This window comes from Myotis nattereri (assembly GCF_964212035.1).
Source record: "Myotis nattereri genome assembly, chromosome: 13".
NCBI classification, from domain to species: domain Eukaryota; kingdom Metazoa; phylum Chordata; class Mammalia; order Chiroptera; family Vespertilionidae; genus Myotis; species Myotis nattereri.
This window is the reverse complement of record NC_138088.1, coordinates 38,945,267-39,069,085: the sequence shown is the minus strand read 5'-3', so window position 1 is coordinate 39,069,085 and position 123,819 is coordinate 38,945,267. Positions and strand designations below refer to the sequence as shown.

Sequence of the window (123,819 nt, the reverse complement as noted above, 5' to 3'; positions counted from 1 at the left end):
TGCAGGCTTGATCCCTGGCCCTGGTGAGTGTGCATATGGAGGTAACCAATCAATGTGTCTCACTCACATCGATGTTTCTCTCTCTGTTTCTCCTCCCTTCCGCTCTCTCAAAATCAATGGAAAAATGTCCTCAGGTGAGGATTAACAACAAAACACAAAACGAAACACAAGCACACTGGCCTTGGAGTCAGACCGAACCCACTTACCTGCTGTATACCTCAGGCCCAATTCCTGAGTCTCGGGTTCCTACCTGTAAGTGGAGACACTAACACCTACCTCACAGGATCATTGAAGGACTTTGCCAAGCCTCTGGACGTGTGATGCTTACATTTTATTACATGTTAATGTGCATGGGACTCCTTGCAGACTCTGTGATGATGCAGATTCGGATTCAGCATCAGGTCTGCGTGAGGCCTGAGGTTCTGCATTTGCATCCGCTCCCAGGTGGTGCCATGCTTCTGGTCTGTGCGTCACATGTTGGAGGCAAGTTTTCTAGAACACCGGCTTTGCCACAACTCGGGCAGTTAGGCTGCAATCTTGCAATTCAGCTGACCAGTAGGGAATATATACCACAATCTATTTTTTAATTCAAGTATAACTATGTACAATAAAATTCATAAGTTTTTTTTTTTTTTTTTGAGTTTTGATTATTGTGTCTACCTCAATCAAGATATAGAACATCCCACCCTGGCCAGTGTGGCTCAGTTGGTTGGGTATTGTCCTCTTGCACCAAAAGGTTGTCGGTTCCATTCTTGGTCGGGTTTGGGGTTTGGTCCCCAGGACGGGGTGTGCTGGAGGCAGTCGATCGATGTTTCCCTCTCACATCGATGTTTCTCTCCCTTCCTCTCTCTAAAAATCAATTTTAAAATCTCTTTTAAAAGATATAGAACATTTCCGTCATCTCATAATAACCTTTGCTTATGTCCCTTCCCAGCCAGTATCCTCCCACCCCTGACCCCACTCCAGGGTAACGCACCACACGGGAAACACAAGGTCTCCCAGCTGGCCCTTCCCCGGCCTCTGGTGGCTCCTCTCCTGCCTTCATCAGGGTTGCAGCATGGAAGGTGCTGGTATACAGGAGGCACTGGAATAACTGGAGAGCTCTGTGGTGGGCCTTGCAGGTTGCCTTCCAAACATCACTTCTTCTTCAGACTCAAGTGTAACACCCTCCCAGCCCCAATCAGCCTTATAAAAGTTTAAACAATGTCATGAAGATATAACGTTTTTAATTCGTTTTACAATCAGTTACAGGGCACTGTTTTCTTATAGAATAATTGTGTGGCCCTAACCGGTGTAGCTCAGTGGATAGAGCGTCGGCCTGCGGACTGAGGGTCCCAGGTTCGATTCCAGTCAAGGGCATGTACCTTGGTTGCGGGAACATCTCTGGGAGGAAGTGTGAGGGAGGCAGCTGATTGGTGTTTCTCTCTCATGTTTCTAACTATCCCTCTCCCTTCCTCTCTGTAAAAAATCAATGAAATACATTTAAAACAACAACAACAACCAAAAAAAAAACAACAACAAAGAATAATTGTGTGTTAGCTGAGAGTATTTTATGTGGAAGTTATTGAAAGGACAGCGCTTCATCCCTTTGGAGCATAAAAAGCATATGTACAAGATACACTTGCCACCTAGTAAGATTATATCTGTATGAGCAGACATGCACCAGCTTGCGTCTCCCCTGGCCCCAGGCCTGTGATGATTTTGTGCCATCAGACCAATTATAGCACCATTTAATGGGTTTAGTTGTTATGGTACCTGTTAGAGCAAATCTTGTTAATTGTGGTTTCTCTTTAAAAACAAAAATAACAACATAGATTTCTTTAATGTCTCACTAATTATTTTTTGTATATATTTTAAGGAAAGATATACCAGGAAACAGTTATAAATGCATATTTAATATCAGGGTATAAATGTATATTTAACCATGACTGCTTATCTTAAAACAAATTCAAATTGGAACCTGGCCAGTGTGGCTCAGTGGTTGTGCGTTGACTTATGAACCAGGAGGTTACAGTTCGATTCCCAGTCAGAGCACATGCCTGGGTTGCAGGCTCGATTCCCTGGAGGGGGGAGGGGGCGTGCAGGAGACAACTTATCAATGCTTCTCTCTCATCATTAATGCTTCTATCTCTCCCTCTCCCTTCCTCTCTGAAATCAATAAAAATATATTTTAAAAAATTGTAATTGGATGCTGGGTTAAAACTCTGGTAGTAATGATTTAACCCCCACTGCCAGCTCTAACGATTTATATCTTGTGTTTGCCCAGGAAGGGCCTGGACTCGACTCACACACTGGCTCTGATGATTGTCTTGCTTTCCAGGTTGTCCCTTCACTTTCTTCTTCCTTCTTTTGGCTCCTTCTTCAGTCTAAATGAGTGAGGGGATAGGGCGAAAGTCAGTTTTAGCCTGACTATCATAATAGTCTTGCTTTATAAGTGCACGCCTCCAAAAGAAACTTTCTCATTCCTTATAAATTTGTTTGTAAGATGAAGGAGTTGAGCTGAATTATGGTTGAATTTTAAAACATGCAAACTCACTGCTTTCTGGTCATGGCAATATTCTAAAATTCCACAAGATGGCGTGCCTTCCCTTATAAAAACAAAACTTTCGGCCTGAAATTCGATTGGGTTTTTTTTTTCTTCATTGAAACAAGACCCTTTTTTTCCTCCTTCTTTCCTTACCTATACTTGTAGTTTGAAAACAAAACATTATCTTTTACTTCTTTGGAAAATAAAAAAATCAGAATAAATATAAACTTGCTTTGAGTAATTTCTACTCATTTTTCTTAGCTTTTCTTCTAAAGCAATATGGACATTTTCTTTTTGACTTGTAATCTTTCAGATATCTGACCTCATCTTCTCTCTCTCTTTGCTCGTCTCCTCCTAGGACCTACACTCAGGTATTTCATCTTCTCAGTATATAAAAGTGTTTCCTCTTTTCTTTTCTTTCTTCCCTCCCTCCCTCCCTCCCTCCCTCCCTCCCTCCCTCCCTCCCTTCCTTCCTTCTAGGAAGGGAGAGGGAGAGTTAGAAACATCAATGGTGAAAGAGAATCATTGATTGGCTGCCTCCTGCATGCCCCGCACTGGGATCGAGCCCACAACCGGGGCATATGCCCTGACTGGGAATTGAAGCATAACGCTCAACCAGTGAGCCATGCTGGCTGGGCATTGGTGCAGCTCTTGCTGATATAATGGCCAACAAGAGTCAGAAACCTAAAGTTAGGAAGGCTCAATGAGAACAAACTACCGAGGCTGCCAAGGTTGCCAGAAAGGCTAAGCAAGCATCTGAGAAGACAGCAGTGGCTGCTACTAAGGCTCCCAAAAAGGCAGCACCCAAGCAAAAGATCTTGAGCCTCTGAGGGTTTCTGCTCCCCGTGTTGGTGGAAAACATTAAGTTGCCAGATCAGATTTTAAATAAAGACCTGACCGTTATAAAAAAAATAAATAGCCAGGATGGACCAGTTAATTGAAGTTTGAGGGAAAGGTGATGCTTGGTTTTATACATGTTGACTTCTTGGTGATATAGCATTCTTTCAGTTGATGTCTCTTTAGAGCTTTTAAAATTAACTTGAGTTTGACCTGAAAGACAGAATTATAGTGTATCCTTTATTTCTTAAAATTTTTTTTCACTATTTACCCTGCCCTTTGACCCTACTTTTGATCCCAGAGCTATGCTGCCTCAGATATGCTCCTATATTTTTCAGAACCATTTTGATTATAAAGATCAGAATTTTGTTAATTTGATGAAGAAATTCATTGAAAATATCAGGATTCAGAGCTTACCATGGATCCAAGCCAGGCCAAGATGCCTTCTTCCTCAGCAATCACTTGTGTTCTTGTCTTTTCCAAGTCTGAAGTTTATCTCGACCTGGCTATGCCATCTAGTGCTCTTCGTGTTTTTGTTGTTAATCCTCACCTGAGGATATTTTTCCATTGATTTTCAGGGAGAGTGGAAGAGAGAGGGAAAGACAGAGAAACATCGATGTGAGAGAGGCACATTGATTGGTTGACTCCTGCATGAGTCCCCACCAGGGCCCAGGCGGGGAGAAGCCTGCAACCAAGGTACATGCCCTTAAGCGGAATCGAACCTGGGACCCTTTGGCCCACAGGCTGACGCTCTATCCACTGAGCCAAACCGGCTAGGGCTGCCTTCTAGTGTTTTAACACTAAAATCCTGCCCAGAGCCAAGAGTCACCTATTCAGAAAGACCCTGGGGATTACTTAGTCCTATTATTTTATGGACAAAGAAATTAACTCAGAAAGATGAAGCAAAAAATGTTAAGAGTTTTTAGAAAACAAGAGTCAGAAATAGGGTTATAACCCCAGCCCACTGGCCCTATCCAAAGGCTTTTCCCATTCTACTCAAGGCTGGGTTTCTATAAAACATTCTGGGACTTTCAAAGGCCTGTCCACACCAGTAGCAATGGTTGAAATGGTTCCATTTCCATGGGATTACCCTTTAATCAAAACTTGAGACACCCAGTTCTCTCATTGCTTCGCTGGCCTTATCCAGGGGAGCAGGGAGCACCTGCTTGGGCGATAGAGAAGCTTTGGGGGAAGTGATACTGCAGGAATACGCTGATTAGGGCTGGGTTTGGATGCTCTAGTAGGCACCTTGGCACCTCCATGTAGCTGGGTTGGAGATGATTGGCTGTTCTGCTGTGCACTTTTCATAGTTGGTGGCTAGAGCTGGTGATATGCAAACACTCACCTGCAGGGGCCAGCTGTAGGCTCTGTGTGGGGATGGAGTAGATGCAGGCACAGGGAGTAGTGGGTAGGGGGCAAGAGAGGCAGCAAGGGTTAGACCAAATAAAGACTCAGAGGCTGCTTGCCTGCCCTCCCATGGCTGCACACGCTCCCGCCAGGTGTGTACACTGCAGTGGAGACCAGTGATACGGGGGTCAGACTGGGGACATGCATGCAAGGAGCTCCGCTGGAGGGGCCAGCTCCATGTGGGTCCCAGCAGTTGGGCTGAGCTGGGTGGGGGTGGGGTGTTAGGCTGGCGTCTTGCATTCACACAGCTGCAGAGGCCTGAGCTGGCTTCTAGTGTAGTTTTCAGATTCCAGGTGGGGTGGGCGCAGAAAATGGGGAGAGCCTCTCGCGGCTGGCATCAGTGAATGTGAGTGAATACCTGTGGGGGCAAAGCTGGTGTCATCTGCAGGGGGTTCAAGGTAGCTGTGCTGGCTGTGTTGGTTTTGTCAGTGGTGAAATCTACGGGGTTTGTCTGCCAAGCAGGTCGCTGTGAACTGCAATCACTCCCGAGCTGTGGCTGTTAGTGTAAAGTTCGTGACGCAGGAAACAAAGAGAATCAAGCCGGTCAGAAAGGAAAGGGGAAGGTTTAATCTGCGTTCCCGGGCGAGACCCAGAGCCCCTGGCAGGGCCAGTGAGTTCGCGCCAACAGGGAGGGGGGCATTTCTTTGGATACAGGTGTTTGGTGAGGGGCGGGGGGCATGAGTTGAGGAAGTTCCCGCTGCGAGGGTCAGGGTCAGGGTCTGGGTCAGGGTCAGGGTCAGGGTCTGGGTCAGGGTCAGGGTCGGCATGTTGACCTGTGAGGAATCCCAGGGAGGGTCTGCCTTGCGGTGGCATGCATCTGCCCCTGAGCTTCCCTTCCTAACAGGTAGCCCCTGCTTTTCTTCCTTGTTCCCCGCCATCTCTAGGCCTCTCAGCTTTGCTGGTCTGAGTGGGCCGACCCTGAAGCAGGACCTTTGGTGCAGTCGCCTGAAAGGATGGAGAAGCTAGCGGCTCACTCGGCCCTTCCTGTCCTGGTGAGGGAACTCTTTCCAGCTGGGAGTGCCCTCTTGTGCCGAACACGGCTGGCCTGGGGGATAGGATGGTTTTTAACGTGCATTCTGCCTGTCCTCCACCTGCCCACAAGTTAGAATCCTGGCCAGCAAGCCCTCAAAGTAGATCCTTTTTTTTTTTTTTTTTTTTTTTTGTTTCAAAGTAGATCCTACACTCAAATATTCCCCTATGTTTTTGTTACAGATTTTTATGGTCACCAAGAAAAGAGACTATGTGTCTTGGGTTAACAGGCCAGTTTCTTTTTGAGCTCTAATTGAGGGTTTCAGGTAAAAACAATAAATAATAATAATAAATGCTGCTCCCTAACCTCCAATGATCCTATCGTCTGGGGTAAGACAGGTTATCACAAACTCTCACAATCCTGAAGCTAGCTCAGCTGTGGGCAAACTACGGCCCACGGGCCATTTGAAATGAATAAAACTAAAAAAAAAAAAAAAAAAAAAGACCTTACCCTTTTATGTAATGATGTTTACTTTGAATTTATATTAGTTCATGCAAACACTCCATCCATGCTTTTGTTCCGGCCCTCCGGTCCAGTTTAAGAACCCATTGTGGCCCTCGAGTCAAAAAGTTTGCCCACCCCTGAGCTAGCTCATGTTTATGTATGTAGAGGAGAGTTAAAATTTTGAAAGTAAGTGTCTTCTACACTCAATGTTAGGTTTAAAATTCCTTTAGATTTAGGTGATTAGAAAAATCTTATATTTAAGGAAACAAAGACCCTTCAACTAGCAGCTCTGATATTAAACCCACTGTGTGACTATTGGCATCTCTGCGCCATTCTGACATTGCTCTTAAAATAAGGAAGTAAGGAATTTCATTAGATGATTTCTAAGATCTGTTCCAGCTCAATTATTCCTACATTTTCTTCCTTCTTGGAAGAGAAAAATGGACAAGCATATGAACCGCCAGAAAGGTTGCATAGACAAAGCTGAGATACACGTTTCTCAGGCCAAGGGATAGCTCTGAAGAGAGACAGTGAGAGAGTGACAGAATTTTTCAAAATATATATAAGCTGTTTTAAAATCTGCTCTCCTGCCCAGCTGGTGTGGCTCAGTGGTTGAATGTCAACCTACGAACCAGGAAGTCATAGTTTGATTCCCGGTCAGGGCGCATGCCCCAGTTGCAGGCTCAATCCTCAGCGTGGGGCGTGCAGGAGGCAGCCAATCAATGATTCTCTCCCATCGTTGTTTCTATCTCTCTCTCCCTCTACCTTCCTTTCTGAAATCAATTAAAAAAAATTTTTTTTTTTTAATCTGCTCTTCTCCAGGACCAGAAATGTCCTAGGCAGTGTATATCAGCTGTGGGATTGGGCAGCTAATCACTGTATTGCTTTGAAATCAAGTTCTTTGAATCTTTGAAACCTGGCTAACTGAAATTCTAAAGATTACAACGCAACAAACTTGTCTGAACTCTCACTTTTATTTACCCATGGTGAAATCATTGACTCAGTAATGGTTTAATTTTAAATCAAATATTTAATGCCAAAGTGAGACCGCCAGATACCTAATAATTACTCAACAAATGTTTGTGAAATACCGTTAAATTGAAATAATTTTCAATGCAGAGTTCATAAGTTATAAAACCAGAGCTGGAGTGCTTAATCTGCCTTAGAAGTGGAAATTTGGGTGAATTTCTTCAGTTCTAATTATAATTTTCCTCATCTGTAAAATGAATAAAATTACCTGTCTTGTGGGTTGATTATGAGATTCAAATAATGAGATACTCACAAAAGTGCTTCATAAACTTCACAGAATTCTACAAATAAAAATAATAATTATTTTTTAGTTAAAGAAAGCAATTTGTTTTCTTTTAAAATACTTTAAGATTCTAGGCACTTACTTAAAAACTAGTAGCCCTGCACACAAATCCGTGTGCCAGTAGCTTGCTGTCGCCCTCCAGTAGCTCTCAGCCTGCTGCCCTGCCCTCCTGTAGCTTCCTCCGCCCCCCTGCCCACCCCCCAGCTTGCTGCCTTGCCCCCTCCTGTAGCTCTCCACTGCCCACTTATAGCTTGCTGCCCCATCTTCCTGCTGATCAGTGATCCAGTTGTTACGCTGTCGGTCGTTATGCTTCACGGCGTAATGACCATTTGCATATTACATCTTTATTATGTAGGCTCTAATAGTGGTTTTACAGAAGACTGTTTTTATTTATTATTTTTTAATACATTTTTATTGATTTCAGAGAGATAGAAACATCAATGATAAGGGAATCATTGGTTGCCTGCATCCTGCATGCCCCCTATTGGGGATTGAGCTCAAACCCCTGGCATGTTCCCTGACCAGGAATCGAACCATGACCTTATGGTTCATTGGTCGATGCTCAACCACTGAGCACACTGGCCAGGCCAGAAGACTGTTTTTAAAGTATGTCTCCTATGGGGTGTAAAGTAGAATTTTAATTTTATTAGATACTGATCTAAATATGTTATGTTCTTGTCTGTGAAATCTAGATATGGTTGTCTTCCCAGACTGAGGTATTTTTGATGTAGTTAGTTCCCCACCCTCCAACTTAAGCTTGAATACCAGGTAACTGCTTGTTAGACTTGCTCCTCTGCCGCTACAGAAGCTGTGGAGGGCTGTTCTCTCTATCAGGACCTCCCTGCTGTGCAGAAGACTACAACATTGGAGTCCGGTGTTGGGCCCACACTCCACGGCTCCTAATATGGGGACTTCTCTCCCCATAGGCTGCTGTTATATCGGTACTCATTTCTTTTTGTTTTAAAAAATATTTTTACTGATTTCAGAGAGTAATGGAGAGGGAGAGAGAGATAGAAGTATCAATGATGAAAGAGGATCATTGATCGGCTGCCTCAAGATACACTTCCTACTGGGGATCAAACCAGAAACCTGGGCATGTGCCTTGACCTGGAATCGAACCGTGACTTGGTCAGAGCCTGATGCTCAACCACTGAGCCACACCATCTGGTTCATTTCTCTTAAATTATAATTGGCATATGTGATGTGTCAGATGTCCTAGGTTCAAATGCCAGTCCTACCCTTTATTAACTGGGCAGGGCGGTATCTGTGTTGGCTCAGCATCTCCTTTGAGAATAAGTGGTGTCAGAACTCCTGACATATAGTAGGAAAGGGCTCTGCCAAGAGAGTTGGGCTGTCTCTACTCTAAGACTAGCTCCTTATACCGTTCTTTTTCACCCTGCCTCCTTCTCTCTGTCATTGATCCTGGCCTTTCCCTGGGTTTTCTGGGAAAATGCACCAAGAGAGTGCTTCTTAGGCCCTGGCCAAGTAACTCAGCTAGTTGGATCTACTTGGCCATGGCCTAAGAATCAACCAATGAGTGTATGAATAAGTGGAACAACAAATCGATGTTTCTCTTTCTCTCTGTTTCCTTTCCTTTCTCTCTCTCTCTCTCCCTCTCTCTCACAAATTAATAAATTTTTAAAAATGAGAGTGCTTTTTTCTGCACATATGATGATAAATTTTCATATGAGATATTGTCTTTCATCATTTGTCAAGATTATGCATTTTAGCCCTTTGAAAATGTGTTAGCTTTCAATTTCACTATTAAAATCTGGCCATCTCTGAAGAAGTTAGAGTTATTTTTTAGTTGGAATTTCCAACTAAAACTTAGTTGAAAACCTAGATATTTCTCTATACTAAGGTGACTGTTTTTTCAAAATTAAATTTATTGGGCCCAGCCTGTGTGGCTCAGTAGTTGAGCATTGACCCATGAACCAGGAGGTCACGGTTTGATTCCCAATCAAGGCACATGCCTGGGTTGTGGGCTCAGTACCCAGTAGGGGATGTGCAGGAAGCAGCCAATTGATAATTCTCTCATCATTGATGTTTTTATCTCTCCTTTCCTCTCTAAAAATTTATCGAGATAACATCCTTTATAATAAAAGCCTAATATGCAAATTGTCCCCTCGGGTGGTCATTTGACTGGGAGTTTGACCGCTCGCTATCATGTGTGCTGACCACCAGGGGGTGGTGTGCAACATGGCGGGCGTCGGCCACGCGGCGCTGGCAGGTGGAAGCAGTGGAGGCACTCCCGGCCCCCATGGGCCACAACGAGAATGGGACCACGGCGGGGTGGTGGAGCAGGTGAGTGGGTGGTGCCAGGCCAAGGCGGGTGCGAGCGGGGGCCCAATCGCCCTGCTGATTGCCCCGCAGATGGTGACCAGGGGTGGCCACGGGGGGGGGGGGGGGCGGGGCTGCTGGTTGGCTCCCAGGCACTGAGGGAGCTGGGCAGGGAGCCCTTTGGGCAGGATGGTGGAGCAGGTGAAGGGGCGGTGCCAGGCCAAGGTGGGGGTGCCAGGCAGGGCTGCGGGGCTGCGAGATTGGGGGTGCGAGCCGGGGCCCGATCTCCACAAGCCAGCCCAAGGGACCCCACCCATGCATGAATTCGTGCACCGGGCCTCTAGTTGGTTAATAAACATACAAATTTCAGGTGTACAACTTTAAAAGAATACATCTGATGAGTGTGTGTTCACCACCAAAAATCTAGTCTCCTTGCGTCACCCTATATTTGGCCCCCTTTACCTTGCGAGTCCTCTTTACCCTCCTGGTAATCACAGCGCTGTTGTGTAACTATGAGGTACTTTTTGTTTTGTTTTGTTGTACTCTCTACCAGCAGGCCCAAGGACACTGAAGATAAAACAATATTTACCCAAAAGTTCAGAGGCGTAGTGCATGTTGGGAGATGAGTTTGCACAAAATCTTTGGGTTATAAACTTTCAGTTGCATTTATGCAAAGCGCATCAATGGATCTCTTCACAGTCCTGGCGATTTGTCTTTCTTGTTTGATTCTCCTTTTCCTATGGAGCCGAAGCTATGCCCACGGAAAGCTGCCACCTGGCCCCACCCCGCTCCCAGTCGTTGGAAATATTCTGCAGATAAATATGAAAAACTTCAATGAATCATTAAGAAAGGTTAAGTATGATTAATTTTCTTCCAGTTGTTTGCAATGAGTAAGTAGAACAGTCCTATATCTAGGTAAAATATGGTCCTAGACACCATAGGTTAAAGAAGTGGTTTTAAAGGGAAGTGTCCATTGGACACCCAGATGTAATTTTATTTTTTAAATTTAATTAAATTTACTGGGGTAACATTGATTAATAACATTTTACAGTTTCAGGTTTTCAAATCTATTAATATATCATCTGTATATTGCATTGTGTGCTCATCATCCCAAGTCGAGTCTCCTTCCTTCCCCATATAGCTCACCCTTTTGTCCTCCTTCTCCTCCCCTCAGCCCTCCTTCCCTTTTGGTAACCACCATCCTGTTTGTGTCTGTGAGCTGGTTTGTTTATTTGTGTGTTGCTTTCCGCTTTATATTCCACATATGAGAGAAATCGTAGAGTCCTTGTCCTTTTCTGCCAGACATGATTTTACGTGGGGTGCAGCTAGATGGTGGCCAAAAGGGCGTGAGATCCATGAGGTGATTGTTGAAATTGCCAAAAGGAGGAATTTCCTGCTCATATTGCGACCTAGGTCCTCTTTGTAGTAATTATTCTACTGGCAATGAAACTACCTTCAATTTTTATTTATTTTTTTAAATATATTTTATTGATTTTTCACAGAGAGGAAGGGAGAGGGACAGAGAGTCAGAAACATCGATGAGAGAGAAACATCGATCAGCTGCCTCCTGCACAGCTCCCACTGGGGATGTGCCCGCAACCAAGGTACATGCCCCTGACCAGAACCGTACCTGGGACCCTTCAGTCCGCAGGCCGACGCTCCATCCACCGAGCCAAACTGGTTTGGCATTCAATTTTTACAAACTCCATTGATTTACAGAGTCACAACACTAACATTTTCTAAAAGCACACCTCAGTGAGGTGGAGTTAAGCAACTAATTAAAGGTTCAGGAACTTCCTCAGTTTCTATTATGTTTGCTCAATGAATGAGTGAATAACTGCTCAACTCTTAACTATTTATGTAGCTGTAGCTCTCTAAATCTTGAAGGGATCCGCTGAAATCGGTCTCCCCCGAGACAGCTGGTTACCAGGGCACTGCCCCTGGCAGCTCCTTCCAGTGTTTTGGGCTGGATTCGAAGGGACTGTTTCGGCACCCCAGCACATCCATTTGTTAACTTACAACCTTAGGCAAGTTTTAAAAATCTCTCTGAGCTTCAATTTCCGTTTCTTTAAAAGGTGAATAATAATTAGTTTGCACAAGTTATTAGTCTAGCATGTATTCAGCAAGTTATTGAATGCCTGCTTTGACTAGGCACAATCGTTAGGTGCTCGGGATCCCCCCACCCCCGGGTTTATTTCGTATTAGTTCCAGGTGTACAGCAGAATGATTTGACTGTCATACACTTACCAAAGTGTTCCCCCTGATGTTTCCAGTACCCACCTGGCACTACACATAGTTATTATAATATTATTGACTATATTGCCAATGCTCTACTTTACATCCCCGTGACGATTTTGTAACTACCAATTTGTACTTCTTAATCCCTTCACCTCTTTCACCCAGTCCCCCAAACCCTCCTCCCTCTAGCAACCGCCAGCGGTCTCTGTGTCTATGAATCTGTTTAAATTTTGTTTATCTTGTTCTTTAGATTCCACATATAAGTGAAATCATATGGTATTTATCTTTCTCTGACTGACTCAGTTCACTTACTATAACACCCTCTAGGTCCATCCATGCTATCCCAAACAGTAAAATTTTAGTCTTTTTTATGTGTGCTGGGGATTTTCAGTGGTGAATAAAAAAAAAAAAAAAAAAAAAAAAGATCCTAGCGTTATGCAATTTACAATCCAGAGGGTAGGCATGTATTTATGATATAACAATGCAAACAAGTGTGATTATAAACCATGTAGTACGGATCCTGTAGAAAGAGGCCATGTAGCTTGGAGGACTAGGGGAGGGAGGAGCAGTCAGCAAAGGGTTCTGTAAGGAACTGAATTTGGAACTGAGCTCTAAAGAAAGATTAGGCATTAACCAGACAAGAACCTGAGAAAAGTTTGTCCCAGGCTTTTTCGATCTGTAGAAGACTTGCTTGTTAGAGTCTGAAAAAGGACCAGTTTCATTGTAGCCCAGAGAGTAAGTAAAAACATGGTGTGAATGATATTGGAGAGGTCAGCAGGGACCAGAGCATGCAGGTCTTACAAGGATTTTAAGAATATTGGTTTTTAGCCTGACCGGCATGGGTCAGTGGTTGAGCGTCAACCTATGAACCAGGAGGTCACGGTTTGATTCCTGGTCAGGGCACATGCCCTGGTTTCAGGCTTGATCCCAAGTGGGGGCATGCAGGAGGCAGCCTATCCGTGATTCACTCTCATCATTGATGTTTCTCTCTCCCTCTCCCTCTCCCCTCTTCTCTGAAATCAATAAAAATATATTTTAAATAATGTTAAAAAGAATGTTGGTCCTTAGCACAAGAACAATGTGATACCATGAACGTGCTCACAGGACTGTCATGTCACCATTTGCCGTGTGAAAACATCACTCTGGAGAAGGAATTGGAGAAGAAATTGTATATGGAGAATGAATTACAAGGTAGCAGGACTCAAACACTGGACTATTGGAAAGTCCTATATCATTTAATATACTGAATAAGCTGCCATAAGAGAAAGACCCCGGTAATGCAATGGCTTAAAGAAGACAAGAGCTTATTTCTGTCTATGATGTTGAAATGATTGCGGGTGGGCTGCCTCTCTTCTGTGCGGTCATTCAGAGAACCAGTTTTTCTCCATCTGGTTGACCATCCTGTGCCCTGAGGCTATTGTTTTCATTTTGGTGGTCACAGTGGGGCCATCTCCAAGGGGTAAGAGTGGGGTCAACCCATGAGTAGGGGGAGAAACGGAAAGCATGGGTGACCATTTGTGCAACAGGGTAGGACGGACACACTTCACTCTTGCTAACATCATGGCAGCCTAGTCACGTGGCCACAAGAGGAGCTGGGAAAGGTCTGTAACGAGGCTGCCTTGTCCGGATGTAGTAATGAAACATAGAGGTCTCTGGTGCTAAAGAGAAGATGTAGAAAATGGATAAGGAGCAATGATTATTTGTCTACACCTGGGGCAACATGAAGAAGCTTCCCCTAAACAGGAGAAACATATCAGTTATAACTATAGGAAGGAAGGAGAAACTTGCAGCAATTAGAGGTTTCGCAGAAAAGAAGAAATAAAATAATATAAATAAAATTTATGACAGAGTCACATAGTAGAAGCTGAATAAAGGATGACTGTTGGTGGTAATAATATCAGCTATATTACTAATAATATAATGATAATTCCCATTTAAGCAATGTGAATTCTTATTAAGTTATTGGATCTAGAAATTGAAATCTTTTATAATGAGTGAATGAATATTACATGTCTTTGGTAAGATTAAGAATATTTCTCTCTGCCCTGACCGGTTTGGCTCAGTGGATAGAGCGTCAGCCTGCGGATTCAAGGGTCCCAGGTTCGATTTTGGTTAAGGGCATGTACCTTGGTTGCGGGCACATCCCCAGTAGGGAGTGTGCAGGAGGCAGCTGATTGATGTTTCTCTCTCATCGATGTTTCTAACTCTCTGTCCCACTCCCTTCCTCTCTGTAAAAAATCAATAAAATATATTTTTTTAAAAAGAATATTTCTCTCATTTATCTACTTTTTTAGTTTTTTGTTTGTTAATCCTCACCTGAGGGTATTTTTTCTATTGCTTTTTAGAGAGAGTGGAGGGAGGGGGAGAGACAGAGAGAGAGTGAAACATCAATGTGTCTGATTGGTTGCCTCTGCACGCATGGATGAGCCTGCAACCAAGGTATGTTCCCTTGACCAGAATTGAACCTGGGACCCTTCAGTCTGAGGGCCAACGCTCTAACCACTGAGAAAAACGGGCTGGAGCTACATTTTCAGTTTTGAGTTCTCACTATTCTGGTGTCTCCTATTTGTCTCCCAGCTAGCGGAGGTCTACGGCCCGGTGTTCACTGTGTACTTGGGTGCGCGGCCCACGGTGGTGCTGCACGGGTACGAGGCCATCAAGGAAGCCCTGATCGACCGGGGCGAGGAGTTTGCTGGCAGAGGCAGTTTCCCAGTGATAGACTACCACTCCCGGGGATTAGGTATGCTTCCATGTGGGAATGTGTGCGGATTTGCAAGTTGCCAAGATTCCAAATGGGCGAAGGAACTGAGAAACTTCAAGCATGTATAGAAATTTATGGAAATACCATAATTCCAACATTTTCTGTAAAGGACAATTAATCCATATTTAAAATGATGAAGGCGACACATGTTGCCATAAAACGATAATTTCAATGCAAACCTACTCACCACAATGTTCTATTGGTGACTAAGCCCTGCTCGTTTTAAGTTATGGCCTGCTAAGAATGAGAACGAGAGGGAAGAAATTGACTGCGTTATTTTAGTCACCAAATATTTTGCTTTCTGTCCTGGGACATGGTTGCCAAGAGATTATTTCAGAAAACGCGTATAGTATGCATGGAGCCAACATAAGTTTGGAATATTTCCAACCTTACCTTTAATCTTCTCATCTAAAAAGGATAAGAAATATTTGAGTTCAATAGAATACAAAGCATAAAGCACAAATATGCTCTAAAAAGAAGATTATGGAGAAACACATAGAAAGGGTTGGAATTGATATTAGAAAAAGCTTTTCAACTTAAGTACTTGAACTGTCTTCCATTTGTTTTTGGAGTTGGACTTAAAACTGCCCCGTCCTCAGGGGGGTCACTGGGTTCCGGCAAGAAGATAAGGCCTGGGTGGGGTTCCTCCCTCCTCCGAATTGTTCTTGAAGATCTTCTTGGACAAGCTTCCTACGAGCGTTATTTTTCCTTCCTAGTCCCGTCTTGACTCTGGACGTCTAATGCTGACCTTCCTTGGTGTTAAGACACATTTCACGGAAGGTATTTCACAAAGAGAGGGAGAATGTTAACATGCGAAGGACTCCGGCTGCGTCCCTTATCTGAGGAATAGATTTTCATGAGCTTCCTTCCAATGCATCCGAGCTGTCTCTCCTTCCAAGAATTGGCTCCATTTTCGCTTACCATGCACAGAAGTTGGCCCTGAACATTTAATCTATTACTTGGGCTCACCATGATTTATTAGCTGTGTGATTTAAGGCGTCAGCATTTTGTCTCCGTGATCTTCAGCCTTCTTATCAGTTAAATGGGGACAAAAACTGGTTCACAGAGTTACTGCGAAGTTTAGAGGAGTTCATGGATGAAGAAGAGTCCAGTAAGATGTCAAGCCGAGAGTCTTGACAGTGAGCACCAGGCTGGGGTAAGAGAGAAGGCAGGCGAACAGGGCGCAGTGGGAATGTCTGAGGCCGGCACCATGATATTGACATTTCTGCTTAATGACATTATCATTTTCTGAGATAAAGCCTGTCAGCGAGGATTCATGAAAATGGAAGTTATCCTTTTTTATCTATTTTTTGTCCCTATAGGAATTGTTTTCAGCAACGGAGAAATGTGGAAGCACACCCGGCGTTTCTCCCTCACGGTTTTGCGGAACATGGGAATGGGCAAGAAGACCATTGAAGACAGAATTCGAGAGGAAGCCCTGTGTCTGGTGGAAGCTTTAAAGAAGACCAACGGTGTGTGTCTGTGTCATTGACAGGAGCAGCTTGGGTGATGCTATCACAGATAGACTGCAGAGGCGGGATGGCTCAGGCACAGCAGAAGCTCGCCTTTTGCTCTCGTACCCGTAGGAAGAGGGGAAGCGGGCTTTCTCAGGTTCTCCGGGTACCAGGTTGGTAGGGGCTTTGGTAGCTTCACCATGTGGCTTCCAGTGTCACCCGGGATTCATCCCTCTTTGTGGGAGTGGAAGGAGCGAAGAACAAGGAAAAGAGCCCAGCATGGCAGCGGTACCCAACCCATCTTCTCTTCCATGAGCTGTAACTTCCAGCTAGCCCACCTCTCAGAACTGGAAACACGGCTGTCTGTGGCCCCGGAAGAAGAGGAGAACTTGGGTTTTGGCAGCCAGCTAGTAGTTTAGCCACAATAACTTGAAAAACTAGTAATTTCTCTAGTAGCTTCTTGGAAACCTTGCGCATATTTCATAATATATGTACATCAAGTCGTTATGCTGTGCACGTGAAACATACTGTGCTGAATGTCAATGACATCTCAGTGAAACTGAAAATAAAGCACTGGTGGTTCAGGGGTAGAATTTATGGCAAAACCTTGCCGCGCACAGGGCGGCAGCACGGCTCAGGCAGGAGTGTAGGTGGGCAGGGAGGCTTTCTGGGGAGGGGCGGTGGCTCCTCAGCAGACCCCAGAATGGCCTGACAGAGGAGGGAAAGGACGCTGGGGTGAGGTTTCTATGGTGGTTAGGGGGTGAGAGGGGGTTCCCTGTGCCCGCCAGGGCTTGTGTGGTTAAACACCCTGCTTGTGCCAAAGAAGGGAACACCTGAGCTTTTAAAAACCAGTTTGTCCAGATGTGAGCAGAGGAAGAAAAGGTAAGGCTTAAAGCTGTCAGCAGCCCCATACCAAAGAATGGAGTCATATTCTTTATTACATATAGAAAGCCTGCTTGCTGTACTGTAACATCGTTTTTCAAATACCGGAATGTAAGTCCAATTTCTCTCATAAATCATCTCTTCTACAAGAAAAGCACACCCGACTTTTTCAGCTGTGTTTTGTAAAGTAAGATTTCAGGTGTCCCCAGTCACTTGATTTTCTTACTTAGGTTGCTCAGTTTCTTATGGGCATCATGAAGCATCACACTGAAGGCCAAATCTTACACCTTCAAAGGTGTTTTTGCCACAGAAAGAACGAACTCCTACTCTTTGCGACAGCATGGATGACCTAGAGGGTGTCATGCTGAGTGAAGTAAGTCAGTCAGAGAAAGACAAATACCATACGATTTCACTTTTATGTGAAATCTAAAGAACCATGTAAGTGAATAAACAAAAGAGAAACAGGCTCGTAGACACAGAGAACGGACGGATGGTTGCCAGAGGGGAGGGAGGTTGGGAGAGTGAGTGAGAAAGGTGAAGGGATTGAGAAGTACAGATCGGGAGTTACAAAATAGCCATGGGGATGTACAGTACAGCATAGGGAATACAGTCAGTAATATTATAATAAATAAAATTTAAAAGCTATTTTTTAAAAATATATTTTATTGATTTTTTACAGAGAGGAAGAGAGAGAGATAGTTAGAAACATTGCTGAGAGAGAAACATCGATCAGCTACCTCCTGCACATCTCCTACTGGGGATGTGCCCGCAACCCAGGTACATGCCCTTGACCGGAATCGAACCTGGGACCTTTCAGTCCGCAGGCCGACGCTCTATCCACTGAGCCAAACCGGTTTCGGCTGAAAGCTATTTTTAAAAGATCTTGTGAATTAACCTCGTGGCTCTTATTTGGCGAATGCTGTAAAGAGAAGAATACTTGAGGGAAATTGATAAACTGGACTGGGTTAGACAGTTATGTTTGGGGAAACACAACACATTTTATTTTAGGCATGCTGCGTTTATGGTGAGGGTGGCACGTCTAGGTAGCTCCTATACTTAAACAACCTTTGGAGTCAACCTTTCTCGGTTATTTTACACGGTCAACTTAAGATGCCTATGAACATTCTGCTCTAACTTTTAGCTCCTGTTGTTTTCAGCATCTCCCTGCAACCCTTCTCTCCTCCTGGGCTGTGCTCCCTGCAATGTGATCTGCTCCGTTATCTTCCAGAGCCGCTTTGAGTACAGCGATGAGAAGTTGCTGACCTTGCTACACTATTTTAATGAAAACTTGAGGATTGTAAGCACCACTTGGATACAGGTAAAGTCAAGGTTCTCTTTAAATGAGAAATAATTTTCTGACTAATCTATTGCTTATGCCTACCCCATCCCTTTGCCCTATTTCAAAATGGCTGAAGTGATGTTTAGCAAACTATCATTTGTAAGCAACTAGTGAGTTATCAAATCAACTCAATGTGTTAAATTTAAAGCATGAAACATACCAATAGAAAGAAAAATATTATATTAAACTGCATCAAAGGATAAGGTATTTTTTTAGAAACTTTTTTTTCTATAGATTAAGAGGGTAATGGTGTAAAATGTATGTATTTCTTGCTATAGGACACAGTCAGAAAATATTAGTAACCTCTGATATATAATCATTAACAACTAAAGTTTTGTGTGGATCAGAAGGTTTTTCAATGTTCCACCTGGGAAGGACCCTGGAGAACAAAGAGTCAACTCCTCATTTTTTGGAACAGGAAACTATCACCCACACACAGGAAGCATATTCTCAAAGTAGACTAACGAAGACCATTAATGAGCTAGACCTAGAATCCAGACTTCTTGATTTTCTATCGAGTTTGATACAAGCTACCAGCCCGAATAAACTGTTCCAGCGCCCACCAACGGTATTAGGTCATGAAGGTGCCGGTTAAAGCAGAGTCAGTAAACTCCAGGATTGGGAATGGCCAAGTATGTTCTAGTGCAGGATGCATGCCTGATTCATCTTCACCTACTCAGCATCTAGCAAAGTGTCTGATACACAATAGAGGCCAATAAGAGTTTGGTGAGAAATTAATGAATTATTCTGTACTCTTTCAGATCTACAATGCTTTCCCCTATTTAATGCATTATCTCCCAGGAAGTCATAATGAATTCTTTAACAACTTTACTGAACAGAAAAAATTTATTTTGGAGCAAATAAAAGAACACCAGGAATCCTTGGACCTCAGTAACCCTCGAGACTTTATTGACTACTTCATGATTAAAATGGAAAAGGTACAAATGACCCTGATTTGCAACTTCATCTTTTGTGGGTGATGTGGCTCGGATGAGTTCTGATCTTTTCAGTGAAATTGGGATATTAAATCCAAAGCTCCTTCCTAAGGCTGTATTAATTGCTTGTGCAATCTCTTACTTGTGCAAATCATATTGGGTGTCTTGAGATAGCCCCAGATGCTTCCTAAAAATGATTTACATGATTAAAGCTGGATCTTTATTTGGAACAGGTTGAAATACACGCACACGTACACACATTCACACACATACGCAAAGAAGTACACACACATTCAAGATTAATGATAAACAACATATAGCATTCATAAAATAAGTTCCATGAATGCAAGATGTAACATGTGAGGGAACACAGGAATGGATAGGCATCTAGAAAGGCTAACCTTCAGAAAGATACTAGGAAGTCTTCCCAGAGGAGGTAGTTTTAGAGGAAACTGGCTCAGATGAACAGATGACAAAATAGGTCTAGATGATCAAGCGTGTGGAGTCCTCGAAGTTACTGAGGAACTACCATGGGTGTAACTACTGGCGACGTTGGGAACAGTGATGCTGTTAGGGGGTGAGTGGTTCTGGAGCTCGAATGTGAAATTTAGACAATGAAATAGACAATAAATGCTAGAACTGACAGGGACTAGCCATGATGACTTGATAAAAATTACGTTTGAAAGAACTGAATGGCTCTCATGGGTGAGAAAGTGAGGAATCAGAAAGGACTTATTGAAAGTTTATAGCTCTGATTTTATTTAAACTGTTTGAAGGACTCCTCACAACTCATCTGACTTTACCTTTAGCTATTACACTCTCTAACGTCTGGCTTAATTGGCCAAATAAGCAAATTAAGCAAATAATGGTGTTATATGGAGTTACGTTATGGTATCTCAAAGGCTCGTTAATTTATCAAGTAATTCTAATACATCATTCCTAGGAAAAGCACAATAAACAGTCTGTGTTTACCATGGACAACTTGATCATTACCATATGGGATATGTTTAGTGCGGGAACGGAGACAACGGCCACCACCCTGAAATATGGACTCCTGCTCCTGCTGAAGCACCCAGAGGTCGCAGGTATGCTCGCAGATGTTGTGCAGGATAAAAATTTCAGGTAGAAATGAGCAGGCAATACTATGACTATCCCACTCCTCATCTGCCTAGACGATGTACGAGAAAATTTCCGTGACTAACTTACATTCAAATTAGATTATTACAAAAAGAGAAAAAACTATTTATTTTAAATATATTTTTATTGATTTTTTGAGAGAGAGGAAGGGAGAGGTATAGAGAGATAGAAACATCAATGATGACAGAGACACATTGATTGGCTGCCTACTGGGGATTGAGCCCCCAACCTGGGCGTGTGCCCTGACCAGGAATTGAACCATGACCTCCTGGTTCATGGGTCGACTCTCAACCACTGAGCCACACCAGTTGGGTGAGAAAAATCTATTTAAATGGCAGAAGGGCAGAGGTCACTGTCCTCGCTGCACTGGTGGACTGTCCTCGATTTGTGTCAGACCAGCTCTTCATCTGGTTAAGGGAGACGATAATACTTCGTAACATTCACAGAGTCTTTCCCACAAAGGAAAAGTTAACAAGCATTTGTTTTTAACTAATGAATAGTCTTACTTAAGCTATATTTTATTAACAGGATACCCTTTGTAGATAAAGGAAAAATATAATTCATTAACAACTACTTTCAGTAATCTTACCCAATTTCTAAGATTGTAGGCTTGGGAATGAGAAAGACCACATAATACCTGGATGTCCTTAAGAAATATATTGACTTTTCTGGACCTGTTTCTTCATTTTTTTTTATTTTTTTTTAAAAATACATTTTATTGATTTTTTACAGAGAGGAAGGGAGAGAGATAGAGAGTTGGAAACATCGATGAGAGAGAAACATCGATCAGCTGCCTCCTGCACATCTCCCACTGGGGATGTGCCCGCAACCCAGGTACATGCCCTTGACCGGAATCAAACCTGGGACCTTTCAGTCCGCAGGCCGACACTTTAGCCACTGAGCCAAACCGGTTTCGGCTGTTTCTTCATTTTTAAGATACACAAACTAATACCTAACACTTAGTACTGTTTTTGAGAAATTTATAAAGTAATATAATAAATGGCGCAGCATGCCTGTCAAATTTTGCATGCTAAATAAATGTTAAATTACTTCTTGTTCCTATATGCAGAGCCAACTAAACATCTTATGTAGGTGCTCTATTTATTAAGCATTTACCTCACTGGCTAGTTCTTACCCCCGTGGAAGTTACAGATTTAATGAAACAAAAGCTTCATACACAAAGATTAAACTACATGGTTTGTAGTGAGCCTTCAAGATCCCAGACCCCTGAGTCTATCAAACAAAAATACACAAAGTAGAGAATCAGAATTGAGAAATGAATTTCATGGTACAGTTGTGTTTGACATGTCCATATACTGAAGTCTCCAATGAGATTCCAATTTGCCAGGAGACTGAAATTCTGTTTATTTTTTCCCCTCAAGGAGGTAGTAGCCATGTGCACTTTTCCCTTCTCCCCATCTCCCACCACAATGTAACCAAAATTAAGAAGATCGTTTTAAGTCTTTTCATCTCACATAAATTCTGATCCCTACCTCGCCAGCTAAAGCCCAGGAAGAGATTGACCGTGTGGTCGGCAGAGAGCGGAGCCCTTGCATGCAGGACAAGAGCCGCATGCCCTACATGGATGCCGTGATCCACGAGATCCAGAGATACATTGACCTCGTCCCCAACAACCTGCCCCACCTGGTGAACCAGGACATTAAGTTCAGAGGATACTTTATTCCGAAGGTGAGAGATGTTTCATCTACACGCCTCCATAGGAACCTCAGCTTTCCACTCTCACTGTGGTTAGAATCACAGGCTGCCTAACTTCCTACAGGCATTGCACGTTCCTGACTCAGGCTCCTCACCCTCTGATGACACGCTCCCTTCCTTCTAGTTCAGCGGTTCTCAACCTGTGGGTCGCGACCCCTTTGGCGGTCGAACGACCCTTTCACAGGGGTCGCCTAAGACCATCCTGCATAGCAGATATTTACATGACGATTCATAACAGTAGCAACATTACAGTTATGAAGTAGCAACGAGAATAATTTTATGGTTGGGTCCCAACATGAGGAACTGTATTTAAAGGGCCAGAAGGTTGAGAACCACTGCTCTAGTTGGGTGACACTATTGTATAAATATAATACTGCTTAGATTCCCACAGGATGTTTAGGACACTCCGCCCGCCCCTGAGCCCAGTCTGCTGTCCACTTCCTGCTTCCCACTGTAGGCTTTATTACTCTGATCACTGAGCCAGTATCCTACCCTCCCCCTGCCTCCTCCACTATCTGTTTCACTTCGTGATCACAATTTTCATGAGAAAAATAAAAAGCAACAATTCAATATTGAAAGACCATAGTAGTAGGAGGGGATTCATACCCGTTTTTCATTCTGATTGGGAAATTAAGGGTTTTCAAGAACATGGCCACGCCGGTAGAGTTTTGAGGAGGACCTCATACTTGGTTTCAGAGAGAATGGGCTGTATTTTCAGTGACATCAGCGCTTTTAGACAATAGTGCAATTTATGGAGAACAGTGCTCCCCAGGGAGTGTCCTTAGTTTCCTGAAGAGCAGTGCTGATGGCCTGGGGTCCATGAACTGGCATCATATGATTGAAGACCAAGCCCCGGACGTGAAGTACATAAATCCTCCTTTTTATGCCTCAATCTCCTCATCTGTAAATCAAAAGGAGTAGACAAGGGACTTTTTTCCAAGCTCCGTAACCTTCTTTATAATCCAGTTTATCTGTTTCTCTTTGTATCAGGGCACAGCCATAGTCACATCCCTGACTTCTCTCCTGCATGATGACAAAGAGTTTCCCAACCCACATCAGTTTGATCCCGGACACTTCCTAGATGAAAGCGGCAACTTTAAGAAGAGCAACTACTTCATGCCCTTTTCAGCAGGCAAGCAAGCTTCATTTTTTTCCCCTCTATATTCAGGGGTCAAATGAAATGAGGAAGAGCTTTGCATGGAGGCTACACTGGGCTGGACCAATTGTCATTTGCATGAGGCCAGAGGCACCACTCCCAAAGTCCAGGTTATTTCTCTTTGGATTGGAGGCTGCTCACTGAGTTCTGTCCCATAATCCACCACTGAGATTCCTTAGAGCTCCTCCTAGAAGTTCAATTCCAGTAAGACTTTCCTCCCCTTCCCTGAGAAGCCAGTTCATTCAATACACTTTACTAGGACCCTATATGTAGCAGACGCATTTCAGATCCAAGGACTAAATGTGAATAAGAAACAGACCCTCTCTCTAAGAAAGAGGAAGCCAAATTAATAGGCAATGAGACCCCAGAAAGGCAAATGGTCTTTGAGGGGCTGTTGTGGGAGCCCAGGGGGCAGGGGCAGAGGGCAGAGTAGTTGGGGGGTAGGAGAAAGTTTCTTGCAGGAAGCATTTGAGTATCTTTCTTTAATTTATCAGGGTCCCGGGGGGAAAATAGGCGGCATACTCAAAAAGGTCAACTAAAGAAAGTTGAACGGAAAGACCGTTTCAGAGGTGAGGGAGGGTTGAGGGAAGTAACGAGGTGCGCGAAGGTACTTAGGGGCGAGCACCAGCAGAAAGACATTCCCATCCGAGGATGGAAGGAATGAGGGAAGGAGGCTGTTACTGGAACCCAGATAGATTTTTTTTGTTAATCCTCACCCGAGGATGTTTTTCCATTGATTTTTAGAGAGACTAGAAGAGATGGGGAGAGACAGAGAGAAACATCGATGTGAGAGACACATCGATTGGTTGCCTCTCACATGCGATCAGGGCCGGGGATTGAGCCCGCAACCCAGGTACATGCCCTTGATCAGAATCAAACCCAGGACCCTTCAGTCCGCAGGCTAACTCTCTATCTACTGAGCAAAACCAGCTAGGGCGAGATCTTTAGCAGATACAGGATGCCTCAACTGGAGATGCATCTGTAGGTGGAGGAAAACAGCCACTGGCTAGCCTGCGGCCTGACAGGGTGGGATTGAGGAAATTAATACTCTGGTGGTTTCAATACCTAGTCCTCTGAGTTTATTCAGAATCCAGAAGGCACTAACTTCAGGGTTTATGCAGTCCATAGAAACTGGCTTCCTCAACACAGAGCAAGCATAAAAGACAAACACACACAGAATGGGCTGAGAAGCGGGAGAAATAGAGAATGTTCAGCGCACTCCAATGGAGAAACAGCGGGAAGCGCAGGGGGCGAAGGGCCTTTCCTATAGAAGTCACTGAAACAGAGGCAAAAATTGGAGATTGGCTCCTGATTAGATATCTAAGAAAATCACTTGGTCTCATGGCAGCAAATTATGTGCGATTCCCAGAGATGATCCCAAAGCAAGACTGCTATCCTCCTCCTTATCTTTCTTCCTGTATAATGCGCCTGCTGGAGATTTCTATTCGCATCACAGGGCTTGCAGGCTCGCTTTGGTCCTGACACTGTGGGTACCGTTATAAGATCTAAGGCCTTACCTTAAGAGCGTATGTTCCAGTCTGTGAGACAGGTGAATAATTAGAATTTCGTGTGAAGGGTGCGGTAAAGAAGCATTAGTGAGGGTTGAGGAAAACTGATGAGGGAGTGAATTACATACCCTGAGCAGGTCAGAGAAGTTTGCATAGGATAAACGGCCTCTGAGCTGCATCCAGAAAGATGTGGAGAGTATCAGCCGGCAGAGCAAAGGGGAAGGCTGTTCCGTTTGGAGGAATGACTGGAATCTGAGATAACACCTGAGATTGGCAGTCTGTTTGGGAATTAGTGAATGGTAGTGCTTGTGGCTAGTTTGTGATGTTTCTTTTCATTCTTGGCAATGGTAAGCTCTTGGAATTTTGTAAAGCAGGGACATGACAAGGTTAAGATTATCCTTTAGAATCCAATGAGGAGACACAAACCTATTGATGGGTCTTGGGTTGGAGGTAGATGGAAAAGTGCAGTGTGTGTCTTATGTTAAGGTGAGTGAGTGAGTGAGTGTGTGTGTGTGTGTGTGTGTGTGTGTGTGTGTGTAGAAAGATGTCACTGACAGGTCTCGGCAAAGCCAATCCAACGTGGATGCACATAAAAGATCTTTTCATATAGCATGCACACAAAACATGTGCTGAGGAAATGAAGAAAACCAGGTTTCGATGTAGGTAGGAGAAGCCGTAGGTTAACTCGGCTTTTATTAATATATGTATTTACTTATTCGTCCCATCTTTTTTAAGCCTCTTTGTGTGCTAACTCAGAAGTAGAATGGAATGCATAATTAATTTGTGTGTCATTTTCAGGAAAAAGAGTGTGTGTTGGAGAAGGCCTGGCCCGCATGGAGTTGTTTTTACTACTGACCCACATTTTACAGCATTTCACCTTGAAACCTCTGGTTGATCCGAAGGACATTGACACCAGCCCAGTTGTCAGTGGGTTCGGCTCTGTACCTCCCTCCTATGAACTTTGTTTCGTTCCCGTCTGAGGAAGGCACAGGTTGCAGAACAAGACTCTCGCCTCATCTGAACGAGCCAGACGCACTCTGTTTGGTGTGTTAGCCGTTATCCACCTCTTTCGTACCAGGAGGAATGACATTCCTGAGCTCTGTCTCTTCTAATCTCCCCATCCTTTAAAAAATAAAACAATAGTCCTAACTGGTTTGGCTCAGTAAATAGAGCATTGGCCTGCGGTCCAAAGGGTCCTAGGTTCGATTCTGGTCAAGGGCACAAACCTCGGTTGCAGGCTCTTCCCCGGCCCAGGCCTTGGCCGGGGCTCGTGCAGGAGGCAACCAATCGACATGTTTCTCTTACATCGATGTTCCTCTCTGCCTTTCCCTCTCTTGTCCACTCTCCCTAAAAATCAGTGGAGAAATATCCTCAGGTGAGGGTTAACAAAACAAAACAAAAGATATAAAACTAGCCGAAACCGGTTTGACTCAGTGGATAGAGTGTCGGCCTGCGGACTGAAAGGTCCCAGGTTCGATTCCGGTCAAGGGCATGTACCTGGGTTGCGGGCACATCCCCAGTAGGAGATGTGCAGGAGGCAGCTGATCGATGTTTCTCTCTCATCGAGGTTTCTAACTCTATCTCTCTCCCTTCCTCTCTGTAAAAAATCAATAAAATATATTTTTAAAAAAAGATATAAAACTATAAAGCCTCTAGTGTGAGACATAAGAGAAAGTCTTTATGACCTTGAACTCTGCAAAAATTTTTCAAAAATGGGCCACAAAAAGTACTAATTATAAGAGATCAATAAATAGGTCTTTAGTTAAATTAGTATTTAAACTCCTACCTATTCATCAAAAGATACCATTTAAGATACTCAAAAGGCAAGGTACAGACTGGGAGAAATATCTCCAATGAATATATCCACAAAAGGACTTATATCCAGATTTCATAAAGAACTAAAAACAACACAAAGACGCCCAAGTATTTTTCAAATGGACAAAATGTTTGAATAGTCACTTCACAGAGAGGATTTTCATGTGGTCAATAAACATGAGAAAAAGTCCTCAACTTTATTAGTTGTGGGGGGAATAAAAATTAAAACCACACTGAATTACTCGTGTGTACCTACCATCTGCTAACATACATGTTCCAGGTAAGCAAGGATCTTTGTTTTGCTCACTAACAAATATCCATCGGCTGGAGTAGTGCCTGGCACATTTTGGCTCAGTAAATATTTGAGAAAATGAATGGCTATTTGAATGAATGAATGAAAGAGTGAATTGTTTGTGGGAGTGTGAATTCATGCTTTCTCTTTGAAGGTGGATTTGACCATGTCTGTTAAAATGAAAAGGCACATACCTGTCTTTCAAGCAATTCCACTTCTTATGCATTTATTTCATGGATATTCTTGAATGTGTCCCTTAATCGTATGGATGTGGACGTTCATTTCATGATTATTCATGATAGATTTGAAAAAAATTAAAGTGCTACTGGAGGTGGTAAGTACATTGTGGTGCATCATTACAATAAGTAAAAACGATCCTCACAGCGATATAACTTCGAAGTATTTATGATGTGGTAGACCCTATTCTCCTATGAAAACAACATACTCAGTCCTTATATTCAGTGAAATTGGTACAGTTTAATCCACCCCCATTTAACCGATATGGACACTGAGGCACAAACATGTCCACTGACATGTCCAAAATCGCAAGGCCAGTACGTGGTCCGGCCTTCCATAAACCAGGTCTAAAGAAACACAGTGTCTCTCATCTGGTCCTTCTCCGTCTGGATCCCAGTGCCTGTGTGGGTACCAGAACCCACCAACAATAGCTCATGTTTTTAGCGTTTGACATTATGCTCTGGCTGAATCATCTCATGTAATGCGCACAACAGCCCTCTGAGGTCAGGACTGCTACCCTCCCCATTTCAGAGATGAGAAGAGTGAGGCACACAAAGGTGAAATATCCTTCCTATCCAAGGACACTTGGTTTATAGGTGGCAGAGATAAAGACTTGAACCCTGACCATCTGACTTCAGAAGCCACATCTTAACAAGCTACACTGTCTTTCAGAATGGACTTAAGGAATGACTGTGTGATGAGTGAGGGAGGTCAGGGATTGAAATCAGGACAAACCGGACGCCCCAGCCTCTTACCAGAACTCAGTCCAGGGCAGGAGCTGTGGGGCTGGGATGGAAGTGGGTCCCTTTCCTGAAGTCCGGTGATAAGGTGGAGAAGTTAATCCTGGCCATGCTGGAGTAGCTCGACAAATCTCACTTTCTCCCGGAGAACAATGTTTCAATCTGGAGAAATTACAAGAAAACAGTTCATGGAAGTCACTGGAGAGTCCCCCAGATCGGGCGGATCCTGGAGGGGTATAGTGTGCAAGCAGGGTTGTCTGAGGGCAAAGCTGTTCAGCCAAGAACAAGCGCGTAGTAGTTTCGCTTGTGTTCACTTTGCATCTTGACGGTGATAACAGTTTTCAGAAGTTTTATTAAATAGAAATCAGTTATGTTGCTCTTGTTCTGTTGTACAGTCTAGCTCAGCCGTGGGCAAACTACGGCCCGCGGGCCGGATCCGGCCCGTTTGAAATGAATAAAACTAAAAAAAAAAAAAGACCGTACCCTTTTATGTAATGATGTTTACTTTGAATTTATATTAGTTCACACAAACACTCCATCCATGCTTTTGTTCCGGCCCTCCGGTCCAGTTTAAGAACCCATTGTGGCCCTCGAGTCAAAAAGTTTGCCCACCCCTGGTCTAGATACTCTAAGTAGCAGATCTCAATCCCACAGGTGCGTCCACTCTCCTCAAGGCACACATTCTCTGTGAGCAGTTCAGATACTAGAATCCCTTGGTTTATCAAAACACTCTTCCTTGATCTTCATGTTATCTGTAACCCCGTGGGAAGAGCAAGCAAAAGATGCTTCTGGGCCTCAATATATATCTGTTGATTAAAATAATAGCTTTGCCCTAGCCAGTTTGGCTCAGTGGATAGAGCCTCAGCCTGCGGATTGAAAGGTCCCAGGTTCGACTCCAGCCAAGGGCACATGCCTGGGTTGTGGGCTCGATCCCCAGTAGTGGGCGTGCAGGAGGCAGCTGACCAGTGATTCTCTCTCATCATTGATGTTTCTATCTCTCTATCCTTCTCCCTTCCTCTCTGAAATCAATAAAAATATATTTTAAAAAAATAATAATAGCTTTGAACTGGGTGGTGAGTGGTGAAAGTTTGTGGAGGGCCAGAGGCTGGATGCTCTGAGAGCTGGTGCCCTGGCCGTGTGGGTCCAGGTAGCGGTGAGGCCCCGCTCAGCAGTGCAGGTGCACTGGAGGGTGGGCATGCAGATGGGATTCCTCACATGAGCTGCACCTCCACAGGGCTTTCCCTTCTCCCCTCAGAGCTGCCCCTGTTCCCTGGAGGGTTCCGGGGTAAGGAGCTCCCAGGATGATCACAGGCCCCACCAGATTCACGTGTTCTTCTCGAAGGACCTGTTGCTGTGACTCTCTCTTGTCAGTTCTGACAGACTGTGCTTAAGGAAATGGCCCATTTCACGTAGGTTAGTAAATTTGTGGGCATAGAGTTGTCCATAATATTCCTTTATGATCCTTTTAATGTCCATGGCATCAAAGCAATGGCCCTTCTTTTCGCTTGGACAACAGTAATTTGTGTCTTCTCTCTTTTCAGGGGGTACTGGCTATATGGGTTTATCAATTCTACTGAACTTTCAAAAACAGCTTTTTTTCATTAATTTTTTCTATTGATTTCCTGTTTACACGTGTGTTTCTTTAATCTCTGCTCTGATTTTTATTTTTAGGTTTCTGTGGCTTCCTTTGTATTTACTTCCTCGCTATTACTGATCCCGATCCCAGTGATGAAACTGCTCCTGAACACAATTTTTCTCTCTATTAAATTCAAACCTAAAAAAACAATAAAAAAAAATTCAAACCTCAAGTAACTCTAAGTGACACACAGCCAAGAGAGCTTTCCTGTGTGCGTCCCCTTTGTCCTTCTCTGTGCTTAGCCTTAGGAGGACCAGCATGCCTCTTTGTATTACTTTTTTTTTTTTTAATCCTCACCCGAGGATGTTTTTCCATTAGAGACTGGAAGAGAGAGGGAAAGACAGAGAGAAATACATCAATTGGTTCCCTCCTCCACGTGCCCCGACCAGGGGCTGGGTCGGGGAGGAGCCTGCAACTGAGGTTCATGCCCTTGACTGGAATTGAACCGGGACCCTTCAGTCTGCAGGACGACGCTCTATCCACTGAGCAAAACCGGCTAGGCTACTTTCTTTTATTTTTTTTACCTGCCTTATGCACAAAGGAAGGAAGTCTGAGAACGGGCTCAGCAAATGATGCTTTTTATTGAGAACACGCAGAGGAGAATGGCTCTGCCCTGGCGCACAGTAATCAGCTTGCTCTGTTCATATTGGCTACACAGTACCACTCAGCATCATATTAGCATACGTGTGGCCAATGCAAATGTTTCAGAGTATGGAGAAGAGCAGATCCATTGCCCAGTGAGACTCAGGAAATGCTCCTTTCATGGAGGCTGGATAATCCTGGATCTTGAGAGAAGGGGGTGATGAGGAGAGGAGAGGTCAGAGAAGGGACCCCCAGGACGGGGATGAAGAGGGAAAGAGATGAACGATGCCCCAGATGAGAGGGAGTTGCTGACAGAAGGTCTGTCCTTCCTCACACAGGAATGAAGCAGAGCTGGTAAGGAGGTGGCACAGAAGCAAAGCCATTCATAACTGGGGTGACATCAAGGTCCTTTACATCGACCACAGCTTTCAAGGTAAACTTCTGTAAGATGGTGGTCAGGAATAAAAACAGCTCCATGCGGGCCAGGCCTTCTCCTGCACACATCCGTTTTCCTGAAAAATAACACACACAGAGAGTAGATAATCCTTGAACACTGACTTTCTGGATGCCAGGAAGGGAATGTGCAGTGATTATTTGATTAATGGTTGGTTGGATGGTTGGATGGATGGATGGATGGCAGGCAGAATGGTTGGATAAGCAGATGGACAAAGGGTGGACATATATCCTGTCCACCCAACATCTTATCCAGTGGTCGGCAAACTGCGGCTCTTTGGCCCCTTGAGTGTGGCTCTTCCACAAAATACCACGTGCGGGCACGCATGTACAGTGCGATTGAAACTTCGTGGCCCATGCGCGGAAGTCGGTATTTTGTGGAAGAGCCACACTGAAGGGACCAAAGAGCCGCATGTGGCTCGCGAGCCGCAGTTTGCCAACCACTGTCTTATCCTAACAGGTATTCTTCTTTCAACAAATATTTATTGAGAATCAGCACTGTACCAAGTATTTCATTAAGTGTTCTCACTTTATAACTTCTCTTTCAGGTTGCTACCAGCCTTTTCCTAGAAACACACATACATTGGTTGTACTTTCTGTTTGTAGCCTGATGTTTCATGATCATTCTTCACATTCCCATAGCCTTTGTTCCTGCTCTACGTATACCTACTCTTCATCAATCTCCAACACACCCTGAAGTTTCCAGTTTTGTACCACACTGTTCTTTTGGGCTGGGATGCATGCACGTCTCTTGTATTTTCAGTACCAAGCTCAGATTTCATTTCTGAACTTGGAAGAACTGAGTCAACTCTCCAAAACCCCAGTGATCTGGCCTAATAACAAGGGTGGGCCATGAGGAGAGAAAGTGTGTGGGCCTGGGGAGAGGTGCTTCTGGCCATGGACAAAGAGCAATTCTACCATTCCCAGGGTGAGGGCTACGTAAGTTCCAACTGATTCCCAAAAAATATCCTGCCCCATGAAGCACCAACGAAAATAAATTTGTAGCCTAGTCGGTGTGCCTCGGTTGAGCATCATCCCATGCACCAAGAGGTCGCCGGTTTGATTCCTGGTCAGAGCACATGCCTGGGTTGCAGGTTCAACCCTCATTAGGGGGCGTGCAGGAGGCAGCCCACTGATATTTCTCTCTCATTGATGTTTCCATCTCTCCTTCCTTCCTCTCTCTCTTAAAAAAAAAATCAATTAAAAAAACATATTTTGAAAAAAAGAGAAGAAAATAAATTTGTATTACCTGCTGAAAAAGCCATGAAGTAGTCACTCTTCTTGAAGTTGCCTCCCTCATCCAGGAAGTGGCCAGGATCAAACTTCTCTGGGTTGGGGAATTCTTTGTCATCTCGCATCACAGAAGTCAGATTTGTTATAATGGTCGTGCCCTGGAAAAAACAGAAGGTAAAGTGAGTTATGAAGGAGTGGTGGAGCCCTAGCTGGTTTGACTCAGTTAATAGAGCTTTGGCCTGTGGACTGAAAGGTCCTGGGTTCGATTCAGTCAAGGGCACATGCCTGGGTTGCAGGCTTGATCCCCAGTGGGGGGCCTGCAGAAGGCAGCCAATCAATGATTTTCTCTCATCATTGATGTTTCTATCTCTCTCTCCCTTTCCCTTCCTATCTGAAATCAATAAAAATATGTTTATATATAAAAAAAAGACTAACTGTTGGCTGTTAAAATTTGAAAAAAAAAAAAAGAAGAAGTGGAGCTGGAAGAAAGATTGCAAGTCCTTTAGTCCAATTTTATGATCTCTAGATGAGGAATCCTAGGTCCTAAGAAGGGCAGTGGCATTGTGAGCCAGAGAGAACAAGTAATAAACAACGAGCAGTTTAAGACCAGTGACAAGATATTGCTAAAGTGAATTCCAATAGCATCTGAAGTGCTGAGTACATGGGTCCTAGGGTGGCAGGCCTTCTGAATCCATTCTGCTCATCACCGCGTTTGGACACTGCTGTATGTCCCCACCACCTACTTTATTTTATGACTTCAACCTTCACTCATCTCATAGGGGAATTATGGTTTAAAATGGAAGGTTTAAAAAACGGAAGTTGGAACTTGAAATGTCTGGAGTTATCTGTTCATATGGCTTATATAAACAGACATCTGATCTAATAAAAAATAATCTTTTCTGTGGTCATGACAATAAATACAACTGTTAGTCTTATCATTGCCATGTAGATTGTTAGTCTTGACTTAAAAACATAGAAGCAAAGAACAAACTGATGGTTGCCAGAGGGTAGAAGGGAAGGGATGGATAAATAAGGCAAAGAGCAATATAATAATCAATAGTAGTGTGATAGCTTTGCATGGTGACAGATGGTTACTCGATTTAGTGTGGTGAGCACATAAGATAAATAAATGTTGAATAGTCACAGGGATGTAAAGTACAGCATAAAAACATAGTTAATAGCCGAGACCGGTTTGGCTCGGTGGATGGAGCGTCGGCCTGCGGACTGAAGGGTCCCAGGTTCGATTCCGGTCAGGGGCATGTGCCTGGGTTGCGGGCGCATCCCCAGTGGGGAGTGTGCAGGAGACAGCTGATCGATGTTTCTCTCTCATCGATGTTTCTGACTCTCTATCTCTCTCCCTTTCTCTCTGTAAAAAATCAATAAAAACTATATTTAAAAAAATATAGTTAATAATATAATAACTATATATGGTGTCAGGTGGGTACTGAAATTATCGGGGGGGGGGGTGTACACCTACTTTGTTCTTTCTCAGGATCGCTGCAGCTATTCAGGGTCTTTTTTTTATTCCAGATGAATTTTTGGAGAGTTCGTTCTAGGTCTGTGAAATATGCTGTTGGTATTTCAACGGGAAGTGCGCTGAATTTATAGATTGCTTTGGGTAGTATGGACATTTTAATGATGTTGATTCTACCAATCCAACATGGTATGTTCTTCCGTCTGTTTATGTCTTCCTCTATCTCTTCTTTCAACGTCCTGTAGTTTTCTGAGTAGAGGTCTTTAACCTCTTTAGTTAAGTTTATTCCTAGGTAGCTTAATTTTTTTGGTGCAATGGTAAATGGGATTGTTTTTTTAGTCTCTCTTTCTGTAAGTTCACTATTTGTGTATAGAAATGCCATAGATTTCTTGGCGTTAATTTTGTATCCTGCTACATTGCTGAATTCATTTATTAAGTCTAATAGTTTTTTGATGGAGTCTTTAGGGTTTTTTATGTATAATATCATGTCGTCTGCAAATAAGGACAGTTTTACTTCTTCTTTTCCAATTTGGATGCCTTTTATTTCTTCTTCTTGTCTAATTGCAATGGCTAATACTTCCAGAACTATGTCGAACAGGAGTGGTGAGAGTGGGCATCCCTGTCTTGTTCCTGTACTTAGGGGAAATGGTGTTAGTTTTTGTCCATTCAGTATGATGTTGGCTGTGCGTTTGTCATATATGGCTTTTATTATGTTGAGGTATGATCCTTCTATTCCCACCTTGCTGAGAGTTTTTATCAAAAATGGGTGTTGGATTTTGTCAAATGCTTTTTCTGCATCTATTGATATGACTATGTGGTTTTTTTTCTTTCAATTTGTTTATGTGATGTATCACGTTTATTGATTTGTGGATATTGTACCATCCTTGCATCCCTGGGATAAATCCTACTTGGTCATGGTGTATGATCTTTCTGATGTACTGCTGGATCTGATTTGCTAAGATTTTGTTGAGGATTTTGGCATCTATGTTCATGAGGGATATTGGCCTGTAATTCTCTTTCATTGTGTTGTCTTTACCTGGTTTTGGTATTAGGGTGATGCTGGCTTCATAGAATGAGCTTGGAAGTGTTCTTCCTCTTGGAATTTTTTGTAGTAATCTGAGGAGGATAGGTTTTAGTTCTTCCTTGAATGTTTGGTAAAACTCCCCTGTGAAGCCGTCTGGTCCTGGGCTTTTGTTTGCTGGAAGCTTTTTGATGACTGCTTCAATTTCCTCCATAGTTATTGGCCTATTGAGATTTTTAGATTCTTTCTGATTGAGTTTTGGAATGTTGTATTTTTCTAGGAATTTGTCCATTTCCTCCAGGTTGTGTAGTTAGTTGGAGTACAGTTGTCCATAGTATTTTTTAACAATCATTTGTATTTCTATGGGGTCTGTTGTTATTTTGCCTCTATCATTTCTGATTTTGTTTATTTGGGTCCTCTCTCTTTGCTTCTTGGTGAGCCTGGCTAGAGGTTCATCAATCTTGTTTATCCTTTCAAAGAACCAGCTCTTGGTTGCATTGATTTTCTGTATTGTTTTTTTGGTCTCTATGCCATTTATTTCTGCTCTAATCTGTATTATCTCCTTCCTTCTGCTCACTCTGGGCTTTTCTTGTTACTTTCTTTCTAATTCTTTGAGATGTAGAGTTAGATGATTTACTACCATTTTTTCTTATTTGTTGAGATAGGCCTGTAGAGCTATAAACTGCCCTCTCAGGACTGCTTTCATTGTGTCCCATAGGTTTTGGATTGTTGTGTTTTCATTGTCATTAGTTTCCAGGATGTTTTTAATTTCTTCTTTGATCTCATTGGTAACCCAATCAATATTTAATAACATGCTATTCAGCTTCCAAGTGTTTGAGTATTTTGGGTTGTTTTTATTATAGTGTTTCTAATATTATGCCATTGTGGTCTGAGAAGATGCTTGGTATGATCTCAATCTTCTTGAATTTGGGGAGACTTTGTTTGTGACCCAATATGTGGTCTATTTTTGAAAATGTCTCATGAGCACTTGAGAACGATGTATATTTCGTTGCTTTGGGGTGAAATGTTCTGAAGATGTCAATTAAGTCCATCTGATCGAGTCATTTAGGATTGCTGTTTCTTTGCTGATTTTTTGTCTAGAGGATTTATCCAATGATGTCAGTGGTGTATTAAAGTCCCCTACTATGATTGTATTGTTGTCAATCTCTCCTTTGATACCTTCCACGGTTTTTTTTTTATGTATTTGGGTGCTCCTGCATTGGGTGCATATATGTTTATCAGGGTTATGTCTTCTTGTTGTATTGATCCCTTTAGTATTATGAAGTGGCCTTCCTTATCTCTTGTTATGGCCTTCACTTTGAGCTCTATTTTGTCAGATATTAATTATTGCTATCCAGCTTTCTTTTTAATTTCCATTTGCCTGAAAGATATTTTTCCATCCCTTCTCTCTCAGTCTGTGTGAGTCCCCTATTCTGAGGTGGGTCTCTTGTAGACAGCAAATATATGGGTCATGTTTTTTCATCCATCCAGCCACTCGATGTCTTTTGATTGGAGCATTTAGTCCATTTACATTTAAAGTTATTATTGAAAGGTACTTGTTTGTAGCCATTTCTATTTTTTGTGTGTGCCTGTTTTTTCTTAGCTTTTTATTTCTTCTTTTTACACCAGTCCCTTTAGTGGCAATATTCTTTAGATAGGACCAAAATAAAGCACAAGTCAACCTCACATCATTGAGAAGTGTTCTGTGACACGGACAAATAATAAGCCATGCATTTCAAAGACATGACTAAGTGGCCACAAGAAGAAGAGGGAAGACAATCAAAATAAACCTTCATTAGGGCACCTACTTTTTTGAAACCAGCATTACCTTCATAGCAGAAATATGACAAGAAAATTTTGAAGAAGAAAAATTGTAGACCAAAAATGTTTTATCAGTAAAAATACAGAAGTCCTAAACAAAATGTAGCAAATCAAATCCAGCTGTGTAGGCACACTGAGTGGGAAAGTGAAGCCAGTATGCAACCATACCAATAGATGCAGAAAATTGATATGAAAATATCAAATACACATTCAGGACAAAAAAATCATGAAAAATAAGAAGGTAAAATTCCCAATCTATAAAGAATATCTACCAAAACATTCTCACTAGTGAGATGTTAAACCTCCACTTTCCTGAAAATTAGAAATAAAGGATGAAACAAGGATATTTAACGCAGATAGCAGGGTGATGATGTATGTAGAAATTGCAGATTAACCTGGAGACAAATTACCAGCAATGATTTTAAATTTAGCAAGGTTGCTATATATAAGGTCATCAAAACAATAGAATCAATTATATTCCCATGCACTGAAAAAATGTATTAAGAAAATTAAAGGCCGGCTGCTGTGGCTCAGTGGTTGAGTGTTGACCTATGAACCAGGAGGTCACGGTTCAATTCCCGGTCAGGCCATGTGCCCTGGTTGCGGACTTGATCCCCAGTGTGGGATGTGCTGGAGGCAGCCAATCAATGGTTCTCTCTCACCATTGATGTTTCTATCTCTCCCTCTTCCTTCTTCTCTGAAATCAATAAAAGTATATTTTTTAAAAAAAAGGAAAATTAGAGAAAACCCCCTCCCAATTGGGAGTGTATACCATACCTATTAATTGAAAGATTAAATGTGTCATGATGTTAAGACTTTCCAAATTGATCTAATGACACCCTGGTAAAAGCCCCAGCAGATTGTTTTGGCACACTGACAAACTGATATTAACATTAGTTTGGAAATGTAAAGCAGCTAACATTAGCCAAACAATATTAAAGAAGTAGGACAAATTTGCAAGGCCGACACTGTCAGATGTCAGAACCTGCTATAGAGGTTGATAGTCGCAACTGGAAAGACTAGAGTCCCTCGAGCTGCCACCAGTGTGGTGTCTGCCCCTCTCTCATCTTGTGTCGACAGAAGATGAACACCAACCACACTGTGAAAATGGGACCTCCAAGACCACTGAGGTCAGTGTGGGTGAAACACATCTTACCTTGGGGATGAGGTAGTTCCTGAAGTTAACATCACAGGTCACCGCATGGGGCAGGTTGGTGGGGAGGAGGTTAAGGTATCTCTGGACCTCGTGCACCATGGCGTCCGTGTAGGGCATGTGACTCCTGTCTTGCATGCAGGGGCTCCGCTCTCTGCCAACGACGCGGTCAATCTCTTCCTGGACTTTAGCTGGTAAAACATAAGTAAGACAGATGGAAAACAGGAAAATGTATACCGTATTTACATACCGATTCAGGGATACATGCAGCACTAGGGTGTCTTGATGTCATTATAAACATCAGTTATATGCCCAGAAATACACCCAGACATAGAGAAATAATTGCCATGTAGATACATACAGCTCTCCTACTAGATAGATTTATGATGCATCAACCCATACCTGTATAAGTATACCTCATGATATAAACAGAAATGATGAAATGGTTGAGAAATTAAGTCCTTGTACAAAGAAAAATAGGACATCAAATATAATTTTATATCAAAATAATATGTGGGATGGAAAGTTAAATGATAATGTATGTTTTGTGTATTTGTATGTTTTGTGTATTTCTATCTCTTTCCCTCTCCCTTCTTCTCTGAAATCAATAAAAGTCTATTTTATTTTTATTTTTTATTTTTTTACTTTATTTTTTAGATTTTTGTTGAAACACAATTTCTTTCCCTGAAATCATGCTCATTTTTATTAAAGAACCAAATGAAGGCCAATTTATTTACTGTATTAGATCCAGTTTTAACTTGGCCTAATTATTTACATGAACACAACAAGAATAGCAATTGATCATATAGGTTCTGCTTTGCTGGAATCTGCTTTGCTGGAATCTCTAGATTGAGCTTTAATTAGCTCCTCAGAGTCAATAAAAGTCTATTTTAAATAAATAAATAATGACTTCTATTTCTTACTTGCCTATTTTTAGACAATATCTGATTTCCTGGTAAGGAAGGTGAGAATTTCTCCATCCCCACCTCATACAAAATACAGACAGACATGCACACAATTCCCTTTATTCTGTTTTCCCCAATATAGTTAGATCACATTTCAACATCATCCTGACTATATATCCTCTCTGGTAAGACGACTATGATTATGTTTCATTTTTGGTACTTTCTTGGACTTAATCATGATTCTTTCATTCAATTCATAATTTTCTCTATCTTCATTAAGAATTTCTCTCTCCCCCTTCCACTCCCCTCCCCCTCCTTCCCTCTCCCTCCCCTCCCTCTCCCCCTCCCTCTCCCTCTCCCTCTCCAAAAAGCTTTATTGTTTCATTTGGTCCAATGCATGAGGAGGGCTTCAGGGTGGTTAAAAGAATGGCTAGCAGTTTCGGGGAGAGGCTCAGGTAAAAGCCAGACACCAGGAAATGCATAGTGGGCCCCTCAAAGGCCTCTGGGCTCCAAAGGCTCCTTCCTAGTCGTGCTGGAGGGTGAGCCTTTCCAAGGATACTGGCCCAGCCCAGCCTGGGGGCGGGCAGCCTGCGGAGGGGAGCCAGGTGTCGCCCATCTTCTTGATGAGCTTCACCTCCTCCCTCCTCACCCAGGAAGTGGTTCTCCCGGAACTCACAGAGCTGAGGGGCTGTGGGTAGATCCAGGGCCTGCAGCTCCCACAGGGCCTGGCCAGGTTCCTCTCCAAGGCCCTGGCGGCTTCCATGGCGGCTTCCATGGCCCTGAGTTTCACCCACTCATCTTGGGGAGGCTCAGCGCGTCCTGGAGAGAACGCGGCCACCGCGCTGGTGTTGCAACTTTAAGAGCCGCTCAGCGCCCTCGCGCTTCTTGTCCGCCAACTCGGGGAAGAAATGGCCCGCGCCCTGGAGAGAGGTAGGTGGGAGCCTGCAGATGCAGGCCAGGCGGTTGACGGCAGCCTCCCCCTTGGTGGAATAATTCTGACGGTTTGGGAGCTCATGGTTGTTTGGTAAGGAGTTAAGGTAGGAAAACACCCGGTGTGTTGGCTGGTCCCGCAGGTGGCTCTGAAGGTGGTGACTGGATAAGAAGCTGGAAGGTGGTTGGAGGCTGGAAGGAGGGGCGTCCCGGGGTCTGTTCTGTCCAAACACTGTTGAAGCAAGAGTCAGGCCCGGGACCGCCAAGGGCACTGTCGATTTAGAATTATGTCTAAATACTGAGGTAGATGCTTCTAACTCCTAATAACAATTTCCCCGTTATTAGGAATCCTCAGATAATCAATCATTTCTCTTTTTTGCTTGGTGTCTCCCCTCACACCTGCTTTATCCACCTAATCATATTGAAGTGGATATTTCCTAGGCCTGGCATCTAGCAAGCTCCCTGACAGTTTCCTTCTCCTTTGAGCCCTCCTGATTTCTTGAGCCCATGGCTTCCTCTGACGTGGAAACAGACATTTGGGTGAAAAAACGACAAGGGGGTTGGGGTGTAAAGGTTTTGTCAAACGTACAGGTCTGAGAATATACTCTTCAATGTACAGTTTGATAGTTACTCTTGAGAATTCTGATGGTGTCTGAATCCCAGTCCTTACACACGAAATGATGCAGCTCTTTGAATGTTTTTGTGATTTTCTTTTTAATCCTCATGTTCTGAAATTCATGACCCTGTGTCTTGGGTTGGATGCTTTTCTTTCATTCACTCTGATACACGTGTCAGGGAATTTTCTATCTGCACGGCAACTATGGAGGTCTTTCCTCCAGACCTGTTCACTCTCTGGAGTTTTTAAAAATCTGGCTGCTGAATTTCAGGAAGTAGGATGGAGAAAGACACTAAGAGTCTCTGAATTCTAGAAATAGATAATTACCTAACGTTTCTTGAAAGCCCTACACCTCACTCTTTCCCTGTCATTTCTCTAGAAAGTAAACCTCCCTCATTGTATTGGGGAAAAGCAGTTACCTGATAAAAGGAGTTGTCCAAGGGACTTGGGCAGACCTGACCGGTTTGGCTCAGTGGATAGAGCATCGGCCTGCGGACTGAAAGGTCCCAGGTTCGATTCCGGTCAAGGGCATGTACCTTGGTTACGGGCACATCCCCAGTGGGGAGTGTGCAGGAGGCAGCTGATCGATGTTTCTCTCTGTTGATGTTTCTATCTCTCCCTCTCCCTTCCTCTCTGTAAAAAGTCAATAAATTTTTTTTTTTTTAAATAAAAAAGGGACTTGGGCAGGGAGAGCTACCTTTCCAGCCTGTTTCTGCTTCTATCTTCTTTGACACTGGTACTTCTAAATACCAAAACTTATACACCCAGCCAGCGTGGCTCAGTGGTTGAACATCGACCTATGAACCAGGAGGTCACGGTTTGATTCCCAGTCATGGCATATGCCTGGGTTCCGGGCTCAACCCCCAGTGTGGGGCGTGCAGGAGGCAGTCAATCAATGCTTCTCTCTCATCACTGATGTTTCTATCTCTCTCTCCCTCTCCCTTCCTCTCTGAAATCAATTTAAAAAAATAAATAAATAATAAATAAATAAATACCAAAACTTATAGGGATGTAGGGAAACAAATTTTTTAAACTTGATTTTTATTGTTGACACTATTGCAGATGTGCCCAATCTCCGCGCCCTCTCCCCCCCCCCCCCCATCCTCCCCTTACCTTTGCCTGCCTCCACCCAGCTCTAGCCCTTCACTTCCCTCTGGACACTGTTGTCTGTGTCCATGGGGTATGCGCATATGTTCTTTGGCTAATCCCTTCACCTTTTTCACCCAGACTAACCCAACCCCTCCCCTCTGTCAGCTGTCGGTCTGTTCCATGTATCCATGCCTCTGTTTCTATTTTGTTCGTCAGTTTATTTTGTTCATTAGATTCCACATATACTAGTAAGTGAGATCATTTGGTATTTGTCTTTCACTGACTGGCTTATTGCACGAAAGGACCTAAATAGACCCTTCTCCAAAGAGGACATACAGATGACCAACAGACATGAAATAAGGCTCAACATCACTAATCATCAGAGAGATGCAAATTAAAACCAGGTGTCAGCTCACACCTGTCAGAATGGCTATCATCAACAAATTAACAAACAACAAGTGTTGGCAAGGATGTGGAGAAAAGGGAACCCTCGTGCGCTGCTAGTGGGAATGCAGACTGGTGCAGCCACTGTGGAAAACAGTATGGAGGTTCCTCAAAAACTTAGCAATGAAACTACCTTTTGACCTAGCGTCCCCACTTCTGGGAATATATCCTAAGCATCACAAAGATTCCTCCTCATGGAACTTCCTCTTCTGACAGTTGAGGTTACAATTTCATCCTCTCTACAGAGTTCATTATCTCCCCTCTGTATGCTCTCTGCATTTCAGATATTTGTTGAGGATTTGTTGGCTGTTTCCTGACCTCCTCTTATCCAGCTTTAGAAGACTAATTCTCATTTGCAATAGGTTGTAACCATTTTAGTGGGATTTTAACACAGGAAAAAAATAATGTGTGTTTCTAAACTGCTATGCATAACCGTAACTCTATAAAGGTATATTTCTCTCCTAGCCAGTTTGGCTCAGTGGATAGAGCATTGTCCTGCGGACTGAAGGGTCCCAGGTTTAATTTCTGTCTTGAAGGGCAGGAACCTTGGTTGCAGGCTCCTCCCTGACCCGCGCCCTGGGCAGGGCTAGTGCAGGAGGCAACCAATTGATGTATTTCTCCCACATCGATATTTCTCTCTGTCTTTTCCTCTCGCTTCCACTCTCTCTAAAAATCAATGGAAAAATATCCTCGGGTGAGGATTTTTTTTAAAAAGGTATATTTCTAATATAAAGTGCTTGGAAAAGATCTTGTTTTGGCAACCAACTCCTTTCTGGAAACAGACTTCTGAAATAACAAAATTCCTTTATGCAATATCTTAAGCCTGAAGAGGACCACATTGCTTGTGAATCTCAAATTTTAGGACACTTTCTAGAATGGAAATGATCTCAGGCAGCCTCACTAAGTAAGTCTCTAGGATTTTCACTTATGCTTCAGTAAGAAGAGTTTCCGCTAGGACCTTGCATTTTCAGAATGAGGCGAGATCTCTGAGGCATATACCCACTGTTTAAAGTGAGTAGCCTTTTCATAATAAAACCACTGTGCAGTCCCAGGCCACTCCATGCTGGTGTGTGCCTGCCAGGAAATCCAGACTGCACTGTATTGCTTTGGCTACTGCCCACAGCGTCTTCACTCCTCTCAGACATCAGCCTATATTTTAGAAAGATGTCCCATTATTATCCCTTCTTCAAACTTGGCAAAACAAAGCAGGTCAGAGGTATTTTAATAATGACATTTCTCTAAGAGAAACAAGATGGAATGTCCTTGCTGTGTCTTTCCAACGTCTTTTCTGAAATTCACCCCTCCCACCATGCTGGGCGTACCTGAGACCTCTGGGTGCTTGAGCAGGAGCAGGAGAGCATATCTCAGTGTGGTACTTGTCGTCTCTGTCCCAGCTCCAAAGAAATCAGACACGGTGATTGTCAAGTTGTCAATAGTAAACTCCCCGTGCGGATTGTGCTTTTCCTAGGAATAGTTTGATGAAATTATTTGACAAATTCATTTTCCAGAATTCCAGTTAATCCAAAATAATTCATTTGTTTTAAAGTTAAGCCAACATACAAACTGCAAGGTGCAATTTTTGAAAACAAAACAAAACAGCTCAACAACAAAGATAAGCAAAGGACTTGAATGACATTTATCTGGAGATTAGAAATAGGTAACAGCACATGAAAATATATTCAGTATCACTGGTCATCAAGGAAATGCAAATCAAAGCCACAGGATACTTCATATTCATTAGAACAGCTTTAATAATTATAAAAATTAGAAAATAAGTATTGGCAACTGTCAAAAAATAGGAACCCTCATTCACTGCTGGTGGGAATGTAAATGCTGCAGACACCATGGAAAAGCTTGGCTGTTCCTCAAATCTTAGACATAACATTGCCATAGGTCCCATCAATTCCTCTCCTAGGAATGCACCCAACAAAAATGAAAACAGGTCCATGAAGAAACTTGTATACAAATGTTATAGCATCATTACTCATAAGAGCCAAAGGCAGACACAACACAAATGTCCATCAATAGATAATGAATAAATAGTTTTCTGAGTACAGGTCCTTTGCCTCCTTGGTTAAGTTTATTCCGAAGTATCTTAATTTCTTTGTTGCAATGGTAAATGGGATTATTTGTTTAGTTTCTCTTTCTGAGAATTCATTCTTGGTCTATAAAAAAGCCATTGATTTTTGGGTGTTGATTTTGTATCCTGCCACATTGCCAAATTCATTTATTTTATTTATTTTTCAGGAAGAGCAATTTTAACTTTCTATTAAATATTCTTCCATTTTATCCCATATTTTACTGAGTTATAAGAAATAACATTAGCATTAGAAAAACTAAGAAGAAAGATAAATGTGGATAATCACTAAACATATGAAAAGAAAAATTATAACAGGGTTGAACTTTATAAACTTAAATTAATATGAGATAATTTTTAAACTGTGCATATCAAAGCAAATTTTACTATTAAAATTATTTAACACTGGTTTTTCAAGAAGGAAACTAAAAATATTTTTATTTAAAAAAAATAGGCCTGTGTTCAGCTACAAAATTTCCCCCCAAGTTCTGATATTTCTTTTATTTAAATTTGGGAAGAAAATGCCATTATGATGGCACAAAATGCATACGTTTTAATTGTTTTAATCCCAGCACAGAATTTTAACAACTATTAATGGAAAACAGATTAAGGTCATTAAGTGCACAGCACTGATTTCTGGCCAGCTTCTGGTATTTTGTTTCTCCATTAGTTCTCCCAAGGAAAACTTAAGTTGAATCTTCAGCAGAATAATCCTCAAATATACTTCATAAGCAAAATGAGTGGGTATACTTCATAACCAAACAATAGCTTTTGTTTACATAGTTTTTGGATTTTGTTGTTCCTAATTTTATTCTGGAACTCAATTTTATCCCAAACCATAATTACCATATGAACATTTTAACACACAATTGTATGCAATTCAGCAAAGCAGTAGTACACCATCAGGCTCTGTTCACCCAGAGCTTAGGGAAAACAGGATTGGTCACACTCAATTAAAAACAAATCTCATGCTATTTGCCAATGCATGGGTTCAGTCTAAGTTCTGGCAGTGAAATATGTGGATGTATATTTGTAAATCTCATCTTGATTTTCAAAGGTAGACACAGGAAGTTCTTCACAGCTTAGCTTTGGCTGGCTGGAGCTGAAGATTTTGTAACTTCATAGCCAGATCCATGTTGCCAGTGATTTTCAATTTACCTTGAAAGAAGGCCGACTGAGGATTCATTTTACCCATCATCAAAGCCATCAAGTCCGAGTCAGCCATTGTGACTGTGCAGTCAGCCTCTTTATCTGAGTTGGGAAGCACTGATCCTTTGCCATTCTTCACATCCACTACCCAGGTGGCTTCTTTACCCCCAGGGCCATCCTTCACCTTAAAGGCCAAAATACCGCCATTTTTCTTCACAAACTGTTTCCCTGCTTCTTCAAGCTTCTTTTCAATTTTCTTAAAGACAAGCTTTGCCTTAAATCCTTCAACTGCAGCACTGATTGGAACAGCCTCAATTTGATCAGTTCTGGCAGCTTTGAAAAGCCCATCTTGAGATTGTGACAACTACAGCTCCTCCAAGGCTTAAATTATGCTGCAGAGCCGCCAAATTCATTTATTAAATCTAGTAGTTTTTTGGTGGAGTCTTTAGGGTTTTCTATGTACAATATCATGTCACCTGCAAATAATGAGAGTTTTACTTCCTTCTTTCCCATGTGGATGTCTTTTATTTCTTCTTTTCTGATCACTGTGGCTAGGATTTCCAGTACTATGTTGAACAAGAGGGGTGAAAGTGGACATCCCTGAATTATTTCTGTTCTTAAGGGAAATGCTTTTAGTTTTTGCCCATTGAGTATGATGTTTGCAGTAGGTTTGTTATATATGGCCTTTATCCTGTTGAGATATGCTCCCTCTATTCCCACTCTGCTGAGAGTTTTTATCAAAAATGGGTATTGGATTTTGTCGAATGCTTTTTCTGCATCTATTGATATGATCATGTAATTTTTGTCTTTCAATTTGTTTATGTGATGTATCACATTTATTGATTAGCAACTATTATACCAGCCTTGCATCCCTGGAATGAATCCCACTTGGTCATGGTGTATGATCTTTTTAACACATTGCTGGATCCGATTTGCTAATATTTTGTTGAGGATTTTAGCATCTATATTCATCAGGGGTATTGACCTGTAATTCTCCTTCTTTGTAATGTCTTTACCTGGTTTTGGAATTAGGGTAATGCTGGCCTCATAAACAAAGCTTGGAAGTATTCCTTCCTCTTAGATTTTTTGGAATAGTTTGAGAAGTATAGGTGATAGTTTTTTTTGAATGTTTGGTAAAATGCCCCTGTGAAGCCGTCTAAACATGGGCTTTTGTTTGGTGGGGGTTTTTTGATTACTGCTTCTATTTCATCAGTTGTTACTGGCTTATTCAGGTTTTTTGATTCTTCCTGATTCAATTTTGGGAGATTATATTTTTCTAGGAATTTGTCCATTTCATCCACATTGTCTAGCCTGTTGGCATATAGTTGTTCATATGTATTTTCCTACAATTCTTTGTATGTCTGTGGTGTCAGTGGTTATTTCTCTGCTTTCGTTTCTGATTTTATTTATTTGGGTCCTCCTTATTTCTTGATGAGTCTGGCTAATGGTTCATCAATCTTGTTTATCCTTTCAAAGAACCAGCTCTTGGTTTCATTGATTTTTTTGTATTGTTTTTTAGTCTCTATATCATTTATTTCTGCTCTAAACTTTATTATTTCCTTCCTTCTACTTACTCTGGGCTTTTCTTGTTTTTCTCTTTCTAGTTAAGTTGTAAGGTTAAATATTTTATTGTTAATTTTTCTTGTCTTTTGAGGTAGGCCTATAATGGTATGAACTTCCCTCTCAGGACTGCTTTTGCTGTGTCCCCAAAATGTGGGGTTGTTGTGTGTTCATTTTCATTCCTTACCAGTAAGTTGTTTTTTTTTTTATTTCTTTTTTGATCTCGTTGGTAACCCATTCATTATTTAGTAACATGCTCATTAGCCTTCATGTTTTTTAATGTTTTGGGGTGTTTTTACATTAGTTGATTTCTAATTTCATTCCACTGTGATCTGAGAAGATCCTTGATATGATTTCAGTCTTCTTGAATTTGTAAAGACTTGTTCTGTGTCCTAACAGGTGGTCTATCTTTGTAAATGATCCATGTGCACTTAAGAAGAATGTATATTCTGCAGCTTTGGAGTGAAATGTTCTATAAATGTCAATTAAATCCATCTGATCCAGTGTGTCCTTTGTAGTCACTGTTTCCTTGTTAAGTTTTTGTCTGGAAGATCTATCTAGTGAAGTCAGTGGGGTGTTAAAGTCCCCTACTATGACTGTATTGTTGCCGATCTCTCCGTTAAAGTCCTCTAGAAGTTTTTTTTTTAAATATATTTAGGGGCTCCTATATTGGGTGCATATATGTTTACCAGGGTTATAGCCTATTGTTGGGTCAATCCCTTTAGTATTATGTAGTGACCTTTGTTGTCTCTTGTGATGGCCTTCATTTTAAAGTCTATTTTGTTGGATATGAGTATTGCTACTCCAGCATTTTTTTCTTTTTCGTTTGCATGGAAAATTTTTTCCCATCCCTTCATTCTCATTCTGTGTGTGTCTTTTGTTCTGAGGTGGGTCTCTTGTAGATAACATATAGTTGGGTCATGTTTTTGTATCCATTCAGCTACCCTATGCCTTTTGATTGGAGTATTTAATCTATTTACATTCAGGGTTATTATTTATTGCCATTATATTTCTGTATTTCTTTAGCCTTTTTTTGGTGCGGGAAGCTCTTTATTTGACCATCTATTTTGAATGATAGCCTTGCTGGACATAGTAATCTTGGTTTCAGATCCTTCCTACCAGTCTCTAGGCGGTCTCCACTTTATGTCCTTGGTTATCAGCGTTCTCTCCAGCTAGTCTCCCATTGATTATTCAGGATTTTTTTTTTTTTTTTTTTGTATTTTAGTTGCAATTCCAGTTTGGTCCTGGGAGCGTGTCTGTGTAGCATCCACTTACTCCACACCATTTTTAATCCAGTCAATTGATTTTTTATGAGGGTACCAAGGCAATTCATGTGCTGAAAAATAGTCTTTTCAACAAATGGTGCAGGATTCATGCCTATCGACACCAACTTCCAACTCGATTCCTATGCCAATTCATTTATTTTACATTCAGTTAAGGCTTGTCTCTTCCATCCACCTATTTCTCACCACAACCTCTACACCTCTATATACACCACTCACCCTTCTGAATCCTCTCCCCTGTCCTTCACTATAAATATATTAAGAGTTATTTCCAACCACTGGATGTGCAGGAAGCCCAGCAAGGTAAAGCCATGCTTTTCCATTCTCTTATAAACTGTGGGCAAGGTCATGTCCATGTTCACATCGTGGCATGCTATTCTGTATTTTCTAATTTGTTTGTAATTGTTTCTGTTTTCACCTCAGGCATCATTCTGTCTCTCCTCAGGTAAATTATTAGTACCTAAAATGCAGGATTAATGTAGTCCACTTATTTAACAGTTCACTGTTTATTTAACAACCTATAGAATATCTTCCATATTGCTTGGTGTAGATTCATGCACACTATATTTCCTTAAGATGCTTGTCAGAATTACTTGCCTGACCATTGAAATGTCTCTGGTAAATACAAAAAGTATTCAGTGAACCACAAGATGCACAAGTAGTCAAATAACTGAATGCTTGTTAACACGTTACCTGCTCCATTTTGATCAGGAAATAATCAATAAAGTCCCGAGGATTGTGAATGTCCAGAGATGCTTGATGTTCCTTTGTTTTCTCTGTAACATAACTTCTTATAAAATCAACATTTTTAAATATTTTGTTTTGACTCCCTGGGAAATAGTCCAGGAGAGCAGGGCAATTGTTGTAGATCTAGAAGAGAAAAGGATAGTTTATCTGATAAAAAACACTTAATGAAGACATATACCATATGCTAAGCCCCAGTCAGAAACTATACTGTAAATATTAATAAAATATGGTCTTCATTTTGAGGGGGATTTCTATTTTACAAATATGTAACTTTCTACACTGATAGGTGTATTTGAGGGTGAAAGTTCTGACCAGAGGAGCAAAGATGATAATCACTTCTATCTGCATACATCATGCTTAGAGTCTAAAACAACAACAGAACTAGAAACAACAGAGGGGAAGGGAGTTTGGGAAAACTGACACAGCCCACAAAATGTAACCTTGCTGTTTCTAGTTCTGTCTAGTAGCCTCAGACGAATCAGTATCTTAGAACTGGGAGGGTCCTGGTGATAACCATGAAACACAACTCAACATTTTATATATGAAGTAACTGTGCACAGGGCAGTTAAGTGACTTCTTTAAGACCACATCACTATCTTTTAGGCTGAGTACAGAACATGTCAACTCGCACAGGGTAAACTTGTGATGTCTGTGTATGGTTCGTACACCATGTACCCAATCATTTTGTCATCCCCCAAACAATTACCTTGTCAGTTAGAATGCCAACTAAACCATCAAATACTCTTACCCCAGTTAGTGTTCCCTAGCAGCATCTGTGGTCCCAAATATTCTCCCTTCTTGAAGGAGTTTTTCTCTTCCTCCCCAAATACATATATTTCTGTCAACTAATGTACTGAAGAAGTCGCCAAGTGTTAACTAATGACAAGACCTGTGGGTAATGGAATCCTTTCAAGAGGAACCCAGAAGTCCATTTAGTATTATAGGCATGATTTTGGGAAGTTATCAAAGTACTTTATGGGAAATTGGGCTTTGGAATTTAGCAGGAATATCCTGGACAGGGTCAATGGGGTTGAATTCCAGATCTGTATTCTGGGCATTTCTTTTCTGGTCTATCATTAAAGGGCTCGGCCCAATTTCCCAGATGAGCACTTCATGATGCTAAGCTCTGGGAAAGGACTATGGCATTCACCCATTCACTTCACGGCTTGGTACACACACAGATGTGGACTTCTTGGAGAAAAGAGCATAAAGGATTCCATAAAGATGTGAAGAAACAGTCTTGGCCTCACCTGAATCCATGGAGAGCTCAGAATCTTGATATTTTCATTAAACCTTTCCATTATGTTTAGAAAAACTTTATCTTTATAATCAAAACGTTTCTGGAAGATAATGGAGCAGATCACATTGCAGGGAGCACAGCCCAGGATAAAAGTGGGATCACAGGGTGATGCTAAAGAATCAGAAACAATTTTAAAACACCATTAGAATATACATATGAAACACTTTGATTATGAAATAGCAGGTAAAGGTAATTTTAGAAACTTTAAATCAAGATCTTACCTACAAATTTCCTAACAGCAAAATATTCAACATGCATAAAATCAATGCATTTCTTTTACCTTAACCTGAGTATATTATTTCAACCTAGCTAGTTAAATAATGGTTTTCTGAAATAAAAAATACTCAATTTATACTCATTGTCTTTATTTGTACTCAAGTACAAATTGTCTTTACTTTTCACCCAAGGTGCCTGTTAATTTGGAAGAAAAAAATAAAGGGGAAAAAACTTTTAAAGAGGCCATTTTTATATACGTCGTAATTAAAGTTAGTGCTGAATATCATTTGTCTGCAAAGCCTGTAGAAAATTAAGTGCTGGTATAGAGAAAGAATAGGGACCCCAATGATATTTTATGTGTGATGAATAATTGAAAGAATAATGTGTAGAAGCAAAAGAGGGGGAGCTATAAAGAGGAAGATTGTGGGTGAATTCATATATTTGAAAGAATAAGTGTAAAGAAGCAGCAAGCATCCTTGTTGCATGACAAGAAAAGCTAATACAAGTGAAAAATTATTATAAAATGGATTTTTTGGCCTAAAATAAAAATGAAATGAGAATTTTTTATTTCAAACATAAATCCCACCTAAGCGAAACAAAAATGGATTTTTTAAAAATCTTTATTTCAATGTTTAAAAAAAAATTTCCTTCCCACCTGGCCAGTGTGGTTCAGTTGATTGAACATTGTCCCATGCATCAAGAGGTCACTGGTTTGATTCCCAGTCCGGGCACATGCCGGGGTTGTGGGCTCAATCCCCAGTAGCGGGTGTGCAGGAGGCAGCTGATCAATGATTCCCTCTCATCGATGTTTCTTTCTCTCTCTCTCCCTGTCTTCTCTCTCTAAAATCAATAAAAACATATTTTTTTAAAAAATTTCCCTCCTAGAGGATCCAAGATGGTCTTGGCAGAGTAGGTAGATGGTACACTCACCTCCTCCCAAGACCAAACTGGAATTACAACTAAAATATAGAGCAATTTGCCTGAATAACCAACTGAAGACTAGCTGAAGAGAAGTCTTATAACCAAGGATTTACAGAAGAAGCCACATTGAGACTGGTAGGGAGAGTGGAGACATGAAAAGAGCTGGTAGCTGAGATTCTGGAGAGAAATCTCAGCTGCAAAGGTTCCCCCTGAGAAGGGTGGGGTGTCAACTGCAAGCCAGGCTGCCCAGCCCAGAGCACAAGAGCCTGGAAGAGGCTCCCATGTAATGTCTGGCTGTGAAAATTAGCAGGAATTCTGTCCACCAGGGGGAGATGGAAGTCTGCTAGAGACACAGGTGCCCTCTTAAAGGGCCAATACCCAAAATCTCATTCATAACCACTAACCTGGGCTCTGGCAGAGGAAGGGAGGGTGGCATGGACTATAGTTCTATGAGGAGAGCCTGGGTTTGTGGCTCTGGGGAGAGATCCACCAGGAACCCTGTGCTCAGTCATTCTCTAATAACACAGACGCCATCTTTCTTGGGTGGTACACTCCCCTGGAGGAAAGCAATAGCCCCACCCCCTGGATTACCTGTCACCCCACCCTGTGGATCTTGAGCCCTACTGAGGAGTTAGCTGCCTGATACTGTAATGTATGCTTAATTGCTAAGAGGGTAGATCTCATGTTATGTGCTTTATACCAGCAGTCACCAACTGGTGGTCCATGGACCACTGGTGGTCCACGAGGTCCAAAAGGTTGGCGACCGCTGCTTTATACTATAAATTTTTGTTTAATGTGGGGAGGAAATAGTAGGACGTAGAATAAAAGGAAATATCTAGTTAGTGACTTCTAGACCAGGTTCTGTTAAACATTCCAAGGCCCTATCTGATTTGGCTCAGTGGATAGAGAGTAGACCCACAGACTGAAGGTCCTGGGTTTAATTCCAGTCAAGAGCAGGTACCTCGGTTGCAGTCTGCCCAGGTCAGAACCCTGTGTGGAAGGCAACCAGTCAACAATGTTTTTTTCTCTGTCTCTCCCGCTCCTTTCCACTCTCTCAAAACAAGAAAAAAATCAATGGAAAAATATCCTTGGGTGAGGATTTTAAAAATATGTTCCAGGGCTCTAAGCTTAAAAAAAACCGTTTTTTTCTTTTTAATTTTCATTTGAGGATATGCTTTTACTGAATTTTAAAGAGAGAGAAAGGAAGAGAGAGAGAGAGAAACATTGATGTGAGAGAGAAACATCGATCAGTTGCTGCCTGTAGGCGCCCCCCACTGGGAACCAAATCTGCAGCCTTTGGTGTATTGGACTATATTCTAATCAACTGAGGCACTTGGCCAGGGCTAAAACAACTTTTATTTTAACCTGATAGGTAAAGGATAATTTGAAAAGCCTTGGGGATTTCTTTGTCTGTCTGTGATTCACAGGTGAAATATGACTTTTAGTGTTTCCTTTCACATAATATGGAAGGAAGAATTTAAAATAGGTAGCCCGGCTGGTGTTGCTCAGTGGTTGGGCATTGACCTATGAAACAGGAGGTCATGGTTTGATTCCCAATCAGGGCACATGCCTGGGTTGCAAGCTCGATCTCCTGGAGAGGGTGTGCAGGAGGCAACCAATCAGTGATTCTCTCTTATCAAGACTAGAGGCCTGGTGCATGAATATGTGCACCAGTGGGGTCACTCAGGCTGGCCTGCGGATCGGGCCAAAACCAATCAGCTCTCCAACATCCCCCAAGGGGTCCCAGATTGCTAGAGGGCACAGGCCAGACTGAGGAACCCCACTGGTGCACGATTGGGGACGGGGAGAGATGCAGGAGGTTGGCCAGCCGATGAGGGACCATGGGAGTGCTCTAGGGCATGTTCAGCCTGTCTAGCTCAGTCGGGATCAGCCGGACTCCAGCAGCATGTTAACCTACAGGTTGGAGCATCTGCCCCCTGGTGGTCCGCGCATGTCAGAGTGAGTGGTTGAGCAGCCTTAGCATATCATTAGCATATTATGCTTTGGTTGGTTGAACAGCTGACTGGACGACTGGACACTTAGCATATTAGGCTTTTGTTATATAGGATGCTACTATCTCTCTTTCCCTTCCTCTCTAAAATCAATTAAAAATATATTTAAGCCCTAACCGGTTTGGCTCAGTGGATAGAGCATCGGCCTGCGGACTGAAGGGTCCCAGTTTCGATTCCAGTCAAGGGCATGTACCTTGGTTGTGGGCACATCCCCAGTAGGGGGTGTGCAGGAGGCAGCTGATCAATGTTTCTCTCTCATCAATGTTTCTAACTCTCTATCCCTCTCCCATCCTCTCTAAAAAATCAATAAAATATAATATATATATATATTTTTTTTTAAATAAATAAAACAGGGTAATTTGTAAACCAAGCCAAAAATCAGTGTCATTTTGACAAAGCACTTTTCAAATCATTACACCAGCTGTGGAAGGCAGATAATTGCCACATACTTGTCACCAAAGTCCCACAGAGTTGGGGCAAAGTTTAGCAACTGAAAACAGAGCCAAATTCTACTTAGAGAAGACAGGATAAGTTGTACTTGATAATGGTTTAAATCTAGTTAAATAAAACATTTTATAACTTGGCATTTTTTTGAATTTTGAAGAATTTTAATGTAGCATGTATTCAAAATACATAAATCAATACAGTGAGTAACAAAAAGTAATTAATGCCAATATGTTTAAAATGGTGCTGTCTCTACAGAGAAATCATAAGTGATGGGATTGTACAAAGACATGCCTCAGCGATTAATACCATAGATGGCATCATTATTGGCTCGAACTATGGGACTGGGCCCTAAAAGGCACTCTTAGAGATGTCTGTGAGGCTGACCATGCAAATCTAGGCCAATGAACTGCAAGCACATGCTACTTGTTACATGCTCCATAAGAGTGCGATGAGGTCATTCCCACCATGTCCACCTGACAAGCATCACCTGGTGAAGTGCTCTGGAATAAATAACCCACATTTATGCTATAGCAAAAACATTGTTCTCTTACTTTGTCAAAACATGACTCCAAACTATTCTTTGTGATTTCAGATGTGAAAATAGTTAAAGTTTAGAGAAAATAGGAACAAATGACCCTTTGTATCCACACTATGCACAATCAAGGCTGTGCACACACAAGGAGCACGGACACACAAAACCTCCCTGACTCTCTGCTTCAGACCCTCACTCCTCCACGGGAGGCTGACACCACACCCATATGAAGGAGTTGACCGCCCTGAAATGTTAAGGTCAGAGTTACAGTGCATAGAATCACCCACCATTGGTTTTCCTCAACTCCTCCACCAGGCAGCGGGCTTCCTCTTGAACACGGTCCTCAATGTTCCTCTTCCCCATGCCCAGATTCCGCAGGGTCATGAGGGAGAAGCGCCGGATCTCCTCCCATCTCTTTCCACTGCTGAAAAGGATTCCTACAAGGAGGGAAACAGAAACTGGTAGGGAGATCCCAGACAAGGAGGAGGAAGCTGACCCTTGGCGTCCACACTGAATGGGCCAAGGTTTCTGTAGAGCTCTTCAAATTCCTATTTTCCATCCTCTCCATCCCTATTCCACACACACACATACCAAACCCTTGGTTAGCTTTCTCAGCCACTGGGAAACTGCCTCTTCCAGAAAACTCCTTGCCCTTGTCGATCAAGGCTTCCTTGATGGCCTCATATCCATGCAGCACCACCATGGGCTTCATGCCAAAGTACACAGTGAACACCGGGCCATAGATTTTTGAGAGCTGGGAAGTGGAAAGGAGATTCAAATGTTAGTCAAAGAAGTCACTATTTGACAATATACTGTGCCTGATTCAGAATGATATTATCATCCTATCTTACGTTTTTACTAGAGGCCCAGTGCACAAAAATTTGTGCACTCATAGGGGGGGGGATCCCTCAGCCTGGGGTGTGCCCTCTCTCAGTCTGGGACCCCTTGGGGATGACCACCTGCTGGCTTAGGCCAACTTCCTGGGAATTGGGCCTAAGCTGGCAGTCAGACATCCCTCTGGCAGCCCGTGGGCCCTCGGGGGATGTCCACTTGCCAGCAGGGAGCAGGCCTAAGCTGCAGTCGGACATCCTTAGTGCTGCTGAGGAGGCGGGAGAGGCTCCCACCACCACCGCTGTACTGGCAGCCGTCAGCCTGGCTTGTGGCTGAGCAGAGCTCCCCCTGTGGGAGTGCACTGACCACCAGGGGACAGCTCCTGCATTGAGCATCTGCCCCCTGGTGGTCAGTGTATGTCATAGTGACCAGTCATTCCCAGTCATTCTGCTGTTAGGGTCAATTTGCATATTACCCTTTTATTATATAGGAATGCCTGTCCAGCCTAGGTGAGGGGCTGATGGCTGTTTGCAGGCTGGCCACAGCCCCCAGCCACCCAAGCTCCCAGTGGAGGCTGGCTGGAAGCAGGCATCTGGGATTATTTGTCTTCTATAATTGAAACTTTGTTGCCATGAGCGGAGGCCACAGCCAGATCAGGGCAGGCGGGAAGCATGGCTTCCTCCATCACTGGGGCAACCAAGACTCCTGCTTGCTCCAGCTCCGTGGCTGCCAGCGGGCCATCTTGGATTGGTTAATTTGCATATAGTTGCTCTGATTGGCTGGTGGGCGTGGCTTAGGGCATAGCGAAGGTATGGTCAGTTAGCATCTTTGTCTTTTATTAGTGTAGATTCTGTGACATGGTCTAGAATATTTCTCAAGTTAATAATTAAATATGAAGGTGATTGTTAACAGCTGCCACTTATGTGCCGGCAACAGCCTGGGTAAATTGTACATGTATTGCAATTAATCTTCAAAGCAGCAGCATCAGCGGTTCATTTGCCCCAATTACCAATAAGGAAATGGATGTCAGAGAATTTCAGTGCATTTTCTGCATCCCCTAACTGCTATGTACAGATTGAAATTTGAGCCTCTGTTTACGCAACCTCAGATCCTTTAGCAATATGTCAATCTCCAATGATCCCACCTGCTCCTTCAGGATCACCCGGGGAGCTCTTGCCATCAGAATTCTGATTCAGTAGCCCTGTGATGAGTACTGGAATCCTATACTTAAAGAAACTCACCCTGGATGATCCCAATACCCAGCCCAGTTCATGATCCTCTGTATTACTAACACAGAAGGAGGGAGCACCACGGGGGCAGTGCCAGGACATGCGGCATCTCATGGACAAGCAGTTTCTTCCACCTTCAGCAGTCCGAGCCACGGGCAGCCACAGAGCTGCTGACTGTGCCCAAAGGATCCTGTTACCAGCAAGCTGGCCCTGATAACTTCTCTCTTTCACTCACACTATTCCTAATCCCAGTTTTTTCCTTGACATCAGGCATAATTGGCTTCCTTTGAGAAGTACAGTTTTCCTACCTATTCTGAACAAAACACGGTGTTTATATAATAGACTAGAGGCCCAATGCACAAAATTCATGCAAGGGGCTTGGCCCTCGCAGCCCCGGCTTCATCCGAAAGGTAGTACAGAAGGACGTCCAGAAGGTCGTTCAATTGTCCAGTCTAATTAGCATATTATGCTTTTATTATTATAGATGACTTCCTTTTTAAATTACATTTATTGGGTGACATTGGTTAATAAAATTATATAGGTTTCAGGTGTACAATTCTATATGTCATCTGAATATTGCATCGTGTGCCCACCACCCAAAGTCAAATCTTCTTCTAGTGACTTCTTGAATGAAATTTCTAATCAAAAACATCTCTCTTACCATTTATCTTCAGCTAAAAATCGCCGTAAATAATGGGGAAACTAAACAGGGCAGCAGCTCTCCCATCTTTTGCTACTTTATTTTTTGATTGTAGCCTACAGAGACCTAAAGTACCTCACCCATAAAATGCATTAGTATTTTATTTCACTGTTCTTATGGGTGAAAAGTCAAAAATAATACTCTATGGGGAGTATTTGCTTCACAATGACATGCGTTAATGATTTTATTTAAACACATATTTTAATAACTCTATTTTATTTAGAAGTAGATGTTAATTTCCTTACCCATGGCAAGCTGCTGGAAGAACACAAAACATACTTACATTGCTTAAGGACTTGCTGATGTTCTTCACATCTAGCTGGAGTAAGTTTCCAATAATTGGGAGAGGAGTAGGGCCAGGTGGAAGTTTCCTTCTTCCAGCGCTCTGTATCCACAGCGACAGGAGAAGCAAACAGGAGAGACAGAGCACCAGGAGCGCAACCGGGCCCATCGTAGCACTCTCTTCCTACTGAGTCTACTGGGAGCTTAAACTCCAAATGCTCATAACACTCCCTGCTACTCAGCATGTGCCTCTTTGACTGGGAGGGATCTAATCAGCTAGATCTAGTTACTTTAATCTTTCTTTCTCCAAGGGACTTTGGTCTGTTGCTCAGTTACAAATCCCCACCCCTGAGATTCTGGTTTAAAGAGTTTGGGGTAAAGCCAAGCTACTGTTATTTATTGTGAAACACCCACATGGTTAAGAACCAGTGAAGTAAATGTTTTGATTAAAAAAAATTGCTCAACATTCTTGCCTGCCCCCACGTGGCTCAGTGGGTTGGGGTGTCATCTGGTACACAAAAAGGTTGTGGGTTCGATTCCCAGTCATGACTGGGAAGGTTGTGGTTTCCATTCCAGTTGGGGCCCATAGAGGAGGCAACCGATCGACGTTTCTCTTGCATATTGATGTTTCTCCCTCTCTCTCTGTGAAATCAATAAAAACATATCCTCATGTGAGGTTTGTTTAAAAAATTGTTCAATATTCTGGATTCACAGATATTGACCAGTTGAGAATTCATACCTTGGGGGGCAATCCTTGTATATAAACAAGTGTTTATCCTTTAATGCTTTATCAAACACTAGGATACTTTGTCCTTGGAAATGAGAGCTTTTTAAAAAATACTAGTATAGCCGTAACCGGTTTGGCTCAATGGATAGAGCGTTAGCCTGCGGACTCAAGAATCCCAGGTTTGATTCTGATCAAGGGCATGTACTTGGGTTGCAGACACATACCCAGTAGGGGGTGTGCAGGAGGCAGCTGATCAATGTTTCCCTCTCATTGATGTTTCTAACTCTCTATCCCTCTCCCTTCCTCTCTGTAAGAAATCAATAAAATATATTTAAAAAAAAAATACTAGTATATATTTTATTGATTTCAGAGAGGAAGGGAGAAAGAGATAGAAACATTAATGATTTTAGAGAATCATTAATCAGCTGCCCCCTGATGCCCCACACTGGGGACCGAGCCCACAACCCAGGCATATGCCCTGACCAGGAATCAAACCGTGACCTCTTGGTTCATAGGCCAATTCTCAACCACTGACCCACACCAGCTGGGCGGATATGAAAGCCTTTTGAAGGACCATACTAACAGCATAGCTAGCTAAACATAAAACTAGGGAACGTAACTCATTAATCTTGAATCCCCAAATTGCATTGCTAGTTAGTTAAGTAAATTTATACACATTTTAACATCAAACTATGCCCCCACCAAAAATAAAAAAAAAACTGAAAAGAGACATTATTAATTTTTATTTTTCCAATGGAGAAAGGAAAACTCAGAACAGGACACCCACCTAGTGTCACACAGCTCCTAAGTCACAAAACTGGGATTGGAAATTACATTTTCTAATGCCCATTGTGGTCCCCTATGGCTGCCTCAAGAACAATTTTAGGAAAATAAAACCAACTCCCCACCCCCCGAACATTAGTTTCTCTGAGTGTGTACCCCACTGCTGACTGGTCACAAAGTAATAAGACTTCATGTTAAATGGAAGGCCTTATTTGACTCCAAGCATTAAAGGGCCTTAGACTCTCAAGAGAAGAAATGAAAGACAGAGATTCTCCCCTCCCCGTCTCTCCATCACTGCAGAGGTGAAAATGCACAGGTAACAGGGAAGAACCCACGTCAGAGAATTTAGGGGGCGGCTTCAAAAGCCCATCACCTCCCACCCACCTCCAGACGCAGTGTTTTCTGTCACTTTGTTGGCCTGTCATTGTCGCAAATAATGGAATGACGCGTGCGCAGCAAGGTAGGGAGGTTTTAGATAGGACCGCAGGCATGGACTCTGGAAGACAGAAGACAGGGAATTCCTTGAACAGACTCACAGCACGAACCAGCATAATGTGCAGACCTCGTCAAGGGGAACATTTAGTGATCATGAGAAGCCAGATGTCAGCGGAATGGCCTACATGATCAGATCACCAACAGTATCGCTGTACGAAGACATAACCCGTAAAGACACCATCATAGTTGCCCTAACTTGATTAGTGCAGCTACTTCTAAGCTCTTCTAGTAAGGAAAATTAAGACCGGTCAAGGCCCCATTTACACGATGTTGTATCCCTCGTGTTAACAGGGAGACTGACAATTTACAGAATTTTCACTTCCATCGCATCTCTTTTGATACACTCAGTTACCTTTGCCTAAGGGAAAGTCATGCCCATTTGAATAAATAGGCGCAGGCCTCGACATTTCAGCACCTTGGCTAAGGACATGATGTCCTGCACTCTTGCTCAGCAGTCAACATTCCGGTCAAGCAAGTTCCCCAGCATTTGCTGAGTGTGCGCTGTGTATGCTCCAGCATTCGTGGCTTACCTTAATCAGCGACTATCAAGTAAACACAAACTGAGTCAATATTGCAGCAGCTCAGGCTGACTGAGCAGGGTCAGAAAAGTTTAGTTTTGAACTTGGGTGAGTTCAGGTCTTGGCCAACCCTCTATCTGGGACTAAGAGCAGCCAGTGTTTGCTTCCTGACTCACACAGCTCTGGACTTTACACGCACCCTGCAACCAAATCTTGGATGAAACAAACCTAGTGGCTCTATTTTCATACAACCACATCAGTCTTTGAGAAATGCCTTACTTTCTGACACAGCCATCGCCTTGTACTCCTGCCCCAGCTCTCTAATTGGCCATTTCTCCGGAGAACCCTGGTTCTCAGTGTGAAATGTGGCTTAGAAGCGAAGACCTGTGCACTAGGAGTGCTCACCGCTATGGGGGTCACAGCCACCAGGCTTCTCGGGAACAGAGATATAATGTGTGTAATGCACGTATGCATTTACTTATTTGATCAATTCCCCTGTGGTCCCAAACTCCTAATTCTGCTACCACACCCTCCGCTGGGTGAGGATATTCTCCTTACACTACTTGGGCTACAATAATCACACCAGGCCACCCCTCCTTGTGGATGCCCCCCTTACCCTGCTGAGGCCCAGGTACTCCCTGCCAGACTGCCCCAGGTATGGACACCGTTTTGCCTCTGATACTCCACCCTGGGGCACCCATCGTACCCTGTTCAGCCTCTGCTCCGCAGGTCAAGGTGCCACCCTCATCAGCACGGGTGGACTTTATCTCCCCAAACCGAGCAGCTTCTCCCACTTGTTTTTGTAGGTGCCCGCCTCACCTCTGCCGGATTGTGATCCCAGGCCTGACTGCCTGTCCATGAGGGTGCCCTCTTCCCTCTCCTTGACTCTAAGTCCGATTGCAAGGCAGCCGCATCCTCTGTACCAATACCCTCCTCTCCCCACTCAAGCTCTGACACCCCAGTAAATAAACAACAAATAAGTAAATCTCAACCATAAAAATCTCAACCATAAAAACAAAAAAATTTAAAATGGATATACAATCGATGTTTCTCTCTCATTCATATTTCACTTTCTCCCTCTCCCTTCCTCTCTGTCTCTAAGAAAATAATAAAAAATAGATTTAAAAAAATTTGCCCTGGCCAGTGTGGCTCAGTTGGTTGAGCATTGAGATCACCGGTTCAAATTCTGGTCAGGGCACATGCCCAGGTTGTGGGCTCGATTCCCAGTAGGGGAGTGCAGGAGGCAGCTGATCAATGTCTGTCTGTCTGTCTCTCTCTTTCTCTCTTTCTGTCTTTCTCTCTCTTCCTCCCCCTCTCCCTCTCTTCCTCACTCCTTCCCTTCCTCCCTCTCGTTTCCTCTCTCTCTAAAAATTCAATAAAAATATATGTAAAATGGACATAAGCCATGAAAGGACAATTCACAAAGAAATAAAAGCACAAGGAGCACATGCAGAAGTGATCAGCACTACCCCAGAGGGACACTAATGAAAAGACTGAGATACCATTCGCACCCGTGAAAAAGACTACATTTTAAAAGACTGAAAACAACAGGAATAGGCAAAGATATGAAGAAGCTATAGCTCCCGTAGTCTGCAGGGGAGAATGTAAAAAACAATCACACCCACTTTGGAAAGGATGGGTGAACTTGACATCTCTGTGACATTTGGGGACGACGGGATAAGCGGCACACAGACAACAGAAGCATCTGCCTCCTCGGCTCGTGGGGCCAGCTGGCCTGACCGTCCTGGGCAACCCAGGAGGGCAAGTTCTGGGGCTTAGGGTTCAACACCAGCTCCCCCTCTGAGCTTCAGTTTCCACATTTGTGCCCAAGGCTCCCAGCCTCCCAGGACAGAGTCCCCTTTCTTGGATTGTGAGCTTGGCATGCGTGACCCTCAAAACCTCCCAGGAGAGTGGCTTTTCAACTGTGGTTTAAGCTGCACGTGGGGGACATTTGGCAGAATCCACAGAGCTCACTGGACATGCTCAGGGAAAAGGAAATTAGCCAGCCTGCACGCAGTCCATACGATGTTTGTATGAAGCATTCCCGTTTTCAGAGCTCTAGAACATTCTGTGCTAAAATTTCTGATTTTCATTGTTCTCACTTCTTTGTGTTCCTTTTCAATTTCTAACATTTTTAGCGGCAGTATTGTTTGATTCATTTTCACATTCTTGTTATTAGTGTTCTTAAAGTATTAAATGGTATGAATTGTCTTCATTGAATAATGTTATCTCTTTATCTGACATGTTATTAGTGTATCCACTGTTAGTATTTTTAAAGGATAGTGCAATATTGACGTTGGTAACTACTTTGATCCAAAGTTTATTGGGGAAGAGTTCAAAATTTCCCAAGCAGTTGGGATATTTACATCACAATTTGTTTTTAATTATTCTCAAATGGGATTATAGAAATTATCTCTATTATGCCATAAACTTTTTTTCAAAACATTAGGATCCTTTGTAGTCCAAAATGGTAAATTTTATTTTATTTTCCTTTAAATTTGTTATTATTTTTATTTAAATTCTTTATTGTTTAAAGTATTACATGAGTCTCCTTTCCCCCCCATTGACCTCTCCCCGGCCGCCCCCACTCCCAGCACATGCCCTCACCCCTCAACTGTCTGTGTCCATTGGTTATGCTCATAGGCATGCATACACGTCCTTTGGTTGACCTCTTACCCTCTCACCCTCCGCCCTCCCTCATAGGTTCAAAATGGTGAATTTTAATTCATATTACATGGCCACATGCTATGGACATTTTTTCACCATTTTAAATTTCATCACTCCTCTATTCTACTTTGACAGGGGTTTTAACCACCTGCTGAGTCAGCAGAACACTAAGTGTGAATCTCCAGGAAGAGCAAATGATGGCTTTCTCTCCTTCCTTCACTCATTTATGTATTCCTCCCACAAACATGGGCCCCTAATCCTGACCAGGCTCTGTCCTGGTTTCTGGTCACTCACCCCTATTTAGTGAGCACAGATGTTAAAAGAATGGGTATGACTATACATGGGCAATGAGGGGGGGTGGTCATTCCAGGCTGAGAATAATGTGCACGGAGTAATTGGTGGCCTTCTGGGACCACAGAGAGCAAAGTATAAGTAGAGAAAAGAAAACGCCAAGGTCGGGGTAAAGGGTGTGTGAGTTCTTTAATGCTTTGGTGCTGTCCACACAACCCTCTGTGGCTTGGTCTGCCCAGTTACCTGTCACAGGAGTGATTCTGGGCATCCAGCTGGAAAGTGTACTTGCGGCAATCACAGAATGAGACACCAAGTCTCACTGTCCCTGGATTTCATAGGAGATGGTGATCTTAGAATTTATCAGGCCTTCAGAAGAAGAGGGATTAGGAGGAGGAGGAGGATTGGAGGAGGAGGAGGAGGAGGAGGAGGAATGGGAAGGAGGAGGAGGAGGAGGAGGAGGAGGAAGAGGAGGAGGAGGAGGAGGAGGAGAAGAAAGAGGAAGTAGTTGCTTCATCCTGTGGGGAAAAAGGATGCAAATGCAGAAGTGTCTGGTGACCTGGACATGTTCAACCCTATGACAAGGTACATCATGTGCACTGTAGTAAAACATCTGGGAAAAGAAAAGCCTCAATATTCAGACTAAGAACAGTTGATGTCTGTTCCTGGAAAAAAAAAAAAAAAAAAAGATCCAGGCTCTGGAAGATGAAACCAATTCCATCAAAACAAAGTGGAAGAAATTAAAACGATGGTGGGCAACTGGAAAAAGGCTCCGGGTTCCAGTGAGCTCTGGGGCCTGAGTGGAGAGTTTGGTTGCTCCTGCAGAATGCTGGCTCAAGACCAAAGTCCTGACAGCTTCCCTGGAGGAAGGGGACATGTAATAACCTTGGAATCAAAGGATGAAGACGATGCTGACCCATCAAAGTACCCAGAAGTTCACAGAGGGATGCTCCAAATTCAAATGCAACATAACAAGAAGAATCCATCCCACACCAACATGGCTGGAGAAGAGAAGAAAAAGCCCATCATGATGTCCAGACTGAGGAAACCTCGATCGAAGGGGCAGATCCATGACTTGAGGAGGAAGGAAATGAAATGACTGAGCCTTATCAACAGAAACAAGCACAGCGAGCACAGCAGTTTGGACTTACCGTCGTGGCAGGCTGTGACTTGGCAGCAAGAGGCGGGAAGTCCTGATGAACCTTGGAACTGATGAGATGAAGACACACAGAAAACAATTCAAAAGTCTCAAGGAAAAGCTGGGAAGAAACTTTTCTTTTTCTTTTTTTTTAAAAATATATTTTATTGATTTTTTACAGAGAGGAAGTTGAGGGATAGAGAGTTAGAAATATCGATCAGCCACCTCCTGCACACTCCCTACTGGGAATGTGCCCGCAACCAAGGTACATGCCCTTGACCAGAATCGAACCTGGGACCCTTGAGTCCACAGGCTGACGCTCTATCCACTGAGCCAAACCAGTTAGGGCTGGGAAGAACCTTTTCATCACAGAGGCAGGTTTCTGGAACTAAAGCCTTGTAAGAGTTCAGGAAGAAACACAAGGAAACTTCAGCCGCAGAGAAGAGGTTGCAAAGAAAAACCTAATTAGGATTAAACTTGAGTTTTTACAAATAATTTATTCTTTTGCTTTTTTCCAAGTTCTTTTTTTTAAAGTCTTCATTGTTGAAAGTTTTATATATGTCTCCTATTTTCCCCCATTGACCTCTCCCCGCCCTCTTCTGCCCCCCGGCACATGCCCCCACCCTCCTATTGTCTGTGTCCATTGGTCATGCTCATATGCATGGATACAAGTCATTTGGTTGATCTATTATTACACTCCCTCGATCCCCAACCCTCCCTGCCTTCCCTCTGAGATTTTTCTGTCTGTTTGATGTTTCTATGTCTCAGGATCTATTTTTGCTCATCAGCTTGTTGTTCATTATATTCTACAAATGAGTGAGATCATGTGATATTAATCTTTCTCTGACTGGCTTATTCACTTAGCATAATGCTCTCCAGGTCTATCCATGCTGTTGCAAATGGTATGAGTTCTTTCTTTTTTTACAGCAGCATAGTATTCCATTGTGTAGATGTACCACCGTTTTTTAATCCACTCATCTGCTGATGGGCACTTAGGCTGTTTCCAAAGCTTAGCTATTGTAAATTGTGCTGCTATGAACATAGGGGCGCATACATTCTTTCTGATTGGGGTTTCTGACTTCTTGGGATATATTCCTAGAAGTGGGATTATTGGGTCAAATGGGAGTTCCATTTTTAATTTTTTGAGGAAACTCCATACTGTCTTCCACAGTGGCTGCACCAGTCTGCATTCCCACCTGCAGAGTACTAGGATTCCCTTTTGAGTTAAATGCTAAGTTTGTTTTCTTTTACCCATTATTGTTTTTATATAAATACTAGGGGCCTGATGCATGAAATTCATACAAGAGTAGGCCTTCCTCCCACCAGCTGCTGGCACTGGCTTCCCTCTGGCACCTGGGACCCGGGCTTCCCTCTGGCTGCAGCAGCACCCGGGATCTGGGCTTCCCTTGCAGCCCTGGCTTTGTCTGGAAGAACGTCCGGTCTAATTAGCATATTACACTTTTATTATTATAGATTAAAACCATACATTTTCCTGAATATTGAGTTTAAATCTGTAACACATTTTATGATAGTGTGTTTAAAATTTTTTTAATATGGGTGTGTGTGTATATGTATATACATATAGATATGTATATATATATATGATCTGCTTTCTAATAAAAATGCTTTTTGTGGTTAAATCTTTTAGTAACTTCTAATTTTATTACAGCCTATCTAAAAAACAAAGTCTTTATGCTACTGATCATTTTCAATTTATCAGTGTTTTCTTTTCAGCCTATTACGACCTATTTCTGTAATATCCTATATAGACTTGCAAAGAAAATGCCCTTGCTAATTATTGGTATAGACTTCATACCTCATGGTTCAAGCTTATCATTTTAGTTTTCATATACCTGCTTATTTGCCTATTTGATTTCACATAATGTTAAAATTTCTCGTTGCAATTGCCAGTTGTTGTTATGCTTATAATGGTTATATTGCTCTATTGCCATATGCCTTGCTATAAAAATCTTTACCCAGAATTCAATTTTGTCAGATATTAAGCTGCTATCTTTCTTCTGGTTCATACTTACTTGCTGAGCATTTCCTTTTCAGTCCTCTTATTTTTCTTTTCTATGACTTCTTGCTTTCAAGTTTATTTTCTCTTACTAGGGGCCCAGTGCACGAATTTGTGCACATTGAAAGGAAATTAATTAGAAGGTGGCCGGCATGGTGGGACTGGGCGAGAGGGGCCAGACATGCCCTGGAGCCAACCTCCTGCGATCCCCTCCCGGTGTCTGCGGACTGAGCGGGGTCCCTCCGGCAGGTGGGGTCCTTCAGCCTGGCCTGCGGGGATCAGGCCAAAATGGGCTCTCTGAAATCCCCCGAGGGGTCCCAGAGTGCAAGAGGACGCTCTGCAAAGTTGCAGTCGTACAGGGTGTGGAACACAAATGCAAATGTGCAGTAAACCAGATTTGGGGCCGACAGTGCCCCAGCAACAACATAACTCATGGATAAAGGTGGAATTGCATGGACCCGAGAGGAATCGGGCTCCCTCCTCTCTGGTTTCAGGGTGCATCACCCAAGAACGGCTGCTATCAAGTCACTGAGGCTCGGCAGCTCCTATATCAGTGGTTCTCAACCTTCCTAATGCCGATACCCTTTAATACAGTTCCTCATGTTGTGGTGATCCCAACCATAAAATTATTTTCGTTGCTAATTCATAACTGTAATTTTGCTACTGTTATGAATCGTAATGTAAATATCTGATATGCAAGATGCATTTTCATTGTTACCAATTGAACATAATTAAAGCATAGTGATTAATCACAAAAACAATATGTAATTATATATGTGTTTTCCAATGGTCTTAGGCAACCCCTGTGAAAGGGTTGTTTGACCCCCAAAGGAGTCGTGACCCACAGGTTGAGAACCACTGTCCTACATTGAGTGTCTGCCCCCTAGTGGTCAGTACATGTCATAGCTACCAGTCGGACAAACATTTAGCATATTAGCCTTTTATATAGAGAGATAAATGTATTACTGGATTTTAAATATAAAATCTTATTTTTAAATTAAAAGTCTTTCAATTAGTGAGTTAGCACATATGCATTTATGTCAATTACGGTTATACTAGAGGCCTGGTGCATGAAATTCATGCATGGGGAGGGGGTTGACTCAGGCCTGCACCCTCTTGCAATCTGGTACCTTTTGGGGGATGTCCGACTTCCAGACATCCCCCTGTAGATCGGACCTAAACTGGCAGTTGGACATCCCTCTCACAATCCGGGACCACTGGCTCCTAATTGCTCGCCTGCCTGCCTGATAACCCCTAACCACTCATCTGCCTACCTGATTGCCCCTAACCACTCACCTGCCTGCCTGATCACCCCTAACTGCTCACTGGGGGTTGGGGCCAGCCGGGGCGAGGGACCATGGTCGTTCTAGTAGTTCCATCATTTCTGTTGCTGGGCTTTTATTATATAGGATTTGAAGAATTCTGCCATTTCATTTCATATTTTTAATTGACTTTAATCTTTTTGGGCTTTATACTTTACTCCTCTTTATTGACAAAAAATGTGAGTCTATGTTTGGCAAACATTCTGAGGCCGTCTTTGCAGAAGGATATATTTATGTCCTACCATTTGACAACTTGTCTAAATATAACATTTTAGACGAAAGCCATTTTCTTTTCAAATATTACTATTATCCTCTTGAACCTAGTTTTTAAAAGTCTGGTATCAATCTTTTTTTTTTTTTTTTTCTTTTAATTAAATCTTTATTGTTCAGATTATTACATTTGTTCCTCTTTTTCCCTCCCCATAACTCCCCTCCTCCCAGTTCCCACCCCACCCTCCGCCCTCACTCCCCACCCACTGTCCTCATCCATAGGTGCACGATTTTTGTCCAGTCTCTTCCCGAATCTCCCACACCCCTTTCCCCCCCAAGAATAGTCAGTCCATTCCCTTTCTATGTCCCTGATTCTATTATAATCAACAGTTCATTCTGTTCATCAGATTATTTATTCACTTGATTCTTAGATTCACTTGTTGATAGATGCATATTTGTTGTTCATAATTTGTATCTTTACCTTTTTCTTCCTCTTCCTCTTCTTAAAGGATACCTTTCAGCATTTCATATAATCCTGGTTTGGTGGTGATGAACTCCTTTAGCTTTTCCTTATCTGTGAAGCACTTTATCTGACCTTCAATTCTGAATGATAGCTTTGCTGGATAAAGTAATCTTGGTTGTAGGTTCTTGGTATTCATCACTTTGAATATTTCTTGCCACTCCCTTCTGGCCTGCAAAGTTTCTGTTGAGAAATCAGCTGACAGTCGTATGGGTATTCCCTTGTAGGTAACTGAGTTTCTTTCTCTTGCTGTTTTTAAGATTCTCTCTTTGTCTTTTGCTCTTGGCATTTTAATTATGATGTGTCTTGGTGTGGTCCTCTTTGGATTCCTTTTGTTTGGGGTTCTCCGCGCTTCTTGGACCTGTAAGTCCATTTCTTTCACCAGGTGGGGGAAGTTTTCTGTCATTATTTCTTCAAATAGGTTTTCAATATCTTGCTCTCTCTCATCTTCTGGCACCCCTATAATTCTGATGTTGGTACGCTTGAAGCTGTCCCAGAGGCTCCTTACACTATCCTCGCATTTTTGGATTCTTTTTTCATTTTGCTTTTCCGGTTGGGTGTTTTTTGCTTCCTCGCATTTCAAATCATTGACTTGATTCTTGCGCTCCTCTGGTCTGCTGTCGGGAGTCTGTATAATATTCGTTATTTCAGTCCGTGTATGCTTAATTTCTAGGTGGTTCCCCAATATACGATCGAGGGTCTCATTAGTTTTCTTGTAGATCTCATTAAGTTTATCGGCGGCTTCTAAACAGTTCTTGAGAGACCTTAAAAGTGTGGTTCTGAACTCTATATCTTCCATTGACAATTTTGTCCTGTTTCTTTGTCTCCGCATTTTGTTATGCTTCCTTGGTGCACCCCCTAGTGGTCTTTGTGCGCAGTCTTATAAACCTTGATTGTTGTAGCTAATACCAGGGAGGGTTTGACCTCCAGGCCAAGTGGCTATGAGAATCAGCTGTGTCTGCAGTGAGAGAACTTCTGTCCTCTAGGGAGGTGCTAATCTAGCCTTTGCCTGAGGCTATCCGGCAAATGCCTCTGTGCAGGGCTTGGGCGGGGTGGGTCGAACAGGATCAACAGGGTGGGCCGGAGAGAGCAGTGATGGCGGCTCTCAGTCCTGTCCCCAGGGGCTCTGCCTCTCTGAGTCCCAGCAATGGCTGCAAAGCTCGGAGAGAAAGCTGCACTCGCTCTGACCGAAGCCAGACAGTCCCGCTTCTCCCGTTTGAGTCTGGGTCCCTAAAGACTCGCCCGGATCTGGAGCTCAGAGTCTGCGACTCCCTCCCGATTGAAAACGCCAACCGCGCCCTCCGCCGCCAGCCCGCTCCGAGCACTCCGCACCTCAGAACTTGACTTCAGCACTGCGCCTCCTCTGAGTGTCTGTATGCGTTTCTCTTTCCTCCTAGTTGTAGGACTTCCACTCAGCCAGCGTTCCTGTGGTTCTGGGTGATGTCCCTTCCGTTTTTTGGTTTCATTTTTGAAGTAGTTGTTCAAGGCAGCAAACTCCGGCGTTAACCTATGCCGCCATCTTGGTTCAACACTCTGGTATCAATCTTATTCTTATTCCTTTGTAGGTGATCTCTTCCTCTTTGAAAATTGTTGGACTTCTCTTTACCTTTGGTATTCTTAAAATTCACCATAATGAGTCTGGTTTGGAATTTCTTCTTATCTCTTGTTTTGTACTCTTTTGAGCCCTTACATTCTTGGAAGTGTATCTTCATTCTTTATTCAAATATTTTTTCTGTTTTAATTTTCTCTATTATTCAGATGTTGGTACTTTTACTTCCATCCATCATGTCTCTTCAACTTTAAAAAATACATATCTTATCTCTTTAATCTTGCCTGCTGATTTCTGGAAGTTTTTCAATCTGATCCTACCAATCAAAAGACAGTCCAAGATTACATTGTTGAAATAGATCTAGCAATACATTTACTATGAGACATTACATAAAAAAAAAAATTTAAAAGATGACACACAAAAACGGGAATGATGTTCCAGGCAAATGTGAAGTGAAAGAATGCTAACGTAGCAATATTAATAATTGGAAAAATAGAATTCGTATGAAAAGTGTTCCTGGGGACATATTACATATTGACAAAAGGAATACATATGTATCTAACAATATAGTTCCAAAACATATAAAGCCCAAGCTAAGATTGTTAAATCTGCAACTGTCATTAGAGATTTTAACATATATTTCTCAGAAAATAATTAAGCAGAGCAAACAGTTGAAAAATAAGCAAATATTTAGATTTTCATAGTATTTAGTCAACAGGAACATATTGCAGAGAAATTTATCCTCAACAATCAGGAAATATACATTCTCTTCAAGTACAAATGGAAATACTTACACAACTGACTATGTGCTAGGCCACAAAGAAAGTACCAACATATTCTAAAAAGTTAACTTCATGCAAATGATGTTCTCTGGCTATAACAAAATACAGGGAGAAGGCAATAATAAAGGAAACTTTAAAAAAATTCATACCTGCAAACTAAATATACAAAGGAACTCGTGGGTGAAAGAGGAAATCATAAAAGTTAGGAAACAGAATTAAATAATGGTGAAAACTCTACCTGCCAAAATTTGAGATATAGCTAAAACAGTATTGAGACAAAATTACATCGATAAATACTGTTATAAAACAATAAACACAGAAAAAAAGCACTGAAGATGTTGCTTGTTTTATTTTTTTCCAGACAACCTAAGTTTATTTTTAATTTTTATTTATTAAAAAAATTCTTTATTGGCCCTGGCCAGTTTAGCTCAGTGGATAGAGTGTCGGCCTGTGTACTGAAGGGTCCTAGGTTTGATTCTGGTCAAGGGCACATGCCCCTGTTGCGGGCTCGATTCCCCAGTGGGGGGTGTGCAGGAGGCAGCCAACCAATGATTGTCGCTCATCATTGATGTTTCTTTCTCTCTCCCCTTCTCCCTTCTTGTAGGGAGCAGCTATAGGGTTAAGCCTTGGACTAACCTGTTGGCAAAGCCACAAACCAGTCCCAGCTTAGAGGGCACAGCCCTCTTAGCATAATTAAGCTTGACCTTATGACGCTCCCTAGATCTTATCTGGGTAGCTAATGGGCTGAGGGAGATGGAGCATGTGCTGCCAAAACAAGTGAAACTCACAAGAACATTGTAACTATGGTTACCACTACCTGTTTACCTCTGGCTATAAAATAAAGGCTCAGCTTGCTGTTTGGATCCCTCTCTGTGGCCTTAGCCAGGCACAGCTTATTCTCGTTGTCTTTTCTACATCCTTCGCCACCCTGCACCCCTCTCGGGCTAACCGAACCCTTGGCTGTGCTGGCATGACACACCTTCCTTTCTGAAATCAATAAAACTATATTTAAAAAATCGTTATTGTTGAGAGTATTACATTTGTCCCCCTTTTTCCCTACACTGCCCCCCTCCATCCTGTTCCCACCCCAGCCAAGGCCTTCAACCCCGCCCCCATTATTTGTGTCTATAGGTAAGGTATTTGGTTAATCCCTTCCAATTTTCCCTCCCCCCTTCCCTCTGAGAGTTGTCAGTCTATTCCATGCCTCTGATTCGATTTTATTCACCAATTTATTTTGTTCATTAGATTTCTTATTTATTTTGATTTTTAGATTCAGTTGTTGATATGTATTTGCTGCCATTTTATTGTTCATATTTTTTTTTATCTCTTCTTCTTAAAGAATACCCTTCAACATTTCATGTAATACTGGTTTGGAGGTGATGAACTCCTTTAGCTTTTTCTTGTTTGTGAAGCTCTTTATCTGACCTTCAATTCTAAATGATAGCTTTGCTGGGTAATGTTGGTTGTAGATTCTTGATATCCATCACTTTGAATATTTCTTTTCTTTTTTTTTTTTTCACTTTGAATATTTCTTGCCACTCCCTTCTGGCCTCCAATGTTTCCTTTGAGAAATCAGCTGACAGTTGTATGGATGCTCCCTTGTAGGTAACTACCTGCTTTTCTCTTGCTACTTTTAAGATTCTCTGTCTTTAGCCCTTGACATTTTAATTATGATGTGTCTTGGTGTGGGCCTCTTTGAGTTCCTGTTGTTTGGGACTCTGTGCTTCCTGGACATGTAAGTGTTTCTTTCACCAGGTATGGGAAGTTTTCTGTCATTATTTCTTCAAGTAGGTTTTCAATATCTTGCTCTCTCTCATCTCTTTCTGGCATTCACATAATACAAATGTTGATATGCTTGAAGTTGTCCCAGAGGCTCCTTGCTCTATCTTCCTATTTCTGGATTTTTTTCATTTTGCTCTTCTAATTGGGTGTTTTTTGCTTCCTCATCATTGATTTGATTCTTGGGACTTCTCAACTTTAATGTTGAATCCCTGTAAATTATGTTAGTGTATGCTTTTTTCTGACTGGTCCTTTTCCATGTCTTTGACTTTCTCACTAAGATCCTCAGTTAACCTTATAACCAGGGTTTTGAACTCTGTATCCTAAAGTTTGCTTGCTTCCATTTGTGACATGTTTCTTTGTTTCCCCATCTTGGCTGCTTCCCGGTGTTTGTTTCTACGTATTGGATAGAGCTGCTATGTCTCTTTAAATTGTTTGAGTGGACTTGTGTAGTAGGTGTGCTATAGGCCCAGTGGCTTAGCCTTCCCCGTTATGAGCTGGGCACTCTAGGTGCGTCCCTCTGTGGGCTGTGTACACAGTCTTGTAGTTGAGACTTGATTGCTGTTGGTGTCACTGAGAGGAATTGACCTCCAGGAAAATAGGCTGTGAGGCCCAGCTACAACTACAGTGGGAGAGATGCTGTCAAGAGACATTTCTATGGAGCAGAACTTGCTTCAGTGGGGCTTTGGTGCTGAATCTGCCCCTTGAGTGTGTCACTTGTGGATGTGTAGCGTTGTAATCTAGTATGGTCTGATGCTGTCCACTGGGTGCACTGGTTCTTGGGTCTCCAGGGAGGTGCAAAGCCGGCCACTGCCTGTGGACACCTGGCAGTAGCTACAAAGAGATCTGCAGATTCCTCCTATTTGTATCAGGTTAGAAAGTGCCCAGGCGAGGTCCATCTGTGAAGCAAGGCAGGCTGTTGATAGTGCTAGGTCTTGGGCCTTTTATTGATAGGTTTGGGGCTCAGAGGAAGTGGGAACTTGTTAGTTCAGTTCACGTGCAGGCCCTTTAAGAGGAATAGCTGGGTCACCAGCAGCCTCCTTGTCACTGAGCCCCAATCCCTGCTGGTTTTTAAAGCCCATAGTTAAGGAGACTTCTTTCCAGCTCTGGGAGCCTGGTGTAGGATGTGACCCCTTGCTCCTCACAGGCAGCCTTCACAGAGACTATCCCTCCAGATAAAAAAGCAGCATACACATGCCTGGCCAGTGTGGCTCAGTAGTTGAGCATGGACCTATGAATTAGGAGGTTACATGCCTGGGTTGCGGGCTTGATCCCCAGTTGGGGCATGTAGGAGGCAGCAAATCAATGATTGTCATTGATGTTTCTCTCCCTCTCCCTTAAAATAAAAACAGCAGCACATGTGGGTGCTCTTCAGCCTCTCCTACCACTCTGTGCTTCCTTTTTTACTTCTCTAGTTGTAAGACTTCCACTCAACCAGCTTCAGACAGTTCTGATGGTTGTCCTATATTTTGGTTATAATTTTGATTGTTTGTGGGAGGGGGGCAAGTATAGGTGTTTACCTACACCACCATCTTGGTTCTCTAGTTTTACAGGACAAAATTTGTATGCTTAAAATTTTCTTTACTGTTCCTTCACCTTTAAGTATTATAGATGCTCTAATTCTAGGTTGGAATTTGTTTTGCTCAAGTCCATTGAAAATTTGCTGTTTTATTTCACTGTTAAAACATCTGGTAACTGATCTTCGTTCCTTTGTTGGTAATCTAGTTTTAGCCTTTGTTACCTGTAATGCACCCAGGTTAGTTTTCATCTTTTCTGCATAGCACTTGGTAAACTAATCCACTATGAGGTCTTTCATTTTCCCTTAATTCTAGGAGTATTTATCCAGTCTGTACACTTAGTTCTTGTTAATTCATTCTTGTTTCATGTTCCCAACATGCTTAGTGAACAAATCAGATTGAGAATGAACAGGTGCTTAATTTTGTGATTATGAGGCTGGATAAGATTAAATATAAGAAATACGGGGAAATACCAAGTAAAATGAGGTCATAGAGGTCACTGGAATGGGTCCAGGGGGGAAAAGAGGAAAAGGAGAAAAAAGAAAAAGTGCACATAGAAAACATTTCAAGGAGTTTGTTATAAAAGAAAGGAGGTGCTTCTTTGGTTCTAGCTAGGACACACAATATGTCCACAGTAATAACAAAGGATGATACATTGGCAGATACTGACAGACTTACAGAGATGCAGTGGTGGCAACGTTCAAAAGTTCTTTTCTAATTGTTTTTATCTTACTGTCAACATGGGCAAGGTACAAAGGGAGGTTAGAGATGTGAGGACAGAGGTGAACCTACTATCACATTCTCACTTGGGAGAGTAAAGACTTAGAACTACTAAGCAACCATGGTTTTGTAATTGGTAAACATTTTTTTTTTTAAAAAAGCCCACAAAAACCTGCTCTGTAGTCTGTTCTTTTAATATTTTCTCAAAACAGGGTTTCTCTGGGATTCCTAATCCCACTACCTTAAGATGGAGATAATCTGATCTGATCTACATTTAAAGATACATGGCAGTAATAACATTCTCCCATGAAACAATCTACACAGTAATGTATGGTTCAGGGAGCATTCAAGATTTCTCTTCCTCACAGCCTGATACACAGACAGGGCCATAAACTATTACATTATGCTCCTCTATTAAGAATCTTGCATTATTTATATTCCTAGGTCTTATTTTCTTCTCTCTGACACTACTCCCACCCCCAATTACTATAGATTTTAAGGGTCCTATCACTCTTTGTTCTATTCTTTTGAATGATATATTGCAACTTCCAGTTTTAGGTTGCTGATCAAGACCCTACATTATATTCCAGAGCCTCCTCTGCATTAACCCAATAGCAGTTGAAATCTTTGTATGACATCTAAACTAATAAAAGACAAAGATGCTAATTGACCATACCTTTGCTATGCCCAAGCCACGCCCACCAGCCAGTCAGAGTGACTATATGCAAATTAACCAAGATGGCAGCTGGCAGCCATGGAGCTGGAGCAAGCAGGAGGCTTGGTTGCCCCAGTGATGGAGGAAGCCAAACTTCCCGCCTCGGGCCTCCACAAAAGGCAACAAAGTTTCAATTATAGAGGCTAAATAAATCCCAGATACCTACTTCCAGCCAGCCTCCACTGGGAGCTTGGGTGGCTGGGGGCTGTGGCCAGCCTGCAAACAGCCATCAGCCCCTCACCCAGGCTGGCCAGTCACCCCAGCGGGAACCCCTACCCTGAAGGGGCTGTGGCTATCCTGAAAACAGCCATCAGACCCTCACCCATGCTGTCTAGGCACTCCAGCGGGAACCCCCACCCTGAAGGGGCTGTGGCCAGCCTGAAAACGGTCTTCAGCCCCTCACCCAGGATGGCCACACCCTCATGGGTGAGGGTTCCTGCTGGGGGGCTTGGCCAGCCTGAAAACAGCCATCAGCCCCTCACCCAGGCTCGCCAGGCACCCCATGGGGGGCCCCCACCCTGAAGGGGCTGTGGCCAGCCTGCAAACAGCCATCAGCTCCTCACCCAGGCTGGCCAGGCACCCCAGCAGGACCCCCCTCCCTGAAGGGGGTGTGACCAGCCTGCAAACGGCCCTCAGCCCCTCACCCAGGCTGTCCAGGCACCCCATTGGGGACCTCCACCCTGAAGAGGGTGTGGCCAGTCTAAAAACAGCCCTTAGCTCCTCACCCAGGCTGGCCAGGAACCCCAGCAGGACCCCCACTCTGATCCGGGACACCCTTCAGGGCAAACCAGCCGGCACCCACCCATGCACCAGGCCTCTATCCTATATAATAAAAGGGTAATATGCAAATTAAACCTAACAGCAGAGCGACTGGGAATGACTGGTCACTATGACACACACTGACCACCAGGGGGCAGATGCTCAATGCAGGAGATGCCCCCTGGTGGTCAGTGCGCTCCCACAGGGAGCGCTCTGCTCAGCCACAAGCCAGGCTGATGGCTTTCAGTACAACGGCGGTGGTGGGAGCCTCTCCTGCCTCCTCAGCAGCGCTAAGAATGTCCGACTGCAGCTTAGGTCTGCTCCCCGCTGGCAAGTGGACATCCTCCGAGGGCTGCCGGGCTGCCAGAGGGATGCCTGATTGCCAGCTTAGGCCCAATCCTCTGGGGAGCAGGCCTACGCCAGCAAGTGGTCATTCCCCGAGGGGTCCCAGACTGTGAGAGGGCACAGGCCGGGCTGAGGGACCCCCTCCCCCGAGTGCACAAATTTTTGTGCACCGGGCCTCTAGTCCTAGCTAATAATAGACAAACATGGTAATTGACTGTACCTTCACTACGCCTCCCATTGGCTAATCAGCACGATATGCAAATTAACTGCCAACAAAGATGGCAGCTTATTTGCATACTGCAGGCAGGGCTGCCATACGGGCCCCCGTGTGCCGCTTAAGCCCCAACCCCAACCGGGACCCCCGTGTGCAGCCCTGGGCAGGCAGGACCCCCGTGTGCAGCCCTGGATGGCGGGGCTTGACGGCGCGATCAGCCTGAGGAATCCTCCTGCAACGGGCTTCTAGTATAATGATAATTCCCATTTAAGCAATGTGAATTCTTATTAAGTTATTAGATCTAGAAGTTGAAATCTTTTATAATGAGTGAATGAATATTAAAATGTCTTTGGTAAGATTAAGAATATTTCTCTCAAAAGGAACACTCGTGCACTGCTGGTGGGAATGCAGACTGGTGCAGCCACTATGGAAGACAGTATGGAGTTTCCTCAAAAAACTAAAAATGGAACTCCCATTTGACCCCATGATCCCACTTCTAGGAATATATCCCAAGAAACCAGAAACACCAATCAGAAAGGATATATATATGCACCCCTATGTTCATAGCAGCACAATTCACCATAGCTAAGATCTGGAAACAGCCTAAGGGCCCATCAGTAGATGAATGGATTAGAAAACGGTGGTACATCAACACAATGGAATACTATGCTGCTGTAAAAAAGAAAGAATTCTTACCATTTGCAACAGCATGGATGGAACTGGAGAGCATTATGCTAAGTGAAATAAACCAGTCAATGAAGGAAAAATACCACATGATCTCACTCATTTATGGATAATAAAGACCATTATAAACTTATGAACAAAAATAGACACAGAGGCAGAGCAGCCTTGAACAGACTGTCAAACTACAGCGGGAAGCCGGGGAGGGTAGGGGGGAAAGAAGGGGGTGGGTAAGAGATCAAACGAAGGATTTGTATGCATGCATATAAGCATAACCAATGGACATAAGACACTGGGGGGTAGGGGAGGCCAGGGGATTGTCAAGGGCAGGGGGAAAAAAAGGAGACATATGTAATACTCTTTGTAACACTTTAAGCAATAAAACAATTTTAAAAAAGAATATTTGCCGAAACCGGTTTGGCTCAGTGGATAGAGCGTCGGCCTGCGGACTGAAAGGTCCCAGGTTCGATTCCGGTCAAGGGCATGTACCTGGGTTGCGGGCACATCCCCAGTGGGGGATGTGCAGGAGGCAGCTGATCGATGTTTCTCTCTCATCGATGTTTCTGACTCTCTATCTCTCTCCCTTCCTCTCTGTAAAAAATCAATAAAATATATTTTAAAAAAAAAAAGAATATTTCTCTCATTTATCTACTTTTTTAGTTTTTTGTTTGTTAATCCTCACCTGAGGGAATTTTTTCTATTGCTTTTTAGAGAGTGGAGGGAGGGGGAGAGACAAAGAGAGAGTGAAACATCAATGTGTCTGATTGGTTGCCTCTGCACGCATGGATGAGCCTGCAACCAAGGTATGTTCCCTTGATCAGAATCAAACCTGGGACCCTTCAGTCTGAGGGCTGACACTCTAACCCTAGCCAGTTTGGCTCAGTGGATAGAGCCTCAGCCTGTGGATTGAAAGGTCCCAGGTTTGATTCCAGCCAAGGGCACATGCCTACTTTGTGGGCTCGATTCCCAGTTGGGGCGTGCAGGAGGCAGCCGATCAATGATTCTCTCTCATCATTGATGTTTCTATCTCTCTATCATTCTCCCTTCCTCTCTGAAATCAATAAAAATATATTTTTAAAAAATAATAATAGCTTTGAATTGGGTGGTGAGTGGTGAGAGTTTGTGGAAGGCCAGAGGCTGGATGCTCTGAGAGCTGGTGCCCTGGCCGTGTGGGTCCAGGTAGCAGTGAGGCCCCGCTCAGCAGTGCAGGTGCACTGGAGGGTGGGCATGCAGATGGGATTCCTCACATGAGCTGCACCTCCACAGGGCTTTCCCTTCTCCCCTCAGAGCTGCCCCTGTTCCCTGGAAGGTTCCGGGGTAAGGAGCTCCCAGAATGATCCCAAGCCTCCCAGATTCACAGGACCTGTTGCTGTGACTCTCTCTTGTCAGTTCTGACAGACTCTGCTTAAGGAAATGGCCCATTTCACGTAGGTTAGTAAATCTGTGGGCATAGAGTTGTCCATAATATTCCTTTATGATCCTTTTAATGTCCATGGCATCAAAGCAATGGCCCTTCTTTTCACTTGGACAATAGTAATTTGTGTCTTCTCTCTTTTCAGGGGTACTGGCTGTATGGGTTTATCAATTCTACTGAACTTTCAAAAATAGCTTTTTTATTTATTAATTTTCTCTATTGATTTCCTTTTTACATGTTTTTTTATTTCTGCTCTGATTTTTATTTTTAGGTTTCTGTGGCTTCCTTTGTATTTACTTCCTCGCTATTACTGATCCCAATTCCAGGGTGGGTTTCCCTACATGATGAAACTGCTCCTGAACACAATTTTTCTCTCTTTTAAATCCAAATCTCAAGTAACTCTAAGTGACACACAGCCAAGAGAGCTTTCCTGTGTGTGTCCCCTTTGTCCTCTGTGCTTAGCCTTAGGAGGACCAGCATGCCTCTTTGTATTACTTTTTTTTTTTTAATCCTCACCCGAGGATGTTTTTCCATTAGGGACTGGAAGAGAGAGGGAAAGACAGAGAGAAATACATCAATTGGTTGCCTCCTGCACGCACCTCGACCAGGGCCTGGGTCAGGGAGGAGCCTGAACCTGGAATCGAACCCGGGACCCTTCAGTCCGCAGGACGATGCTCTATTCACTGAGCCAAACCGGCTAGGGCTATTTTCTTTCATATTTTTTACCTGCCTTATGCACAAAGGAAGGAAAGTCTGAGAACAGGCACAGCAAATGATGCTTTTTATTGAGAACACACAGAGGAGAATGGCTCTGCCCTGGCGCACAGTAATCAGCTTGCTCTGTTCATATTAGCTACACAGTACCACTCAGCATCATATTAGCATACGTGTGGCCAATGCAAATGTTTCAGAGTATGGAGAAGAGCAGATCCATTGCCCAGTGAGACTCAGGAAATGCTCCTTTCATGGAGGCTGGATAATCCTGGATCTTGAGAGAAGGGGGTGATGAGGAGAGGAGAGGTCAGAGAAGGGACCCCCAGGACGGGGATGAAGAGGGAAAGAGATGAACGATGCCCCAGATGAGCGGGAGTTGCTGACAGAAGGTCTGTCCTTCCTCACACAGGAATGAAGCAGAGCTGGTAAGGAGGCGGCACAGAAGCAAAGCCATTCATAACTGGGGTGACATCAAGGTCCTTTACATCGACCACAGCTTTCAAAGTAAACTTCTGTAAGATGGTGGTCAGGAATAAAAACAGCTCCATGCGGGCCAGGCCTTCTCCTGCACACATCCGTTTTCCTGAAAAATAACACACACAAAGAGTAGATAATCCTTGAACACAGACTTTCTGGATGACAGAAAGAGAATGTGCAGTGATTATTTGATTAATGGTTGGTTGGATGGATGGATGGATGGATAGATGGATGGATGGATGGATGGATGGATGGATGGATGGAAGGCAGAATGGTTGGATAAGCAGATGGACAAAGGATGGACATATATCCTGTCCACCCAACATCTTATCCTAACAGGTATCCTTCTTTCAACAAATATTTATTGAGAATCAGCATTATACCAAGTATTTCATTAAGTGTTCTCACTTTATAACTTCTCTTTTAGGTTTCTATCAGTCTTTTTCTAGAAACACACATACATTGGTTGTACTTTCTGCTTGTAGCCTGATGTCTCATGATCATTCTTCACATTCTCATAGCCTTTGTTCCTGCTCTACGTATACCTACTCTTCATCAATCTCCTACACACCCTGAAGTTTCCAGTTTTGTACCACACTGTTCTTTTGGGCTGGGATGCATGCACGTCTCTTGTATTTTCAGTACCAAGCTCAGATTTCATTTCTGAACTTGGAAGAACTGAGTCAACTCTCCAAAACCCCAGTGATCTGGCCTAATAACAAGGGTGGGCTATGAGGAGAGAAAGTGTGTGGGCCTAGGGAGAGGTGCTTCTGGCCATGGACAAAGAGCAATTCTACCAGTCCCAGGGTGAGGGCTACATAAGTTCCAACTGATTCCCAAAAAATATCCTGCCCCATGAAGCACCAACGAAAATAAATTTGTCGCCTAGTCGGTGTGCCTCAGTTGGTTGAGCATCATCCCATGCACCAAGAGGTCGCCGGTTTGATTCCTGGTCAGAGCACATGCCTGGGTTGCAGGTTCAACCCTCATTAGGGGGCGTGCAGGAGGCAGCCCACTGATATTTCTCTCTCATTGATGTTTCCATCTTTCCTTCCTTCCTCTCTCTCTTAAAAAAAATCAATTAAGAAAACATATTTTGAAAAAAAGAGAAGAAAATAAATTTGTATTACCTGCTGAAAAAGCCATGAAGTAGTCACTCTTCTTGAAGTTGCCTCCCTCATCCAGGAAGTGGCCAGGATCAAACTTCTCTGGGTTGGGGAATTCTTTGTCATCTCGCATCACAGAAGTCAGATTTGTTATAATGGTCGTGCCCTGGAAAAAACAGAAGGTAAAGTGAGTTATGAAGGAGTGGTGGAGCCCTAGCTGGTTTGACTCAGTTAATAGAGCTTGGGCCTGTGGACTGAAAGGTCCTGGGTTCGATTCAGTCAAGGGCACATGCCTGGGTTGCAGGCTCGATCCCCAGTGGGGGGGCCTGTAGAAGGCAGCCAATCAATGATTTTCTCTCATCATTGATGTTTCTATCTCTCTCTCCCTTTCCCTTCCTCTCTGAAATCAATAAAAATATGTTTATATATAAAAAAAAGACTAACTATTGGCTGTTAAAATTTGAAGAAAAAAAAAGAAGAAGTTGTGGAGCTGGAAGAAAGATTGCAAGTCCTTTAGTCCAATTTTATGATCTATAGATGAGGAATCCTAGGTCCTAAGAAGGGCAGTGGCATTGTGAGCCAGAGAGAACAAGTAATAAACAACGAGCAGCTTAAGACCAGTGACAAGATGTTGCTAAAGTGAATTCCAATAGCATCTGAAGTGCTGAGTACATGGGTCCTAGGGTGGCGGGCCTTCTGAATCCATTCTGCTCATCACCGCGTTTGGACACTGCTGTATGTCCCCACCACCTACTTTATGACTTCAACCTTCACTCATCTCATAGGGGAATTATGGTTTAAAATGGAAGGTTTAAAAAACGGAAGTTGGAACTTGAAATGTCTGGAGTTATCTGTTCATATGGCTTATATAAACAGACATCTGATCTAATAAAAAATAATCTTTTCTGTGGTCATGACAATAAATACAACTGTTAGTCTTATCATTGCCATGTAGATTGTTAGTCTTGACTTAAAAACATAGAAGCAAAGAACAAACTGATGGTTGCCAGAGGGTAGAAGGGAAGGGATGGATAAATAAGGCAAAGAGCAATATAATAATCAATAGTAGTGTGATAGCTTTGCATGGTGACAGATGGTTACTCGACTTAGTGTGGTGAGCACATAAGATAAATAAATGTTGAATAGTCACAGGGATGTAAAGTACAGCATAAAAATATAGTTAATAATATAATAACTATATATGGTGTCAGGTGGGTACTGAAATTATGGGGGGGACACACTTTGTAAAGAATATGATTGTATAACCACTATGCTATACAGCTGAAACTAATACAAAATAATATTGAATGTAAACTATAATCCTATATAATAAAACCCTAATATGCAAATTGACCAAACGGCAGAACGACCGGTCACTATGACACCAACTGACCACCAGGGGGCATATGCTCAGTGCAGGAGCTTCCCTCTGGTGTTCAGTGCACTCCCACAGGGGGAGCACCACTCAGCCAGAGGCTAGGCTCATGGCTGGCGAGCACAGCGGTGGTGGCAGGAGCCTCTCCTGCCTCCGCTGCAAGAGGGCAGTAAGGAGCAAGGGGTCCCGGACTGTGAGAGGGCACCGGCCGGGCTGAGGGACACCCCCCATCACCACCACCAGTGTATGAATTTTGTGCACCAGGCCTCTAGTTGAAAAATAAAATTCAAAAAATAAATGTTGAGCTCTAGCTGGTTTGGCTCAGTGTATAGAGCATCAGCCCTTGAACTCAAGGGTCCTGGGATCGATTTCGATCAAGAGCACGTTGCAGGCTCAATCCCTGGCCCTGGTCAGGGCATGTCTGGGAGGCAACAAATCAATGTGTCTCTTTCACATTGATATTTCTCTCTCCCCCTCCCTTCCACTCTCTCTAAAAATCAATGGAAAAATATCCTTGGGTGAGGGTTAACAACAACAACAAAAAATACTGAATCACTATGTTATACACCTGAAACTAATATAACATTGTGCGCCAACTATAACTTAAAAATTTTTAAATAAATAAAAAAATACAAGGGAGATTTAATTACAGATTAATCCTAGCCTATAAATACAGAATGTTAAAATTGGGGAAAAAATCATCATTTTGCAACAATTCATTTTAGGATTATTAATCCAGTCAAGTTTTATCAATTAGAACTGTTGGGTGAATAATTGGTTGCCTCCCATACTGGCTCACACTGGGTATCAAAACTGCTACCTCAGTATATGCCCTGATTGGGAATTAAAACATTTTGATGTATGGGACATGCTCCACCCACTGAGCAACCTGGCCAAGGCCCCTTGTATATTTTTAAACAAATAATATATGAAAATATTTTTTAAGATATGAAAAAAGTACAAAGGCAGTATGTTTCTATTGTGTTGCTCAAATACATATTCATAAGAAATAAAGGAAGTATGACCATTATTTCACACCATCAGTACAAATTTACCTGAATGGATCAATGATCTAAATGTAAGTGCTAAAACTAAAAGTTTTAGAAATAGATAAGGGTAAACCTTTGAGACCCTGTTCTGGCAATATTCTTTTTTTTTCATTTTATTTTTAGTATTTATTTAATTGTTTTATTGCTTAAAGTATTACAACGAGTATTACATATGTCTCCTTTTTTCCCCGCCCTTAACAATCCCCTGGCCTCCCCTACCCCCCAGTATCTTATGTCCATTAGTTATGCTTATATGCATGCATACAAGTCCTTCGTTTGATCTCTTATTCCCCCGCTCGCCCCCCCACCCCAACCTTCCCCGGCCTTCCCGCTGTAGTTTGACAGTCTGTTCGAGGCTGCTCTGCCTCTGTATCTATTTTTGTTCATAAGTTTATAATGGTCTTTATTATCCATAAATGAGTGAGATCATGTGATATTTTTCCTTCATTGACTGGCTTATTTCACTTAAGCATAATGCTCTCCAGTTCCATCCATGCTGTTGCAAATGGTAAGACTTCCTTCTTTTTTACAGCAGCATAGTATTCCATTGTGTTGATGTACCACCGTTTTCTAATCCATTCATCTACTGATGGGCACTTAGGCAGTTTCCAGATCTTAGCTATGGTGAATTGTGCTGCTATGAACATAGGGGTGCATATATCCTTTCTGATTGGTGTTTCTGGTTTCTTGGGATATATTCCTAGAAGTGGGATCACAGGGTCAAATGGGAGTTCCATTTTTAGTTTTTTGAGGAAACTCCATACTGTCTTCCATAGTGGCTGCACCAGTCTGCATTCCCACCAGCAGTGCACGAGTGTTCCTTTTTCTCCACATCCTCTCTAGCACTTGTCGTTTGTTGATTTGTTGATGATAGCCATTCTGACAGGTGTGAGATGGTACCTCATTGTTGTTTTGACTTGCATTTCTCGGATGATTAGTGACTTTGAGCATGTTTTCATATGTCTCTTGGCTTTCTGAATGTCCTCTTTTGAAAAGTGTCTATTTAGGTCCTTTGCCCATTTTTTGATTGGATTGTTTATCTTCCTTTTGTTAAGTTGTATGAGTTCCCTATAAATGTTGGAGATTAAACCCTTATTGGTGATAACATTGGCAAATATGTTCTCTTATGCAGTGGGCTTTCTTGTCGTTTTGTTGATGGTTTCTTTTGCTGTGCAGAAGCTTTTTATTTGATGTAGTCCCATTTGTTTATTTTCTTTTTTTTTTTGTCTTTTTTTTTTTTTTAATTTATTGCTTAAAGTATTACAAAGGGTATTACATATGTGTCCGTTTTATCCCCCCGCCCTAGACAGTCCCCTAGCCTCCCCTATCCCCCAGTCTTATGTCCATTGGTTATGCTTATATGCATGCATACAAGTCCTTTAGTTGATCTCTTAACCCCCTACCTCCTGCCCCCCAACCCTCCCCGGCCTTCCCGCTGCAGTTTGACAATCTGTTTGAGGCAGCTCTGCCTCTGTATCTATTATTGTTCAAAAGTTTATAATGGTCTCTATTATCCATGAATGAGTGAGATCATGTGGTATTTTTCCTTCATTGACTGGCTTATTTCACTTAGCATAATGCTCTCCAGTTCCATCCATGACGTTGCAAATGGTAAGAGTTCCTTCCTTTTTAGAGCAGCATAGTATTCCATCGTGTAGATGTACCACAGTTTTCTAATCCATTCATCTACTGATGGGCACTTAGGCTGTTTCCAGATCTTAGCTATGGTGAATTGTGCTGCTATGAACATAGGGGTGCATATATCCTTTCTGATTGGCGTTTCTGGTTTCTTGGGATATATTCCTAGAAGTGGGATCACAGGGTCAAATGGGAGTTCCATTTTTAGTTTTTTGAGGAAACTCCATACTGTCTTCCATAGTGGCTGCACCAGTCTGCATTCCCACCAGCAGTGCACAAGTGTTCCTTTTTCTCCACATCCTCTCCAGCACTTGTCGTTTGTTGATTTGTTGATGATAGCCAGTCTGACAGGTGTGAGATGGTACCTCATTGTTGTTTTGATTTGCATCTCTCGGATGATTAGTGACTTTGAGCATGTTTTCATATGTCTCTTGGCTTTCTGAATGTCCTCTTTTGAAAGGTGTCTATTTAGGTCCTTTGCCCATTTTTTGATTGGATTGTTTATCTTCCTTTTGTTAAGTTGTATGAGTTCCCTATAAATGTTGGAGATTAAACCCTTATTGGTGATAACATTGGCAAATATGTTCTCTTATGCAGTGGGCTTTCTTGTCGTTTTGTTGATGGTTTCTTTTGCTGTGCAGAAGCTTTTTATTTGATGTAGTCCCATTTGTTTATTTTCTCTTTAGTTTCCAATGCCCTAGGAGCTGTATCAGTGAAGAAATTGCTTTGGCATATGACTGAGATTTTGTTGCCTTTGGATTCCTCTAGTATTTTTATGGTTTCCCGTTGTACATTTAAGTCCTTTATCCATTTTGAGTTTATTTTTGTGTATGGTGTAAGTTGGTGGTCTAGTTTCATTTTTTTGCATGTATCTGTCCAATTTCCAAAACCATTTATTGAAGAGACTGTCTTGATTCCATTGTATGTTCTTGCCTCCTTTGTCAAATATTAATTGAGCATATTGGTTCAGATCGATTTCTGGGCTCTCTATTCTATTCCATTGATCTATATGTCTGTTCTTGTGCCAGTACCAGCAGTTTTGAGAACAGTGGCTTTGTAATACAGCTTGATATCTGATATTGAGATCCCACCTACTTTGCTCTTTCTCAGGATCGCTGCAGCTATTGGGGGTCTTTTTTTATTCCAGATGAATTTTTGGAGAGTTCATTCTAGGTCTGTGAAATATGCTGTTGGTATTTCAATGGGAAGTGCATTGAATTTATAGATTGCTTTGGGTAGTATGGACATTTTAATGATGTTGATTCTACCAATCCAAGAACATGGTTTGTTGTTCCATCTGTTTATGTCTTCCTCTATCTCTTCTTTCAACGTCCTGTAGTTTTCTGAGTAGAGGTCTTTTACCTCTTTAGTTAAGTTTATTCCTAGGTAGCTTAATTTTTTTGGTGCGATGGTAAATGGGATTGTTTTTTTAGTCTCTCTTTCTGTAAGTTCACTATTTGTGTATAGAAATGCCATAGATTTCTTGGCGTTAATTTTGTATCCTGCAGCATTGCCGAATTCATTTATTAAGTCTAATAGTTTTTTGATGGAGTCTTTAGGGTTTTTTATGTATAATATCATGTTATCTGCAAATAAGGACAATTTGACTTCTTCTTTTCCAATTTGGATGCCTTTTATTTCTTCTTCTTGCCAAATTGCAATGGCTAATACTTCCAGAACTATGTCGAACAGGAGTGGTGAGAGTGGGCATCCCTGTCTTGTTCCTGTTCTTAGGGGAAATGGTGTTAGTTTTTGTCCATTGAGTATGATGTTGGCTGTGCGTTTGTCATATATGGCTTTTATTATGTTGAGGTATGATCCTTCTATTCCCACCTTGCTGAGAGCTTTTATCAAAAATGGGTGTTGAATTTTGTCAAATGCTTTTTCTGCATCAATTGATATGACCATGTGGTTTTTTTCTTTCAATTTGTTTATGTGATGTATCACGTTTATTGATTTGCGGATATTGTACCATCCTTGCATCCCTGGGATAAATCCTACTTGGTCATGGTGTATGATCTTTCTGATGTACTGCTGGATCCGATTTGCTAAGATTTTGTTGAGGATTTTGGCATCTATGTTCATGAGGGATATTGGCCTGTAATTCTCTTTCTGTGTTGTCTTTACCTGGTTTTGGTATTAGGGTGATGCTGGCTACATAGAATGAGCTTGGAAGTGTTCTTCCTCTTGAATTTTTTGTAGTAGTCTGAGGAGGATAGGTTTTAGTTCTTCCTTGAATGTTTGGTAAAACTCCCCTGTGAAGCCGTCTGGTCCTGGGCTTTTGTTTGCTGGAAGCTTTTTGATGACTGCTTCAATTTCTTCCATAGTTATTGGCCTATTGAGATTTTTAGGTTCTTTCTTATTGAGTTTTGGAATGTTGTATTTTTCTAGGAATATGTCCATTTCCTCCAGGTTGTCTAGTTAGTTGGAGTACAGTTGTCCATAGTATTTTTTAACAATCATTTGTATTTCTGTGGGGTCTGTTGTTATTTTGCCTCTATCGTTTCTGATTTTGTTTATTTGGTTCGTCTCTCTTTGCTTCTTGGTGAGCCTGGCTAGAGGTTCATCAATCTTGTTTATCCTTTCAAAGAACCAGCTCTTGGTTTCATTGATTTTCTGTATTGTTTTTTTGGTCTCTTTGTCATTTATTTCTGCTCTAATCTTTATTGTCTCCTTCCTTCTGCTCACTCTGGGCTTTTCTTGTTGCTCTCTTTCTAATTCTTTGAGATGTAGAGTTAGCTGATTTACTACCATTTTTTCTTTTTTTTTGAGATAGGCCTGTAGAGCTATAAACTTCCCTCTCAAGACTGCTTTCATTGTGTCCCATAGGTTTTGGATTGTTGCGTTTTCATTGTCATTAGTTTCCAGGATGTTTTTAATTTCTTCTTTGATCTCATTGGTAACCCAATCAATATTTAATAACATGCTATTCAGCTTCCCAGTGTTTGAGTATTTTGGGTTGTTTTTATTGTAGTTTTTCTAATATTATGCCATTGTGGTCTGAGAAGATGCTTGGTATGATTTCAATCTTCTTGAATTTGGGGAGACTTTGTTTGTGACCCAATATGTGGTCTATTTTTGAAAATGTCCCATGAGCACTTGAGAACGATGTATATTTCGTGGCTTTGGGGTGAAATGTTCTGAAGATGTCAATTAAGTCCATCTGATCTAGTGAGTCATTTAGGATTGCTATTTCTTTGCTGATTTTTTGTCTAGAGGATTTATCCAATGATGTCAGTGGTGTGTTAAAGTCCCCTACTATGATTGTATTGTTGTCAATCTCTTCTTTTGATACCTTCCACGGTTTGTTTTTTTTTTTATGTATTTGGGTGTTCCTGCATTGGGTGCATATATGTTTATCAGGGTTATGTCTTCTTGTTGTATTGATCCCTTTAGTATTATGAAGTGGCCTTCCTTATCTCTTGTTATGGCCTTCACTTTGAGGTCTATTTTGTCAGATATTAAGTATTGCTACCCCAGCTTTTTTTTTCATTTCCATTTGCCTGAAAGATATTTTTCCATCCCTTCACTCTCAGTCTGTGTGAGTCCCCTATTCTGAGGTGGGTCTCTTGTAGACAGCAAATATATGGGTCATGTTTTTTTATCCATCCAGCCACTCGATGTCTTTTGATTGGAGCATTTAGTCCATTTACGTTTAAAGTTATTATTGAAAGGTACTTGTTTGTAGCCATTTCTATTTTTTGTGTGTGCCTGTTTTCTTTCTTAGCTTTTTATTTCTTCTTTTTACACCAGTCCCTTTAGTGGCAATATTCTTTAGATAGGACCAAAATAAACCACAAGTCAACCTCACATCATTGAGAAGTGTTCTGTGACACGGACAAATAATAAGCCATGCATTTCAAAGACATGACTCAGTGGCCACAAGAAGAAGAGGGAAGACAATCAAAATAAACCTACATTAGGGCACCTACTTTTTTGAAACCAGCATTACCTTCATAGCAGAAATATGACAAGAAAATTTTGAAGAAAAATTGTAGACCAAAAATGTTTTTATCAGTAAAAATACAGAAGTTCTGAACAAAATGTAGCAAATCAAATCCAGCTGTGTAGGCACACTGAGTGGGAAAGTGAAGCCAGTATACAACCATACCAATAGATGCAGAAAATTGATATGAAAATATCAAATACTCATTCAGGACAAAAAATCATGAAAAATAAGAGGGTAAAATTCCCAATCTATAAAGAATATCTACCAAAACATTCTCACTAGTGAGATGTTAAACCTCCACTTTCCTGAAAATTAGAAATAAAGGATGAAAGAAGGATATTTAACCCAGATAGCAGGGTGATGATGTATGTAGAAATTGCAGATTAACCTGGAGACAAATTACCAGCAATGATTTTAAATTTAGCAAGGTTGCTATATATAAGGTCATCAAAACAATAAAATCAATTATATTTCCATGCACTGAAAAAATGTATTAAGAAAATTAAAGGCCGGCTGCTGTGGCTCAGTGGTTGAGTGTTGACCTATGAACCAGGAGGTCATGGTTCAATTCCCAGTCAGGCCATGTGCCCTGGTTGCGGACTTGATCCCCAGTGTGGGATGTGCTGGAGGCAGCCAATCAATGGTTCTCTCTCATCATTGATGTTTCTATCTCTCCCTCTTCCTTCTTCTCTGAAATCAATAAAAGTATATTTTTTAAAAAAGGAAAATTAGAGAAAACCCCCTCCTAATTGGGAGTGTATACCTTACCTATTAATTGAAAGATTCAATGTGTCATGATGTTAAGACTTTCCAAATTGATCTAATGACACCCTGGTAAAAGTCCCAGCAGATTGTTTTGGCACATTGACAAACTGATATTAACATTAGTTTGGAAATGTAAGCAGCTAAGATTAGCCAAACAACATTAAAGAAGTAGGACAAATTTGCAAGACCGACACTGTCAGATGTCAGAACCTGCTATACAGGCTGATAGTCGCACCTGGAAAGACTAGAGTCCCTCGAGCTGCCACAGTGTGGTGTCTGCCCCTCTCTCATCTTGTGTCGACAGAAGATGAACACCAACCACACTGTGAAAATGGGACCTCCAAGACCACTGAGGTCAGTGTGGGTGAAACACATCTTACCTTGGGGATGAGGTAGTTCCTGAAGTTAACATCACAGGTCACCGCATGGGGCAGGTTGGTGGGGAGGAGGTTAAGGTATCTCTGGACCTCGTGCACCATGGCATCCGTGTAGGGCATGTGACTCCTGTCTTGCATGCAGGGGCTCCGCTCTCTGCCAACGACGCGGTCAATCTCTTCCTGGACTTTAGCTGGTAAGACATAAGTAAGACAGATGGAAAACAGGAAAATGTATACCGTATTTACATACCGATTCAGGGATACATGCAGCACTAGGGTGTCTTGATGTCATTATAAACATCAGTTATATGCCCAGAAATACACCCAGACACAGAGAAATATTTGCCATGTAGATACATACAGCTCTCCTACTAGATAGACTTACTATACATCAACCCATACCTGTTTAAGCATACCTCATGATATAAACAGAAATGATGAAATGGTCAAGGAATTACAGTCCTTGTACAAAGAAAAATAGGACATCAAATATAATTTTATATCAAAATAATATGTGGGTTGGAAAGTGAAATGATAATGTATGTTTTGTGTATTTGTATGTTTTGTGTATTTCTATCTCTTTCCCTCTCCCTTCTTCTCTGAAATCAAAAAAAGTCTATTTTAAATAAATAAATAATGACTTCTATTTCTTACTTGCCTATTTTTAGACAATGTCTGATTTCCTGGTAAGGAAGGTGAGAATTTACTTCTCCATCCCCGCCTCATACAAAATACACACAGACATGCCCACAATTCCCTTTATTCTGTTTTCCCCAATATAGTTAGATCACATTTCAACATCATTCTGACTATATATCCTCTCTGGTAAGACGACTATGATTATGTTTCATTTTTGGTACTTTCTTGGACTTAATCATGATTCTTTCCTTCAATTCACAATTTTCTCTATCTTCATTAAGAATCTCTCTCTCGCCCTCCCCCTCCCTCCCTCCCCCTCCCCCTTCCCCTCCCCTCCCCCTCCCTCCCCCTTCCTCTCCCTCTCCCTCTCCAAAAAGCTTTATTGTTTCATTTGGTCCAATGCATGGAGAGGGCTTCAGGATGGTTAAAAGAATGGCTAGCAGTTTCGGGGAGAGGCTCAGGTAAAAGCCAGACACCAGGAAATGCATAGTGGGCCCCTCAAAGGCCTCTGGGCTCCAAAGGCTCCTAGTCGTGCTGGAGGGTGAGCCTTTCCAAGGATACTGGCCCAGCCCAGCCTGGGGGCGGGCAGCCTGCGGAGGGGAGCCAGGTGTCACCCATCTTCTTGATGAGCTTCACCTCCTCACCCAGGAAGTGGTTCTCCCTGAACTCACAGAGCTGAGGGGCTGTGGGTAGAACCCAGGACCTGCAGCTCCAACAGGGCCTGGCCACGTTCCTCTCCAAGGCCAGGGCGCCTTCCATGGCCCTGAGTTTCACCCACTCATCTTGGGGAGGCTCAGCGCGTCCTGGAGAGAACGCGGCCACCGCGCTGGTTTTGCAACTTTAAGAGCTGCTCAGCGCCCTCGCGCTTCTTGTCCACCAACTCGGGGAAGAAATGGCCCGCGCCCTGGAGAGCCACATCCTCGTGTTGGAACAAGAAGCCCAGAGAGAGGTAGGTGGGAGCCTGCAGATGCAGGCCAGGCGGTTGACGGCAGCCTCCCCCTCGGTGGAATAATTCTGACGGGTTTGGGAGCTCATGGTTGTTCGGTAAGAAGGAGTTAAGGTAGGAAAACACCCGGTGTGTTGGCTGGTCCCGCAGGTGGCTCTGAAGGTGGTGACTGGATAAGAAGCTGGAAGGTGGTCGGAGGCTGGAAGAAGGGGCGTCCCGGGGTCTGTTCTGTCCAAACACTGTTGAAGCAAGAGTCAGGCCCGGGACCGCCAAGGGCACTGTCGATTTAGAATTATGTCTAAATACTGAGGTAGATGCTTCTAACTCCTAATAACAATTTCCCCGTTATTAGGAATCCTCAGATAATCAATCATTTCTCTTTTTTGCTTGGTGTCTCCCCTCACACCTGCTTTATCCACCTAATCATATTGAAGTGGATATTTCCTAGGCCTGGCATCTAGCAAGCTCCCTGACAATTTCCTTCTCCTTTGAGCCCTCCTGATTTCTTGAGCCCATGACTTCCTCTGACGTGGAAACGGACATTTGGATGAAAAAAGGAAAAGGGGGGTGGGGTGTAAAGGTTTTGTCAAACGTACAGGTCTGAGAATATACTCTTCAATGTACAGTTTGATAGTTACTCTTGAGAATTCTGATGGTGTCTGAATCCCAATCCTTACACACGAAATGATGCAGCTCTTTGAATGTTTTTGTGATTTTCTTTTTAATCCTCATGTTCTGAAATTCATGACCCTGTGTCTTGGGTTGGATGCTTTTATTTCATTCACTCTGATACACGTGTCAGGGAATTTTCTATCTGCACGGCAACTATGGAGGTCTTTCCTCCAGACCTGTTCACTCTCTGGAGTTTTTAAAAATCTGGCTGCTGAATTTCAGGAAGTAGGATGGAGAAAGAAACTAAGAGTCTCTGAATTCTAGAAATAGATTCTTACCTAACGTTTCTTTAAAGCCCTACACCTCATTCTTTCCCTGTCATTTCTCTAGAAAGTAAACCTCCCTCATTGTATTGGGGAAAAGCAGTTACCTGATAAAAGGAGTTGTCCAAGGGACTTGGGCAGCCCTGACCAGTTTGGTTCAGTGGATAGAGCATCGGCCTGCGTACTCAAGGGTCCCAGGTTCGATTCCGGTCAAGGGCATGTACCTTGGTTGCGGGTACATCCCCAGTGGGGAGTGTGCAGGAGGCAGCTGATTGATGTTTCTCTCTGTTGATGTTTCTAACTCTCTATCCCTCTCCCTTCCTCTCTGTAAAAAGTCAATAAAATATATATATTTTTTAAATAAAAAAGGGACTTGGGCAGGGAGAGCTACCTTTCCAGCCTGTTTCTGCTTCTATCTTCTTTGACACTGGTACTTCTAAATACCAAAACTTATACACCCAGCCAGCGTGGCTCAGTGGTTGAACATCGACCCATGAACCAGGAGGTCACGGTTTGATTCCCAGTCATGGCATATGCCTGGGTTCCGGACTCAACCCCCAGTGTGGGGCGTGCAGGAGGCAGTCAATCAATGCTTCTCTCTCATCACTGATGTTTCTATCTCTCTCTCCCTCTCCCTTCCTCTCTGAAATCAATTTAAAAAAATAAATAAATAAGTACCAAAACTTATAGGGATGTAGGGACACAAATAAATTTTTTAAACTTGATTTTTATTGCTGACACTATTGCAGATGTGCCCAGTCTCCGCGCCCCGCGCCCCCCATCCTCCCCTTACCTTTGCCTGCCTCCACCCAGCTCTAGCCCTTCACTTCCCTCTGGACACTGTTGTCTGTGTCCATGGGTTATGCACATATGTTCTTTGGCTAATCCCTTCACCTTTTTCACCCAGACTAACCCAACCCCTCCCCTCTGTCAGCTGTCGGTCTGTTCCATGTATCCATGCCTCTGTTTCTATTATGTTCGTCAGTTTATTTTGTTCATTAGATTCCACATATACTAGTAAGTGAGATCATTTGGTATTTGTCTTTCACTGACTGGCTTATTGCACGAAAGGACCTAAATAGACCCTTCTCCAAAGAGGACATACAGATGACCAACAGACATGAAATAAGGCTCAACATCACTAATCATCAGAGAGATGCAAATTAAAACCAGGTGTCAGCTCACACCTGTCAGAATGGCTATCATCAACAAATTAACAAACAACAAGTGTTGGCAAGGATGTGGAGAAAAGGGAACCCTCGTGCACTGCTAGTGGGAATGCAGACTGGTGCAGCCACTGTGGAAAACAGTATGGAGGTTCCTCAAAAACTTAGCAATGAAACTACCTTTTGACCTAGCGTCCCCACTTCTGGGAATATATCCTAAGCATCACAAAGATTCCTCCTCATGGAACTTCCTCTTCTGACAGTTGAGGTTACAATTTCATCCTCTCTACAGAGTTCATTATCTCCCCTCTATATGCTCTCTGCATTTCAGATATTTGTTGAGGATTTGTTGGCTGTTTCCTGACCTCCTCTTATCCAGCTTTAGAAGACTAATTCTCATTTGCAATAGGTTGTAACCATTTTAGTGGGATTTTAACACAGGAAAAAAATAATGTGTGTTTCTAAACTGCTATGCATAACCGTAACTCTATAAAGGTATATTTCTCTCCTAGCCAGTTTGGCTCAGTGGATAGAGCATTGGCCTGCGGACTGAAGGGTCCCAGGTTTTATTTCTGTTGTGAAGGGCAGGAACCTTGGTTGCAGGCTCCTCCCTGACCCGCGCCATGGGCAGGGCTAGTGCAGGAGGCAACCAATTGATGTATTTCTCCCACATCGATATTTCTCTCTGTCTTTTCCTCTCGCTTCCACTCTCTCTAAAAATAAATGGAAAAATATCCTCGGGTGAGGATTTTTTTAAAAAAGGTATTTTTCTAATATAAAGTGCTTGGAAAAGATCTTGTTTTGGCAACCAACTCCTTTCTGGAAACAGACTTCTGAAATAACAAAATTCCTTTATGCAATATCTTAAGCCTGAAGAGGACCACATTGCTTGTGAATCTCAAATTTTAGGATACTTTCTAGAATGGAAATGATCTCAGGCAGCCTCACTAAGTAAGTCTCTAGGATTTTCACTTATGCTTCAGTAAGAAGAGTTTCCACTAGGACCTTGCATTTTCAGAAAGAGGGGAGATCTCTGAGGCATATACCCACTGTTTAAAGTGAGCAGCCTTTTCATAATAAAACCACTGTGCAGTCCCAGGCCACTCCATGCTGGTGTGTGCCTGCCAGGAAATCCAGACTGCACTGTATTGCTTTGGCTACTGCCCACAGCGTCTTCACTCCTCTAAGACATCAGCCTATATTTTAGAAAGATGTCCCATTATTATCCCTTCTTTAAACTTGGCAAAACAAAGCAGGTCAGAGGTATTTTAATAATGACATTTCTCTAAGAGAAACAAGATGGAATGTCCTTGCTGTGTCTTTCCAACGTCTTTTCTGAAATTCACCCCTCCCACCATGCTGGGCGTACCTGAGACCTCTGGGTGCTTGAGCAGGAGCAGGAGAGCATATCTCAGTGTGGTACTTGTCGTCTCTGTCCCAGCTCCAAAGAAATCAGACACGGTGATTGTCAAGTTGTCAATAGTAAACTCCCCGTGCGGATTGTGCTTTTCCTAGGAATAGTTTGATGAAATTATTTGACAAATTCATTTTCCAGAATTCCAGTTAATCCAAAATAATTCATTTGTTTTAAAGTTAAGCCAACATACAAACTGCAAGGTGCAATTTTTGAAAACAAAACAAAACAGCTCAACAACAAAGATAAGCAAAGGACTTGAATGACATTTATCTGGAGATTAGAAATAGGTAACAGCACATGAAAATATATTCAGTATCACTGGTCATCAAGGAAATGCAAATCAAAGCCACAGGATACTTCATATTCATTAGAACAGCTTTAATAATTATAAAAATTAGAAAATAAGTATTGGCAACTGTCAAAAAATAGGAACCCTCATTCACTGCTGGTGGGAATGTAAATGCTGCAGACACCATAGAAAAGCTTGGCTGTTCCTCAAATCTTAGACATAACATTGCCATAGGTCCCATCAATTCCTCTCCTAGGAATGCACCCAACAAAAATGAAAGCAGGTCCATGAAGAAACTTGTATACAAATGTTATAGCATCATTACTCATAAGAGCCAAAGGCAGACACAGCACAAATATCCATCAATAGATAATGAATAAATAGTTTTCTGAGTACAGGTCCTTTGCCTCCTTGGTTAAGTTTATTCCGAAGTATCTTAATTTCTTTGTTGCAATGGTAAATGGGATTATTTGTTTAGTTTCTCTTTCTGAGAATTCATTCTTGGTCTATAAAAAAGCCATTGATTTTTGGGTGTTGATTTTGTATCCTGCCACATTGCCAAATTCATTTATTTTATTTATTTTTCAGGAAGAGCAATTTTATCTTTCTATTAAATATTCTTCCATTTTATCCCATATTTTACTGAGTTATAAGAAATAACATTAGCATTAGAAAAACTAAGAAGAAAGATAAATGTGGATAATCACTAAACATATGAAAAGAAAAATTATAACAGGGTTGAACTTTATAAACTTAAATTAATATGAGATAATTTTTAAACTGTGCATATCAAAGCAAATTTTACTATTAAAATTATTTAACACTGGTTTTTCAAGAAGGAAACTAAAAATATTTTTATTTAAAAAAAATAGGCCTGTGTTCTGCTACAAAATTTCCCCCCAAGTTCTGATATTTCTTTTATTTAAATTTGGGAAGAAAATGCCATTCTGATGGCACAAAATGCATAAGTTTTAATTGTTTTAATGCCAGCACAGAATTTTAACAACTATTAATGGAAAACAGATTAAGGTCATTAAGTGCACAACACTGATTTCTGGCCAGCTTCTGGTATTTTGTTTCTCCATTAGTTCTCCCAAGGAAAACTTAAGTTGAATCTTCAGCAGAATAATCCTCAAATATACTTCATAAGCAAAATGAGTGGGTATACTTCATAACCAAACAATAGCTTTTGTTTACATAGTTTTTGGATTTTGTTGTTCCTAATTTTATTCTGGAACTCAATTTTATCCCAAACCATAATTACCATATGAACATTTTAACACACAATTGTATGCAATTCAGCAAAGCAGTAGTACACCATCAGGCTCTGTTCACCTAGAGCTTAGGGAAAACAGGATTGGTCACACTCAATTAAAAACAAATCTCATGCTAGTTGCCAATGCATGGTTTCAGTCTAAGTTCTGACAGTGAAATATGTGGATATATATTTGTAAATCTCATCTTGATTTTCAAAGGTAGACACAGGAAGTTCTTCACAGCTTAGCTTTGGCTGGCTGGAGCTGAAGATTTTGTAACTTCATAGCCAGATCCATGTTGCCAGTGATTTTCAATTTACCTTGAAAGAAGGCCGACTGAGGATTCATTTTACCCATCATCAAAGCCATCAAGTCCGAGTCAGCCATTGTGACTGTGCAGTCAGCCTCTTTATCTGAGTTGGGAAGCACTGATCCTTTGCCATTCTTCACATCCACTACCCAGGTGGCTTCTTTACCCCCAGGGCCATCCTTCACCTTAAAGGCCAAAATACTGCCGATTTTCTTCACAAACTGTTTCCCTGCTTCTTCAAGCTTCTTTTCAATTTTCTTAAAGACAAGCTTTGCCTTAAATCCTTCAACTGCAGCACTGATTGGAACAGCCTCAATTTGATCAGTTCTGGCAGCTTTGAAAAGCCCATCTTGTAGATTGTGACAACTACAGCTCCTCCAAGGCTTAAATTATGCTGCAGAGCCGCCAAATTCATTTATTAAATCTAGTAGTTTTTTGGTGGAGTCTTTAGGGTTTTCTATGTACAATATCATGTCACCTGCAAATAATGAGAGTTTTACTTCCTTCTTTCCCATGTGGATGTCTTTTATTTCTTCTTGTCTGATCACTGTGGCTAGGATTTCCAGTACTATGTTGAACAAGAGGGGTGAAAGTGGACATCCCTGTCTTATTTCTGTTCTTAAGGGAAATGCTTTTAGTTTTTGCCCATTGAGTATGATGTTTGCAGTAGGTTTGTTATATATGGCCTTTATCCTGTTGAGATATGCTCCCTCTATTCCCACTCTGCTGAGAGTTTTTATCAAAAATGGGTATTGGATTTTGTCGAATGCTTTTTCTGCATCTATTGATATGATCATGTAATTTTTGTCTTTCAATTTGTTTATGTGATGTATCACATTTATTGATTAGCAACTATTATACCAGCCTTGCATCCCTGGAATGAATCCCACTTGGTCATGGTGTATGATCTTTTTAACACATTGCTGGATCCGATTTGCTAATATTTTGTTGAGGATTTTAGCATCTATATTCATCAGGGGTATTGACCTGTAATTCTCCTTCTTTGTAATGTCTTTACCTGGTTTTGGAATTAGGGTAATGCTGGCCTCATAAACAAAGCTTGGAAGTATTCCTTCCTCTTAGATTTTTTGGAATAGTTTGAGAAGTATAGGTGATAGTTTTTTTTGAATGTTTGGTAAAATGCCCCTGTGAAGCCGTCTAAACATGGGCTTTTGTTTGGTGGGGGTTTTTTGATTACTGCTTCTATTTCATCAGTTGTTACTGGCCTATTCAGGTTTTTTGATTCTTCCTGATTCAATTTTGGGAGATTATATTTTTCTAGGAATTTGTCCATTTCATCCACATTGTCTAGCTTGTTGGCATATAGTTGTTCATATGTATTTTCCTATAATTCTTTGTATGTCTGTGGTGTCAGTGGTTATTTCTCTGCTTTCGTTTCTGATTTTATTTATTTGGGTCCTCCTTATTCCTTGATGAGTCTGGCTAATGGTTCATCAATCTTGTTTATCCTTTCAAAGAACCAGCTCTTGGTTTCATTGATTTTTTGTATTGTTTTTTAGTCTCTATGTCATTTATTTCTGCTCTAAACTTTATTATTTCCTTCCTTCTACTTACTCTGGGCTTTTCTTGTTTTTCTCTTTCTAGTTAAGTTGTAAGGTTAAATATTTTATTGTTAATTTTTCTTATCTTTTGAGGTAGGCCTATAATGGTATGAACTTCCCTCTCAGGACTGCTTTTGCTGTGTCCCCAAAATGTGGGGTTGTTGTGTGTTCATTTTCATTCCTTACCAGTAAGGTTTTTTTTTTTATTTCTTTTTTGATCTCGTTGGTAACCCATTCATTATTTAGTAACATGCTCATTAGCCTTCATGTTTTTTAATGTTTTGGGGTGTTTTTACATTAGTTGATTGCTAATTTCATTCCACTGTGATCTGAGAAGATCCTTGATATGATTTCAGTCTTCTTGAATTTGTAAAGACTTGTTCTGTGTCCTAACAGGTGGTCTATCTTTGTAAATGATCCATGTGCACTTAAGAAGAATGTATATTCTGCAGCTTTGGAGTGAAATGTTCTATAAATGTCAATTAAATCCATCTGATCCAGTGTGTCCTTTGTAGTCACTGTTTCCTTGTTAAGTTTTTGTCTGGAAGATCTATCCAGTGAAGTCAGTGGGGTGTTAAAGTCCCCTACTATGACTGTATTGTTGCTGATCTCTCCATTAAAGTCCTCTAGAAGTTTTTTTAAAAAATATATTGGGTGCATATATGTTTACCAGGGTTATAGCCTATTGTTGGGTCAATCCCTTTAGTATTATGTAGTGACCTGTGTTGTCTCTTGTGATGGCCTTCATTTTAAAGTCTATTTTGTTGGATATGAGTATTGCTACTCCAGCATTTTTTTCTTTTCCGTTTGCATGGAAAATTTTTTCCCATCCCTTCATTCTCATTCTGTGTGTGTCTTTTGTTCTGAGGTGGGTCTCTTGTAGATAACATATAGTTGGGTCATGTTTTTGTATCCATTCAGCTACCCTATGCCTTTTGATTGGAGTATTTAATCTATTTACATTTAGGGTTATTATTTATTGCCATTATATTTCTGTATTTCTTTAGCCTTTTTTTGGTGCGGGAAGCTCTTTATTTGACCATCTATTTTGAATGATAGCCTTGCTGGGCATAGTAATCTTGGTTTCAGATCCTTCCTACCAGTCTCTAGGTGGTCTCCACTTTATGTCCTTGGTTATCAGAGTTCTCTCCAGCTAGTCTCCCATTGATTATTCAGGATTTTTTTTTTTTTTTTGTATTTTAGTTGCAATTCCAGTTTGGTCCTGGGAGCGTGTCTGTGTAGCATCCACTTACTCCACACCATTTTTAATCCAGTCAATTGATTTTTTATGAGGGTACCAAGGCAATTCATGTGCTAAAAAATAGTCTTTTCAACAAATGGTGCAGGATTCATGCCTATTGACACCAACTTCCAACTCGATTCCTATGCCAATTCATTTATTTTACATTCAGTTAAGGCTTGTCTCTTCCATCCACCTATTTCTCACCACAACCTCTACACCTCTATATACACCACTCACCCTTCTGAAATCCTCTCCCTTGTCCTTCACTATAAATATATTAAGAGTTTTCCAACCACTGGATGTGCAGGAAGCCCAGCAAGGTAAAGCCATGCTTTTCCATTCTCTTATAAACTGTGGGCAAGGTCATGTCCATGTTCACATCGTGGCATGCTATTCTGTATTTTCTAATTTGTTTTAATTGTTTCTGTTTTCACCTCAGGCATCATTCTGTTTCTCCTCAGGTAAATTATTAGTACCTAAAAAGCAGGATTAATGTAGTCCACTTACTTAACAGTTCACTGTTCATTTAGCAACCTATAGAATATCTTCCATATTGCTTGGTGTAGAGTCATGCACACTATATTTCCTTAAGATGCTTGTCAGAATTACTTGCCTGACCATTGAAATGTCTCTGGTAAATACAAAAAGTATTCAGTGAACCACAAGATGCACAAGTAGTCAAATAACTGAATGCTTGTTAACACTTTACCTGCTCCATTTTGATCAGGAAATAATCAATAAAGTCCCGAGGATTGTGAATGTCCAGAGATGCTTGATGTTCCTTTGTTTTCTCTGTAACATAACTTCTTATAAAAGCAATATTTTTAAATACTTTGTTCTGACTCCCTGGGAAATAGTCCAGGAGAGCAGCGCAACTGTTGTAGATCTAGAAGAGAAAAGGATAGTTTATCTGATAAAAAACACTTAATGAAGATATATACCATATACTGAGCCCTAGTCAGAAACTGTACTGTAAATATTAATGAAATATGGTCTTTGTTTTGAAGGGGATTTTTATTTTACAAATATGTAACTTTCTACACTGATAGGTGTATTTGAGGGTGAAAGTTCTGACCAGAGGAGCAAAGATGGTAATCACTTCTATACACATTCATCATGCTTATAGTATAAAAACAGGTGTGTATCAGTTCTCTCATTTTTTACATCAATTCTTCCCTGAAATCTTGAAATATGGGATGGCATGAAATACTATGATTCACATTTTGTAGATGACAACAGAGGGAGAGAGAGTTTAGGCACTCTGATACAGCGCACAAAACGTAACCTTGCTGTTTCTAGTTCTGTCTAGTAGCCTCAGACGAATCAGTATCTTAGAACTGGGAGGGTCCTGGTGATAACCATGAAACACAACTCAACATTTTATATATGAAGTAACTGTGCACAGGGCAGTTAAGTGACTTCTTTAAGACCACATCACTATCTTTTAGGCTGAGTACAGAACATGTCAACTCGCACAGGGTAAACTTGTGATGTCTGTGTATGGTTCGTACACCATGTACCCAATCATTTTGTCATCCCCCAAACAATTACCTTGTCAGTTAGAATGCCAACTAAACCATCAAATACTCTTACCCCAGTTAGTGTTCCATAGAAGCATCTGTGGTCCCAAATACTCTCCCTTCTTGAAGGAGATATTCTCTTCCTCCCTAAATGCATATATTTCTGTCAGCTAATGTACTGAAGAAGTCGCCAAGTGTTAACTAATGACAAGACCTGTGGGTAATGGAATCCTTTCAAGAGGAACCCATAAGTCCATTTAGTACTATAGGCATGTTTCTGGAAGTTATCAAAGTACTTTATGGGAAATTGGGCTTTGGAATTTAGCAGGAATATCCTGGACAGGGTCAATGGGGTTGAATTCCAGATCTGTATTCTGGGCATTTCTTTTCTGGTGTATCATTAAAGGGCTCGGCCCAATTTCCCAGATGAGCACTTCATGATGCTAAGCTCTGGGAAGGACTATGGCATTCACCCATTCACTTTACGGCTTGGGACACACACAGATGTGGACTTCTTGGAGAAAAGAGCATAAAGGATTCCATAAAGATGTGAAGAAACAATCTTGGCCTCACCTGAATCCATGGAGAGCTCAGAATCTTGACATTTTCATTAAACCTTTCCATTATGTTTAGAAAAACTTTATCTTTATAATCAAAACGCTTCTGGAAGATAATGGAGCAGATCACATTGCAGGGAGCACAGCCCAGGATAAAAGTGGGATCACAGGGTGATGCTAAAGAATCAGAAACAATTTTAAAACACCATTAGAATATACATATGAAACACTTTGATTATGAAATAACAGGTAAAGGTAATTTTAGAAACTTTAAAGCAATATCTTGCCTATAAATTTCCTAACAGCAAAATATTCAACATGCATGTGGGCACATCCCCAGTAGGGGGTGTGCAGGAGGCAGTTAATCAATGTTTCTCTCTCATTGATGTTTCTAACTTTCTATCCGTCTCCCTACCTTCCTGTAAAAAATCAATAAAATATATTTAAAAAAATATTCAACATGAATAAAATCAATGCATTACTTTTACCTTAACCTGAGTATATTATTTCAACCTAGCTAATTAAATAACAATTTTCTGAAAAAAATACTCAATTTATACCCATTGTCTTTATTTGTATTCAAGTACAAATTGTCTTTACTTTTCACCCAAGTGCCTGTTAATTTGGAAGAAAAAAATAAAGGGAAAAAAAAACATTTAAAGAGGCCATTTTTATATATGTCATAATTAAAGTTAGTGCTGAATATAATTTGTCTGCAAAGCCTGTAGAAAATTAAGTGCTGGTATAGAGAAAGAATAGGGACCTCACGATGTTTTATGTATGATGAAAAATTGAAAGAATCATGTGTAGAAGCAACAGAGGGGGAGCTATAGCGAGGAAGATTGTGGGTGAATTCATATATTTGAAAGAATAAGTGTAAAGAAGCAGCAAGCATCCTTGTTGTATGACAAGAAAAGCTAATATACAGCCCTGACTGGTTTGGCTCAGTGGATAGAGTGTCTGCCTGCGGACTGAAAGGTCCCAGGTTCTATTCCAATCAAGGGCATGTGCCTTGGTTGCGGGCACATCCCCAGTAGGGGGTGTGCAGGAGGCAGCTGATCAATGTTTCTCTCTCATTGATGTTTCTAACTATCTCTCTCCCTTCCTCTCTGTAAGAAACCAATATATTTTTTTAAAAAAAGAAAAGCTAATACAAGTGAACAATTATTATAAAATGGATTTTTTTTGCCTAAAATAAAAATGAAACGAGAATTTTTTATTTCAAACATAAATCCCACATAAGCAAAACAAAAATGGAGTTCTTTTAAATCTTTATTTCACTGTTTTAAAAAATTTCCCTCCCACCAGGCCAATGTTGCCCAGTGGATTGAGCATTGTCCCATGCATCAAGAAGTCACTGGTTTGCCATAACCGGTTTGGCTCAGTGGATAGAGCGTCGGCCTGCGGACTGAAGGGTCCCGGGTTCGGTTCCAGTCAAGGGCATGTGCCTTGGCTGCCGGCACATCCCCAGTGGGGGGTGTGCAGGAGGCAGCTGGTTGATGTTTCTCGCTCATCGATGTTTCTAACTCTCTATCCCTCTCCCTTCCTCTCTGTAAAAAAATCAATAAAATATATTTTTAAAAAAAGTCACTGGTTTGATTCCCAGTCAGGGCACGTGCCGGGGTTTTGGGCTCAATCCCTAGTAGTGGGTGTGCAGGAGGCAGCTATTCAATGATTCCCTCTCATCAATGTTTCTATCTCTCTCTCCCCCTGTCTTCTTCTCTCTCTAAAATCAATAAAAACATATTTAAAAAAATTTTTCCCTCCTGGAGGATCCAAGATGGTGGCAGAATAGGTAGATGGTACACTCACTTCCTTCCGGGACCAAACTGGAATTACAACTAAAATATAGAGCAATCTATCTGAATAACCAAGTGAAGACTAGCTGAAGAGAAGTCTTATAACCAAGGATTTACAGAAGAAGCCACATTGACACTGAGAGTGGAGACATGAAAAGGGCTGGTAGCTGAGATTATGAAGAGAGATCTTAGCTGCAAAGGTTCCCCCTGAGAAGGGTGGGGTGTCAACTGCAAGCCAGGCTGCCCAGCCCAGAGCACAAGAGCCTGGAAGAGGCTCCCATGTAATGTCTGGCTGTGAAAATTAGCAGGAATTCTGTCCACCAGGGGGAGATGGAAGTCTGCTAGAGTCACAGGTGCCCTCTTAAAGGGCCAATACCCAAAATCTCATTCATAACCACTAACCTGGGCTCTGGCAGAGGAAGGGAGGGTGGCATGGACTACAGTTCTATCGGAGAGCCTGGGTTTGTGGCTCTGGGGAGAGATCCACCAGGAACCCTGTGCTCAGTCATTCTCTAATAACACAGATGCCATCTTTCTTGGGTGGCACATTCCCCTGGGGGAAAGCAATAGCCCCACCCCCTGGATTACCTGTCACCCCACCCTGTGGATCTTGAGCCCTACTGAGGAGTTAGCTGCCTGATACTGTAATGTATGCTTAATTGCTAAGAGGGTAGATCTCATGTTATGTGCTTTATACCAGTGGTCGCCAACTGGTGGTCCATGGACCACTGGTGGTTTGTGAGGTCTGAAAGCTTGGCGACCGTTGCTTTATACTATAAATTTTTGTTTAATGTGGGGAGGAAATAGTAGGGCATAGAATAAAAGGAAATCTAGTTAGTAGCTTCTAGGCCAGGCTCTGTTAAATGTTCCAAGGCCCTAGCTGATTTGACTCAGTGGATAGAGAGTAGACCCACAGACTGAAGAGTCCTGGGTTCAATTCCAGTCAAGGGCAGGTACCTCGGTTGCAGGCTGCCCAGGTCAGGAACCCCGTGTAAGGCAACAAGTCAACAATGTTTTTTTCTCCCACTCCTTTCCTCTGTCTCAAAATAAGAAAAATCAATTCAAAAAATTTCCTCAGGTGAGGATTTAAAAAATATGTTCCAGGGCTCTAAGCTTTAAAAAAACTTTTTTTTCTTTTTAATTCTCATCTGAGGATATGCTTTTACTGTATTTTAAAGAGAGAGGAAGGAAGATAGAGGAAGAGAAAAACATTGATGTGAGAGAGAAACATCGATCAGTTGCCGCCTGTAGGTGCCCCCAACTGGGAACCAAACCTGCACTCTTTTGGTGTATACTAAATTCTAATTAACTGAGCCACCCGGCCAGGGCTAAAACAACTTTTATTTTAACCTGATAGGTAAAGGATAATTTGAAAAGTCTTGGGGATTTCATTGTCTGTCTGTGATTCACAGGTGAAATATGATTTTTGGTGTTTCCTTTCACATAATATGAAAGAAAGAATTTAAAATAGGTAGCTCTGCTGGTGTGGCTCAGTGGTTTAGCATTGGCCTATGTAACAGGAGGTCATGGTTTGATTCCCGATCAGGGCACATGCCTGTGTTGCAAGCTTGATCCCCTGGAGGGGGTGTGCAGGAGGCAACCAATCAGTGATTCTCTCTTATCTTGACTAAAGTCCTGGTGCACAAATTTGTGCACCAGTGGGGTCCCTCTGTCTGACCTGCGGGATCGGGCTGAAACAGGCTCTCCAACATCACACGAGGGGTCCCAGATTTCTAGAGGGCACAGGCCAGGCTGAGGAACCCCACTGGTGCACAATCAGGACCAGGGAGAGATGCGGGAGGTTGAACAGCCAGAGAGGAACCATGGGAGTGCTCTAGGGCATGTCCGGCCCGTCTAGCTCAGTCCAGATCGGCTGGACCCCAGCAGCATGTTAACCTACAGGTTGGAGCGTTGGCACCTGGTGGTCAGTGCACGTCATAGTGAGTGGTTGAGCAGCCTTAGCATATCATTCGCATATTATGCTTTAATTGGTTGAACGGCTGACTAGACAAATAGCATATTAGGTTTTTATTATATAGGATGCTTCTATCTCTCTCTCTCTCTTTCCCTTCCTCTCTAAAATCAATAAAAAATATATTTAAAAAATAAATAAATAAAACAGGGTAATTTGTAAACCAAGCCAAAAATCAGTGTCATTTTGACAAAGCACTTTTCAGATCATTACACCAGCTGTGGAAGGCAGATAATTGCTACATACTTGTCCCCAAAGTCCAACAAAGTTGGGGCAAGTTGAGCAAACTGAAAACAGAGCCAAATTCTACTTAGAGAAGACAGGATAAGTTGTACTTGATAATGGTTTAAATCTAGTTAAATAAAACATTTGATAACTTAGCATTTTTTGTATTTTGAAGAATTTTAATGTAGCATATATTCAAAATACATAAATTAATACAGTGAGTAACAAAAAGTAATTAATGCCAATTTGTTTAAAATAGTGCTGTCTCTACAGAGAAATCATAAGTGATGGGAATTGTACAAAGACATGCCTCAGCAATTAATACCATAGATGGCATCATTATTGGCTCGAACTATGGGACTGGGCCCTAAAAGGCACTCTTAGAGATGTCTGTGAGGCTGATCATGCAAATCTAGGCCAATGAACTGCAAGCACATGCTACTTGTTACATGCTCCATAAGAGTGCGATGAGATCATTCCCACCATGTCCACCTGACAAGCATCACCTGGTGAAGTGCTCTGGAATAAATAACCCACATTTATGCTATAGCAAAAACATTGTTCCCTGACTTTGTCAAACATGACTCAAAACTATTCTTTGTACCATGTTCATGGATTGGTAGAATCAACATCATTAAAATGTCCATACTGCCCAAAGCAATCTATAAATTCAACGCACTTCCCATTAAAATACCAATGGCATATTTCACAGACATAGAACGAACTCTCCAAAAATTCATCTGGAATAAAAAAAGACCCCCAATAGCTGCAGCGATCCTGAGAAAGAAGGACAAAGTAGGTGGGATCTCAATATCAGATATCAAGCTGTATTACAAAGCCACTGTTCTCAAAACTGTCTAGTACTGGCATAAGAACAGACATATAGATCAATGGAATAGAATAGAGGGCCCAGAAATCAACCCGAACCAATATGCTCAATATTTGACAAAGGAGGCAAGAACATACAATGGAGTCAAGACAGTCTCTTCAATAAATGGTGTTGGGGAAATTGGACAGATACATGCAAAAAAATGAAACTAGACCACCAACTTACACCATACACAAAAATAAACTCAAAATGGATAAAGGACTTAAATGTACAACGGGAAACCGTAAAAATACTAGAGGAATCCAAAGGCAACAAAATCTCAGTCATATGCCGAAGCAATTTCTTCACTGATACAGCTCCTAGGGCATTGGAAACTAAAGAGGAAATAAACAAATGGGACTACATCAAATAAAAAGCTTCTGCACAGCAAAAGAAACCATCAACAAAACAACAAGAAAGCCCACTGCATGGGAGAACATATTTGCCAATGTTATCACCAATAAGGGTTTAATCTCCAACATTTATAGGGAACTCATACAACTTAACAAAAGGAAGATAAACAATCCAATCAAAAAATGGGCAAAGGACCTAAATAGACACTTTTCAAAAGAGGACATTCAGAAAGCCAAGAGACATATGAAAACATGCTCAAAGTCACTAATCATCCGAGAAATGCAAATCAAAACAACAATGAGGTACCATCTCACACCTGTCAGAATGGCTATCATCAACAAATCAACAAACGACAAGTGCTGGAGAGGATGTGGAGAAAAAGGAACACTCGTGCACTGCTGGTGGGAATGCAGACTGGTGCAGCCACTATGGAAGACAGTATGGAGTTTCCTCAAAAAACTAAAAATGGCCGAAACCGGTTTGGCTCAGTGGATAGAGCGTCGGCCTGCGGATTGAAAGGTCCCAGGTTCGATTCCGGTCAAGGGCATGTACCTGGGTTGTGGGCACATCCCCAGTAGGAGATGTGCAGGAGGCAGCTGATCGATGTTTCTAACTCTCTATCTCTCTTCCTTCCTCTCTGTAAAAAATCAATAAAAAATATATTTAGCCGAAACCGGTTTGGCTCAGTGGATAGAGCGTCGGCCTGTGGACTGAAAGGTCCCAGGTTCGATTCTGGTCAAGGGCATGTACCTGGGTTGCGGGCATATCTCCAGTAGGAGATGTGCAGGAGGCAGCTGATCGATGTTTCTCTCTCATCGATGTTTCTAACTCTCTATCTCTCTCCCTTCCTCTCTGTAAAAAATCAATAAAATATATATATATTTAAAAAAAAAAAGTTAAAAATGGAACTCCCATTTGACCCCATGATCCCACTTCTAGGAATATATCCCAAGAAACCAGAAACACCAATCAGAAAGGATATATGCACCCCTATGTTCATAGCAGCACAATTCACCATAGCTAAGATCTGGAAACTGCCTAAGTGCCCATCAGTAGATGAATGGATTAGAAAACTGTGGTACATCTACACAATGGAATACTATGCTGCTGTGAAAAAGAAGGAATTCTTACCATTTGCAACAGCATGGATGGAACTGGAGAGTTTTATGCTAAGTGAAATAAGCCAGCCAGTGAAGGAAAAATGCCACATGATCTCACTCATTTATGGATAATAAAGACCATTATAAACTTATGAACAAAAATAGATACAGAGGCAGAGCAGCCTCAAACAGACTGTCAAACTACAGCGGGAAGGCCGGGGAAGGTTGGGGGGCGAACAGGGGGATAAGAGATCAAACGAAGGACTTGTATGCATGCATATAAGCATAACCAATGGACATAAGACACTGGGGGGTAGGGGAGGCCAGGGGATTGTTAAGGGCGGGAAAAAAAGGAGACATATGTAATACTCTTTGTAATACTTTAAGCAATAAAACAAATTTTTTAAAAAACTATTCTTTGTGATTTCAGATGTGAAAATAGTTTAAGTTTAGAGAAAATAGGAACAAATGACCCTTTCTATCCACACTATGCACAATCAAGGCTGTGCACACACAAGGAGCACGGACACACAAAACCTCCCTGGCGCTCTGCTTCAGACCCTCACTCCTCCATGGGAGGCTGACACCACACCCATATGAAGGAGTTGACCGCCCTGAAATGTTAAGGTCAGAGTTACAGTGCATAGAATCACCCACCATTGGTTTTCCTCAACTCCTCCACCAGGCAGCGGGCTTCCTCTTGAACACGGTCCTCAATGTTCCTCTTCCCCATGCCCAGATTCCGCAGGGTCATGAGGGAGAAGCGCCGGATCTCCTTCCATCTCTTTCCACTGCTGAAAAGGATTCCTACAAGGAGGGAAACAGAAATTGGCAGAGAGGTCCCAGACAAGGAGGAGGAATCTGACCCTTGGCGTCCACACCAAGGGGCCAAGCTTTCTGAAGAGCTCTTCAAATTCCTATTTTCCATCCTCCCCATCCCTATTCCACACGCACACCTACCAAACCCTTGGCTAACTTTCTCAAACACTGGGAAACTGCCTCTTCCAGCAAACTCCTCGCCCCGATCGATCAGGGCTTCCTTGATGGCCTCGTACCCGTGCAGCACCACCGTGGGCTTCATGCCAAAGTATACAGTGAACACCGGGCCGTAGACTTTTGAAAGCTGGGAAGTGGAAAGGAGATTCAAATGTTAGCCAAAGAAGTCACTATTTGATAATATATTGTGCCTGATTCAGAATGATATTATCATCCAGGTTTATGTTTTTATTCGGTGACATGGCCTAGAATATTTCTGAAGTTACTACATAAATATGAGAGGGATTATTAATAGCTGCCACTTATGTGCCCAGCAACAGCCTGGGTAAATTGTACACGTATTACAATTAATCTTCAAAGCAGCATTGTCAGCGGTTCATTTGCCCCACTTACCAATAAAGAAACAGATGTCAGAGAATTTCAGTGCATTTTCTGCATCCCCTACAGGTTGAAATTTGAGCCTCTATTTATACAACCTCGGATCCTTTAGCAATATGTCAATCTCCAATGATCCCACCTGCTCCTTCAGGATCACCCAGGGAGCTCTTGCCATCAGAATTCTGATGCAGTAGCCCTGTGATGAGTCCTGGAATCCTATCCTTAAAAGAAACTCACACTGACCCTAACCAGTTTGGCTCAGTGGATAGAGCGTCGGCCTGTGGACTGAAAGGTCCCAGGTTCGATTCCAGTCAAGGGCATGTACCTTGGTTGCGGGCACATCCCCAGTAGGAGGTGTGTAGGAGGCAGCTGATCGATGTTTCTCTCTCATTGATGTTTCTAACTCTATCTCTCTCCCTACCTCTCCATAAAAAATCAATAAAATATATTTAAAAAAAAAAAAAAAGAAACTCACCCTGGATGATCCTAATGCCCAGCCCAGTTCATGATCCTCTGTATTACTAACACAGAAGGAGGGAGCACCACGGGGGCAGTGCCAGGACATGCGGCAGCTCATGGACAAGCAGTTTCTTCCACCTTCAGCAGTCCGAGCCACGGGCAGCCACAGAGCTGCTGACTGTGCCCAAAGGATCCTGTTACCAGCAAGCTGGCCCTGATAACTTCTCTCTTTCACTCACACTATTCCTAATCCCAGTTTTTTCCTTGATATCAGGCATAATTTGCTTCCCTTGAGAAGTACTGTTTTCCTACCTATTCTGAACAAAACATGGTGTTTATATAGTAGACTAGAGGCCCAGTGCTCGAAATTCATGCAAGGGGCTCGGCCCTCACAGTCCCAGCTTTGTCCGGAAGGACGTCCAGAAGGTCATTCGGCTGTCCGGTCTTATTAGCATATTATGCTTTTATTATTATAAATGACTTCCTTTTAAAAAAAACTATATTTCTTTATTGATTTCAGAGAGGAAGAGAGAAGGAGAGATAGAAACATCAATGATGAGAGACGCCATAGCCGGTTTTGCTCAGTGGATAGAGCGTCGGCCTGTGGACTGAAGGGTCCCAGGTTCGATTCCGGTCAGGGTCATGTGCCTTGGTTGTGGGCGTGTCTCCAGTGGGGAGTGTGCAGGAGGCAGCTGATCGATGTTTCTAACTCTATCTCTCTCCCTTTCTCTCTGTAAAAAAATCTATAAAATAGGAGAAACTAAGATGGCGGCATAGATAAACACCGGGAAATAGTTGCCCCACACAACAATTGAAAATTAGCCCAAAGGACGGAGCAAACATCGTCCAAAACAACAGGAAGGCTGGCTGAGTGTAATTTCTACAACTAGAAGAAAAGAAAAGCACGCTGAGAGCCAGAGGAGCTGCGGAGGCTGAGTGCAGAGGTACGGCGGCGGCTTGCGTGCGCGGAAAGGGGGTGGCACCTGAGGACGCGGCTGTCTTTTTGAATCACAAGCTCCCGACTGCTCTGAACTCCGGTTCTGGGAAGTCTCTGGGGACTTAGGACTCATACTGGGAGAGGCGGCTCTCTCAGGCGGCAGCGGGCGAACTTGAGGGCCGCTTTCCCTCAGAGGTGCTTGCAGCTGTTACCGGGACACTGAGACGCGCGACTCAGGGTGCGGAGAATCAGCCATTGCTTCTTTCTACGCCCTTTGTCTCCCTGAGACCCCGCCCCACCCGGGCTGCGGCAGAGGCTTTTGCATGTGAATGCCCCAGAACTTTGCAACCTGATAATTACCTAACTGCAGCTGGGCCAGCCAGACCCGGAACTTCCAAGAGAAGGCCCAAGGCCCCGCAGCGGCTTGCATTGCTTCACAGCTGAGCCTCTTCGTGGCTCCTCCGGCTGTGAGGCCTCAGGCAGGGGCTGAATTAGCACCTCCTTAGATCCAGGAGCCACTGTACCCAGTGGTCAGAGGGGGTCCATTCTCCCACTTCAGACACAGCTGCTTCCCACAGCCAATTGGCCTGGAGGTCAATTCCTCCCAGTGATCCTACAACAAGCGAGGCACCAAGAGTGCACCAAGAGTGTCCACCCCAGGTAACTGGGGAGGCTGAGCCACTGGGCCCTACAGGACACCTGGCGCGCAGGGCCACTCTATCAACACAGGGAAGCAGCCAAAATGCGGAGACAGAGAAACAGGTCACAATTGGCAGAAACGGAGGAGGCCAGACGACTGGATATAGAGTTCAAGGCCACGTTTATAAGGTTTGTCAAGAATTTTATGGAAACCGCCGATAAATTTAATGAATCCCTCAAGGAGTATGGTGAGACCATGGAGGTCATGAAAAAGGACCAATTAGAAATTATGCATACACTGACTGAAATAAAGAATACTTTACAGAGATCCAACAGCAGACAAGAGGATCCCAAGAATCAAGTCAAAGATTTGAAATGCAAAGAAACAAAAAATACCCAACCGAAAAAGAAAAAAGAAAAGAGATTCAAAAAATATGAAGATAGTGTAAGGAACCTCTGGGACAACTTCAAGCGTACCAACATCAGAATTATAGGGGTACCAGAAGGAGAGAGAGGGCAAGATATTGAAAACCTTTTTGAAGAAATAATGACAGAAAACTTCCCCCACCTGGTGAAAGAAATGGACTTACAAGTCCAGGAAGCGCAGAGAACCCCAAACAAAAGGAATCCAAAGAGGACCACACCAAGACACATCATAATTAAAATGCCAAGAGCAAAAGATAAAGAGAGAATCTTAAAAGCAGCAAGAGAAAGACAGTCAGTTACCTACAAGGGAGTACCCATCCGACTGTCAGCTGATTTCTCAACAGAAACCATGCAGGCCAGAAGAGAGTGGCAAGAAATATTCAAAGAGATGAATAGCAAGAACCTGCAACCAAGATTACTTTATCCAGCAAAGCTATCATTCAGAATGGAAGGTCAGATAAAGAGCTTCACGGATAAGAAAAAGCTAAAGGAGTTCATCACCACCAAACCAGCATTATATGAAATGCTGAAAGGTATTCTTTAAGAAGAGGAAGAAGAAAAAGGAACTCTTACCATTTGCCACAGCATGGATGGAACTGGAGAGCGGATAAATACCACAAGATCTCACTTATTTGTGGAATATAATGAACAACATAAACTGATGAACAAGGACTGATCCAGAGACGGAGAGGCATTGATTGGACTGTCGGGCCTTGGAGGGAAGGTAGGGGAGGGTGGGGGCAAGGGGGAAAGATCAACCAAAGGACTTATATGCAAGCATATAGGCCTAACCAATGGACACGGACAACGGGGGGGGGTGAGGGGGTGAGCGGGGAGAGGGGGGGTAGAGGGTACACATATGTAATATCTTAATCAATAAAAAATATTAAAAAAAAATCTATAAAATATATATTTTTTAAAAAATGATGAGAGAGGCCGAAACCGGTTTGGCTCAGTGGATAGAGCGTCGGCTTGAGGACTGAAAGGTCCCAGGTTCGATTCCGGTCAAGGGCATGTACCTGGGTTGCGGGCACATCCTCAGTGGAGGGTGTGCAGGAGGCAGCTGATCGATGTTTCTCTCGCATCGATGTTTCTAACTATCTCTCTCCCTTCATCTCTGTAAAAAATTAATAAAAATATATTTAAAAAAAAATTATGAGAGAGAATCATTGATTGGCTGCCTCCTGCACACCACCATGCCCCGCCCCCCCTCCCCCCCCTCCTCCCCCCGGGGATCGAGCCTGTAACCCAGGCATGTGCCCCTGGCCGGAATCGAACTGGGACCCTTCAGTCCGCAGGCCGTTGTTCTATCCACTGAGCCAAGCCAGCCAGGGCGATGACTTCCTTTTTAAATTACATTTATTGAGTGAAATTGATTAATAAAATTATATAGGTTTCAGGTGTACAGTTCTATATGTCGTCTGAATATTACATTGTGTACCCACCACCCAAAGTCAAATCTTCTTCCGGTGACTTCTTGAATGAAATTTCTAATCAAAAACATCTCTCTTACCACTTATCTTCAGCTAAAAATCACCGTAAATAATGGGGAAACTAAACAGGGCAGCAGCTCTCCCATCTTTTGCTACTTTATTTTTTTATTGTAGCCTACACAGACCTAAAGTACCTCACTCATAAAATGCATTAGTATTTTATTTCACTGTTCTTGTGGGTGAAAAGTCAAAAATAATACTCTACGGGGAGTATTTGCTTCACAATGACATGCTTTAATGATTTTATTTTAACACATATTTTAATAACTCTATTTTATTTAGAAGTAGATGTTAATTTCCTTACCCATGGCAAGCTGCTGGAAGAACACAAAACATACTTACATTGCTTAAGGACTTGCTGATGTTCTTCACATCTAGCTGGAGTAAGTTTCCAATAATTGGGAGAGGAGTAGGGCCAGGTGGAAGTTTCCTTCTTCCAGCGCTCTGTATCCACAGCGACAGGAGAAGCAAACAGGAGAGACAGAGCACCAGGAGGGCAACCGGGCCCATTGTAGCACTCTCTTCCTACTGAGTCTACTGGGAGCTTAAACTCCAAATGCTCATAACACTCCCTGCTACTCAGCATGTGCCTCTTTGACTGGGAGGGATCTAATCAGCTAGATCTAGTTACTTTAATCTTTCTTTCTCCAAGGGACTTTGGTCTGTTGCTCAGTTACAAATCCCCACCCCTGAGATTCTGGTTTAAAGAGTTTGGGATAAAGCCAAGCTACTGTTATTTATTTTTAAACATCCACATGGTTAAGAAACAGTGAAAGTAAATGTTTTGATTAAAAAAAAATTGCTCAACATTCTTGCCCACCCCCACGTGGCTAAGTGGATTTGGAGTGTCATCTGGTACACCAAAAGGTAGTGGGTTCAATTCCCGCTATGACTGGGAAGGTTGTGGTTTCCATTCCAGTTGGGGCCCATAGAGGAAGCAACCGATCGACATTTCTCTTGCATTTCGATGTTTCTCCCTCTCTCTCTGTCAAATCAATAAAAACATATCCTCAGGTAAGGATTGTTTAAAAAAATGTTTAATATTCTGGATTCACAGATTATTGACCAGTTGAGAATTCATACCTTAGGGGGCAATTCTTGTATATAAACAAGCCTTTTGAAGGCCCATACTAACAGCATAGGGAACGTAACTCATTAATCTTGAATCCCCAAATTGCATTGCTAGTTAGTTAAGTATTTTAACATAGTTTAACATCAAACTATGCCCACACCAAAAATAAAAAAAAAACTGGAAAGACACATTATTAATTTTTATTTTTCCAATGGAGAAAGGAAAACTCAGAACAGGACACCCATCTAGTGTCACACAGCTCCTAAGTCACAAAACTGGGATTGGAAATTACATTTTCTAATACCCATTATGGTGCCCTATGGCTGCCTCAAGAACAATTTTAGGAAAATAAAACCAACTCCCCCCCCCCCCCCCGAACATTAGTTTCTCTGAGTGTGTACCCCACTGCTGACTGGTCACAAAGTAATAAGACTTCATGTTAAATGGAAGGCCTTATTTGACTCCAAGCATTAAAGGGCCTTAGACTCTCAAGAGAAGAAATGAAAGACAGAGATTCTCCCCTCCCCGTCTCTCCATCACTGCAGAGGTGAAAATGCACAGGTAACAGGGAAGAACCCACGTCAGAGAATTTAGGGGGCGGCTTCAAAAGCCCGTCACCTCCCACCCACCTCCAGACGCAGTGTTTTCTGTCACTTTGTTGGCCTGTCATTGTCGCAAATAATGGAATGACGTGTGCGCAGCAAGGTAGGGAGGTTTTAGATAGGACCGCAGGCATGGACTCTGGAAGACAGAAGACAGGGAATTCCTTGAACAGACTCACAGCACGAACCAGCATAATGTGCAGACCTCGTCAAGGGGAACACTTAGTGATCATGAGAAGCCAGATGTCAGTGGAATGGCCTACATGATCAGATCACCAACAGTATCGCTGTACGAAGACATAACCCGTAAAGACACCATCATAGTTGCCCTAACTTGATTAGTGCAGCTACTTCTAAGCTCTTTTAGTAAGGAAAATTAAGACCCCATTTACACGATGTTGTATCCCTCGTGTTAACAGGGAGACTGACAATTTACAGAATTTTCACTTCCATCGCATCTCTTTTGATACACTCAATTACCTTTGCTTAAGGGAAAGTCATGCCCATTTGAATAAATAGGCGCAGGCCTCGACATTTCAGCACCTTGGCTAAGGACATGATGTCCTGCACTCTTGCTCAGCAGTCAACATTCCAGTCAAGCAAGTTCCCCAGCATTTGCTGAGTGTGCGCTGTGTATGCTCCAGCATTCGTGGCTTACCTTAATCAGTGACTATCAAGTAAACACCAAGTGAGTCAATACTGCAGCAGCTCAGGCTGACTGAGCAGGGTCAGAAAAGTTTAGTTTTGAACTTGGGTGAGTTCAGGTCTTGGCCAACCCTCTATCTGGGACTAAGAGCAGCCAGTGTTTGCTTCCTGACTCACACAGCTCTGGACTTTACACGCACCCTGCAACCAAATCTTGGATGAAACAAACCTAGTGGCTCTATTTTCATACAACCACATCAGTCTTTGAGAAATGCCTTACTTTCTGACACAGCCATCGCCTTGTACTCCTGCCCCAGCTCTCTAATTGGCCATTTCTCCGGAGAACCCTGGTTCTCAGTGTGAAATGTGGCTTAGAAGCGAAGACCTGTGCACTAGGAGTGCTCACCGCTATGGGGGTCACAGCCACCGGGCTTCTCGGGAACAGAGATATAATGTGTGTAATGCACGTATGCATTTACTTATTTGATCAATTCCCCTGTGGTCCCAAACTCCTAATTCTGCTACCACACCCTCCGCTGGGTGAGGATATTCTCCTTACACTACTTGGGCTACAATAATCACACCAGGCCACCCCTCCTTGTGGATGACCCCTTACCCTGCTGAGGCTCATGTATTCCCTGCCAGACTGCCCTGGGTATGGACACCGTTTTGCCTCTGATACTCCACCCTGGGGCACCCACCTTACCCTGTTCGGCCTCTGCTCCGCAGGTCAAGGTGCCACCCTCATCAGCACGGGTGGACTTTATCTCCCCAAACCGAGCAGCTTCTCCCACTTGTTCTTGTCGGTGCCCGCCTCACCTCTGCTGGATTGTGATCCCAGGCCTGACTGCCTGTCCATGAGGGCGCCCTCTTCCCTCTCCTTGACCCTAAGTCCGATTGCAAGGCAGCCGCATCCTCTGTAGCAATGCCCTCCTCTCCCCACTCAAGCTCTGACACCCCAATAAATAACAAATAAGTAAATCTCAACCATAAAAACAAAGAAATTTAAAATGGATATACAATTGTTTCTCTCTCATTCATATTTCTCTCTCTCCCTCTCCCTTCCTCTCTGTCTCTAAGAAAACAATAAAAAATAGATTTAAAAAAATTTGCCCTGGCCAGTGTGTCTCAGTTGGTTGAGCATTGAGATCACCGGTTCAAATTCTGGTCAGGGCACATGCCCAGGTTGTGGGCTCGATTCTCAGTAGGGGAGTGCAGGAGGCAGCTGATCAATGTCTCTCTCTCTCTCTTTTTCTCTCTCTCTTCCTTCCTCCTTCTCTCCCTCTCTTCCTCACTCCCTCCCTCTCTCTCATTTCCTCTCTCTCTAGAAATTCAATACAAATGTATGTAAAATGGACATAAGCCATGAAAGGACAATTCACAAAGAAATAAAAGCACAAGGAGCACATGCAGAAGTGATCAGCACTACCCCAGAGGGACACTAATGAAAAGACAGATACCATTCGCACTTGTGAAAAAGACTACATTATATATATTTTTTTTGAATGTTCTTGCTTCTTAGAGATATTTCTCTTTTTTTCTTTTTTAAAATCTTTATTGTTCAGATTATTACATTTGTTCCTCTTTTTTCCCCCCATGACTCCCCTCCACCCAGTTCCCACCCTACCCTCCACCCTCACTCCCCACCCACTGTCCTCATCCATAGGTGCACGATTTTTGTCCAGTCTCTTCCCGCATCCCCCACACCCCTTTCCCCCACAAGAATAGCCAGTCCACTCCCTTTCTATGCCCCTGATTCTATTATAATCACCAGTTCATTCTGTTCATCAGATTATTCACTTGATTTTCAGATTCACTTGTTGATAGATGTGTATTTGTTGTTCATAATTTGTATCTTTACCTTTTTCTTCTTCTTCCTCTTCTTAAAGGATACCTTTCAGCATTTCATATAATCCTGGTTTGGTGGTGATGAACTCCTTTAGCTTTTTCTTATCTGTGAAGCTCTTTATCTGACCTTCAATTAAAAAGACTACATTTTAAAAGACTGAAAACAACAGGAATAGGCAAAGATATGAAGAAGCTATAGCTCCCGTAGTCTGCAGGGGAGAATGTAAAAAACAATCACACCCACTTTGGAAAGGATGGGTGAACTTGACATCTCTGTGACATTTGGGGACGACAGGATAAGCGGCAGACAGACAACAGAAGCATCTGCCTCCTCGGCTCGTGGGGCCAGCTGGCCTGACCATCCTGGGCAGCCCAGGAGGGCAAATTCTGGGGCTTAGCGTTCAACACCAGCTCCCCCTCTGAGCTTCAGTTTCCACATTTGTGCCCAAGGCTCCCAGCCTCCCAGGACAGAGTCCCCTTTCTTGGATTGTGAGCTTGGCATGCATGACCCTCAAAACCTCCCAGGAGAGTGGCTTTTCAACTGTGGTTTAAGCTGCACGTGGGGGACATTTGGCAGAATCCACAGAGCTCACTGGACATGCTCAGGGAAAAGGAAATTAGCCAGCCTGCACGCAGTCCATACGATGTTCGTACTAAGCATTCCCGTTTTCAGAGCTCTAGAACATTCTGTGCTAAAATTTCTAATTTTCGTTGTTCTCATTTCTTTGTGTTCCTTTTCAATTTCTAACATTTTTAGCTGCAGTATTGTTTGATTCATTTTCACATGCTTGTCATTAGTGTTCTTAAAGTATTAAATGGTATAAATTGTCTTCATTGAATAATGTTATCTCTTTATCTGACATGTTATTAGTGTATCCACTGTTAGTATTTTTTAAGGATTGTGCAATATTGACGTTGGTAACTTCTTTGATCCAAAGTTTATTGGGGAAGAGTTCAAAATTTCCCAAGCAGTTGGGAAATTTACATCACAATTTGTTTTTAATTATTCTCAAATGGGATTATAGAAATTATCTCTATTATGCCATAAACTTTTTTTCAAAACATTAGGATCCTTTGTAGTCCAAAATGGTAAATTTTATTTTATTTTCCTTTAAATTTGTTATTATTTTTATTTAAATTCTTTATTGTTTAAAGTATAACATGAGTCTCCTTTCCCCCCCATTGACCTCTCCCCGGCCGCCCCCACTCCCAGCACATGCCCTCACCCCTCAACTGTCTGTGTCCATTGGTTATGCTCATAGGCATGCATACACGTCCTTTGGTTGACCTCTTACCCTCTCACCCTCCGCCTTCCCTCATAGGTTCAAAATGGTGAATTTTAATTCATATTACATGGCCCCATGCTATGGACATTTTTCACCATTTTAAATTTCATCACTCCTCTATTCTACTTTGACAGGGGTTTTAACCACCTGCTGAGTCAGCAGAACACTAAGTGTGAATCTCCAGGAAGAGCAAATGATGGCTTTCTCTCCTTCCTTCACTCATTTATGTATTCCTCCCACAAACATGGGCCCCTAATCCTGACCAGGCTCTGTCCTGGTTTCTGGTCACTCACCCCTATTTAGTGAGCACAGATGTTAAAAGAATGGGTATGACTATACATGGGCAATGAGGGGGGGTGGTCATTCCAGGCTGAGAATAATGTGCACGGAGTAATTGGTGGCCTTCTGGGACCACAGAGAGCAAAGTATAAGTAGAGAAAAGAAAACGCCAAGGTCGGGGTAAAGGGTGTGTGAGTTCTTTAATGCTTTGGTGCTGTCCACACAACCCTCCGTGGCTTGGTCTGCCCAGTTACCTGTCACAGGAGTGATTCTGGGCATCCAGCTGGGAAGTGTACTTGCGGCAATCACAGAATGAGACACCAAGTCTCACTGTCCCTGGATTTCATAGGAGATGGTGATCTTAGAATTTATCAGGCATTCAGAAGAAGAGGGAGGAGGAGGAGGAGGAAGGAAGAGGAGGAGGAGGAGGGGGAGGAGGGGGAGGAGGAGAAAGAGGAAGTAGTTGCTTCATCCTGTGGGGAAAAAGGATGCAAATGCAGAAGTGTCTGGTGACCTGGACATCTTCAACCCTATGACAAGGTAGGTACATCATGTGCACTGTGGTAAAACATCTGGGAAAAGAAAAGCCTCAATATTCAGACTAAGAACAGTTGATGTCTGTTCCTGGAAAAAAAAAAAAAAGATCCAGGCTCTGGAAGATGAAACCAATTCCATCAAAACAAAGTGGAAGAAATTAAAACGATGGTGGGCAACTGGAAAAAGGCTCCGGGTTCCAGTGAGCTCTGGGGCCTGAGTGGAGAGTTTGGTTGCTCCTGCAGAATGCTGGCTCAAGACCAAAGTCCTGACAGCTTCCCTGGAGGAAGGGGACATGTAATAACCTTGGAATCAAAGGATGAAGACGATGTTGACCCATCAAAGTACCCAGAAGTTCACAGAGGGATGCTCCAAATTCAAATGCAACATAAGAAGAATCCATCCGCCGAAACCGGTTTGGCTCTGTGGATAGAGCGTCGGCCTGCGGACTGAAGGGTCCCGGGTTCGATTCCGGTCAGGGGCATGTGCCTGGGTTGCAGGCACATCCCCAGAAGGAGATGTGCAGGAGGCAGCTGATCGATGTTCCTCTCTCATCGATGTTTCTAACTCTCTATCTCTCTCCCTTCCTCTCTGTAAAAAATCAATAAAATATATTTAAAAAAAAAAAAAAAAAAAAAAAAAGAAGAATCCATCCCACACCAACATGGCTGGAGAAGAAAAGAAAAAGCCCATCATGATGTCCAGACTGAGGAAGCCTCGATCGAAGGGGCAGATCCATGACTTGAGGAGGAAAGGAATGAAATGACCGAGCCTTATCAACAGAAACAAGCACAGCGAGCACAGCAGTTTGGACTTACCGTCGTGGCAGACTGTGACTTGGCAGCAAGAGGCAGGAAGTCCTGATGAACCTTGGAACTGATGAGATGAAGACCCACAGAAAACAATTCAAAACTCTCAAGGAAAAGCTGGGAAGAACCTTTTCATCATAGAGGCAGGTTTCTGGAACTAAAGCCTTGTAAGAGTTCAGGAAGAAACAGAAGGAAACTTCAGCTGCAGAGAAGAGGTTGCAAAGAAAAACCTAATTAGGATTAAAGTTGAGTTTTTATAAGTAATTTATTCTTTTGCTTTTTTCCAAATTCTTTTTTAAAATTCTTCATTGTTGAAAGTTTTACATATGTCTCCTATTTTCCCCCATTGACCTCTACCCCCCACCCTTTTCTGCCCCCCGGCACATGCCCCCACCCTCCTATTGTCTGTGTCCATTGGTCATGCCCATATGCACGGATACAAGTCATTTGGTTGATCTCTTACTACACTTCCTCGCTCCCCAACCCTCCCCGCCTTCCCTCTGAGATTTTTCGGTCTGTTTGATGTTTCTATGTCTCGGGATCTATTTTCGTTCATCAGTTTATGTTGTTCATTATATTCTACAAATGAATGAGATCATGTGATATTTATCTTTCTCTGACTGGCTTATTCACTTAGCATAATGCTCTCCAGGTCTATCCATGCTGTTGCAAATGGTATGAGTTCTTTTTTTTTTTTTACAGCAGCATAGTATTCCATCGTGTAGATGTACCACCGTTTTTAATCCACTCATCTGCTGATGGGCCATTAGGCTGTTTCCAAATCTTAGCTATTGTAAATTGTGCTGCTATGAACATAGAGGTGCATATATTCTTTCTGATTGGGGTTTCTGATTTCTTGGGATATATTCCTAGAAGTGGGATTATTGGGTCAAATGGGAGTTCCATTTTTAATTTTTTGAGGAAACTCCATACTGTTTTCCACAGTGGCTGCACCAGTCTGCATTCCCACCTGCAGAGTACTAGGATTCCCTTTTGAGTTAAATGCTAAGTTTGTTTTCTTTTATCCATTACAGTGGGGCCTTGACTTACAAGTTTAATTCATTCCATGATGGAGCTCATAACTCAAATTACTCGTATGTCAAATCACTGTGACGTTCGCTGCGCCAACTAGCGGTGGAGTATCTGAAGCTGGCTCATAACCCAAATTTTTTTGAGCTTGCAACTCAAAGCAAAAAATCGGCCAAGAGACAGCTCATATCTCAAAAAAACTCGTTAGTCAGGGCCCCACTGTATTGTTTTTTTATAAATACTAGAGACCTGATGCACGAAATTCATGCAAGTGTAGGCCTTCTTCCCACTGGCTGCTGGCACTGGCTTCCCTCTGGCACCTGGGACCCGGGCTTCCCTCTGGCGGCTGGCAAGCACCCGGGATCTGGGCTTCCCTTGCAGCCCTGGCTTCGTTTGGAAGAACGTCTGGTCTAATTAGCATATTACACTTTTATTATTATAGATTAAAACCATAATTTTCCTAAAAATTGAGTTTAAATTTGTAACACATTTTATGATAGTGATTTAAAATTTTTTTAAAATATATTTCTTTATTGATTTCAGAGAGGAAGGGAGAGGGAGATAGAGTTAGAAACATCAATGATGAAAGAGAATCATTGATTGGCTGCCTCCTGCACTCCCCCTACCGGGGATCGAGCCAACCTCCTGCGATCCCTTCCCAGTGTCTGCGGAGTGAGCGGGGTCCCTCCGGCAGGTGGGGTCCTTCAGCCTGGCCTGCGGGGATCAGGCCAAAACGGGCTCTCTGAAATCCCCCGAGGAGTCCCAGAGTGTGAGAGGACACTCTGCAAAGTTGCTGTCGTACAGGGTGTGGAACAGAAATGCAAATGTGCAGTAAACCAGATTTGGGGCCAACAGTGCCCCAGCAACAACATAACTCATGGATCAAGGTGGAATTGCATGGACCCGAGAGGAATCGGGCTCCCTCCTCTCTGGTTTCAGGGTGCATCACCCAAGAACCGCTGCTATCAAGTCACTGAGGCTCGGCAGCTCCTACATCAGTGGTTCTCAACCTTCCTAATGCCGCGACCCTTGAATAGAATTCCTCATGTTGTGGTGACCCCCAACCATAAAATTATTTTCGTTGCTACTTCATAACTGTAATTTTGCTACTGTTATGAATCGTAATGTAAATATCTGATATGCAAGATGTATTTTCATTGTTACAAATGGAACATAATTAAAGTGTAGTGATTAATCACAAAAACAATATGTAATTATATATGTTTTCCTATGGTCTGAGGGGTTGCGACCCACAGGTTGAGAACTGCTGTCCTACATTGAGTGTCTGCCCCCTAGTGGTCAGTGCATGTCATAGCTACCAGTTGGACAAACAGCATATTAGCCTTTTATATATATAGACAGATAAATGTATTACTGGATTTTCAATATAAAATCTTATTTTTAAATTAAAAGTCTTTCAATTAGTGAGTTAGCACATATGCATTTTTTTTCAGTTATGGTTATACTAGAGGCCCGGTGCATGAAATTCGTGCATGAAAAAGGGGGGTGACTCAGCCAGGCCTGCACCCTCTCGCAATCTGGGACCTTTTGGGGGATGTCTGACTGCCAGACATTCCCCTGTGGATCGGACCTAAACTGACAGTTTTGACATCCCTCTCACAATCCGGGACCGCTGGCTCCTAATTGCTCGACTGCCTGCCTGATCACCCCTAACCACTCATCTGCCTACCTAATTGCCCATAACCACTCACCGGCCTACCTGATCACCCCTAACTGCTCACTGTGGGTTTGGGCCAGCTGGAGCAAGGGGCCATTCTGGTCTCTGGTCGTTCTGCTGGTTCCGTCATTTCTGTTGCTGGGCTTTTATTATATAGGTTTTGAAGAATTCTGCCATTTCATTTCATATTTTTAATTGACTTTAATCTTTTTGAGCTTTATACTTTTCTCCTCCTTATTAACCAAAAATGTGGGTCTACGTTTGGCAAACATTCTGAGGCCATCTGTGCAGAAGGATATATTTATGTTCTACCATTTGAAAACTTGTCTAAATATAACATTTTAGATGAAAGCCATTTTCTTTTCAAATATTACTATTACCCTCTTGAACCTAGTTTTTAAAAGTCTGGTATCAATCTTATTCTTATTCCTTTGTAGGTGATCTCTTCCTCTTTGAAAATTGTTGGACTTCTCGTTACCTTCGGTATTCTTAAAATTCACCATGAGTCTGGTTTGGAGTTTCTTCTTATCTCTCGTTGTGTACTCTTTTGAGTCCTTACATTCTTGGAAGTGTATCTTCATTCTTTATTCAAATATTTTTTCTGTTTTAATTTTCTCTTTACTCCTGGGACTATTATTCAGATGTTGGTACTTTTACTTCCATCCATCATGTCTCTTCAACTTTAAAAAATACATATCTTATCTCTTTAATCTTGCCTGCTGATTTCTGGAAGTTTTTCAATCTGATCCTACCAATCAAAAGATAGTCCAAGATGACATTGTTGAAATAGATCTAGCAATACATTTACTATAAGACATTACATAAAAAAAAATTTAAAAGATGACACACAAAAGCGGGAATGATGTGCCAGGCAAATGTGAAGTGAAAGAATGCTAACGTAGCAATATTAATAATTGGAAAAATAGCCGAGACCGGTTTGGCTCAGTGGATAGAGTGTCAGCCTGCGGACTGAGAGGTCCCGGGTTCGATTCCGGTCAAGGGCATGTGCCTGGGTTGCGGGCACAGGATGTGCAAGAGGCAGCTGATCGATGTTTCTCTCTCATCGATGTTTCTAACTCTCTCTGTCTCTCTCCCTTACTCTCTGTGAAAAAACAATAAAATATATTTAAAAAAAAATAATTGGAAAAATAGAATTCATATGAAAAGTGTTCCTGTGGACATATTACATATTGACAAAAGGAATACATATGTATCTAACAATATAGTTCCAAAACATATAAAGCCCAAGCT

At 42.4% G+C, this 123,819-nt stretch overlaps 4 protein-coding genes across 6 annotated transcripts; 1 reads left to right on the top strand and 3 right to left on the bottom strand.

Annotated features, from left to right (window-relative positions):
• Nucleotides 1–9,756: 9,756 nt before the first annotated feature.
• On the top strand, nt 9,757–26,116 carry LOC308529220 (cytochrome P450 2C21-like; the record flags this gene model as incomplete). The annotated part of the gene is made up of 11 exons (XM_081105222.1): nt 9,757–9,861; nt 10,605–10,688; nt 14,653–14,898; nt 15,863–15,947; nt 16,159–16,308; nt 18,330–18,490; nt 19,273–19,449; nt 20,390–20,531; nt 22,085–22,272; nt 23,290–23,431; nt 25,762–26,116. The coding sequence occupies 11 exons, from the start codon at nt 9,757–9,759 to the stop codon at nt 25,941–25,943; spliced, it is 1,662 nt and encodes a 553-aa protein (XP_080961348.1). The 3' UTR covers nt 25,944–26,116.
• Nucleotides 26,117–30,246: 4,130 nt separating this feature from the next.
• On the bottom strand, nt 30,247–113,386 carry LOC308528637 (cytochrome P450 2C19-like; the record flags this gene model as incomplete). Of its 3 annotated transcripts, XM_081104356.1 has the most annotated exons (15): nt 30,247–30,777; nt 31,968–32,109; nt 37,424–37,611; nt 42,727–42,868; nt 48,167–48,343; nt 49,471–49,631; nt 53,936–54,085; nt 80,172–80,313; nt 89,304–89,491; nt 94,356–94,497; nt 99,773–99,949; nt 101,157–101,317; nt 108,116–108,265; nt 108,419–108,581; nt 113,129–113,296. In XM_081104356.1, the coding sequence occupies 15 exons, from the start codon at nt 113,294–113,296 to the stop codon at nt 30,596–30,598; spliced, it is 2,433 nt and encodes an 810-aa protein (XP_080960482.1). In that variant the 3' UTR covers nt 30,247–30,595. The 3 variants fall into 3 exon arrangements, with proteins under 3 accessions (XP_080960482.1, XP_080960481.1, XP_080960480.1); XM_081104355.1 differs by lacking the exons at nt 80,172–80,313; nt 89,304–89,491; nt 94,356–94,497; ... (3 more) ...; nt 108,419–108,581; nt 113,129–113,296 and adding exons at nt 54,240–54,402; nt 56,692–56,949; XM_081104354.1 differs by lacking the exons at nt 30,247–30,777; nt 31,968–32,109; nt 37,424–37,611; ... (2 more) ...; nt 49,471–49,631; nt 53,936–54,085 and adding an exon at nt 78,609–79,147 and having other exon boundaries at nt 113,129–113,386.
• LOC308529149 (sterol carrier protein 2-like) lies at nt 44,557–47,475 on the bottom strand (the record flags this gene model as incomplete). Its single annotated transcript, XM_081105179.1, has 2 exons — nt 44,557–44,963; nt 47,466–47,475. The coding sequence occupies 2 exons, from the start codon at nt 47,473–47,475 to the stop codon at nt 44,557–44,559; spliced, it is 417 nt and encodes a 138-aa protein (XP_080961305.1).
• Nucleotides 96,186–99,436, bottom strand: LOC308529148 (sterol carrier protein 2-like; the record flags this gene model as incomplete). The annotated part of the gene is made up of 2 exons (XM_081105178.1): nt 96,186–96,624; nt 99,357–99,436. The coding sequence occupies 2 exons, from the start codon at nt 99,434–99,436 to the stop codon at nt 96,186–96,188; spliced, it is 519 nt and encodes a 172-aa protein (XP_080961304.1).
• Nucleotides 113,387–123,819: the final 10,433 nt, after the last annotated feature.